The 144,179-nt window shown below is 32.6% G+C and overlaps 8 protein-coding genes and 2 long non-coding RNA genes across 11 annotated transcripts; all 10 read right to left on the reverse strand.

Moving 5' to 3' along the window:
- Positions 1 to 142: 142 nt before the first annotated feature.
- Positions 143 to 3,442, reverse strand: LOC139495897 (uncharacterized). The gene is made up of 2 exons (XM_071284304.1): positions 1,552 to 3,442; positions 143 to 389 (listed from the first exon to the last, which is right to left on the reverse strand). Exons 1-2 carry the CDS (start codon positions 3,329 to 3,331, stop codon positions 250 to 252), a joined length of 1,920 nt encoding a protein of 639 aa, XP_071140405.1. The 5' UTR covers positions 3,332 to 3,442; the 3' UTR covers positions 143 to 249.
- Positions 3,443 to 35,619: 32,177 nt separating this feature from the next.
- LOC139495903 (heat shock 70 kDa protein 12A-like) lies at positions 35,620 to 46,116 on the reverse strand. The gene is made up of 6 exons (XM_071284310.1): positions 46,047 to 46,116; positions 44,358 to 44,412; positions 42,845 to 43,164; positions 41,106 to 41,324; positions 37,497 to 37,632; positions 35,620 to 36,891 (listed from the first exon to the last, which is right to left on the reverse strand). The coding sequence occupies exons 2-6, from the start codon at positions 44,374 to 44,376 to the stop codon at positions 35,846 to 35,848; spliced, it is 1,740 nt and encodes a 579-aa protein (XP_071140411.1). The 5' UTR covers positions 44,377 to 44,412; positions 46,047 to 46,116; the 3' UTR covers positions 35,620 to 35,845.
- Positions 46,117 to 51,157: 5,041 nt separating this feature from the next.
- On the reverse strand, positions 51,158 to 57,945 carry LOC139495906 (macrophage-expressed gene 1 protein-like). Of its 2 annotated transcripts, none has more exons than XM_071284314.1 (2): positions 57,790 to 57,945; positions 51,158 to 53,656 (listed from the first exon to the last, which is right to left on the reverse strand). In XM_071284314.1, exon 2 carries the CDS (start codon positions 53,628 to 53,630, stop codon positions 51,513 to 51,515), a length of 2,118 nt encoding a protein of 705 aa, XP_071140415.1. In that variant the 5' UTR covers positions 53,631 to 53,656; positions 57,790 to 57,945; the 3' UTR covers positions 51,158 to 51,512. The 2 variants fall into 2 exon arrangements, with proteins under 2 accessions (XP_071140415.1, XP_071140416.1); XM_071284315.1 differs by lacking the exon at positions 57,790 to 57,945 and adding an exon at positions 55,987 to 56,259.
- A 4,739-nt stretch (positions 57,946 to 62,684) lies between these two features.
- On the reverse strand, positions 62,685 to 64,917 carry LOC139494421 (heavy metal-binding protein HIP-like). The gene is made up of 3 exons (XM_071282583.1): positions 64,869 to 64,917; positions 63,614 to 63,682; positions 62,685 to 63,095 (listed from the first exon to the last, which is right to left on the reverse strand). Exons 1-3 carry the CDS (start codon positions 64,915 to 64,917, stop codon positions 62,695 to 62,697), a joined length of 519 nt encoding a protein of 172 aa, XP_071138684.1. The 3' UTR covers positions 62,685 to 62,694.
- An 8,580-nt stretch (positions 64,918 to 73,497) lies between these two features.
- Positions 73,498 to 75,392, reverse strand: LOC139495907 (uncharacterized). The gene is made up of 3 exons (XR_011657497.1): positions 75,241 to 75,392; positions 74,327 to 74,395; positions 73,498 to 73,927 (listed from the first exon to the last, which is right to left on the reverse strand). It is a non-coding gene; the product is annotated as an uncharacterized lncRNA (long non-coding RNA).
- Positions 75,393 to 86,211: 10,819 nt separating this feature from the next.
- Positions 86,212 to 88,542, reverse strand: LOC139495908 (heavy metal-binding protein HIP-like). The gene is made up of 2 exons (XM_071284316.1): positions 88,331 to 88,542; positions 86,212 to 86,639 (listed from the first exon to the last, which is right to left on the reverse strand). Exons 1-2 carry the CDS (start codon positions 88,440 to 88,442, stop codon positions 86,242 to 86,244), a joined length of 510 nt encoding a protein of 169 aa, XP_071140417.1. The 5' UTR covers positions 88,443 to 88,542; the 3' UTR covers positions 86,212 to 86,241.
- A 6,217-nt stretch (positions 88,543 to 94,759) lies between these two features.
- On the reverse strand, positions 94,760 to 96,260 carry LOC139494899 (complement C1q tumor necrosis factor-related protein 3-like). Its single transcript, XM_071283038.1, has 3 exons — positions 96,128 to 96,260; positions 95,703 to 95,771; positions 94,760 to 95,166 (listed from the first exon to the last, which is right to left on the reverse strand). Exons 1-3 carry the CDS (start codon positions 96,204 to 96,206, stop codon positions 94,760 to 94,762), a joined length of 555 nt encoding a protein of 184 aa, XP_071139139.1. The 5' UTR covers positions 96,207 to 96,260.
- Positions 96,261 to 114,386: 18,126 nt separating this feature from the next.
- Positions 114,387 to 115,562, reverse strand: LOC139495910 (uncharacterized). Its single transcript, XR_011657498.1, has 2 exons — positions 115,473 to 115,562; positions 114,387 to 115,194 (listed from the first exon to the last, which is right to left on the reverse strand). It is a non-coding gene; the product is annotated as an uncharacterized lncRNA (long non-coding RNA).
- A 106-nt stretch (positions 115,563 to 115,668) lies between these two features.
- LOC139494422 (uncharacterized) lies at positions 115,669 to 116,962 on the reverse strand. Its single transcript, XM_071282585.1, has 3 exons — positions 116,397 to 116,962; positions 115,926 to 116,083; positions 115,669 to 115,685 (listed from the first exon to the last, which is right to left on the reverse strand). Exons 1-3 carry the CDS (start codon positions 116,960 to 116,962, stop codon positions 115,669 to 115,671), a joined length of 741 nt encoding a protein of 246 aa, XP_071138686.1.
- Positions 116,963 to 134,572: 17,610 nt separating this feature from the next.
- Positions 134,573 to 136,340, reverse strand: LOC139494900 (uncharacterized). Its single transcript, XM_071283039.1, has 2 exons — positions 136,110 to 136,340; positions 134,573 to 135,368 (listed from the first exon to the last, which is right to left on the reverse strand). The coding sequence occupies exons 1-2, from the start codon at positions 136,266 to 136,268 to the stop codon at positions 134,613 to 134,615; spliced, it is 915 nt and encodes a 304-aa protein (XP_071139140.1). The 5' UTR covers positions 136,269 to 136,340; the 3' UTR covers positions 134,573 to 134,612.
- Positions 136,341 to 144,179: the final 7,839 nt, after the last annotated feature.

The following is a 144,179-nucleotide window of genomic DNA, read 5'->3' on the forward strand; positions in this document are numbered from 1 at the left end:
ATTACATTTTTATAACTTTATTTCATATAATAGAAAAACAACGAATTGGAGATTTTTGCTTGTTTAAAAAAAATATAAAGAGATATGATCATGATGATAAGCATAGTTTTATTATTTAATTTTTAATTAATAGAGTAACATGTATCATTTGTAAGAATATATAGAATGCAAAATATTCAGATAAGCCAGCATAATACATCATGTTCATTATATACAGGAGATAAACTTTATGTTAACGGTAAAATCATTCTAAGTACTAGGTGGTGACAGTTCTATATTATTTGAGGCGGTTGAGGCTGTTCTTCCTTTCCATATAATATAACCAAACAACAGTAGGACGGCAACTGCTAAAACACCGACAACAGCATACAGGACATTTGTTGTTGAATCTAAAATAACAATGAAATAATAATAACATATAAAGCTGCAAAAATCACAGTACTGGAAACTTAATGTTGGTATTTCAAGAATTGAAATTCGTGAACATATGACATGTATGACACCTGTTAGGAAAAACGGTAACTGTTTGATTAAACAGAATAGATCGTCATTTTGTTTAAAACATATTTGTGTTATATGTATGCCTATCTATATAAACCAGCTTAGATCTACCAGTTTATTGTATGATATGTGTGTTTCTCAGTGTTTAGTTTTAGTGTAGGTATGTGGATTACTAGATGTCTTTCCGTCGTTTTCGCTATCTTTCAATGGTGTTGTCAGTTTCCCATCGAATTAAAAAAAAATGATTTGAATTGTTTTTCAAAATGAACTAAACATGATCCAATTGATTCATATGTAACTGAAAACGAGGCTCTGTTCAGTGATTTCAAAGTGTTATCAATCAAAGAACGCACATTTTCTTTTTTTTCAAAAATACCGAATAGTTCAACAGTAAAAAGTAAAATAATAAAAATACTGAACTCCGAGGAAAATTCAAAACGGAAATCAAATGGCAAAATCAAGTGATAAAACACAGTTTATGTTATTTCGACCCAGTGATTGTTAATACACTTAATTATGTATAATTCAAGCATAGATTATTACTAGATTCATTTCACATGACTGGGAGGAGTTTAAGAGGTTCGTTCATCTAAGACCAGTCCCTTTATTGACAGTAGTTTTGGGATAAGCTCAGCAATGAAGTGTCCAGTTATTCGCCCTATAGCATACACTCAGTTCTTATGTATATGCGTTTGGTGACACTAATAGGTGATTAGAATTCAATTAGCATCATAAGTGCAATCATCCTTATCACACACACACACACCTTCAAATAGACTGTCCTTTTGCAAATTAAAACATAAGCTCCGCCCGATCAGTTGAAATAACGTTAGTAATATCAACACATGTAAATTATTACATTGTACAACCACTGCTTTAAATATATGACCTTTGTTTAGCTAGTATAATGTTATAGCTGTTTCTTCCGTTTATTATACCGATGATCATTAGAACCATTTCTAAATAAACAAAAAACTACGTATTTAAAAAAAGATTTTACAGAAAACAATTATGAGCCTTTGATAAACATGAATCTAAGAGTTATCATACCTGCTGTAGAACTTGTTTGAGATGCAGACGTTGCGCTGAGTTTACCTGACATTTCCGTCAAATAGCTGTGACATGTTGGTAATCCATTTGGTATATATTGCCCAATGTTCTCAAAAGATTCATTCAGCATTAACGCCATACCTTCTACCATATGTTTATCAATGTGACAGTGCATAAACCACACACCTGGGTTTGCAGCTTTTATTTTGATTATCACATATCCTCCGTATGGTACAACTATTGTATCTTTGCGTACAGCATCAACTGTATTTATACCAGGGATTTTATTATAATCATTCCACGACGAATTTCTCCATCGTGCGTTATTACAACTGCTGTGTATGTTAGGAAGTGTATTACTGCATTCTATATCTTCTGTAAAGGTATAGTTTCCATCAATGGTCACTTCTGGAAATTCCATTTTAAGAACTTTGTAAGTATGGCCATGCATGTGAATAGGATGCGAAATGAAAGCTCCGGTTCCAAGATTAAGTAAAACCATAATGATGTCAGATCCAGTTTTTAAGTTAAGTGAATGACTACAGTAACAATTGTCTTCATCAGTACACTTACTACAGTCGTTATCAACCTCAGATGGCTGTGTAAGAGCGGATACAGTTGGCCAACGAAATATCCGACCATTTATGGATGAATCACCTTTTGGAAAACCGAAATTTAAGAAATGCATTGCTGTTTCGGTTGACTCTTGTGTAGTCTCAAAAGCAAAAAAGTTTTCATCTTGTACAATTCCCCTGTTTTTCAATTCATTAACAGGAACGCAAATTATGTCTATCTCACGAGGGTAGGTTTCAAACGGACAATTCAGGACCTTTATTTTAATATTTTTTTCGTAAACCTTTGCTGGTAGATTATTACTGTTAGAAACATTAAGAAATCCAAGTCCAATCGGAGGTTCAATTGAAAGTTCGTGTGACGAAAGGATACTGACAGTAATGTTATATATACCCTTCTTTGCATATTCGAGATCGAGTTCAAAATCGTAACGCTCAGCGGGATATATGATAATTTTATCAACTACAGTGGGAATAACCTCAAAACCATCGGTTTCTGTTACATTCAACTTTAAACCAGGTATAGAAAACAAAAGTACGTGCATTGATCCTACGCCTATCAGTCTAAACAAACATCGATCCCCTTTATTAACATGAAATGTTTCTAGAGGTGCAAGGTTATCTTTTAACTCTCCTCTTCCATTGATCAAAATAGAATTTGGAGATTTAACCTCGTCTTTCACATTTGCATACAATAAGTCCATTGCGTTATATAGATGATTCCATTCTTGTATCTGTACAATATATTGGAATTTAAATAGTACTGGGTCCCTTTTTCTGAGAACTATAAATGCACCGTACATGCCCATATCTCGTTGATTACCTACATGTGAGTGATACCAGTAGGAGCCCCCAAATGTTGGTTGAAATGTGTAATTAAAAGTCTGTCCTGGAAGTATCGGACATTGAGAAATAAATGCCACGCCATCCATTGCTGGACGTCCAAGTTGGTCAATACCGTGCCAGTGAATAGTCACTGCTTCATTAATCATCTGGTTTGTAACTAGAATCGTTATTTTCTGGTTTTCATAAATGATAATAGATGGTCCTGGCATTGATCCATTAGCAGTAATTAAATGTCTTGTTTGATTCCAACCGTCAGCAGTTATTATATCATCTATAGAAACTTGGTCGGTTATTGCTGCATTTATTGAATAAATTGCCCGATCCTTTACGTACACTTGACTGATGTTTCCTTCGCCAATCATGGTGAAAGCGGATTTTATATCTAGTGATGTAAAACAGTGAGCACTATTTTCATCACAATGAAAGGAAACAACTGTGCCAATCAGTCCATATAAGACACAGAAAACAACAGTTGAAACCTGCAAATGTACAGGAAATAACACATATATGTATAATATTCACACAAACATAAAATTGAGAATGGAAATAGGGAATGTGTCAAACAGACAACAACCTGACCATAGAGCAGACAACAGCAGAAGGTCACCAATAGGTCGTCAATGCAGCGAGAAATTCTCGCATCCGGAGGTGTCCTTCAGCTGGCCTCTAAACAAAAATATACTAGTTCAGAGATAATGAACACCATACTAAACTCATAATTGTTCACAAGAAACTAAAAGTTAAAATAATACACGTCTAACAAAGGCCAGAGGCTCCGGACTTGGGATAGGTGCAAAAAATGCGGCGGGGTTAAACATGTTTGTGAGATCTCAACCCTCCCCCTGTACCTCTAGTCAATGCAGAAAAGTAAACGCATAGCAATACACACATTAAAATTCAGTTCAAGAGAAGTCCGAGTATGGTATCAGAAGATGTAACCAAAGAAAATAAACAAAATGACAATAATACATAAATAACATCAGACTACGAGCAGTTAACTGACATGCCAGCTCCAGACTTCAATTAAACTGATTGAAAAATTATGTTTTCATCATATAAATATCAGGCACAATCCTGCCCGTGAGGGGTTTAGTATCATATCATCATAGCATTTATGAGACGAACATAACCCGTGCCATGCCAACAACTGGTTTACTAATAATAAATGAGTTTAGTTCCGATACAAAGACCATATAAGTGAATCAATATTAACGCCAAAATATGCAATCTTCAATGACCTGACAACAGTATCGTAACTATATTCCTTCTTAATAAGTCTATTTAAAGGTTTTCTGAGGTAGTTTATTCCCGTTGTATGACCTTTTCATGTACCAGATTGATGTTTTATTTAAACCTTGATCTTTTAAATGTATCGTTAATGTTAATAAAGTATTGATAAAACTTATTAAAGTTAGTGTTTTGAATAATATAGCATTTTCAAAACTGTGCTTTTACAGGAAAGGGATGCATTAAAGATACTACTAGGATCGTGACACTCAATAAAACGAAAGGTCTACCAGCATTGGTATTAAACACATGATTATAAAATCTCAACAAAGATATCAGCCAAATAAAAGAGTATGTCTTACGTTTATGACTTATTAGTGCTGCTCCAACCTACACAGGAATATGGCATTAACAAATACGAATCTACATGTTGTACTGTTATAACTATTACACATATATGTGTTCAAGTACTTTTCTTCATTTTATGTGTTCTTGTCCCTGCATGATATTCTGAACAGAAGAGCTTGAATAAGAAGTTTATTTTAGAACGTTTTTTTCAGTCGTCGTAGCATTGAGCATATTTGAAATGATAAAGTTTAAGTAATATCCAATGTTAATAAAAGCAATGATATATCAACACAGCATGTATCATATTAATAAAGAGGGACGAAAGATACCAAAGGGACAGTCAAATTCATAAATCTAAAACAAACTGACAACGCCATGGCTAAAAATGAAAAAGACAAACAAACAACAGCACACACGACACAACATAGAAAACTAAAGAATAAACAACACGAACCCCACCAAAAAACTAGGGGTGATCTCAGGTGCTCCGGAAAGGTAAGCAGATCCTGCTCCACATGCGGCACCCGTCGAGTTCTTATGTGATAACAAATGCGGTAACTAGTCTAATTAGGTAGGTCACATTCATGAAAGGGAAGGGGATTGTAGTTAAGACGTAAGGAACATATCCGATATCATTTGTGAAACGGTTATTCCATAACGGTCAACCAACTCGTGATGGCGTAACATTAAGTTATGTAATACATAACATTAAGTAAAATGTAGACAAATGAATTTAGAAAAACAAGATAACAGTCTGTAGTTGTAAGATTCAATAATAAGGTACAGACGCGTTTTGTTTTTAATCTGTGAAATCAAACGGTATTTTAACAAACATTTTGAAAATAAGTTTTGACTAAACCTGAAATGTCATCTTAATTTCAAGAAAAAAATATATACATAATTATATACATAATTAATACTTGATAAATATATACATAATTAATACTTGACAAATAACTATCTCACAAAACATTTGAAACAGCTACCCACTAACATGTACAAAAATGCATGTAACTTTTACCTTCATTCTTCAATTTTTTCGGTCTGCCCACCCTAAGAGACTTGAATTGCTAACTATACCTTATATATATGATATATACCAACAGGATTACGGAAGAGTAGGTAATATGTACAAGATGTAATTTTCCGTCTTACGTCATTAACATTACCAACATCCTAGGACAAACACCCCACATTTCCTATTAATGTTTTTGTTCTACAAAGTGGACATCTTATATCTTATTGACAATTTATATCTTTTCTGTGAGTTAATGAAAAAAAAACATATTTCCCTTTTACGAAAGTCACTAACAGACAGATGTAAGGACCAACGTGCTGTAATTCAAATGGCATACATCTGTTTTGTTCTATTTCTATAATATATATATGTCTGTTGTTTAACTGTATACAAACAAGTTTGAATTTGATATATGTACTTATTATGAATGTAACATCTTTTAAACCAAAGGTTATTTGTTTAGGGTAAAATTATTTCATTAACTTGATATACACGTACTTTAAATAAAAAATACGCATATGCCGAGTAGTACTATTATTGATGTGTGTACACAAAAAAAACTTAACTGTGCGTTAGATGACAGTATTTATCCTGACAGAAACAATATTTTTAGAATAATTGGTTGATAAAATCATTTAAAGAAAAAAGATTTATAAAAATTCGAGGCAAAAACATCAAACATAGGAACTTAACAGCATTGTGAAACTGTACTTTATAGCTGAGGCTAGCTTTGCTGGAATTAGTTACCGTTAGCGGCTCAAATTATTAGGCATTTAACAGTGTTTTTACAGGAAGGGCATTCATCAATAATACTTATTGGGCTTTATGGGACAAAGTTTCTAACAGCAGTGAAATGTGCAAACTCAACACAAATAATTGAGATTATAAAAAAAACTTTTTCAATAATCTGGTTTAATTCAGTTAAATATTTGTGTGGGTGCGTTGGTGTTGCAGTCTGTAGATCATTGCCATATTTGACATGGCCATAGACGGCGCTCGCAGTTTGAATAAGAATGTTGGAATTACCGTATCAGCTTGAATTAGAATTATGGAATTCCCGTATCGGGCACATGTTAATTTGCTGTCAACCAGAGAGAAGGTGTTACACAAATTAGTTAAACTATTCACAACCCACCCAACCTCCCTATGAGAATAGTAGCTGCTGTTTTTGTTTTATATTTTCAGGCACCTGTTTGATGTATTTGATTGCAATTTTATGGTTACCAGTATCCAAGCAGGATCTTCATAGTATAGAACCAATACAGGATAGTTTGGAAAAAACTTGCGTTTCTATGATTTGGACATTTCGGTTATTAGGAACGTTATTAACATATGGACTATTGTAATTTAAGCATCCAGCATTAATTTTAGTTTTTAGTAATTAACAATTTTAATAATTGGACAGGATACAACACCTTTTAAAGAAATAATTGCGTTCTATTATCCTTAGGCGCAGAGTCAATTTTGAATTGGGGGAGCTCCAGGGATACTGGTAGTGATTGGGGGATTTTTCACTCGGCCCTTGCTCTGGGCCTGACAAGTTCTATAATTTGCAGGTTTGGAAAATGTGGTTAGTGGTAACGGTGGGGTCTACAGATGGTAACTCTGGGACCTCCTCCATCTCATCTTATAGAGGGGAGGCCTACACCTGCCAACAGAGAGATAGGTCGGTTAATCTATATTGAGTATGCGGCTATATGGGCGATTGGTCTGTTAATCGGATTGGTTATACGTCTGTTAGCAGTAAAACACACAATTTAATGTTAAACTCTATTAAATTTAAAGAGTTTTGGCAAATTATAAGAACCAAATAAAAAAAAAAACAAGTGTCTGACAAAATAATATTTATCATAGAACATTTTTCACCTCTAAAAACATTTCAAAATTTCTGCGAAGTTTTCAGTAAAACTAAAAGGAGTCGCGCAAGTGTGTAGTATTTATGCTTATACGCATAGCAATTTTTCTAATAAAAGGCGAAACAAACAATTTTAAATATCATTTAAAGGACACAAAATAGTTCTTTGGTCCTAAAATATAAATTGACATTAGAAAAATATTTCATAACTGAAATATAACGTGAGTTATAACACATTTTAGTAAAAATTATGGGAATTAAGTCGGTTGATGGACAATTGAAATAGTGTCAGATAAGAGTTATTTAGCCATGACAATAGTATTGCTACCTTAGCTTTATATTTCCCATTGAAAAAGTTAAGAATGAGATTTTACTTGAGTAAAAAATATAGCATGATATGGATTGGCTGCCGGAATATGCATGAATTTATTATTAACGTTTTCAATCAGCCTTATTTTTTGTGTCTGTTCAAAGTAGCAAGTTCTCAAATCCGACTGAAAGTTTCTTTCTAATACAACACATGGCATATAATGTGTTGTCGTTTTGATATGTACATGATATTTGTCACTGGAAGTTAAAACCTAATTCGTCAGCATCATCCAATTGGTTCTTTTCTTCTATTATTTACAAATCATGGAAGTAAATGGAAAGGAGCGAATGCAGCTACATATGGTTATCTTAAGTTTTATTTCATTGTTTTTTGTTTAATTCCTGTCTAGATAAGTGCAGAGGAGAACTGCAGTTGTCCACATGTCAACTTCTAGCATTTGTTACCAATATGATTACATCGCAATCCGTTACTGCATCACTCTCTACTGACCTTATCTATTATTCTATATTATGTGTCTCCATCCAGATTCTTGTGGATACCATGCGGATCCGGATTAAGGGTGTTGTTTATTTCTGTATTCTTTAAATTGTTATGTTACTTTTCTCTACATTTTATTTATCTCACTCATTATTCCTTCTCTATTCTTTATATTTTAGCATTCCAATATATTTATCGTACTGATGTTTCGTTACATTACGACGTTTATCTCTGATTAATATACTGGTTACTAATGTAGATGACAAATTGGTGTCATGCATGACAATTAAACATAATCCACATGATATATGCTACCATTCTTTGATGAAATCAACATTACTTTAATATTACACTTTTTGAAACTATTTTTATCAATTTTCAATATCCATTGCTTAAATTTTTAATTGTTCATGTGTTGTTTCCGTATATCATATGTTTCATTGCTCATGCGTTGTTTCCGTATATTTTAGCCGCTCGTTTTGAGCCTACCCATTTGATCCGATAACACCCCATATAGCAATAAATTTATACTTTTATTGCCATTCAGAACTCTTAACAGACCAATTAACAGACCGGGTTTTATACATCCGACCCATTAACAGACCAGGTTTTAAATAAAAATTGATTTATGTCGTCAAACTACAGATTTTCGTGAAAATTTTTTCAACCAACGTGTCATGTTGTGTACGTTTTGTGTGTGTAAAATGTGTTTAAATTTATTGATGGAGTAACCCGCCTTTTCATTTTGTAGATCGTACATCAAAGCTAGAAAAATAATAATTACACCACTGGATTCAGTACATTGAATTGTTTTGTTAGACATGAATTATTTGCATGAGCAACCTATATTTAAAAAGTTATACAATGAAACGTGTTTAATTTTTAATATTTTTCTCGGTAACACCTGATTATCAGAATTTAGCCCACCCGATTAACAGACCAACCTCTGATATAGCTGCATACTCAATATAGATTAACCACCCAATCTCTCAATTAGCCGAGTGTCGGCCGTGTTCATGTTATGAGAATAAATCCTTAACAAAAATTGTTTTTCTCTACAACATGGTAACTCTAAGTTATCCCAACTCAATTAACGCCACATGTATTGGCGTCAATTCATGTGAAATTTCAGTTGTTATTCGTTGGTTTACGTGTTGTAATATATCATTACATTATGTATTTGATATGTTTTTCTCTGTCATGAGTGTTATTATATTATTTGTACTGTATTCCTGTCAAGTAAGGCCACACCAATTTGATTTATAGTTCTTTGGATTTTCCCGCTCCTTTTTTTTTTTTTTTTTGAAAAATCAAGTTTTAAACAACAAAAAAACTACCGCTTCCGTATTTTTTTGGTCCGCATGCCGTCCGAAATTAGTCTCTCCTTGAAAATTTTTTTTCTCACTGACGCGTAATTTTTGCATATAATCAAACCTGGGTTCAAACGCACGTGTGATCAACCAGTAAAAAATGAAAGGGAATATAAAAATAAAAAGGTCAAGCCATCAGTTGTTGTGGTTTCAGCATTGAGCCGAGGACAGGCAATTAGTGAACAAACGACTAAACGAAAGCGAGGCTGAGAGAAAGAAGACGTCTGAAAGATCCTGAGAGAATTGTTCGATTTTTCCAGTGTTTAGTCCATATATTCCCAATTGTACTATATCCGTGTCACACCTTGTATAGTGCACTTAAATATTTATCAGTTTTTCTTTAAAAAGTCATAGTAATTTTTGATATTTTTAAGGATTTAGTTTTTCATTTTTGTTTAAACTTCGCGCCCGGGGTCCGCCATATTTTCCCATGCTAAAGACACGTGGTAAATACCGGTTGTACAACATTATAACACCTATGTCACTTGTTAAATCAGAGGCAACTGTTTCAAAATTAACTTGGGTGATGCCAGAAATAAAACTTGTAAAAGAAAAGCCATTCTAATTTCCGATAGCAAAGAAAAATACATCCAACAAGAAATATCAACAGAGAAATTTCTGGACCTTATAATTATTTCTCATCCAGGGTTACAAATAGACAATACAAATTTTATTTGGTCAACATTGAAAAGAACTATTAAAAAAAGGAGAAAGCTATCATATTTTTGTGGATTGGGACTTGTAACCTTACAACAAAAACTGACAAACACATACAGCTGACCCACGATATCCCAGAATATCATATTAAGATTGATGATATAGCAAACCGTCTGTCAGATTGGAACGCACAAATCCAGGCACGTTTTAAACAAACAAGAGTCATTATACTTGAGTGTCCGCCTTACAGTATTGTAGCATACAACGACGTAAATGGTCACCCAAATCCTACAGAAGTATTTTTAGGACAAACTACTAGGCTAGAACAACAATCTATTACCTAAATGCACTTATCAGGAACATTAACAACAAAAACCTGAAAGTAACGACAATAGCGAAACGAAGTAAAGTAGATTTAAACAACAACCTAGAGGAATCCGACAAAACAGTCAAGACCAAACCGAATCGCTACACCTCGTCAAACTTCTCATCCGACGTTCTACGTCAAAAAAAGTTTCAAAGACAAAAAACTAAATATTACGTAGACTATAAAGTATACACAGACGGAATTCACCCAGGTCCAACATTGGCAAAACTTTGGCTAAGAAGAATCTGCAAAAGAATTGTACAACTCTGCTATTAACAGATTTAAACCGAGCAAGGCTCAAGCTTGCTAACAATAGACATCATTTAGTACAACTCTGCTATTAACAGATTTAAACCGAGCAAGGCTCAAGCTTGCTAACAATAGACATCATTTAGTACAACTCTGCTATTAACAGATTTAAACCGAGCAAGGCTCAAGCTTGCTAACAATATCCACAGATTGTTTTCTCCTGTTCAATTATTACTCTACATCTCAAAACACCTGTCAGTAAACCTAGCTTTAATATCAATCTGTGATTTAATCAACATAAAGAGCTGCATATCAACCCATCAGGCTGAACAACATAATTAAATGCAACAAAATACTACTTTTATGCCAATATAGCAAGGATATAGCTTGCTGGGTACAACTATATCCATAGTAAGATCACTTCTAGTTTAAAAGCAAGATTATAACTTGCACCTAAGAAAACATACTGAGCTTAGAGCCTGCCTGAACTACAAACATTCAGAAACCATTAACAACATATAAATATACCAAACTATATTTAGGATTAAATATAGCAAGGTTGTATCTTGCAAGGTAAAACTATCCTACATTTCAGTAAAACCTTGTACAAGCAAGGCTATAGCTTGCTGGCTACAAATTTCTATATCAAGTACACCAAGATTTGAAAAGCAAGATTATTACTTGCCTTTGTAATACCATAGTGAGCTTAGACAATTCATCTACAATCAAGACTGTAACCAAACGTTACCATTGTGCTAACATAGCAAGGATATAGCTTGCTGGCCACAATTTCCTATATCAAGTACATCAATATTTGAAAAGCTAAATTATTACTTGCCTTTGTAATACCATAGTAAACTAGTAAAGGCAAAAACCAACCTGATTGTTAAGGGAAAAACTAAGATGAACAGCAAAACAAGCAAAGAGAAAACTATTCTAAAATGGGAAGAAACAAACATTGAAAACTACCAACAAAAAGTAAATCAAGTAAGGAAGAAGAATGAAATGCAAAATGAAACAGATGTAGAACAACAAGCAATTAATATCATAGACATTTTACAGGAAGCTACTGAAATGAGTGTTGTCAAAAAAATAGTTGCCCTGAAAGGACCAAAGTGAAAAGCCGCACCAAAAGTAAAGGAATGTATAGAAAAGAACACAAAAGCGTTTTATGCATGGAAGCAAAAAGATCGACCAAAGAATGAAGGAAATACAGAATATCAAGAAATGAAAAAAACATAAATGAGAACTAAGGAAACAAATAAGAAAAGAAGATTATATTGATAAACAAAACTTTTATAACAAGCTATTGAGTAAACCTGATTCAAAAGCTTTTCATAGACTGATCAGGAGAAACAAGCATGAATCCAAAGATGAAAACTCCAAGGTAATTAAGAATGAGAATGAAGAAGAAATCATGAATCCAGAAGAACAGTCACGTATATTTGCAGACTACTATGAAAAGCTAGCAGTTCCATCAAATGAGGAGCACTATGACTAGGAGTACCAAGAGGATAGCAAGCACAGGCTGGAGTTAATGAACAACATTATTAAACATCAAATAAATACATGTAACATTACATCATTTAGTGAGGAGGAAATAATAAAAGCAGTATGCAAGCTCAACTTAGGAAAAACAACAGACGAATACTCACTCACCGCAGAACATTTCATCTATGCAGGTAAAAGCATAAGCCCAAATATAGTGTCTCTATTTAACAACATAATGCTTACAGGAGAAATACCTAAAGTGTTCAAAACAGGAATTTTAACACCTGTACACACAAAGGGAAAGGACTCCACCCTACTAACAAATTATAGGGGAATAACTGTTACATCAGCCCTAGGGAAAGTAGTTGAATACGCCTTACTTGACAAAATGATAGATCTAAACAATAACCAAACCGAGCTACAATTATGATTTACTCAAGGACTATCTCAAAGTATGGCAGCATTTATAGTTTCAGAGGGCATAGTCCATGCAAAGCAACAAAACCTGAACCTGTTCTTAGCTACTATTGACAGTCAGAAAGCATTTTATGTGGTCCACCACATGATTCTCATGGAAAAGCTATTCTATGAACTGCCACCAGACATCTGGAGAGTGGTTTAAGATTTATATACCAATATGTCATCAAAATTAAGTGGAACAGCCATCTAAGCAAGCAATTTTCAATAAAACAAGGAGTAAGGCAAGGGGGGTAAGGCAAGGGGGAGTTTTATCAACCAATTTATACAAGTTATATATAAATGAACTACCTGAAGAACTAGAAAGAAGAGGTTTAGGATTAAATATAAGTCTTGATTACTGTGGAAGTCCATTATGTGCTGATAACATTGTTTTGATGACCACAGATGAAACAGAAATCCAGGCAATGCTAAATTTTCCTGTCAACATCGCTACAATATTTATCCAGAAAAGAGTACACTTATCAAAACAGAAAGGATAAAAACAACCAAACAACAACATCCTATAACTCTGGGAGAAAAACCAATAAAAGAAGACCAACAGACAACCTATCTTGGCATCATCAGAGCAAGTAAAAACGAAACAAAACTGAATATATAAGAACATATCAGTGTAGCCAGGCGGACACTATATACTTTAATTCCTGTTGGACTAAATGGACAAGAAGGGTTAAACCCTATAACAGCATACAAGATATATCAAGCCTATGTGCTCCCAAGATTACTATAAGGATTAGAAGTACTATCACTGAATGCCACACAAATGTCAGAGTTGAAGCAATTCCACCTCAAAACTCTCAGATGCTTCCAATCATTGTCAATTAGAAGATCTAGTGCAGCAGTTTACATGCTAATTGGAGCCCTTCCAATTGAGGCAGAGTTTCACAAAAGACAGTTGAGTCTCTTATATTCCATACTAACATCGGAAAACACAAAACTGAAAAATGTAATGGAACGACAGATGACCATAAACCCAGGAAACTCTGACAGCTTCTTTTCAAGAGCACAGGAAATCCTGAATTTCTACAATCTGCCATCAATAGCAGAATTCAAAGAACATCTGCCCTCAAAAATCCGTTGGCAAAAAGATACTAACAGGAGCATTGCTGATAAGTGGTCACATGTCTTACAAAAAGAAATGGAAGAAAAATTCACACTGAAACATTGTAACATCCAAATGCTTAAGATACATGAAGTCCACCCCGTATGGAGAACATCACCTCCAGTAACATACGAGGTGAAAACGGCAAACATTAAAGCTAGGTTTTTGACAGGAACACACCTATTACAAGAACATATTAAAAGTTTAATGGAAATAGTGATGAGCAAAAAATGCCTGCCTTGTCAAATAGAACAGGAAGACTTAAAACATTTCCTACTAAGATGCCCAGCATTAAATGAACAACGTCAAACAGTGTTTCCTGCACTGAAACAAGCTATAATATGCAATATAGGCCAGAATACGTGGCAAGAACACTTCGCTGGAAACAAAGATATATTAATGCAAATAATTATTGACTCAAGTAAAGTACGGGAAAATATTCTAATTCTCAACGAAGAAATTTCAACAGAGATAGAAAGAATAAGCAGAAAACTGTGATATGACCTCCATTGTGGAAGAACAGTAATACACAAAAGGATAGCAGTATCAAGGCAGTTTGAGGCAAAAGACCCCGGGTGCAATGTCTAAATAACTAATACTTTGAACCCCCCCCCCCAAAAAAAAAAAAAAAAAAATAAGTTATTTAATTATCAGACATATATCTTAAAAGAAAACTTAATAGTAAACTTAAATGGACAAAGTAACACAAAAAAGGAAAATTCAATATTTTAGATTTTGAAAAGCCTAAATTAGTAATGCTTAAGATTAAATATTTTAGATTTTATAAAAGCTCTATGATTCCTTTTAATCCACTTCTATTTTAACTGAAGAACAACTGGTAATATATAAATATACTGATATAAATTCTGCATGTTCTGTACAGTAAAATAACAGTTAATATTAATTTTAGTGGTGTACATAGTAACGATAAATCCCAGACCATTAAATAGCAATCTATATTTTTATTAATCCTTTTATTTTTTCTGTCAAGAAATAAATAAATAAACTGTGTCCTTTTACCTTTTACTAGTAAATATATTCCACTCCTTTTTAATCTGTGCGTTTTAAGATATCTTGACTAACATTATTGTATGCTTAATGTACATAAAATAGTAGGTGTAAATATTTTTATGATAGATATTTACTACATGGTTTTAGGACAACAATATTCCTGTAAGGATTGTATATATTCTAATCTAGTCTGCTCCATGTTTTTAAAACAATATCAAATAAAAATAAGGGCTTTTTTTTACCGTGTGACACGGGTGCTCCGTTGCGGAGGATTTTACCTACGGAGGAATTCACCTAGAGAAGAATAACACCCTCCGATCCAAACAATAATTTAAATGAATAACCAACAGGTCCCCCAAAACAAATGTATTTGCAGTGTTATCCCAGATGCTTGTAAAAACCCAACAACGAATTGGCAGTATTTGGCCACAGCCTTTAATATTATTTAGATTTTAAAACATATTGTATATAAATAATCTCAATATAAATGTATATATGTATGTGCCGCAAATCGCTGGCAATTTAACTGTCACTTGTATATCTGGAAAATATAGGGTTACCGGCATATCGCTGATTATGGCAACCGTACTCAGTCTATCAAATATGCAGACAAACTGGATCAGTTCTTTATTCTTTGATAGTCAATGTAACCCATATTTGAATGATCATTAATGAATGATTAATTGATGGTTAACATATCCTAGGGAAAAAAAATAATTTGATCATCAAAAGCAAAATATTTTACAAGTGCCATAAATACGATATTAAAAACTGTACAATTCGAAGCTGAATTGAGTCCTTACAAACTAATATGATAACGAAAACTGCTAAAAGAAGCTTAACAAGAATCCTTACACGCAAGTTTAATTTGAGAGATTCAAAAACTAAAATATTAAAAGAAACAATGATGTTCAATTTCCACTAAAACCTTTTTCAAATGATGAAGTCGTACAAGTACTGGGCCATGCAAATCTTACTAGTACTATTGTACTTATATTCTGTTAAATGGTTCATCTCATCTCGTTCGGATAATGCCAACTATTTATTAAAGTACCATTGAATCTGGTTATACACATGCTGAATACTTATGTAACCTTGAAATTCCACTGTATACTTCCTGACAATATTTTTTGGTTTTATATTTGAGTTCAATTGTCTCCTGCCTTCTTCCTTGGATCCAAATTGAAAAAGGCTTGTTACGTCAGATTTACGGTTCAGCAACCACCAATGAGATTATGGTATACTAAACTCACCAATAACCAAACAAAACATATAGGGTACAGCGCACCGTGATAACTGAATTTATGTACAAGACTTAAATTCTATTAATGAAAAAACAATAGAAGTTCCTAAAAAAATCGTGTGAACAAGGAGAAATTGATGGACCCAGAGAAACTGTGTGTGACCTTATTGACCTGGCTATAGTACTATAGAGTGATGGTGGTCTTCAGATACTTTTAGAATCTGGGACAATTGTGCAGAATAAACTTTAAAATGCTTTGTAGTATATAGACTACATCCTGTCCATAAAAGACTGCAATTTACTGTGAAATATGTCAAAATTCTACTATCAAAATAAAATCTATCCGATATTAAAAATTTATTCATTCCCAGAGTGCATCTTACAATCCACAGTAGTAGCTAGTTTTGATGAGAACACCTATCCTTCTATTTTTCATTTTAGTTTCCAAGCACAGCTCTTAATGTTACAATAAGGAGATGTGGTTAATTGCGAATGAGACAACTACAAAATGTATCCACCAGCATTCAAAAGAAGTAGATGTAAGCAATTATAGGCAACCAAAAATTCTTCAACCATGAGAAAATGCCATGTGTTGTTTAGGGCCTTTCCAGAATTAATTGTATGGGGGAGGAAGGCACCTGTATTACACTTTGATGGGTGGTGGGTATTTAAGAAAGATTGCTTGAACATTTTAAAGAAATATCCAAATTAAAATATATGGGTCAAATAAAAAGTATCTTCCTTCCTCCCCCCCCTCGATACATTTATTTTTGGAACAACCCTTGGTGAAATTTAAACATTGTAAAAAAGTCTGTTCACCAGAAAGTTACAAACTGAAAGTATCAATTTAATAATTGGCATGTGTTTTGCATGCTCTTTACATTGTGAAGGTCATTGATATTGCCATTTCTAAGTCACATTTTAGAGTTTCTTTTCAAATATATGCTGCTGCAAGGTGAAATAGTCTACAGTAGTTTGCTTAGAGTCAAACTAATGTATTCAAATGGGATAACAGGCCTTATCCATCAAAACATCAGTGCTTTTCCTTCTTATTCTGTTTGATAAACATAGCTTGTAACACTTTAAAAAAAAAGATATCGCTCGCTCCTCTTACATACCACTTGCCTGTCAAAAACTCATTTTCAAGAATTATTTTTCAAATTGGTGTGGCCTAATGTTGTCTTTTTAACTATTTTTAACATTGTCACATAAGCGGGAACTTAATATTTATCAAAAGTTACGTCAATTTTTCTTTTCCGATTTTCGTGCGGTAAAAGGTTTATTTGCAGTGGCGGATCCAGAGGGGGCGTAGAGAGCGTACGTACGCCCCCCTTTTGCCTTGGAACTTTTTTTTTATGTAAAATAATTAATTTGACTAGACTTCGTGAAATTTGCCATTTCACGTGTATGATGTTTTTACGTGATAATTGTCTACTTATAAAGATATATTTTACTCGTTTTACTGTAATATATTATTGGTTTTGTCCAAGTCATGTGATTCGCTACGATGGAGTTAACCAGTGCATCAAAAAAGATCAATCAGTCATTTTGAAATTCAAATTACAGTAACACATTGCTTATGCTGAGGGTAACAAGCATGACCCATTCAAAGCGACAAAGAATTGAGCTTGTATTTCAATATTCCATCGAACAGAAAGTAATACTCTATTACACTCTCATGAAAAAAAAAGTTTCACAGCAGTTATATTTACCTATATACGAAAACATATGAACCCAACACGCCCAGCCTATTAATAACATAGCTGAATAATGATCCCCAGTCAGTCAACTCTAGATAGCGTCTAAGATACGGACCATTTGATTTGAGGGGGCATTCTGAGATGTTTAAGAGAAAAAAATATTACCCAGATTTTTGTCATAAACAAAAATTCTGGTCGTATCTGGAATGAAAACAATAATCTTGTCCACTTATTTACTATTAGAAACAAAAATTTTCAACAGAATTATTAAGAATTAAATGAACATGATGAATAATAAACGGGCGTAATATTTTGGGGCCGGGGGTTTGAATGTAAATCCCGTATAATGCCAGAATGCCTTTTTCGCCGAACTGAGATATTGAATACTTTTTTTCAAGGTCCGACTGCAACCTGCATGCTGTGTGTGGCCCTAATGTCTCCATTTGCCTACCATCATTCATAAATTCGTTGTCATTTCAGACTCATTTGTAGCTTTTGATTATGGAACCCCTCACTTCCCTTGTTGGGTGAAACATTTCAACCACACATTTTGATTGTCTGTCTTAAATCGTGTAGGTTGTGTTTTAAATTTCATTGAATAGTCTGGCGTATATCTTGTTTACAACAATACATTGTGTTTTAAATTTCATTGAATAGTCTGGCGTATATCTTGTTTACAACAATACAAGAAATCTGTGAGGTCATACTAACTAAACCTACAACAAATTTTCCATGTCCATTTTTACTAACAAATCCGACTTCAAATATATTAGTACATAGCTTTGGATTTATCCAATCATTTAATTGAGAGAATACGGCATCAAAAATGTTTAACCCTTACACTTAACAGCAGCTGTTAGATATACATGCCCAAAGTCAGGAACCGTTTAAAAAGTGCATTTTACACTTATTCTGATGTTTTTTTAGCTTAAAAAAGGTCCCAAATATTTAATTGCTCAACCCCCCCCCCCCCCCTTTTCCAAAATCCTGGATCCGCCCCTGATTTGAGCCACATCGCTTGTCTCATACATACTATTCGTCAGTGCGTTGATATTAAAATAAAACTATTATGAAAAATTCGTTCTTAACAGACCAGTCGGTTGTCTTCGGCTGTTTTTGCTCTTTGGTCTGTTTGCTGTCTCTTTTACGTGTACCCCATTTCTATTCTCAAGTTTAGGTTGTTAGTTTTCTCTCATTTCAATATGTTTAACATTTTTCATATCAGTGCCTTTTAAATATGAATATGCGGCATGGGCTATGCTCATTTTTGAAAGCAACATGGTGACATATAGTTGTTAATTTCTGTGTCATTTGGTCTCTTGTGGAGAGCTGTGTCATTGGAAATCATATCACATCTCCTTATTTTTACTGGAAGTCTGGTTCTTCTTTATAATTAGTGACGAGTCCTTTTGACTGAACTTTATTGCAAAGACACTGGAAATATTTGAAAATACACAAATAGTGATTTTCGGAAACGCTGATCTGGCAAAATTATAGACAGCAACTTAGTTGTCAATAAAGAAAGTTGTTGGGTTCCGAAGAATCTGACGTTCGATGTTACCAGCCTTCAATATTGCAGAGAATGTTGTAGCAATGTCCCCTGACTTCCCTAGTAAAATTACAAAGACAAGTGGAAACATTTCTCCATCAACAAGTTCGTATTAAGTGTAAAATTGAAATTAGTTTATACCTTCTTTCTTTTTAATTGCAAGCATTATTTCTAAATGTATTTACAACAAATTTTATAGAAACAGGAGTGCACACACTGAAATGTCTTGACTTCTTTACTAATCATTGATATTATGTTGATAGTCCTAAATATAAATCTGTATAGCAACTGTCACATGAACTTAACATTAACCAAGAAAACTAAACATTGACCAATGAACCATGAAAATGAGGTCAAGGTCAGATGACACCTGCCGGCAAGACATGTTCACCTTACAATCATTCCATACACCAAATATAGTAGACCTACATGTATTGCATACAGTATAAGAAAACTGACAAAAACACAAAATTTTAATTATAACCACTAAACCATGAAAATGAGGTCTATGTCAGATGACACCTGTCAGTTGGACATGTACACCTTACAGTCCTTCCATACACCGAATATACTAGACATATTGCTTATAGTATCTGAGATCTGGACTTGATCACCAAAACTTAACCTTGTTCGCTGATCCATGAAATGAGGTCGAGGTCAAGTGGTAACTGTCTGACGGGCATGAGGACCTTGCAAGGTACGCACAAACCAAATATATTTATCCTATTACTTTTAATAAGAGAGATTCTAATATGACGTGCTTCTTTCGCTTTGTAAACAACACCGTGTGAAAATTCTCGATATATCTATACTTAGCGCAGACTCAGAGATATACATAATAATAGATGTTACAATATACCTCCCACGTAAATCCAAATGTATTTGAACCTATTTGCAAACGCTTTGCCAAATTTATTGTATCAGAAATTGTAACACAGCTATGATATTTTGTGCAATGTCAATGTCATCATGGAACACTTTCTCCGCAATCAGGGGTTCATTAAGGGATGAAAAAAAGCTTGATATTTATTTTACAATAGTTGCAATATAAAAACAATATTTAGTCAATGTCACAAAAATATAAACTATTTTGTAACCATCGAAGTTCGTATAGTATTGTATTAAAATGGAATTCTGAGGTAGGTTTTATTTTGTTTTCTATTCTATCAAGTTGCATTATTCGCATATTAACTGATTTCAGTAATACAACATGGCAGCTCCTTCGTTACGTGATGTCTATTTTGGATTTGACGGTAGCTTACGAGAAAACATGTAAATTAAAAATCGCAAATATTGGGTTTGAGAATTAAACATATTTTTCAAGCGGTTATTAACGACATAATCAATGCAGGCTAAAGGTTTATGAGAATATTTGCGCTTTATCTAAAATGGAGTGAAAAAGAACATCTACACACACGGCTTACCCACCCTCGCTTCAGTATTTGAATGAACTTATTTGTCCTATTAGAATCGAAATAATTCATGAAAGCCATAGATTTGTTGTAAATTTACACATGGCCTAGGCCATGTGCAAATTTCCAACAAATCTATGGCTTCCATGAATTTTTTCTTAAATTTAACATTACAAAATATCTTTACTTTTTTTTCAAGTAGTCACTGAACCATGAAAATGATGTCAAGGACATTGGACATATGACTGACGGAAACTTCGTAACATGAGGCATCTATATACAAAGTATGAAGCATCCAGGTCTTCCACCTTCTAAAATATAAAGCTTTGAAGAAGTTAGCTAACGCCGCCGCCGCCGCCGCCGCCGCCGCCGCCGCCGCCGCATCACTATATATATTATATATCCCTATGTCGAGCTTTCTGTAACAAAAGTTGCAGGCTCGACAAAAATGAAATTAAAATTACATTATTGACATTTGTTTTTAAAATAACGTAACATAGTCGATATATTATATATCAGAAATATGACTATGGTATGAATAAATGGGTGTTTTTATAATGGCCCTGTTATATGTCCAAGGTCTGTAATAATGGTCGAGGAAGTCTGTAATGGCCCGAAGCAACGCCGAGGGCTATTACAGACATCCGAGGCCATTATTACTGACTGAGGACATAAAACAGGGCCATTATAAAAACACCAATTTCTTAATACATTTATTAACCAACTGAACAAAAGTGTATGTGTTGCTGCTAACTTGATGTACTGTTTTACTCTTTTAATGACAGTTTAGTTTGAACAAAATAATTTGTACTTCACCATTATAAAGCTTTAAATATACCAAATATCCAAGATATTAAGTTGAAAGCGATATGTGTTAAAAAACAGGATGGACAGTGATCCCTTTATATGGTTCTTTAATGTTGGTTGCTGGTTACTAAATTAAATAAAATACAAAAAGGTATTATACTCTTTACAATTAAGTTTTATTAACTTTATCAAACAGGGCTTAATACAGACAAACTGGGCATTATAACAGGGCCATTACAGAAAAACAGGGCCATTACAGAAAAAACAGGGCCATTACAGAAAAAAAACCAGTTACTTTAAAAATTTAAGAACATTTTACTTCATAAAATAATGTGGGACAAATACAAATTTTCATGTGGGACAATCAGAACTCCAAAATTTAAAAAAAGTGGGACAATCGGTAATAAACCAACACAACAGTTAGCAGGATTCCCGTGAAATCAGTTATGTAATTTGACACGTGTCAAACGGTTCATTGATTTTCGGCATATCAGAGAAACTGAAAGTTTTTATAGCTTATATGACTGTTAGTGTAGTTTCAGGATCTCAGTGCACAAAAGCGGCTTAGGTCGTGTTCAGACTCTCCCCTTGTAGGATAAGGATTTGTAAAGTAATGACTATAATTCAAGTCGATACCATAAAATGATTTTAACGTAATAACCATACACGTATAGTATTTAGTATTGTTTAAAGTTCTGTTCCAACTATATTTCTTCCAAGAAGTAATGGGTCAGAATGGCCATATCTTTTTGAAGATTGAAACGATTCAAGCTGATGCAATATTTTAATTGAAAGATATAATAGACCGTAACTATGAATACATTATCTCCAGTTTATTTTCTCCTTTTCTAAGCAATTACATAGATTATTGGAAGAGATGTGAAATCGTATGAACACATTTATCTTCAGTTTATCTTCTCCTTTTTTAAACAATAACATTGATTATTGGAAGAGATGTGAAATCGTATGAATACATTATCTCCAGTTTTGCTTCCACAAAATTAGGGTTAAAAATACCAAATGCTAGACAAAGTTGGTCAGGAGATTCTACCTTTTTTAAGGTGTACAATATTTTCATAGTGTCCTTGTCAATAACTGAAAACTCTCTCTGGTTCATATTAATAAAGAATCCCAGTCTTCCTGTGGCAGCTGTTTCAGCTGTATTCCCCAAACCTATTACTTTAATGTGTTCCCATGTATTAGTCATACTCATGGCTGAAAGGCATATGTGAGAAAAGCAATTATGAATAAGAAACGACAATCCAATGTTTCCCGCGTAAAACTGATTGTCTATTTCTTTACGACTGGTCACTCCTACTTCGACCACTAACAATCTATTTGAGTTATTATAAAAGGACGATAAAATTTCGTACGAGAAATTAATTTCAAAGTATATTTTACTTGTATTAGTGAGACATGTATCTCCAATTGTTCCTTTGTACGTGTTAAACTGTTCCGGGTGATTAACAACATTCGGAGTCTCTTCACTGAACGAATTAGCCATTACTGTGTTATCATCAGACAGGAATAGCAATGGATTTGTTGATTTCCTGTCAAATCTTAACGAACATGCGTAGTCGGTCTTTTCATCTGAAATGAAAGTTTCATAATATTCAAAAAGTAAAAATATAAAATAAAAATATCATAAGCACGTTTTTATTTATTGTTCTTTTAACATCAACATTTATTTTTGTTTTTCATTTCAAAATACATATTTGTTTTTCGTTCATTTTTTTATATAAATAAGGCCATTAGTTTTCTCGTTTGAATTGTTTTACATTGTTTTATCGGGGCCTATTATAGCTGACTACTAGTATGCGGTATGAGCTTTGCTCATTGTTGAAGGCCGTACGGTGAACTATAGTTGTTAATGTCTGTGTCATTTTGGTCTTTTCATTGGCAATCATACCACATCTTCTTTTTTTTAATTCACAATAGTTTTGTTTTTAAACAAAGAAAGAACTAAATGAGTGAACTGTCTTTCCAAATATATGCCATGTGAGGAATACGTTAACGAGTCATCAAAAATAAGGTACATGTATACTGACATCAAAATAAAGCATTCTAAATATAAATGTTTGTACCATTATCTTATACCATACTCTTAGGTGATATCCATTTGGCTTGGCTATGTACTTATACATCTTGTCATTATGTCATTTGTATGGTATTTTTTTGTATTAATGTCTTTCATTTTTGCTAATGTTCTTTGTGCATATGCCTGTTTGTGTTTTTTGTAAAATATATGACGTGGCTCTGTACTTATACATCCCGTCATTGTGTTATTGTGCTATGGAAGATAATTGTATTCTTGTTTTTCGATTTAACTAGTGTGCTTTGTCTATATGTCTTTCTGTGTTTTATTTGTTACATACCGTAAATTGAGAAATTTAAATTTGTAGTCGGGATTTTTTTATGGTTTTCTCTCGAAAGACATGTGTTTTATACTGGTGTGTGTTATTTTGGTGCTTTGTCAAATTAATATGTTTAATTTTATATTATGATATGACGTGCTCCTTTCGATAACTCTCATGATATAATTCGATTTTGTGTAAATATCCAACAAATATATGGCTTCAATAAATTATTTCTGAAATAACACTATTGAGCAGACTCATTATTATTTGCCTTTATTTATACTTTATTGGTAAAAGGTAATTAAATTTCAAAAACTAGAAACACAAAGGTAACTACATGAAGGAATTTGGAATCAATTGAAAGTAATTCCGTATATCGTGGTTCAAAGCTGGAAGAATAATATAAAATAAAGTCTTAAACATTTAGATTAACTTTTTCTAATTTTACACCACCAATTGTTACTTCATAAAAAAAGTTTTCGGGGGTTACTATGGGATGAAATGGACAATCGCTTTCATGATATCTGCGCAAGTTAGTACATATTGGTTCCTACTTTTCTTTAAAAACCCGTATTTGATGTTTTGGTAGTAATACCTTTGGAATTTATACTAACTTAAAGTACCAATGTTAATGTCAATTTTTAGTATTAATAAACATTAGTTGCGCATACAACGTTAAAAGTGTAAAAGAGGTGCGGAAGATCCCAGAGGGACAGTCAAACTCATAGACAAAACATAATCTGACAACGTCATGGCTTATAAATAAAAAGACAAACAGACAAATAATAATACACAAGACACTTAGGTTCTTCTGAAGGATAAGTAGATCCGGTTTTACATGTGGCACCCGTAATGTTGCTCTTGTTATTACAAAACCTGTAAAAAGTTTAATTCAGTAAGACTCATCTTTATCTCCTCAGGAATCACAAAGGGATCGAAAACCGGATCATTGACAGAACAATCATTAACGGTAACACTATACATTTAGCTATAAGACATATGATAACAATGAGAAGATTTTGGTATGAGTGTCAATGAGACAACTCTCCGTGTGTGTATGTGTCCTGAAATAAAATGTATGCAGGATAAGAAATATAGTTTACCCTTTTCCGAAGAAATAGATTTTGATACCATGAGTGGAACAACTATCGATAGTGTTAAGACTACACCACATATAAAAGTAAGTATTGGCCTCATGTGCTGTTTTGTTCTAATGAATATATTCCTGGCAGACACAGTGTCTTTTTCTGGGGCCATCTAAAATGATAAAGTAAGTAATACGCGAATAAAATAAATATTAAATATGTCACATTTTGTATTACAATTATACTGTAATTTCACTTGGATTTTTTAACATTTTTTTTTTATTAAACTCTGTATTATTAGTTGTATTTCTATTTGTTTTAAATATGTGAATTTATGTGTACTTATATAATAATATAACCAACAACAATGTTAAATCTGCAAATTTGCCGAATCAAAATGTGTTTTTGCCCTCGCCGGGATTCGAATTCATGCTATTGGGAAGTTGTGATAACACAGCCTGTATTGTGTCCAGCGCTCTAGACAACTCTGATACCTAGACTGATATAAAAATCAGCTTTTGGTTGCCTATATATAAAGTGATGCTTTACTGAGTCAGCAAAATCGAAAGTTGTGACACTGTACATGATATATTAGACACAATTTTAAAAAAATCCTATTTTCAAAATATGTGAAACATACAAAATCAAATTTTATGTATTTGTCTCAATCTCTGGTAATACTCTTTAAGACTAATGCAAACATACTTTACTGGTTTTTCTTGTTTTCCAATTTTGTAATTCTATTGAAAAGAAAACAATCTAAGCATTAAACAAAAAGTGAGGAAATCGAAAGAACTCAAAAAGGAGCGAGTCCACTGCTACTAAAAATGTCACAATGAATTAAAATATACTTACCATAAAAACTTACACCACAAAAAAAGATCGCCTTTACCTCAGAATATACTCAAATCTAAATTATCCAGACAGATTAATTCAAATTTCACAAAGATTAAAGCAAATTTTACTCATTTCAATTTAGATATCACCAAAAGTATACGGTCTCATGTTTACGAATCAAAAGATAATGATTAGAAGGTGCAAACGCATGACATATATAGACAAACTTGTGCTAGCACAGAACGATTACTATGTTGTGTCGTGTGTACTATTGTTTTTCTGTTTGTCTTTTTTATTTTTAGCCATGGCGTTGTCAGTTTGTTTTAGATTTATGAGTTTGACTGTCCCTTTGGTATCTTTCGTCCCTCTTTTAAATGTACTGACTCATTGGTCATTAGTTAAATGGTGATATCTAATTTAAACAATTAAAGAATAATTAAAATAGAAAAATCCAACCACTGAGCACTACAGACACATCGTTAACATTTATAGTATAAAGTTATCCCTCTTTGTATAGAAGTCTATGCTACTAAACTACATAATTAATCTTCCCTGCGGTCTTAAATTATTTTAATTGGCAATTCAGCCCAGTAGTCAGTACTTTGGTTATTTGAATGATTTATAACAAACCTTTCAACAATTGGTGAATAAGTTTTGAAATTATTAGAAATTAAGGTTTCAATTCCCTCAGGTAAAGATGATTGTGGCTATTTATGTAGGTCCAGTTTTACAGCTCTTCGATTGTATCTGTTTGTATGCATCATTTCTTTTCTTTTTTCTTTGGCTTTGAGCGTTCATGATGAAGAAGAATCTAGAAAAGCGCTTCGTACTGACGACATTTTAAATGTATTAGTTTCATTCTTATAATTAGTAAAAAGCTTCTTCCTCTTTTTCACGAAAGCTTACAACTAAATTCGGGGAAGAACGATAAAACATTTATAAATGATTCAATGGGTGGTTTATCCTGTACAATCTCATTTCATTAAAATTGCACGAAGAAATATATATGTAACTTTCTTTAACTTAAATATAACATGTATAAGGCAACAACACACGCAGTAAATCATTTAAAATGTACAACTAAACATGTTGTGTCTGATACTCACATGTGGTGCTTGTCTATAGTTATGGTATATTGTCAGTGCAGTTTAGCAATAAGGCGGCTGTATTCGTAATTTGAACTTTTGAAATTTCTCTGATCTTTAAATTGGTCAATCTCGTTCAATATTTCACTCGTTTTAAAGTACATATTCAAAGAAAAGCGCTTCGGACGAACAACAGTTATGATACGTTGTTTTCTTTTATTTTTCTCAACCTGAAGCATTTTATTTTCGTCGTTGGTTGAACAACGAAAACGTTTGATTTGTTCTCTTTTTCTTCATACATGGTTCTTAATATCTTCCTATTTTTTTCTTTTTTAAATTATATAAAAAACGACACCAATTCACTACAACAATATACATGTATATATACATATTGATTTATTTTATTTTGAATTAAATTGATACACATTTGATTTAATGTAGGCATTCCAAGAGGGGTTTATTCACATTTCTCCAACATTTCAAACTATTTTTTTTTCCCACGGAGATGCAACAAGTGGCAAACAGATGGACTTGTCTTGGTGTTTATTCGTCAATTGCTATTGTTGTTATAGGGAAGGTATAATATGCTTTAAACATGTTATAGGGAAACTATATGCTATATACATGTTAAAGAGAAGGTATAGATTATATACATGTCATATGGAAGGTATTATAGGCTATATACATGTTATATGGTAAGTATACATGTAGGCTACATACATATCATAGGGAAGGTATAGGCTATATTGATGTTATAGGGAAGCTAGTTATAGGGAAGCTATATATATACGCAGCTATAGGATATATATATATATATATCATTATACTATCAAGCAGGCTCTTCGTCAGTGGGCTCTTGTAATGGTTGCGGAAACAAACGATGTCTGACTTGCAAACAAATACTGGTTACCCAGACTTTTAACAGTCACTCCACTGGTACAGAATACACCATATTTTGCAATGTTAATTGCAAGACTAAAAATGTTGAGTATCTCCTACAGTGTAAATGTGGTAAACAGTATGTTGGCGAGTCAGAACAGCCGTTTAACAAACGAATGAACGGTCATCGTAGCGACTGCCAATGCAAGCCAGACCTCCCTCTTAGTCGACATTTGAGATCCCCTGGCCACACTTAGGCAGATCTCAATAGACTGACCATTACAATCATTGACCACAACTCTGCTTTGTCTAGGGAGGATAGACCTACTCGGGAAAGATTATGGATAATCCGCAAAGTTCCTGTAACCGCTGAGTGACAGCCTCCTCAGAGGAGCTTTACTCTGAGAGCTTGAATGTACGAGATACTTTTTGTACAGTGTTTGGGGTGACAAGTTTGGAGAGAAAGGTACTGATGTTTATCTGTAGGTTTACAGTAGAGGTCTGTTGATATGACACTGTCCTACATATACATGTCGTAAAATGTTTTCATGTTTTGTCGTGCGTTACATGACATTTTTATTATCAATGTGTGCAGGTATTTGGTTAAGTCAGTAGTGTTGACGTAACAAGTCCTTCTTTTAGAATTACTGTATTAGACCAATCTATCATTCAACATAAAATACTTCTAAAATTGAAAATGTATTATATCTTTTTAAAGTTCCACTGTAAAAGCATCATACACTTTGTAATTTTCCAAATAGTTGCAAAAGTACAGTGGAGATCACTTCTTACCTCTCATTAAATCTGTCAGGAGAACTGTTCTAGGACAGTACGTAGAACTGTCAGCCTGACACCTTTTAGTCAGTTCTAGCTAGAACAGTTCTAACCTAGAACTGATTTGGTCAGTTCTGCCTAGAACTGATTTGGACAGTTCTACCTAAAACTGATCCTGACAGTTCTACCCTAGAACAGTTTTAGTCAGTTCTAGTTAGAACTGTCAGTTCTACTTCTAGAACAGTTCTACGGTTAGAACTGATTTCAATTCTGACGGCTAGAATTGATTTATAAATTCTACGGCTAGAATTGATTTATAAATTCTACGGCTAGAACTGATTTATAAATTCTACGGCTAAAATTGATTTATAAATTCTACGGCTAAAATTAAGTTTTAAGAATTTTTGTTTAAATATAAAGGCTTCGGGAAAATAGCGATTAATATTATATAGAGTTTTGCTATTTGCCGGTTTTATTTCAGATTTATAATCGGCAAAAGAACATGTTTATCCCCGCCATATTCTGCATGTATGTGCCTGTTCCAAGTCAGGAGCCTGTAATTCGGTGATTTTCTTTTGTTGATGTGTTTAAATTATTTGTTTTTCTTCCATTTTAGGTACATAAATTAGGCCGTTAGTATTAGGGGTTTTTTTGGGGGGGAGGCATTATTATTTGAATTGTTTTACATAAAGTTTGTCATTCCGGGAGTCAGGTTTGCTCGTTATTACATAACAAAATTATCTGACCTCATTATCCAAATGTAATAACTTGTTTCCCAATCCACAAATGTGATATCTGTTTACGAGTAGTTTTCATACCTTGGACGGACCTGTTTAACAAAGTTCTTTTGACCGCATCAATCTAAACTTACATTATTGCTCTTTCTTTCTGCAAATCTACATAGCTGCACAGTACTTCATTTATAATTTTAGGCCAAGAGGGACTGTAATATACAAGTTACAGCAATATTGGAAAACAATTTTGTTCGCATCAATTTATAGTGCCAGCATGCAAGTGAGGATCCAGCCATTTAAAAAAGGGGGTCCCAACCCAGAGTAAAGGGGGTTTCAAACTATATACCCCCATTCAAATGTATTGATCGTCCAAAAAGGGGGATTCCAACCCCTGGAATCCCCCCCCCCCTTTTGGATCCGCCAGTGAGCATGTCTTCTTTTAATTCAAAATATTTTATCATAAACAAATATCAGTAGTTTTCATACTTCAGACTGAGTCGTGTTATAAAATCTATTGACCGCATCAACCAAAGCTTACCATATTTGCTTTTTTTTATGTAAATCTATATAGCTGCATAGTAATTCAGTTATAATTTTAGGTCAAGAGGGACTGTAGTATATAAAAAACTGCAATATAGAATCAATGATCACAATTTTTTTTCCGCATTAATTTAGAGTGCCAGCATTTCCTAAATTTATTCAAAATGTCGCATCAGAAACACATATCAGTAGTTTTCATACCTCAGACAGAATCATGTAACAAAATTATTTGTCTGCATCAATCAAAACTGACAATATTTGACAGCATCAACCAAAACTGACCATATTTGACCGCATCAACCAAAACTGACCATATTTGCTTTTTTAAATGTAACTCTAATAGTCGCATAGTAAATCTGTAATATTTTTATGTAAGGATGGATTGTATAATCATGATAATACAAATGATAGAAATATTGGAACACAATGCTACCTAATTTCGTTTGCATCAATTTAGAGTGCCAGGATGTCCTCTTTTTATTCAAAATATTGCATCATAAACAAATATCAGTAGTTTTCATACCTCAGACTGACTGGTATAACAAAATAATTTGTCCGCATCAACCAAAACTGACCATATTTGTACTTTATTATGTCCATGATGTAAATCTTAATAGCCGCAAAGTAAATCACTTATATTTTTATATCAACATGGATTGTTTAATATAAATGAAAGCAATATTGGAAAACAAAATTATGCTCGCATCAGTTTATAGTGCCAGCATGTCCTCTTTTAATCAAAACTTTGAATCGTAAACTAATTTCAGTAGTTTCGATATCTTAGACTGACTCATATAACAGAACTATTTGTCCGCATCAACCAAAATTGACCATATTTGACAGCATCAACCAAAACTGACCATATGTGACAGCATCAACCAAAACTGACCATAGTTACACTTTTTTATGTAAATCTTAATATATCTATAGCCGCATAGTAAATCACTTATAGTTACATATCACGATGGATTGTATAATTCAAATGACAGCAATATTGGAACACATTGTCTACAAAAAAAATTCCACATCAATTTAGAGTACCAGCAAGGCCTCTTTTTATTCAAAATATTGAATTGTAAACAAATTTCAGTAGTTTCGATATATCAGACTGAGTCGTTTTAACAAAATTATTTGACTGCATCAACCAATTGAAAACTGAACATATTTACACTTTATCATGTTTATCATGCATGTCATGTAAATATATATGGCCTCATTGTAAACCAATAATATTTCTATGTCAGGACGGATCGTTTGATAAAAATGACACCAACTTTAAAACACAATACACCTTATCGCTAATCCCGACTGACCCGGCCGCTTGAACTTTTGAAGCATACAACAATAACTTTTCCATTGAGGCGTCAGATATTTTGTTTTATGATGTCAAAATTTAACGGTAACCTGTGTCATATCCGGTTATGGGGGACAAATAGCGATGAGGTGTATTTATACCATATCTAAAATTTTAGCGCCGTTATTTCCTCTCTGTAACCATAATAATGAACCGTCACTAAAGTGACTTTTTAAGTCAGTAGTTTGCATGGTTTGTGATTTTTGTTTTAAACAAAACAATTCAACGGCATCATCCAACACTCACATGACTGATTCATATACTTTATTTTAAAATAAAAAGTACATGTATGGGAAGTTCTCTTCTTGGAATAGTATAATGTTAATATAATTTGAAGTAGAAAATTGCATGATTTTGTTTGTAGTCGAACGTCCTGGAGCAAATGTTTCATTCATGTTCAGATCGAGTATATTTTTCTGACGTTCCAGACTCCCAGATATCATATTAATCGTTATGGATAAGTCTGGCTAAATTGACGAGATGGTGCAAAATGTATATATATATATTTTTTTGTTCATTATACAGCACTTTTTTCATTAATATATCCCATAATTCATCCACTGTACAATTTTCGTTTGAACATTTGTCAAAACAGAATCTTAAATCATGAATGTAAATCCAAGGCAAACAAGGTAAGTTACGATTAAAATTCCATGACTTAAATGCAGAGTTATATTTAGGAAGAGACTGTTAAAAACGGGGAACGAAGAAACGTAAACAATGATGTTTCATATGCAATCTTAAACAAATATTTCTCCGATGAGTTGGATAACCTTCTATCCACTTCGATATTTGTACATGTAACGTTTGATCAAGTAATTGGAAGTGATTTTTTTCTTCTAAATTCTAAATTGCCCTTACTGTAGTGACGTCATTTAGAACTGTTCTACAGTCCTGACTGATTTAGTCAGTTCTGCTGACAGTTCTACGGCTAGAACTGATTTGGACAGTTCTACCTAGAACAGTTTTAAACAGTTCTACCCTAGAACTGATCCTGGCAGTTCTACCTAGAACTGACTCTGGCAGTTCTACTTAGAACAGTTCAAGGTAGAACTGTTCTAGGACAGGTTAGAACAGTTCTATGACAGATTATTCTGACAGTTCTAATGAGAGGTTTGAAGTGATCTCCACTGTAAAGGGCATATATATTATGTTAATTTTACAAATCATATATATGGCAATGCCTTACTCTTTTACATATTGACTCCTCTCTAAGCTACGCTCTTCGTGTATAACATACGTTAATTTATCAAAAGCGTGTAACATTGATTCATATGAAGCCGAATACAAAAATTTTTTTTTGTCGACTACACAGTTACTAAGTACGTACTACCACGGCTTACAAAATATCTGAAGAGTAAGATACATTTTAATTCATTGAAAGATTTAAACAAGAATGTGTCCATAGTACATGGATACCCCACTTGCACTTTCATTTTCTATATTCAGTGGACCGTGAAGTTGGGATAACACTCTTGATTTTGCATTAAAATTAGAAAGATCATATCATAGCAAACATGTATACTAAGCTTGAAGTTGATTGAGCTTTAACTTCATAAAAAAATGCTACGACCAAAAACTTTAACCTGAAGAAGCGAGACCGACGGACGAACAAACAGACGAACAGACACATAGACGCATAAACAAGAACACATAATGTCCTTCTACTATCAGTCAATTTTTGTTGACTAGTATAGTAATCACTGATATTAAAAAGTAAATATTATACAGATGTATGTGTTTGGTCAATCAAAAGGCCACCGAAGTTGTCTGTTTGGCAATATTTGAAACGCAGTATTCACGGACATTTTGTGGGGAACTTCAAACATGTTATATCACATCAGAGCTTAACATTATGCCAAAGAAACACTTAAGGATGTACATAGGTGATCTGGGGTAAAATTTAAAAAATCAAGAAATCAAAATTGATACTTTAAGGTGGACGAGTATTAGTTAAGGATCAATATAACTAAAAATAATGATAGGTCATGGAGCTACTTTTCGAGATATTTGATTGACTCGGACTTCTACCTTATATTTGAATAAGTATTATTAGGGTTTCAAATCAAAAGAAAGAAAATCAATAATCTGCTTAAATTTTGTCAAGTGACCTTTTATGAGCTATTAAGTCTTTTGTTAAAAAATAAATAGGTGTTATGGTGCAAAATAGTTTACCTTGTATCGTATGGGAAAACACAAAGGATTCCGAACTTTGACACTTAAACAAAACCTAACATAAGAATATTCTTAATGCTTAAACTAAAATGGACAATCAGACGGCAATAACCAGTTTTGGAAATTCTCCGAGAGAAGTAAATACTGTGCTTCATGAAAACATTACCATTACTATAATTAATTTGATTGGGAAGGACTATCTACCACGTATCTATGATGAGTTTATTTACAACCACTGGGTTCATGCCACTGATGGTGGAGTTTTAATTCCCCGAGGGTATCACCAGCCCAGTAGTCAGAAATTTTATTGCTGACATGAACTATCATTGATATGGTCATATTTATAAATTAACTGTTTACAAAACTTTTGAATTTTTGAAATACTGAGGTTTTTCTACCTCAGGAATAGATTACTTTAGCTCTGTTTTGCAAAACTTTTTGGAATTTTGGTCCTCAATGCTCTTTAACTTCGTATTTTATTTGACCTTTTTACTTTTTTGGATTCAAGTGTTACTGATTAGTCTTTTTTAGACGAAACGCGCTTTTTGGTGTAAATACAAAATGTAATCCTGGTATCTATGATGACTTTAATGTGGTATTTTACTAGGATAAGGGTTTTTGAATCTGATGAAAATTGTGATCTCAGAATATAAAGTACAACCGCGGAACACATTAATATCTAGGATAGATAAGTTGTACGATGAACAAAAGGCAAATCTGATTAAAGAATTGAAAATTGTTCAAAGTGTTTCATTGACCACTTGCCCATGGACTTTTACGTCGAATGACAGTTATTTAACAGTTATGGAACCCAATATAGCAGAAAATTGGGTAATGGAGAATAACATTTTGTGTAACTGAAAAGCCAAAGATGCTGTATTAAAAATTGCAGAAAATTTACAGTCCATTGCAAGTGAATAAAATAGACACTAATGTGCTGTGGAAAATATAGGTAGCAGATACCCTGAATTGGTTTATTCGGGCTGTTTTGGACATATTCTGCAACTATGCATTACACCTACAATTGAGCTAAGTTATGTTTCCAAGATCGTAGCAAGATAACGTAATCTTGCCAGTTAAAAAATTCTACAACGTTAACTGCTGAGTTGAGAAAACGACAGAAACTGTTCAATGCACTACAACACGAATTAATATAGGACGTGACAACAAGATGAAACTCAACTCAAATTATGATGGAATGCCTAGTCGAGCAGAGACGAGTTCTTAACGATATCATGCTAGACCCCTCATGTACAAAGAAACAAGACATGGTTATATTATTAAAAGATCATGAATGGGATATAATGTCGGATGTTTTCACTGTTTTGAAAGATTTTTTTAATGTTACAACGTACATGTCTACTGAACAGCACATTTCAACCTCGCAAATCGACCCTATTGTGTGTATTACTAAAGAAAAGTTTGAAGTCCAGAGACACCGACGGCCCAGGTGTTCGTAAAGTTGAAAGTGCACTTGCAGAAAAAAATAAACAGCGTTTTAAACCCACTGACGATGATATTGGAAACCAAACACCAATTGTGGCATCTATCTTGGATCCTCCTTATAAGCGCTTAACCTTTCTGGACAAAAAAGCAACTTAAAACAGCTGAGTATGCATTGAAATCAATTGATAACATTTCGTTAAATAAATTATCAGTGTCTTCAAACATAGAAATGATGACGAATCAAAACCGAAACAACAACGTAGACCAAGTGCAATTGATTTCCTTATTCACGAATCTCTAGAAAAATCAGAAATGAATAACGATAAGCTTTAATTCTGATCTCGCTGAAAAACTAATCCCCGAGACAAATCCGTTACAGTGGTGGGTTGCAAATGAGAACAGTTACCCTAGGCTAACAATTCTGATAAAGCGTATATTAGCCATTCCCGCAACATCAGTACCATTCGAAAGATTTTTTTTCATCAGCAGAATACTTAGAAACAAAGTTACAAACCGGCTCTCACCGGAAATAAAGGACAAAATACTATTTTTGAATGAGAAGAAATGCATACCCCGTAGTGACCCTCAACAATTGTAAAACGCATCAGGGACTTCTAATCGTCTCACCTTTTTATGATTGAGGAATGTAACTATTGTGTGATCATGTATGACTTTATAATAATTGATGTCTAATTCGTATTTATTAAATTGTTTATTAGATAATTGTTTACTTTAATACTTCATTAATTAGATGATCTATTAGTTCTAGACTCACGTTATTAATGGGATTAAAAGTCAATTAGACAACGACATACAAATCTGTATTTTACCGAGCGAGTATTCGAGTAACGATTGCTCGGTAAAACATACGAGTACTCGAATATGTATTTCTGACCGAGTTGACATCCCTAGTTGATAACTATATAATATTGAAAAAAACTGAACATTTTGTTTTTGCCTCAGTATCACATGCTGTGACAGTCAACTCCGTATCTCCGAAATGGAACACAACATCAACTGATCTCTTTTCCAAAGATGGAGTTGGAATGTTTACTATTAATTCGCCTAATTTTCGACAACTTATGTCGTCGGTATACTGAGTATTTTCTTTCTCTGTGTAAAATATTTGAATCCAATGGCCAGTTTGGAATCTTTCGCTTGTGTTATATCTCCTTTTAACTTCAGTGTTTCGTGATACAAGTGTGGATGACTCCATAAATGGGACAAAGACATTGTTGCAACGTGCACTTCCGTCAAAATATATTTTCCTTTTTACATCATGAACGTTTTCAATGAAGGGAGGTGTTGCTAGTATACCATAAGCATATCGTATGATTCTATACGAAATAATATCAGGTTTATACCCAAATAAGACGGATCCTTTCAAAACTGCAAGATCAGAGTCTTCGGGTACAATGACATCTAATTTCGGAAATGATGTTTGTAGATACTCGTGTATAAGCCAGCATTTTGCAAAACCCCCTACAAGGACAATGTGTTTTAAGTTAAAAGTATTTACTCTTTGCAAAACGTCTTGAACTAATAATGAGATGTCTTTGCATATTCCTGTAAACAGGGATTTTGCGTACATGAGGTCTATTCGAATTTTGTCTTTATACACTTTCACTTTGTCATGCCCAAATTTCAATGATATATGCTCACGTAAGCCTGTTCCAAACTTTGTTTCACAGACTTTATCAAGAGTGGTGTACTGGACTGTTACGTTAACAAATCCTGATTTATTTGACTGGATAGTCCTTTTCATTGATTCAAAACATCTGAGAAGATAGACATACGAATCTGGATACTGCTTCTTGTAAACCTCTAGAAACTCGGAACCAAAAATAGCCTCGATGAAATGATTTTCTATCATGTTTCCACCACAGTTTTTCCCGTAAGCCTTTGTTAATTCCTTCAAACTTCCGTCTATTAATGTTTCATGGGCTGTAATATCTACAGTACCTCCTATTCAAAACAAAGAAGACTGTTTAAAGGAATAGTATACTAAATTATATTGGTGTCATAAGACTCGTAATACTTATAAACGAATGCAATGGGTTTTCATTTGGTGATGATTATGGATGTGATTGTCCATCTGTTATCTTTCGCCCCTCGTTATCAATTTGTCTATATTCTGTTGCATCAACTGTAATCAACATTTTCTTGTATTCATAAAAAAACAAATTAATAAAGATTATGTCTAGAAATTTACAGGACGTAGTAAATATTTAAATCAAGTGGAAGAAACCTAAAACGTTTCAACATAATGCCGCTGACTATGGATAACACACTTAATCTTGGGTTTCGATTGCAATCGCTAAAATTAGGAAAATCAAACTCAAAGACATTAAGAAAAAACATATATCGGAAGCCTTATTTCTAGAAAAAGAAAACACTATGAGTTAAAGCTGACGTCACAACAATGGTTAAAATGATAAGCGCAACTCATTCTAAATTCAAGTATTGGACGAACATATAGCTGTAAATAGATGTGTAATCATTACCTTTCTGCATCTGAGTTTTGGCAACTGAACCTATAAAGAACAAATATTATTCAACAAATTGATTACCTCCAAGGTCAGCAATTAAGTACTTAGATCCTGTTGAACCAATATCCAGACCACCTAAAGGTGGAAAACATTGACAGTAAACTGACGCAACTTCAGGTTCTAAAGCTATGAATAATTTGTTATGTGGGATCCCTGCCTGTCAAAAAAGAAAAAAAACACGATTATTTATAATATATATGATATCTTAACCCTTTCCAAGTACCGAACTGCTATAAGCACTTTTCGAAAGATATCAATAATAGTTCAAAATTGTTAAATGACGATTTCTAGATGATTTTTCATTCCGATCTTTAAGATAGGATCTGGTGGGTGTTCTTGAATGAATGAATGAATGAATGAATACTTTATTGCAAAAAAGCATATATATGCTATAGCAACGAAAAACAGATGTACAACATGATAAATGATAAACAGCAGAGATCAATTGGTGACGGTACATTTAGTAAAGCGCTTCATACGTATGAAAGGAACATGTACAAACAAATTAATTGTTCCGACAAGCCGGATGAATAGGAAAAGGTCTTTAAAGATTGATTCTTACACAAGAATAAGAGGTATAATCCTAGTTGCCATATCTCAAAACAATGTTAACAATTACTGAAATTTAAGTATGTTAGGTATATGCACTCCATTCATTCATTGCTGTTACTTTACATTCATCTGATGAAGGCGAAGAACTGACAATAGAATTATATATGCACAGAAGTACTGTGTATCTAAAACATATTCTACATAAGTTATTTCCCCGAGTAATAAGTTTGTTATATTTTTTACAATTAAAACCGGGTCAGTTAACACTGATTAAACAATGCATTTGATTCTACTTTTGTCACGTTTAACAAACTACTAGTACACGGGTGTCATTCGGTTTAACGAGAGAAATGTTCGTGAAAGAATATCTAACGGTGGTCAAGTATTGCGAGACGATCGTGAAAGCTCTGGTAACGAATCGTGAAAGAAATTAAATCGAGAACACATATGAAAGGTCAATTATGTAATTTAATTAATTACACAGAGAAATTTACAAAGAAATTAAACTGTCTGTCAAAATGGCTTAACATTATGATCATTATGTGAGAAAATTTAGTTTTAAAAGGGCATAGTTTTCACAAAACAACAAAAGACAGAATACTTCTCGACATTTCAATGACATATAAAAAATGTTATTAACAAACATAGTTTTTCCCAAATTCGAATAAAATAAACTACTTTTATCCGAATAAGTGCATTCTATTTGAATCAATCAAATAGTTCTCATAGTTATTTTGTATAAACATAATCTGAAACTTGGGAAAACAATATTTGAACAAAATTGATTTTTCGGATCGTGGAAGATCACGTTCCGCTTTTTGAAGATCATGAAAGGGAACGTGAAAGATCTGATGCTACGAAGACGTTCAAATTATTCTTCAATTATAAGGTAATTAATATTTGTTACTGGTATTGAGAAAAACTGGATTGACCAAGATCCTCATTACATTTAAGCATTTCAAAGTGTTAATATTTTCATCTGACCTCGACTTTGCATCATTTCAGGAATGAATATTTAATTTTGTGGTCAAGTCCGTATCGCGGATTCTTTAAGCTTTAGGATAACTGTCTGTTGTTATGATTGTAAAGTGTACATTTTCTACTTCTGCAAGGTTTCAAATTACATTGACCTCATTATCATGCATCATTTGGCAATGTTCGTTTCATGTTGTCTGGACTTTTGCTTACATACATTGAACCTGTGTGCTATAGCGCCACGGCATTTGCTGTATGTTGTACATGTCTGTCTGCATGTTTCATATATGACGTCAATTGTATTTGATATATTGAATGATAGTAACATGTCTATGTCTGGCTGTCGTCCAGGGTTCATAAACTTTCGATTTGATGTTCCAAATTAATTGGCCAAGCATAACTTTTACATTACCTATATTTGGTGTGTAGAGATCTGTATGGTATATATGATTCATCTGACCTTGACCTTTTTTATGAACCATTCACAATCTTAAGCGTATTTGACACTTCTAGTAAAACCCTTAATATTACAGACGTTCAACAAATACAATAAGTTAAGCAGAAGAGACATTTCAGCATTTGCGCTCTGGAATTCTTAAGTCAGTAGTGTATAGTTATCTCATTTGAAATCAATCCACATCTGCTACGTTGTATATAATTGTACATATAACTTAAGAAAGTACTGTTGCACAAAATGTTGGTTATCTTCCAATTTCAAATTGTTCAAAAAGATGCTCTTTTTGCTATACATTTTTGGTTGATGGTTAACAATTTAGTTTAAACGTTGCATACCAATATCATTCAATTTCGCTAAATAGTGGCGGTCTGTCTGAAATGTACAAGACCGATTCTCAGATGTGAATTTTTCACACTGATTTAGATACGTTTTTAGTTGTCTTTTTAACTTTCGAGGTGAAGTGTTGAATTATGAAAAAAAAAAATAGCTTTAATGTTCATTCTTATCAAAAAAGTTACAGGTTTTAACTAGTTGCAGGTATATCAAATGGTAAAAGATAGATTGATTTCTGATTACTAGTATTAAGTCTGGTCACGCATTATCTTCAACGATCAAAATAATGCTTTGCCTGATCTTTTACGATCAAGTTTGATGAAAATTCAACAAACCTTAAGGTTTTCATTAACAGATTGACACTTATGAGGGAAGAGCATACTTTTATTTTACTGTACTATTAGATACACCAAAAATAAAATATCATTTGTGTCATGATATATTGAAATATGACCATTATAGGTACAAATAGCGTGGTTTTTTTTTTAAATTAATTTCATAGACATGCATTACGCCCTTTGTATTTTTTCATAAAGTACTCCATATTTTCTTTATCTTATTGCTTGTTGTACTCTTCTGCTTGTCTTAATAAATATTTTTTATAACATTGTGTCTTAATCAAATTGAATGCCTTGTAATCATTTGTATGTAAGTAATGTTTATTGTTCTGCTCCTTGTGGGCGCTTTGATTAGCAATAAAATATATTTGATTTGATTTGATTTATTGCACAGTCATATTGAGGAAGTTGAACCATTTGACAGACATAATTTTTTGTTTGGATTTGTTCCGCGTTTTGAAAATAAGCGTTTTTTTTCACAAATTCTGAACTAGAATTTATATTAGAATTCTTTCACGATCCGGTACCAGAGCACCGTGTCGCAATACTTGACCATCGTTAGATATTCTTTCACGATCTTTTTTCTCGTTAAACCGAATGACACCCGTGTAGTATAACAAACGACACACAACGTTTACAAAACTTTGGTTAGAAAGAAATGTCACTCTGTTTAACTACTTTTATAATAAAATAACATTATAAGTGATACATTAAATGAATGCTTAACAAGTTCAAGTATTTGAAAGGGTTAGTGTTGCACGGTCTTTATGTTATTTTTTATCTTGAGTTTTGTATACTGTTGTTTGTCTTTCTGTCTTTGTCTCCTTTTTATTTTGCCATGGCGGTCTCAGTTTATTTTCGAAATGTTTCTTTATGTGACCTTCACTTCTTTTTACAAAAATAAATGGTATTGCTTTGAAAAGTCAGTATATCTTTGTTTAAAATGATTGTTTGAACTAAATAAAGCACCAATACCATTTCTCCACTTTTACGCATAAATTGTTTTGCTGCATCAGTCCAAATAGCTGGAACAGTCAAAATCCATTTCGTTTTGTCTGCATTTGTTTGAACCTTATTTCGCTTAAGATGTTCCTCCAAATGATCTTTCAGTGCCTTTATGGAGAATGCAAAAACCTCTACAGCATACATATATTTGCCACCAGCATCTTTTATTGTCATGGTTGAGGTTATATCCTAAGAAAAAGTAATAATTTTAGATAGAATGTTTCTTAAATGTATATGTTACAAGGTTCTTAAGAAAAGACTTCTAAAAGAGCAATACATTGCATTCATGTTTCACAACTAGTTCATTACAAAATTGAACCGATAATGATCATTGATTTGCAGTTAGGAACATAATTTTTTTTCTAAATTCATTGGGGTGTACAAGCGTTGACCAAGGTACATTGCGTATGAAGTGCGAACGCGTTTCATTCTTATAATGTGCGCACGATCAACGCTTTAAGAACCAAATGATTAACCCTATGAAATTACAAAAAGAAGCATTCAATACTTATAATAATATGTTTTAGGGAAGATCATGAAAACACGATTTCTTTAGAGTTTTTCATTATTTTATCTATGCACTTTTTTAGTCTATTGTGGGAGCTCGTGTAGTCATGAATGTTACATTTCATAGTGTAATAGATGTTAATTTCAGATGGATGCGAGATTGATGTTAGCGCATCAAAATAACGCGTCATATTGAAACATACATGCATTGTAATTATGTTAACAAATAGTATATGACGGCTCTGATGTTACCTGATTTTAAGTTCATAGAGAATATTATAATACATCAGTATGTGTTTTCTATGTAAAATATAATGAAATAATTGTGCTATTTCATTCCACAGACAATTTGACAGTCAATAGTTTCAAATACTATTACCTCGATTAATAGTTTTATAATCACATTTCCTGTACTTTTTCATACTTATTTTTCATTATACAATAATGACATCATTAACTATTCTGCTTAAATTTATGCGCTTAGCAATGTTAAACTCTAATATCAGTTTAATCTTTTTGTGTCTATCTTAATTTCAAATTAATATATATGAACAAGTAAAAATTATAAAGGAGAAATAAATTTTTCGCGATACTTTTTGAAAGATTTAATATAGTACAAAATCTATAGTTCATCCTGTGCATGTCAAGTTAACTTTTGTCAAATTTTTCTTTGTGTTCAGATGATATGTAGACTTGTTGGTTTGTTTGGTATACTAAAACACTTAATGACTGTTGTTCAGTATAATAAAACATATAAGATCTGGGTGTGCGGATAATAGCAAGTATGTTGTCCCTTCGCATACCAACAATTGCCCTCGGCTTAGCCCGAGCAATGATTTGTATCTCAGGTACAACAAACTTGCTATTACCCTCACACCCAGTCAATAGGTGTATACTAATGCACCTGTCCTGGGCCAGGAACCTGTTTCACAGGTTGTCGTTTATTGATATGGTTATTTAGTGTTTCTCGTTCCTCGTTTTTATATAGACAAGACCGTTGGTTTTCCTGTTTGGATTGTTTCACACTAGTTATTTTAGGGTCCTTTATAGCTTGATGTTCGGTGTGAAGCCAAGGCTCCATGCATGTTGAAGGCCGCACTTTCGTCTGTAATTGTTTATTTTTTACATATTGTGACTTGGATAGAGAGGTGTCTCGTTGACCATCTGATTTATAGTATATGCACAACAACTACACAATATACCTTTGAGTTGTACAATTCCATTTTGAATCTGTGGAAATAATAATAATCATCTTGAACACCATCACACATGGCATCAGAATAATCATTCTCGGCTTCATATCCAAAAGATATAATTTCTTTGTCCTTATTCAACAATAAACTTGTCGGCGTCTTCAAAGATACTGCTTCATTATTACCAGAATTCCATGCTTGATTGGAATAAATCTTCACATTTTTTATATCTGTATTGGGAGGGATAACCGCAAAAGCGTATCCAGAGTATGAAGTTCCGAAGTCTATTGCAGCAATAAAGTATGACTCGGAGAATACGCCTTTTGAATCTGTTGATGAGAACACAACATTGATTACCTCAACGGTGTTTTTGGGAATACCAAATTGCTAACTGCAAGTCCTCTTCCGAACGACAGAAGAAAAACTTCCAAAATGAGGCGTGCATTTGACTGTGCGGGATGTATAAATTCATAGCCATCCTATCAGAATGGGGACGTTAAATCTGATGTCTGGTGTACAGAGAATGTCACGCTTCTGTCGGTTAACACCCTTGAATATCTCTTTGAGGGGCCGTAGGTTTCTTTTGGCAAGGATAAATTCCTGCCCTTATTCAATACAACGTCATTTTCCTGGGGCACCTTAATGACCAAACCTTCAAACCAGTCGACCAAATTTACTGGACTTACTTGCTGTATACATTTTAATTCTGATCTTAGCCTTGTTGTGCGTGAGTTGCTTTACAATAGTCTTAAATCAAATATTCGATCAATCATTTAATTCATAAATAGTATATGCATATCTCCACTTAATGTTGTTTTTGTCAGTAATCAGGCCGTTAGGTTTTACTTTTGTTTCTTCTTTTTTTTATTTCTGAATATTATACAATATGGCTTGTTTATCTGTTGTTACTCAGAGGTTATCGTAGATATGAGAAAGGGTGTAATATTGCAAGACATACATGTAGTTTATTCCGACCACATTAAGCATACAACAGAGTAAGACGGTCTTATGTCATGTTTTAGTGTAATCATTTTAAAGCACTATAATATGAAGGGTAAGCTTCTGTATGATTTTTTTTATCTTTAATGTTTTACATCTGCACATTAGTAAATACTGTGTATTCCCTTTAATATATAAGATCCTGTTTTTCCCTCCATTTTTTTCCCTAATTTCACATTACTCGAAAAGTTTTTACACTGTACACAAATTACAGATATTAATTGACGCAGCTTAATTTAATCTTGGATATATATAATGTTTTTTTCGTTCTATTTATTGGTTGTGACTGCCTGGCCAATATAAAAACTTAAATTAAATTTAACTGAGAAAATTAATAAAAAGAAATCCATACCGGACGCCTTAGCCAAGAAAAATAAAAAAAAATATTATCTAGTATACAATTTATTATTTGGTGAAAATTGTTTGCATTATAAACAAATAATATATACGTCTCTTCTCAAAGTTGCATACTTGAATTGTTCAATATATAAATATGTTATGAATTTTTGTAAAGCATAACTACCAGATTTCCTATCAGCCATGCTACTCGTTGTATTTTGCGTACTAGAAACACCAAACTGCAAATGAATAATCATCTTTTAGTATTATATGTTACTTGTAAATAGAAGTACTGTTTCAAAAGAATATTCATACTAAAGCCTTAAACTGAATAGACTGTTTGTTGCGCATATTTGACAAACGAAACTCGATTCTAACAGGAATAACATTATGGGGAATGTGTCAAAGAGACAACAACCCGACCATAGAAAAAACAACAGCGGAAGGTCACCAACAGGTCTTCAATGTAGGGAGAAATTCCCGCACCCGAATGCGTCCTTCAGCTGGCCCCTAAACAAATATATACTAGTTCAGTGATAATGAACGCCATCCTAATTTCCAAATTGTACACAATAAACTAAAATTAAAATAATACAAGACTAACAAAGACCAAAGGCTCCTGACTTGAGACAGGCGCAAAAATGCTGCAGGGTTAAACATGTATATGAGATCGCAACCCTCCCCCTATACCTCTAGCCAATGTAGAAAAGTAAACGCATAACAATACGCATGTATGGATGTAGGAATTTTAATGCCAGATTGATTAAATGGTTGACTAACTGGTTGATTTATTCATTAACTGAAAAGTTGATTGATTACTAGTATATTGATCAAATGATGTATGTAATTGATTGATTAATTGATTAGTTGATGTTTAACATGCAGCGGCAAAGATGGTTTTTCAACTCAATTGAAATACCTTGTATTCCACGATGTATTGCATAATAATTTTTTTTTTTTCTTTTAAATGTGTTAAAGCTTTGTTATACCTTAAGCTTGAGGATTTATTTATTCGTTCAATTTTTTGTGAACAAGCATTTCGTTACTTATCTTTATTTACCTTCATTTTGAAGGTTATTTTGTTTCATAAGGGGTATCTCAAAATTGCGTCACTCAGGTCAACAAATCATCCATTTAATCTATTAACAGTTGTATCTTTTGCTTTATAATCCGAAATGCATATGTATCAAATAATAATTTAATTTTGGATGTAATGCGTCTGCTGATTTGCTGACGTTATTTTGTTATCACCCCATATACATTATTTGGTAATGTGAAAGTGACGTCATCAACGTTTTTTCGTGGTTTTCTACGGTTTAAATGGAATTTGGAATTAAATTATAAGAAATGACTAATATGTTTTATGTCTTTTCGAAATAACATACAAAATGTGGTGCACACTGTTAAATAACCTGCTACGCCCGTTATTCAGTGTGCACCATATTGTTTATTTTATTTCTTCATAGACAGAAAACATATTAAAGTCATTCCTCAAATAAATTCCTGTCTAATTCCCTTAAACGAATTAAGAGAGGTTATGGAGTGCAAAAATCAAACTTTCTAAAAGATGGTGTTGTCGCATATAAAATAAAATAGGTCTTCAAGATTATATCACAAAAACTAAGGGGGATAGGGCTATTTGGTGCAAAGTGTAAGGAGGTATGTTTGTTGCATATCAAATAATAGGTACTTTGATCTATAATGGTTTACTTTTAAAAATTGTGACTTGAATGGAGAGTTGTCTCATTGACACTCATACATTTGTACCACATCTTCTTATATCTAATTACAAATATCAGACTTTTAAGGAAAAGACATTTCAATTGTACTACACACAATTGAGATACTAGTTATGGATAAGTTTTGTATTTACCAAATTACCCAGAATAACTCCTTTAAAAAAGCAAAAACGAACTTTCTGTTTGATAGTTCCAGGAAGGAAATTACAGCAGCGCATGTCTGTATTTACTTTAAGGTAAACGACCCTTGTATGTTTAAATATAGAAACGTGTAATGAACATAATATTCTAAGTCTGGTTTTTACATATAGGTAAACGATCACTCAAATATAACATTTTATAAAAATACATTCTACACGATGGGTTATTAAAGCGTGAGAGCATTCGTTCCATTTCAATACTTCTTTTAAATACGTAACAGTAATTAATGTTTTGTTTTGAGCGTTCCGGTTGAGATTATTGCAAACAAGTTTGAGCTTTCTAAAAAGCTGAGGACTGCTCGCTCTATCCTAATTTAAGGTACTATGTGCATGTGGTTGTTGATTTAGTATTGGAAATGTGGTATTTTTAGATATTAATTGATATAAATTGGATTTAATTTAAGAGTGTGCGTTATACACTAATACTTTTAGAAATTGTTCACTTGATTTGTTGAAAACATTTACAAATAGACACGACTTTCTAGTTGGCGGAAGTTATTAAATAAAGATAGCGCATTTTTGTAAAATGGTTTTGGAACATTCTTTAGCAAAACAAATGGTGTATATTGCAGATTAACAACGCAAATAAACATGCATTAATAATGGATATTTCAATATTGAATGTCAGTGTGAAATACATAAAAATTGAGAATGGAAATGGGGAATGTGTCAAAGAGACAACAACCCGACCATAGAAAAAACAACAGCAGAAGGTCACCAACAGGTCTTCAATGTAGGGAGAAATTCCTGTTCCCGGAGGCGTCCTTCAGCTGGCCCTTAAACAAATATATACTAGTTCAGTGATAATGAACGCCTTACTAAACTCCAAATTGTACACAAGAAACTAAAATTAAAAATAATACAAGACTAACAAAGGCCAGAGTCTCCTGACTTTGGACAGGCGCAAAAATGCGGCGGGGTTAAACATGTTTATGAGATCTCAACCCTCCTCCTATACCTCTAGCCAATGTAGAAAAGTAAACGCATAACAATACGCACATTAAAATTAAGTTCAAGAGAAGTCCGAGTCTGATGTCAGAAGATGTAATCAAAGAAAATAAACAAAATGACAATAATACATAAATAACAACAGACTACTTGCAGTTAACTGACATGCCAGCTCCAGACTGGAATATCAGGCACAATCCTTCCCGTTAGGGGTTTAGTATAGTAAAACTCAGCTGCATCATAAAACAACCAACAAATTAATTGCAGATAGCTATTTAACTCACCTGGTGACATCCCATGCAATAATTATGCAGACTCACCTCTTTATAACGGCGAACATCCTATACAAGCCATACCGTCCTAAAACTTCTCTCCTCAATCTGATATGGCAACAGTTGTAACCTTCAGGGACTGTCTTCCAACATCCAGAGTGGATGAACCTGAACCTGAAATATTTCTTAATACTCATTCAAAACAATATACTATATGATCTAGGAATAAACAAAAACCGGCAAAATGAGCAATTCTAAAATAACATTTAAAAAAAAACCATCCTAGATTAACAACAATTAATATGGAAGGTAAGGGAAATGCATTATTTAGAAATTCATTAGAATCATCATCTAACATTATTTAATTGTCTGCAAGAACACTGGCTATATGAATTTCAAAAACAATCATTATGTAATGTTCTACCACATATGGGCATATTCATTAGATGAAGCGACAAAACCGAGGATATCTCATATTTTAATCAGCCAAGATGGAAAGGTGGTGTTGCAATAGCTTGGAATTTTTTTTTACTCCATCTATCAGTAAAATACCACCTATAACAACAAAATAATTGCAATTGAACTGAAATCACCAATGAAAATTTCCATCATTTGCCCACGAATAACTCTGGGGACTAGTATTTAGAATACACAGAATGTCTTGATGTTATTATCTCATTCTATCAATGTACTCAGTATCACATAGAATAGTCATAGTTTGAGACTGCAATGACACTTTAAAGCTTATTCATAAACTATAACTACACGATTTACGTCTGCAAGCCTTTGTACATGGAATGAATCTTCAATCTCATCGCTCTAAGATATCAACTATTTTTTTCTTCATTCAGGAATATCAGTCTCTCCAATTGACAATAGTATGCACAATGTCACAATTACCTGTTTTTCTACGTACATTTTTGGACAAAAACCTTGTTAGGAATTGGATCTACACCCATTTTGAACTGCTTTCTTCAACCGACTCTGATGTTAAAAAGGGAGCGATACAAATTCGGCTACTAACTGGAACTTATTCACTTGATTCTCACAGCTCTCAATTTAGTGGTGGCAGGGAGTCAGCAATATGCAAATGATGTGGCACGTCGGATTAAGATATACTCCATTTTCAACTGCTGTGTCCGGCCTTACACCAGCAGAGAAAACAAACATTCAGGAAACTTAAGTCTTATGTGATATCAGTTAGTGGCACGGAATATTGGTCTTAAGAATTAAAAGGGTATTTGGATGTGACAAGACTTATTATCGACAGCTCGTATCTGCTTCCTTTGCTTACAAAAAGGACCGAACTGGACAAAACCCAATGAGACGCTAATGACATATTATGTTATAGACTCCATTCTCAGCGTGTATGGAAATTACAGTGAAAATAATAACTGTCTCGTTAAATATATAGATAATACAGTCAGTGTAAAAAAGATAGATATGAGATAAACATTATGTACCTATGTGTAAAGGTAGAAGCAGAGGTGTCCTGTTTTCAGTTGTATAAAGCATGCACCCTATATTTTAAAATTTTAGTTATAAAAAGTAAATCTTAAAATACATATTGACAGTTTATGTTTTACTTTGACATATTGTGACATGGATGGCGAGTTGTCTCATTTACACTCAAACCACATCGTCTTATATCTAAAATGTGTAAATTAAACACAATACTACATCTTCCTTGCCCTCAATTTAAATCAGCGTAATGGTCGCCACACTAAGTCACACTTAGATTCTATCACATTTTTTATCAACATTTTTTTATCAAATGATACATTTTAAAATACTTGACATACTGTGTCTGGTAGATTAGTTGACACCCAACTGCCAATCAAACAAGCTTATTCCTGAAGTGTTGCTATGTTATCATGATAGCCATTGTACCAGTTTTAACGAATAAATAAAATTGGCGGTGAAAACAGGGAATGTATCAGAGATATCAACCCGACAAAAAAGCGAAATAATATACATGCATTTTAAGTTCTTGAACTACATGTATGTAAACAAATAACATATAAGCTCCATCGTATACAGCGTATCATTTTTTTTTTCGATCAAAAATTTACCTTATGAATAAATAAAGCTAGTTATCTCGCAAGATGTTGCTGTTCATAACCGTTTCACATTTTATATGTGCCTATCCCAAGTCAGGCGCATGTCATTTTGTGGTTGTGGGTTTTTTCTGCTCATAATTGTTTTGCATTTATATTATATTTTGCTTATAATTTGCATAAATGAATGTTTGTTCTTTTGTTGTGCCCATACACTGTTGTCTAAGGTTTAGGAGGATTTAACTTGGCGCTTTCAAACCTGTTTGACACTGCCACATTCTGTATATGCCTGTTTTCAGTCGGAATCCTGTAATTCAGTAGTTGCCGTTTATTGCTGTATATATGTATAATATTTGTTACTGTAAATTAATCAGGTCGTTAGTTTTCCCGTTTGAATTGTATAATATATTTGCCTTTTCGGGTTGTACTACAGCTGACTGCAGAATTAGTTTCGGTTTTTCTATTATTAAAGGTCGTAAAGTGACCTATGGTTGTGTTAACTTCTATGTCAATAGGTCTGTGGTTGAGCAGTGAGGGGCATTACTTAAACAAGTAACTTTTAAATTACCTATGTAAGTAATGTTGAAGCCAGGCTATTTTAAAAATTACTTATATAAGTAACTTTTCTAAATATTATTTTTATAGGTGACCAATTATACAAATTTTACTAGTTTTAACAAATTGTTATAGTCATCTGGTTATTTTTCCCATGAAATATAAAATCTAATCCTTCTGAAACACTAATTGCTTTACTGACGCACTTATCTTTGCTACCGACGCTTTTTGGTCAAAGATTGGTCTATTGGGACTATTAAAATATCATGTTCCTTCACAATCTTGAAGGTAGACAGATATACATAGATAGAAACTTATGAATTAATTAAGACTTGAAGTTATTCATAATTTGTAAACCAAATACAATTACATATGTTCCTTAAATAAGTGTTATTACTAATTCTTTCAAAGATGTACAAAATAACTTATTCAAGTAACATTTTTGTCATTACTTTTAAAGTAACCCTTTATGTCTATTATCCTCTCAATTCTTACAAATTCTTGAATTTATGATATAAAATGATGTAAAAATTCATGAAAACTACATTTAGTCCCTGCTTATATTGAAATTTTAAATAACTCTATTGAGTAATTTTATATTTTTTAAAAACAAATTACCTATATAAGTAACTTAAAAAAGTTACTTGTTTAAGTAACGCCCCTGACTGTTGAGAGTTGATTCATGGCAATCATGCCACATCTTGCTATTTTTTGTTTATTCAAGTGAGAGTTTATCTAGATATAAAATAATTAATTCCACCTTTTCCTTCGAAAACTGCCTGTGCCTGTTTAGGCAGCAACCGTTTGATTTTCCTGGGGCGGGCTATGGATTTTTGTTCGGACAAACTATGTTTTTCGCCATATTTTTTTTTTTTTTGCGATACGTTGAAAACAATTTCTTTTCTTTCAATTTTAGCATTAAAGATAGTGAGCTGAGAGTGAAACACACATTTTTTTTTCTCAGGGTCAAAAACAAATTATTTTGTTCTCCAAAAACTGGAAACACTTTTTTTCCAAAAAAAATCCATAGCCCCCCCCTCCCCTCCCTCCGAAAATCAAATGGTTGCTGCCTTAAGAATATAACAGTTCTTCAGTCGTTCCGTTGATTGATTTGATTTTATTTTTTTATCAGTTCTTATATCATCCCCTTTTGTATTTACCTTGGAGTTCGGTCTTTTTGTTTTACTCTTTTACATTAGCATAATTCAAAATCTGTTTTCAAATTTATTTATAAAATATACTATAAACCTGAACTAATTGGTGGGAAAGGAAGACAATATAAAATATATACAAATGACAAGGTCTTAGATTATGCACATAACGTACAAACTTCTCAGTGTTAAATGCATTGTATCTTCATTGAACATATTTTTACAAAACCACAATCCACGTATGTCATGTAAATGTCAACAGCTCAAGTAAAATTAAATGCTAATTGATATGAAAACAAACTAAAAATCTCAGATTATGCACATAATTATATACAAACTTTTCAGAGCTGAATGCATTGTATCTTCAAGTAACGGGATTTTTATTTACAAGCCGCATATTTTATTTAATATTATAATTTAATGGATAGATCTGTATTCGGCTAAATCCGTTTGTTTTCGATTTCTTCTTATGATTATGAAAACTCCTACGACCAGACAAACTGCAGTTGTCACACCGACCGATAATCCAGCAACAGCTCCTTTCGACATTCCTTCATCCGCAGAATATTTAACGTGATTGTTTTCAAATGTTTTAAGCAGAGAACGCATTTCCAAATGAGCAGATTGTAATGTTGTCCATTTGTTTTCTTCTGGCTCAGGATTTTCGGTAGCAGGGTCGATCAGTTGCATCCAAGACTGACCGTCATGTGATATGATATAATTCGCGGGAGTTTCAATGCTTTCTGCTGGTATCCCTGTAAAAGGAGGCAGTTGCACGCGAGGGAATTTTAACTCTGATAGAGCACCTGTTTGAGCACAATACATTATTTCGCAGTCGTTGTCAATGGTTGCTAAATGATTGCTGTATCCGTGATGACAAGCTTTCAACACCTGGTTAGCTGAAGCCATCGGATTACCGTTCGTACAGCTGTAAAATCCTCCGAAGGGAACGGCTGACTTCGTCCCCTGTTCGTAATCGTCACTGACACAGACCTGGATGTTAGCGGTAATCGTCATTGGTAAATAGTATTGCGGACACGATTGAGATTGTGTAACGAAATTGTTGGTTTTATCAGAGTATAGACCACCAAACAAGTATCCACTATCCTGGGGAACCTTTGCATCTTTAGGAGCCTGACACCAATAGCTGGTATATTTTGCTGTGCCGTGATAGGAATGATCATGGCAGCATGTGAAGAAAATCCAACAACTATGACACTTATGAGTGTGCTGAGATTTGGAGGTTTCGCTGGTGTGTAAAAGTGTTTTTTCGTATCCAGTTTGGCAGCTGTAATCTTGTGTTTTTGGATTTTTTGTTCGTAGTTTTGAACAAAGGTCCTCGTTGTTTATAAGCTGGCCTTCAAAATCACATTTTTGGAACACTCCACCAAAACTTAAGTTTGTTAATGGAGCGTGACATGTACCGTCCTCAATATTGGCAATATAACTAAAGTTAGGTGCATCAATGTCTGTACATCCGGGATATGTGTTGTGCTTATAATACGTCATAATGGCAGTCCTAATACTCTGTGTTAGCTCTTGTACAAGACTTTCGGATAGTTCAGGAAGTGCAGTTGTTGTTATGAAATGATCGAGTGGGAATCCATTTCTGTCTACAGGTACCAGATCGTTGTCAATTTCTGAGGCCCATTTTCCTAGTGTAAAGTTTTCAGGGTTGAGAGCTGGTCCTCCGTATGTCCTGATGTCAGAATCCGTTACCGATGTCATGTACTTTTCTATTTCAGTCTTACTGATAGAAAATGTCTCTGACTTGTGAACGCTGAGAAGGTTTAAAATAGAAACACTCGCGGCTAATGATATTTTGAACTTATTCATTGTTTTGTCTTCTAATAAGGAGGATTTAACCTGATCGACCTTGACAATAGAGGCTCCGGCGTCTATAGATGTGAGAACATGAGTTCCGAAATCTCGGACGAGTAACTCGCTTTCGTAGCGTGCTGACGACTTCCGGTTATGTTGTATGTGACTGGCTATTTTGAGCAAACGGGAGCGAAATGACGGGTCTAGTTGTGCATCGGGTAAAACCGCCGCTGTGTAACGCACATACCGTGCTTGGACTTTTGTTGTTAACGATTTGTCCTCTATCTGGTGTGATTTGACGTGTTCAAACTCTGAAGAAAAACTGGCGGATATACCAATGCCTTTGAATGACGCAGATCCACCTGTATTGATAGAAAAAGACGTGTCAGTTTCATACTTGGACCAATGATCGTACATCTTTGAGAAAACATTCATCCGACTCGTTTTGATAGGTATTGTAACAACTCCATCCGGAATCAAATAACGTCGGTCCTCGGTGGTTTTGCATTTAGAATAGTTGAAATTAACAACAACTCCTCTGTTTTCGTTGACGAGATTATCCCATCCAAGACCAGGTAGAACCTCGAATATATATTGTGCCTTTGTATCGATATCACATGCTCTTGGATCTCCAATCGGGAACGTTCTGTTACCATGTACATTGAATGTCAAGAATAACGAAACGAACAGCTGTAGCAACCGAATACTATCCATAATGTGGTTTGTCTCTTATATGAAGCCTGAAAAAATATAAAATTAGCATTTCAAAATAAATTATGTGGTCTTGTTTAAACGTCCGTATGTCAAAAATAAAGTTTGTCTATTATAGATTTTAACAGAAGATTAAATAAGACATAATGATTGTTTAAGGACACTAAACCTCACAAAACACGTTTTACAAAAACAGGTACAAAAATGTATACTGTATGGTTTTAAGCCTTTTATAGCTGACTATGCGGTATGGGCTTTGCTCATTGTTGAAGGCCATACGGTGACCTATAGTTGTTAATTTCTGTGTCAATTTGTCTCTTGTGAAGAGTTATCTTATTGGCAATCATACCACATCTTCTTTTTTTTTATAGTATATTAATAGGTCATCGTAGAGTTTTAAACAATAGACAACCGTTGTTTAATCTTTGGGTCTGGTATTTTTGGGAAGTCTTGCATAGACAATAGAGAATGCAAATTTATAAAAAAAAAACACTAATTTCCATAGTAAAATATGTGAACGCTGTAGACTTTGAATAAAGCGTAATATAGATACTTCAGTGAACGGATCTTCGCATTTCAATGTCCCCATCGTACCTCCGTCGTCTTGAACATGCATGAAATAGTTGCCACTGGACCGTTAAGCAACCAACAATCAATACATCGTACCTCCTAATCCTAAACATGTACCTCGTGTGAATTGTATTTTTTATAAAATAAAATAGAAGAAGATGAAATAAAATAAAATCATAAGCAACTATATTAAGGATGTTTGCTCCTCCATTTTTTGACTTTTTGCCAGTTTATCGGAATCCTCTGGTTTTATCCATGTATTGTCATTAAAATATTTTGCCCACTTACCCCTACTTTTCTTTTTATAATTTTATTACATAAAGTTTAAAAAGCCATATTTCTAAATTTTATAAAAATCTTGTTACTTTTTCAAAGTGTTAGAAACAATAAGGTGCCAATGTTAAATATATGAAAAATCTAGAGAGAATAATTTCCCGCCAAATTTTCAATGGCTTATATCTCTAAAACGAGCACACGGACCCTCCATTTTTTTCTACTTTTTTAGTTTCATTATTTATATACTATCAATTCATAATAGTCTTTTAAAAAGCTTGTTATTTTTTAACAGAGTAGCGAACATCCTTAAGTGTTTTTCCATTATTCCTTATATAATTTAGCACCGTATTATTATTTATTCTTCTCTTTATGTTTTGGTCATTTTTTTCAGTTCCTATTTTGCGTATATACTTTTACTTTTATCTATATATATATATTATTAATATTAACTTGACTTGTTTAACACTTTTTTTCGTGTGTTCTATGTTTCTTGCCACTTGTGTATATTAATGTGTTTCCACACCAAACAGGACCCTCTATCGAGTGTGCTGTAAATAAGATTTAAAACACTTATAACTTCCGATAATGTGAAGAGGTTAGATTTACTATCAGTAATGAATACTGTGAGATTTTTATTTATTGTAATTTGTACATAATACACTATGAATGTACACTTATTGCATTCAAATTACATGTATAAAATACCATTCTGAGTAAGCAATGGCGTCTATTTATTTGTGCGCACAATTTGTGATGCATAATGAAAAGTCAAGATCACTTTTCATGAATGAGATGTCTTAGTGTATTGTGTATATCATAATTGGCTTTTATGATAGTTCATCGTTTTGAACTAATAAAATGAAAATGCATTCAACAAAAAATAGACAACAAAAAAGCATGAATTATTTGCCACTAGACCTTAAGCCACCAACAATTAATCCATCATAATTTTTTTTTTAACTTATCATCATTTAAATTCAGTCTTATCGTACTTTAGTTGATAACAGCAGCCTTGAGTCATTCTTAATTTGAGTAAATCTGAACCATTTATGTAATTCGAGTAAAGGGTTTAATTTTTGTTCATGTCAAATAAACACTTTTTATTATCACAAATTAGGCCGTTATAGTGTTCTCGTTTTGAATTGTTTAATTGTTGTCTTTCGAGGCCTTTGAAAGCTGTCTACGCGGTATGGGATTTGCTCATTTTTGAAGGCCGTACGGTGACCTATAGTTGTTAACTTCTGTGTCATTAAGTCTCTTGTGGAGAGTTGTACAATTGACAATCAAACCATATCTTCTTTTTTGTATTTGAAACAAAAAAAAATGATTACACAGAATATACTTAGTATTTATTTCAAGTTCTTACCATAGCTTGTATCTGCTTTATATATTGAACCGCACCCTTTTTCATATGACTGCTTTTGTTGGAACCCCCTTTTAAAACATGGCTGGATTCGAACCTGGTGTTTCAGAACAAGCACGGGTAACCATGTTAATTTTTGTTTATACTAACCTGTTATGTTTAGGCATATAATGCAAACAAAAATAACCTCTATTATAATTCCCGATGAGTGAATATCCCACGAGAGACCAGATGACAGAGAAATTAATAACTATAGGTAATCGAATACATAACATCATTTTATGTGGATGACCTTATTTGAAAATTATGAGTCAACAAATAGCTTATATAAAAATACACTATTTAAAGCAAAGTCCAAAACTGCATTTGTTCCTCAATTGTTTTTTTTTTCAATGTAACTTTATAACAATATCTAATTTCCTCTAAGTTTGGTCAAATGTCAACGATTATATAAGGTTTTATGTTTTAAAAATAAATTAATGCGGAAACATTTAAAAAGTAAAATAAAATAGATATCGCGCAGTTTTTTTTTTTTTAGGATGAACCAAAGTTACAATACGGTTGTTTCTTTTCATGTACCTACGTACTAAGTGGGTTATTATACGGATTTGACCATTGGTCAACATTCTTAGATCATATGTGTGTTCCTTTACTGTAGCTCAAGGCATATGTTCGGTGCATATCTGATATAGGAGTTACCTGCAATAACTCATACCTTTGGGCATGCGCAACCACACTTTATAAATGTCGTTTATAGTTTTAACCCCTTAAGACCTCAATGAAGACCAATTTGATAACAGGGCCCACAATCTAAAGTTTTTATTCATGGTTATATTCAACATATTAAAGAACCCTGGTCCCATCAATTCAATTTGGGACCAAGCTTTTTTTCTTTAAATCAAAACTAGGGGCCAGCTAAAGGACGCCTACGGGTGCGGGAGTTTCTCGCTACATTGAAGACCCAATGGTGGCCTTTAGCTGTTGTCTGCTCTATGGTCGGGTGGTTGTCGCTTTGACACATTCCCCATTTCCTTTCTCAATTTCATTTAGGATTAATGTGGGACCCTTTGGTCCATATTGTTGACCATTTTAAAAAAAATCGGATTCAAAATTAAAAGCCTAGAAATAAACAATGCAGCATATCAACGAACCTAGTTATTCATTTTTATTTTTGTCGAAATCAAACAAAGTTTAATTTTGGACACTTTGAACATCAGTGTGGACAAATTTAAAAACGGGACCCAGAGTTAAAATTCTAAATTAAAAATACACTATTATATTACTCATATTGAAAAACCTCATAAATTAAGTACAAATAATTTGAATTAAACCCATCTAAGTTGGACAAGAAATGAGCAATTCAATATAAAGTATTAGAAAGGTATATTGTTTGGCTCCTTTCTTTTAAACGGCAAGGGCCATAACCCCTACATTAGTCTTGATCTTCCTTTTCTGATATGATTGGAAAATTTCATAGAGATATATAGACTTAAACCCGAGTTATTGTCCTCAAAGAGACAAAATGAATTCTTGTTTGTTCCCTAATCACAACAAAGATCGCACAATACCACCCACAATAATTTCCAATCTTCCAATTGTCTTATAATTTATTACAGATCCATACATAGTAAACTGGAGTTTCACCATTAACCACTTATGCAATTAAAAGAATTTGACAATACATGTACATGGGATTTCATTTTTAAATACAAAATGAATCAAAATGATTAATGTATTAAGATTATATAAAAAGAACTACACGTATAATTAGATAAATCATCCACACATGCATTGATACCTGTACGGTCCCTTACCAAATTCTATTTTTACTGCTATTTCAGTTCTATTTATTTTGTATAAAATATATCAACTTAATTATCATGATTATGGTATTATATCTACAATACATTTAAATATTTTTAGACTACCAGCTAAAATAAAAGAGTAACTTACCGTGGATTTGACGTATTGAGGAACAGATTAAAAACAAATATAATGTAATGTAGTACAAAAGATAAGAGATTACGAAACCGAAACAAAAACAAAAACAGGAAGATGTTCAATGATGCACATATTGAACGTGAGAGGTTTTTAAAAAATCTAAAAAAAAGATATTTATAACCTTACAGACACACTTAAGATTATATGTGTCACACTGAATGATTAACGATTCACACTTAAGATACGATTGTTGTCATAGAAAGAAAGTAATCGGGGTTTCCTTCTTTGGTGCAGGAAAATTTGTACTGTTAATGTTATTGGACGTAAAGCTTTAAATAAGCGAAATCTTTATTTTCACAGAACAGTTTTATAATTTAAACATCATTGATAATCAAGAAAGTTAAGAACTCCAAATTATGTAAGACCAAACAAATGTATTCCCTAATAAACAATACATGTAATTGTTCAAACATGATAATAAAACCTAAATTTATGATGAAAAAAACAACAACGTAATAACAAAATGATAAATATTTAACACATCATAACTGCAAAAGCGCATTTATTTGACGATGTTACATTTCGTATGATCCAGGATTTTCCGCAATCATATGTCAGTACTGACATACATTACTTTGATTATGAAATAACTAGACTGTAAATGAAGAGTTGAGTCCGTCAGTTGTCAAAACTGTTTAACTTGCACCGTCAGATGCAAACTAACGGAAGCAACACAGCACAGTATTGAAATGCCTGAAATGCTTAGCTATAAAAAGGCTCGTAGAAAGTCTGTGTCCATGTTTGGATCTTTTTTACATACCTCTTCCCCAATGCACGAATGTTCATATGTGATTTGATTCACCACCTTAGTACACGTAAACATTATTTAGACTCCACGGGCATAAAATCATAGATATTAGGAAAAACATTTAAAATCATCACTACATAAGTTTAAAGATCATCACCAATAATTTATCACATACAATATGCTAGAGTTTCAGATCAAAAGCGAAATATAATGTCGTGGTCTATTATTATAAGAGACCAGAAAAGACGCATGTAGAGTCACCAATTGTGAACTATTTCTTATTTTTCAATTTCGACTGGATGATTATTGATTTGCAAGCTAATGTTGCATAGCAGGTTCCATCTGACGAGTTAAGCCTTTTTCAACTGATTTTTATAGTTCGTTCTTATGTTGTACTGATATACCACTGTTCCAGGTTAGGGGGAGGGTTGGGATCCCGCTAACATGTTTAACTCCGCCACATTATTTATGTATTTGCCTGTCCCAAGTCAGGAGCCTGTAATTTAGTGGTTGTCTTTTGTTTATGTGTTACATATTTGTTTTTCGTTCATTTCTTTACATAAATAGTTTTCTCGTTTAAATTGTTTTACATAGTCTTATCGGGGTCTATTATCGCTGACTATGCGGTATGGGCTTTGCTCATTGTTGAAGCCGTACGGTGACCTATAGTTGTTAATGTCTGTGTCATTTTGGTCTTTTGTGGATAGTTGTCTCATTGGCAATCATACCACATCTTATTTTTATACGCTCTCTGTCTAACAGCTGGTTCAACTCCGTGTGGATTTTGTTTACTGTCTTGATTTGTATATTTGAAAAAAAGAATTCCAAAATTTAAGTATGGCGATGCTGTTGTTGGCTCTTATTATTCATGGGAGGTAAAAATTCAAAGATTTCGATTTTGCCATGTGATTTGATAAGGAACTTTCCTTTTTTAGGTTTCCTCGGAGTTCATTATCTTTGTGATTTAACTATTTTTCTATCCAAAAATATATTATTAAAAATGAAAAAAGGTGTCATCATTCTACATTATGTCAATAGTGTTTATGTATATGTTGGCATTTCACAAGGCCATGCATTTTATAGACTGTTTATATAGTCTTGACTAAATCGGATAGATGTGAACTCATTAATTCTATAAAGTGAGAACATTTTATTTGTATGTTATATCGGTACTTTGTGTATATTATGTTTATGTTAGTCCGTTTGTTTGTTCCTTGGAACGATCTTATGAGTGCAACTGATCTTATTCTATGTTATAGCATGCATAACACTACTAGTATTTTCCCTACAATGTATTTAAGAAATAGTTGAGTTATGTGTCTATCCCAAGTCAGGAGCCTGTAATTGTGTGCTCAGCGACGGTTCATGTGTAACACATGTGTTATTCGTAAATGGATTTGAATAAAATGTATGCCCTTATATCGTTAGTTTTCGTATTTGAATTAGAATGTGGCGGTATTTAACACGTTTGAATTCACCAACCTCCCCTAACGTTGGAAATTGGTCTAACAGGACAACACACGAATAAACTATCAACATCAGTTGAATAGAGCTTTTCTCTTTAATTGCTGTTTATTACATTTGAATTTTGCTCATAGGTTTTTTACATAAATCAGGCTTTTTTTTAATTTATTTTATACTTGTAATTTCGGGGCCGTTTTATATCCGACTGTCCGATACGGATTTGCTCATTGTTGAAAGCCGCACGGTGATACATAGTTGTTAAAGTCTGTCATTTGGTCTCTGTTGAAGAGTGTCATTGACAAGTATACCACATTTTCTGATCTTTATATTAACTCATCAGACCGATGCAAAAACAACATTTAACAAAGTCACAGTCGTGACATGATAGGGTGCTCCTATATCCTTACAACAACAGAAACACAAAGTACAGATTGTGCGCTTGTCCTAAGCCAGAAGTCTCTGGCCTTTGTTAGTCTTGTATTATTTCTAGTTTTAGTTTCTTGTGTAAAATTTGGAGTTTAGTATGGCGTTCATTATCACTGAACTAGTATATATATTTGTTTAGGGGCCAGCTGAAGGACGCCTCCGGGTGCGGGAATTTCTCGCTGCATTGAAGACCTGTTGGTGACCTTCTGCTGATGTCTGCTCTATAGTCGGGTTGTTGTCTCTTTGTCACATTACTCATTTCCATTCTCAATTTTTCCTAAACAAGTAATAAAATTACATTTATCTAAGATTAAGAAAACAATCAGTGCATATCCAACATCCAATGTTATTTTTGTTATTTGAACTCTTAAGGATAGTTGTCTCATCGGCAATTTTACTACATATCATTTTTTACTACCCAGTTTACAAAATCAGGTTACATGTAACGTCTTACAAATATTAAATACTAGAAATTCACATTTAACACGTTTGAATTCACCAACCTCCCCTAACGTTGGCAATTCGTCTAACAGGACAACACCCGAATAAACTATCAACATCAGTTGAATAGAGCTTTTCTCTTTAATTGCTGTTTATTACATTTGAATTTTGCTCATAGGTTTTTTACATAAATCAGGCTTTTTTTTTAAATTTATTTTATACTTGTAATTTCGGGGCCGTTTTATATCCGACTGTGCGATACGGATTTGCTCATTGTTGAAAGCCGCACGGTGATACATAGTTGTTAAAGTCTGTCATTTGGTCTCTGTTGAAGAGTGTCATTGACAAGTATACCACATTTTCTGATCTTTATATTAACTCATCAGACCGATGCAAAAACAACATTTAACAAAGTCACAGTCGTGACATGATAGGGTGCTCCTATATCCTTACAACAACAGAAACACAAAGTGCAGATTGTGCGCTTGTTCTAAGTCAGGAGTCTCTGGCCTTTGTTAGTCTTGTATTATTTTTAGTTTTAGTTTCTTGTGTAAAATTTGGAGTTTAGTATGGCGTTCATTATCACTGAACTAGTACAAATGTAGTATATATATTTGTTTAGGGGCCAGCTGAAGGACGCCTCCGGGTGCGGGAATTTCTCGCTGCATTGAAGACCTGTTGGTGACCTTCTGCTGTTGTCTGCTCTATTGTTGGGTTGTTGTCTCTTTGACAAGTAATAAAATAACATTTATCTAAGATTAAAAAAACAATCAGTGCATATCCAACATCCAATGTTATTTTTGTTATTTGAACTCTTAAGGATAGTTGTCTCATCGGCAATTTTACTACATATCATTTTTTACTACCCAGTTTACAAAATCAGGTTACATGTAACGTCTTACAAATATTCAATACTAGAAATGCACAATGTGAAAACTAATTCTTTATCGCAGTTTGAAAAACATAGTCTTTATAACCATATGTTTTGTTATATTGTGTTTTCTATAGAAGGAGTATCATAATTTAGGTTCTCAGATTTGATTTTATCCGTTTGATAAGATCTTTTGTACTTTATTGTATGTTGTGACTGGTTTTATCCATGTTATGTATAATTCAAAGTCAGAGACGAATATTTTTTTTAACCGTTGTGTTTATTTATATTATCCATTGAAGTGTTTTTTGCATGAAAACCTTCTATTAGAGGGAATTGAAATATTTGACCGTTTCTGAGGGAACACTACTTTAATTTATAACTATTTTGTTCCAAGCGTCCCTAATCTAAGCAAGTCTAATGTAAACGAAACGTGCATCTGGCATTTTAAATTATAAGCCTTGTACCTTTGATAACTATTTAAACCACTAGGTCGCCAGTGTTGGTGGACGTTTCGTTCCCGAGGGTATCACCAGCCCAGTAGTTAGCACGTCTGTGTTGACATGAATATCAATTGAATAGTCAGTATTTATAAATTTCCTGTTTACAAAATTATGATTTTTTTCGAAATAGTAAGGATTTTCTTATCCCAGGCATAGATTACCTTAGCCGTAGTTGGCATCAATTTTTTTTTAGTTTTGGGTCCTCAATGCTCTTCAACTTTGTACTTGTTTGGCTTCATAACTATTTTGATTTGAGCGTCACTGATGAATCGTATGGCGTATGGCGTCTGGCGTATTAAATTATAAGCCTGGTACCTTTGATAACTATATAAACACATATCTGTCGATTCTTAATCTATTAAAAATACAAAACGATTTATGGAAAAACTTTTAATAATGAAATATTAGAGAAGATAACCAGTAAAAAAGCTCCAATCACCATGTATAGTTTGCGATCCTTTGCCCAGCAAATGCCGAACTTTGACAACATCTCCCTTTTGCAGATATATTACTGCGGTCATCACTCCTGTCTCTCCTGAACCACTGGCTCCATACCCTTTTGATATTTCGCTGCTGTTATGAACCATTTGAAGATGGACACCAGTCCCTCTTGTCTGTAGAAATGTACATGCAAACACATATATTCCGTTGAAGGGTGCTGTGAAATGACTCGTGTGTTGGTTATATGCTTTACCAATATTTGTTATCACGTGATCAAAAATAACAGTTTGTGCCGAACCAAGGGTTACATATTGTGTCAATCTGGCATGAAAGGCAACTTTATTGGACGGAATCGCTGAACCTGCTATTTAAAAAAAACGTTAACGGTTGTATCCACTTCTGATGCATACATTTGTTATCCACATTGTCGAATTTCTTTTTAAAAAGGTGCATAATTGTAAATGTATTACGATGTAAGTCTCCTTTTATGAATTTTAAAAATATTAAAATAATGGATTAACGATTTTATTCATTTCTGATGCATGCATTTCTTATTCACATCAATTCTAAATTAAAACAGGTGCATACTTGTAAATGTGCTTGGATGTAAGTCTTCTTTTATGAATTACAATTATATGATCTTTACTCTACTCTTGAATTGTTTTTATATATTTCAGTTTCATTGAAAGGTATCCTATATCTAAATTTATATTTGGTAATTTAAACAACAGATTGTTTTGTTAAACATTATTTAAAAAACATAACTTAGAAATTTTATTGTAAAACTTAAACTTGGTCAGTCTCTCAATAATCACATTCTCAACATGGTTTAGTTACTGAAAACCGTATGCACGTCTTTTTATTTTTAAATGTATAACTTACTCTCTCCAAGCAGTCTGTTGGTTATCTGAAGAGTATCAATTGATTCTAACAATGCTGCCTTTGCTTTACCTAGAAATTATACAATAAACTCATAATAGATACCAGGATTTATATTTTGTATTTGCGCCAGACGCGCGTTTCGTCTACAAAAAACTCGTCAGTGCCATTGGAAAAAAATAGTTAGAAAGGCCAAATAAAGTACAAAGTTAAAGGGATTTTGCCAAATTCAACTAAGGTAGGATTGGGAATATATATCAAAAGAAGTCTTCATCTGTGGCATTTGTAATTGAGACCTATTCGATCAAATTACAATGTTTCAGAGTTATGGCCATCAAAGATTAGTTTTGGTCATTATGAAATTTCAATCGAACAGCTTGGCAAAACATAGTAAAATATCATGATGTTCAAACAGTTAATTAATCACCGAGACACAATCTTCCAAACATATCATATAGAAGACTACGATTTTCAGCTTTTTAATTTAAAAGGAACTCATACGTTTGTTGTCGTGTCCAGTGGCATCATTTCTACATGAAAAACACGTATATCATTATTATGTAGAGACACGCTTGCACTACTTACCAAGTTTTCGGCAACAGTCCTCTCCACCAAAAACAGATACAATACTTATGCATGTTATGAATAATATGTTAGTACATATATATTTCATTTTTGCTCTCAAATTATTTCTGTATTAACAAACTGGTCGGTATGAAATGAATCTTTAACAATTTTGTAATGTGTTATTTCATTACCTTACATATTATCATGAAGTTATTAGATACCTCAATGATCATATTGCGTGCTAAAACATTAGTAACTAAACCTAATACAATACAAAATTGTTTATTTATTTCTCAAATAGCAATTGTCAACCGATACATTTGTTGAAGACATTTTGCATGCTGTACATTTCAGATGGTCAAATGAAGGAGAAATATCATTGAATAGTTAAGAGATATTTGATTAACACCAAGCAGCACACATTATACTGTTTCTCATATTATGGCTTAGGAAAAATATTGGTTCATGCAGCTTACCTCATGTAGTTGCATTGTTTCACATTCTGACCCCAATACATTTCTTATACGACAAAAACTATGCAATATGTATGTTCCATAGCTAAATATTAATATAGTTTTGCAAGTGGAAATATATGAATGACATTATCGTGCAATAGATTTTGTATTATGCATGTTGTATGTTGTATGCTGTTTCTGTATTACAGTTTATTTTTGTCATATACAGTAAATACCAGACATTGAAGCTGTACGGTTACCTATAGTTGGTAACTTCCACGTCATTTGGTCTTTGGTGGAGAGTAGGCTTTCTGACAATCAGACCACATCTTCTTAATTGTTTATTGGTCCAGCAATTATGGTAATATTTTTTGTCAACCCTTTAGTCACACAAACTGTGCGGTTCAATTTTGTGACAGAATGAGGCGAATGGCACTATATTTGTATTTAAATATCAGGTAGATGAATTAATTGTTTATTAAAAGCATGACGAAAAAAAATTGATTTTAACCAATTAACAAAATATTTTCCAGGAAACATTTCCATGCCCATATAAAATGCACAATGTTACAATCTATACAACAACAACAAAAAACCACACACAATATAATTTACCATTTTAAGGGCCATTCTCTGTAAGCATCAACAAATGATGGAAACCAGTGGTCACATATTTTAATAAAACGTTTTTAAATGAATGCTTAGTGATGTTGAATGATCACAACAAAAGAATGTGCATTACCATGGTAGCCTAACATTTCATTTTCAGAAATTTAAAGAAGAAACTTAAAAAATCCAATTTGGTATTCCTTCAAAATGCACCGATAAAATCCTTGAAATTAACATAATACAGAGTTCTCATCTACTAGTTTTTATATGCCAAAAATCAGATATTTGTTATTTCAAATAAGAAAAATAATACATCTTGGTCATATGGTCATACAGAAATTTGATAGGAAAAATATATAGGAGTGCAAAATTCTACCAGAGTTATTTCCCTTAGTACAACTGTTTCGTTGTTTATGTTGAAAATGAAAATAGTTTTTGAAGCAGACACACGAAATTGTTTGCAATTTTAACACAATCTGCACTACAGATGAGTGTTCTGACGATGTAACTGATATCAACATATATGACAAATATATAATTGAAACTGAATATGGTCTTTTGCCAAATAATTGTACTGATTTTGATATTTGTTCAACCCATTTAACCAAATATTGAAAAGAAGATCGGATTTGAGAAATAGAAAAGTATGTCAGCTACCTTCTTTGATAAGTGCACATCCTCCAGTAGCATCACATTCTTTTGTCGGTACTAAAAAGCCAAAGCCTATACGCAATACCACCATCAATGATGTAGAGAAGATTCAGAAGTGTTATGGCCTCACACTTCCTATTGGAACACGTAAGTTAAATAAATCTAAATTATATGTGACTGTTTATTTTATTTTTCAATTGCCTGGTAGTTAACAGTTGTTTGATATTGTTTTGCATTTATTCAACACTTGTTGATATCATGGAGTGGTGTCATGTTATTGATTATCCGTACTGCTCTGTTAGTTTGGATATTTATGCATGTTTTTTTCTTAATGATCCTTTATGACCTGTTTAAATTTATACTTTAAATTAAATAAACCCATGATTTGTATCTCGCCTAGTCAAAAAGCGACTCATACGTATCCTGTTGCCAGCATTGGTGGCATACGTTGTGATTTGATCTAGTTTATTTGTGAACCACTAGCATAATGCCACTAAATACATAATAAATGTAGTTTATTTGTGAACCACTAGCATAATGCCACTAAATACATAATAAATGTAGTTTATTTGTGAACCACTAGCATAATGCCACTAAATACATAATAAATGTAGTTTATTTGTGAACCACTAGCATAATGCCACTAAATACATAATAAATGTAGTTTATTTGTGAACCACTAGCATAATGCCACTAAATACATAATAAATGTAGTTTATTTGTTATGTTATATACCTTCACATTTATTTAAAATAATTTCAGATTCATCTTTCAAAAGGAAGAGAAATAGCAGATCAGTCATCAGTGACAAAAAGATTATTCATTTACAGAAGTCGTTTTCAACCAACTTTAAAGTTTTTATTAGAACGACCGAGAGTTGCAATTGATGATAACCCGGAGATTGGTGGACATTGACAGAAGAAAGGAAGATAAAGCTATTCAATGTAAACCAATGCCAATAAGATGGAAATATGCATAGACCGTTGTCTTAATGATGACAAATAATTTTAAATATGACATTAGAACAGTATGCTTTATGTTTTACATGCAAAGCAAAAGGTAATTTCACTGATTGACAGACTTTTGTAGAAGCTTCATTTGGTGAAGTACGGTAACCTTGGCAACCGAAACTCTGTTTATCAATATTATAAAGCTCAAAAAAAAATTCAAATATTAAATAAAAAATCAGCACAAAAAAGTATATAGATCTTCCGATTAATATAAATTACAAAGTGCGAAATTTCATGCGCTTATGATAAAAACATTTTTTAAGATACAGTGGGATATGTGAAATCACTCCTTTTCCCCCTTTTTTTTTACAAAAAACTCAATAACTCTTTAATAAAATATTGAATCATAAACAAAACGTATCCAGGTCTTCAGATTACAAGTGTGCAATTTTTCCCGAAAATCATAACTAGGTTTTTTGAGATACGGCGCGAAAGGTGAAAAAAAACTTTAAAAAAACAACTTAATAAATCTAAAATAAATATTTGAATCATCACCAACAGATAGACAGATCTTTAAATTAATATAGCTAAGAAGTATGCGAAATTTCATGCAATAATGAAAAAAAGTTTTGAGATACGGCGCGAAATGTGAAAAAACACCACCCCTGTTTTAGTTACACAGTCCCTCAATTTAAATATATGTTTCCCCGACATATTTCGTACGATAACACATGAATGGAATATTTGTTAAAAATAAACATCAAAACATGTTAGAAAGATTGTGATTACACGGACATTATTGAATACATCCTGTATATCGATTGTAATGAAATCAGTCAACATAAACCTGTAACATCTGTTGTCATGGTTATCTTTCAAAAATATATTTAAAATCATATTTCCTGGAATTCTAATAAATAGATTTCACGTCTTTTTCATCGATCTTAAAAGTTATATCGTAGCATATATTTTCTGGGCGATATCTTTTTGAGCTCAATTTATTTGCACCAACGCTTCTTCTGCGCCACTTCATTTTAAAACTATCGGTATCATTTGCGCCAATAAAATAAAACATATAACTACGCCAAATTTATTTATTTGTTTTTATTTATATATATCAACTAAATGATTGACTCCTCAATTTTCCGGATTTGGTACTAGTTGCTTACTTACTGGCTGTATTAAAGTAATTTAAATACAAAAAAAACATACTGAATTAAAACGTTCACTCATGGCTATTTATTTTAGGTATTTTGGACATACAGCTCTTCAGCGATTTCGGTACTTAAACGTCTTCGGATTTCAAATGTTTGGCTTTGAGTGTACCTGATGAAGATAAATCCAGAAAAGCGCGTCGGACGCAAGAAAATATTAAACGTTTTGTTTTCAATATATTTACAGTTAAAACTGTAATATGTCTATGTTCATCATTAAACAGAGTCCCTCGTAGACATATATTGCACTCGCAAGCTCGTGCAATATAAAATTCTACTCGGGACAATAATCCCCAATATTTATGTAATAACCCTATATTATTGTATATCAACAATATATTTCATAATTATAAACACACCAAAATTTAGCTTGATATCATTTTAACTAGTGGACGTACAGCTCCACATAAGTGCCATCTTTACGCTCACAGAACAGTATCATTTGAAATAATTGGAACACCTTCTGCCGTCTGTGACCCTCACTGATAGTCAAGACAGTTAAGAAACTCCGCAATGTATAAGACAAATCAAGTGTATCCCCTTATGAACAATACTTATTCAAAACATCATAATTAAACCTAACATAATGGTGAGTGAAAACCCCATACGTAAAAAAACAAGTGATCAAAATATAACACACGATAACAACAACGCATATTCCTGACGATGTTAAATGTTCTACGATGCAGGATTGTCTACAATCATATGGCAGTACTGATATACAATTCTTTTGTTAAGAAATAACAGGACAGTAAATGAAGAGTTTAGCACGTCGGTTGTCTAAGCTGACAACAGCAACACTTAAACTACAGTACAATACTGAAATGCCTTGAATGAACTGTATCATTCAATTTTGTATTTCTATTTTTTAGTTATTGTCATTTCACTTTACGTTCCGCTAAATAGATGACGTCCTCTAATTAGATAATTAATAGTTTGGTGACAACGTTGAACCCATTTATTATATCGAATTTGAAATAAAGGATACAACAATCTCTGGGACAAGTTTGCAATTCCGCTAAGTGCAGAAGTTGTCACCTTAATTTTTGGAGTTAAGTCAAAATGATGTTGATAACTTGGTTGGTATTGGTTCCCTGATATTTGTCCTAAAAATTTTTGGCTCTATCACCACTGTTGAAAAAGATTTTTCCTCAAGGGGATTTTTTTTCCTCAAGGGAAACAAATTTCCCTTCGGGAATTTGCTGCATAAGTATTTCCTTTGAGGAAAATCTATTTACTTAGAGGAAATTATATTTCCTGAGAGGAAATTCTATTTCCTTAGAGGAAATTATTTTTCCTTTGAGGAAATTTGCGGCTTCACATTTTCCTCTGAGGAAATTCTTTTTCCTTTGAAGAAATTTGCGGCTTCACATTTTCCTTTGAAGAAATTCTATTTCCTTTGAGGAAATTTGCGGCTTCAAATTTTCCTTTGAGGAAATACTTTTTTCTGTGAGAAAATTTGCAGCTTCAAATTTTCCTTTGAGGAAATACTTTTTCCTGTGAGGAAATTTTTTGACAAACACTTTTCCTTGAGGGAAAATTCCAGACAACAAATTTCCTCTAAGGAAGTCATTGTTCTTCAAATTTCCTTTAAGGAAATTTCTGAACATCAAATTTCCCTTAAGGAAATGTTTTCCCCTATTGTTTCCTCTACAGAAATTTCATAACAGTACAAACAGTATAAATATATTTTTTCCTAGACTGAATTATTGATACAAAAGATAATTAAAACTTTAATACAAGTTTTCATGGTGAGTATTACATATACAAAAACAAAAGACTGACTGTTTAACATGTTTAAGACAACACATTAATAATCAAAACGCTATGAATATCATACCATTTGTGATGTTATTAATATTGTGCTCATATTTGTACATTAAATAACCATTAAATAAACACTTTTCATGTTAAATTAACTTGTCTTCTGTTTCAGCTGCTGTGTACAATTATTCGACCCCCTACATAACAGTTCAGTGCATGAATAATTCCATCCACAAGACATCTTCCTTCAATTGGTTGAATAAATTTTAGCAACTTGTTCTTCAAACATCTTCTCTGTATATTTGATATGATGGAGCCATGTACATTTGTACATGAATGGATAAAGCAGGTGTTTATTTCGACAACAAACATGACAAAGATACTATTTTTTTTCTTAGTTTCTCCATAATCCATCAGTGAATATGTAGGTTGTTACATTTTATACAATTGTGTTCTTGTGCATCTTTGATAGTACTCCATTTTGTTTATAGCAATTTTGTAGAATTTTTTCTATTTCTTTTTCCAGAAAAACACACAGTTCATTTCACATTAATTAGTCCAATTAGCACATTATGTAGAAAAGTATTAACAATTAAGTTTCCTCTGCAGTATAGACCTGCAGGACCTGTTGATGATCATAAAAACCAAGATATCTGGATCTATAAATACACAAAATAAAAAAAGAATGTTATAAATGGAGGTAGCAATATAAATTAGCTTATTTTATCATATTTTAATGAACATTTTGAGAAACTTTCATTTAATATTCTTACTTATGAGTTCTCTTATTTCAGTGCTTTGTGTCCAAGATTTAATATTCGTTAATTAGTGTCTTGCAGTGATATTTTATGTTGAGACACTTCCAATAGTTGTTATAGAATGTTCATATGTTGTGTTATTTGAACCACTGTCCTTTAGTATGGTAAGGTTGAGTGCTCACAGACATGATTTTTTTTTATTAATTGTTATTGACTTTGAACATGTTGAACTAAATTGGATTGTTTAAATCTTTTCATGTTGGGATCTTTATTGGCTGACCTATAAAGGAAGTGTTTTCTCATTATGGAAGGCCGGCCCATCATTGGCCTTTAATTTCTTGCATCCACTTCATTGAACTCTGGTGGATAACTCACTCGTGTACCATACCACATCTTCTTATTTTTATACGAGTCATCATTCAAAGGCAATTACTTTTACTACTGTAATTCAGAAATTATCAAGAGGTTTTTTAGTAATGCGAATAATGTGACTGGGTGAGTATCGCAAAAATAAGGACTCATATTTTGATAACAGAAACATATAATATATAGATCTTTATGCAGATTTATGTTGTAATCACAATAAGTTGTTCATTCGTGAAAAATCACAATAATAAATGCAAGCAATAATTTCTGAATTTACAGTATATAGAAGTGGTCTTACCATTTAGGCCTTGTTGTATTCTGTTTATCTTGTTTTTCAGCTCATTCCTATTGTAACTGTTTATATTTTTCTTTATTTTTCTATTTTTTTTTGTCCTAAATATAAAAATGGTAAAAACTATTATTAAACATCAGTATGTGTTTTTCTCTAAATACAATAATATTTAAAAAGAATGGAATATTTGTGCTATTTCATTTCACAGACTTTTTGCCAGTCACCACTTTCAAAGACTTTCACCCTGGTCAATAGTTTAAAAACAAACATTCACTTTTTCTTCGTGTTCGTACTAATTTTTCATTGGACAACAAAGACATGATTCAACTATTCTTCTATGATTTGTTCGCTTGACTACGTTAAACTCTGAAATATTGTTCACAGGGTAATCTGTATGTGTATCACGCGTCAACATTTCAAATTAATATATATTACTTACAGAAGCAATTCAACAAGAGGCTCTCAAGAGCTTGAAGAGCTCACCTGAATTTCTTTGAATCAATCTTCCATTTGTGATCGTTTTACTCCTATGTTCCATTTTAGCCATGTAACTATAAAGTTACTATGTGTCTTGACGTAAAAGGAAATAAAATACAAACTTCATGCTAGTTACTCTGAAACTCATTCAGTCCAAGTTTGGATGCAATACATTCCGCACTGTCAAAGGAGAAGATTCTTTGGAGTATTAGGCAAACTACACATTATTTATGTATGTGCCTGTCCCAAGTCAGGAGCCTGTAATTCAGTGGTTGTCGTTTGTTTATGTGTTATATATTTGTTTTTCGTTCATTTTTTGTCATAAATAAGGCCGTTAGTTTTCTCGTTTGAATTGTTTTACATTGTCTTATCGGGGCCTATTATAGCTGACTATGCGGTATGAGCTTTGCTCATTGTTGAAGGCCGTACGGTGACCTATAGTTGTTAATGTCTGTGTCATTTTGGTCTTTTGTGGATAGTTGTCTCATTGGCAATCATACCACATCTTCTTTTTTTATAGATGAACAAATTGTGAAAAATTGTCTTTAAAAGGCAATAACTCCTTATGGGGTCAATTGACAATTTTGGTTGTATTAATATCATATTTGTAGTCCTTACTTTGCTAATTATATTTGCTGTTTACAGTATATCTTTATCAGAGATAGAATTCAAAATAATAACCAATAAAAATACTACGCATGGTTCAGCTTGATACGACCGTACAGGTTGAATCCTGAACAGTTGGGGCAAGTATGGACACAACATTCAAGCTTGATACAGCTCTGAGTTTTAAATTTGGATTGTTATTCAATAGTTGACACAGAATGAATTTGGTCTAAGTACTTAAAAATTTTAAATTGACAATTAACCTCTAATATGGTCCAATACTCAAAATCTTAATACATGGTTAGTCTAGAGTTGTTTTATTAGCACTAAAACAACATCTTCTGATTGATATTTAGGTCATGCAATATTTAGTTTTGCAAAAGAGGGACAAAAGATACCAGAGGGACGGTCAAACTCATAGATTGAAAATAAACTGACAACGCCATGGCTAAACATAAAAAGACAAACAGAAAAAAATAGTACAGAAGACACATCATAGACAAAACTATGGACTAAGTAACACAAACCCCACCAGAAACTGGGGGTCATATCATGTGCTCCAGAAGGGTAAGCAGATGCTGCTCCACATGTTGCACCCGTCGTATTGCTTATGTAATTACAAATCCGGTACAGAGTCGGTTTTGAAATATGTACTTATTGTTGACAGCTTGGCGACTTGTTTTTGTAATTATATGAAGCAAAATTAGAACAAACACTTTTCAAATGCTTTTCATCTCATTCAACCAAATGAATTTGAACTGAACATATAGCAAAAACTAGAAATATAAAAACCAAAACAGAAAATGGGGTATGTAGAGGCAACTGTATTTTACAGATGTTCAAAAGTCATAAACCGATTGAGAGAAAACAAATCCAGTTTACACATTGCCAATGTGACAACTCTCCATTAGAGACCAGATGAAACAGAAAATCTATCATGTGCGCAGTTGTTTTTTTGCATTAGGCAATGTATTACGTTTATATAATGTCATTTAAGTACAAATGTGTCTGCACTGGATGCAGGTTTAATGTGTATTGAAACATTTATTCAGCTGATCATTTCCAATGTTTCAACGCTCTCAAATGTTTTCTGTAATTTTTCAATCATTTAAGCATTTTGGAAGATACACTTTATGCACATAAGAACCTATCCTATTCTTTTCAAATATACAAACACGTTTTATATATACACATTTTTAATAATGCAATTTTGGAGAAGGTAACCCGTAAAATAGCCCCAATCGCCACTTATAGTTTGCGATCCTCGGCCTGGATAATGACGCACTTTGACAACATCTCCCTTGTGCAGATATATTACGGCATTCATCGATCCTGCATTTGCTCCACCGCTTGGTGCATGTCCTTTCGATATTTCGCTGCTGTTCTTTACAATTTGAAGATGTAAAGATGTACCTGTCTGTAGAAATGTACAGGCAAAGAAGTATATTCCATCAAAGGGTGCTGTGAAATGACCCGTGTGTTGGTTATATGCTTTACCAATATTGGTTATCACGTGATCAAAAATTACAGTCTGTGTCGAACCAAGGGTTACTTGTGGAGTCAATCGTGCATGAAAGGCAACTTTATTGGAAGGAATCGCTGAACCTGCTATTTTAAAAAAATTAAAAAATCAACGGTTGTATCCACTTCTGATGCATACATGTCTTATTCACATCAAGTCTAAATTAAAAAAAAAATTCATACTTGTAAATGTATTTAGATGTATGTCTTCTTTTATGAATTATAATTATGTGATATTTGCTCTACTCTTGAATTGTTTTTATATATTTCAATTTTATTGGAATATGTCCTATATCTAAATTTATATAATGTATTTTTCACAATAAATTCTTTTGTTACACATTATTTAAAAAATTACAACTGGGAATTTTATTGTGAAAACTTAAATTTGGTCAGTCTTTCAAAAATCACATTCTCAATATTGTTTAGTGACTGAAAACTGTATGCATAACTATTTGTTTTACTTCTATAAAACATTTAACTTACTCTCTCCAAGAAGTCTGTTGGTTCTCTGAAGAGTATCAATTGCTTCTATTACTGCTGCTTTTGCTTTACCTACAAAATATACAATAAACTCATGATAGATACCAGGATTGCAATTTTGTATTGGCGCCAGACGCTCGTTTAGTCTATAAAAGACTCATCAGTGACGCTCAAATCGAATAATTTTGAAAAGTCCAAATCAAGTACGACGTAAGAGCTTTGATGACTTAAATTCAGAAAAAGTTTATCCACATCCCATCCAGCTAGAGGTTAGATTAGATTATTGTGAATACAATATACTTGATCTGTACCATTTATAATTCAGACCTGTTGCAAAATAAATAAAATGTTTCAGAGCTATGACCATCAAAGATGAGTGATGTAGCAGGATGAAATTCCAATTAAACATGTTAGCAAAACAAATTAAATAGTCGTTATGTTCAAACAGTGAGTAAATAATTAATCTTTAACCAGAAAAACATCTTTCAAATCACATTATTATGTAATATGGACGATTACGATTTTGCGCTTAATAATTTAAGAAGAACTCATACGTTATATGTAAGATAAGATAAGACAATTTATTTTAAGTCGGGTTATATAAAATACTACAAACATAAGCTCTGTAGAGCTTTTGCCGACTTTAATAACAATAACAACACATAAAATATTAAGACACATAAGACAGATACAGCATACACAATAGACAATATAAAGACAGCTATATTGTATAAGCAAAGGTCATATATATAAATCAAGCACAAGCAGGTAAAGCACTACACTAGATTATAAGCACATGCACAGCAGACAAATAAATAAGATGAGCTATTTCTAAAAGTCAGGCCCATTGTCGTCATATTGACATGAAAAACACGTATATCATTATTATGTAGAGAAACGCAGCTTGGACTACTTACCAATTTTTCGGCAACAGTCATCTCCACCATAAACATATGTAATACTTATGCATGTTATAAACAATAGGCTAATAAAAATATACTTCATTTTTGCTTTAAAAATTATTTCCGTATTAACAAACTGGTCGGTATGACATGAATCTTTAACAATGTGGTAAAGTGCTATTTCATTACCTTACATATTATCATGAAGTTATTAGATACCATAATGATCATATTGCGTGCTAACAAATGACAATACAACCAATACAATAAAAAAGTGCACGTTAGATTTTTAGATTGCAACATTTATTGACCAGTATTTGTATGCTGTATATGTCAGATGGTCAAAAGTAAAATCACAAAAATCCTAAACTCCGAGGAAAATTCAAGGGGTAGTATTGCTGGTTGATTATCCAGCGGCACAAATTACAATCTAAGGTGCCCTATATCTGCCATGGAGAAACTGAGTTGACATAATTAATCTCGATAAGTCATCAACATTTTTTTGACGATTTCTATCTCCACTATTTATCTACATAACTGGTAAAGATAATCCGTTATCGTATACTTTGTATACTAAACAAAGAATAGTGGTGATAGGAGTTTAATGTATTTTTCGTATTTTGCTGATAGACATCGTATCAATTTCAAATACTTTTTCAGATGTATCTTCATTTAAAGCAGGTGTACCTCAAGGGTCAGTTTTTGATCTTATATTATTCTTAATATTAATTAATGATTTGCCTTTATGTAATCCTAATCAAAATACAGATCTTATTGCTGATAATAGCACTATTTCGGTAATTGGGATAACCAAATGGTATATAAGTCAGACACTCAAATATTTGTCATTGGTTTGATGAAAACAAGTGTTATTTAATGTGTAAAAAACTAAGACAATGTGAATAGGTTCAAAAAGTGTGGTGAAGAGGACATACTTCTTTAATCGAAAACATGTAATCATTTAAATATCATATAAATCTATATTCATTGGTTTTAATTGTAATAGTGTACTCTACTTTACCCAAAAGCACAATTATTTTATTTATTTAGAAATAAAAAAACAACATAATCTATGATTACAGATAAAGTACTAGACCCGATTCGTAATATTGACTGTTGGCCAGTGTGTTTGATCTTCTGTCCAAATGGAAAAGTTATGGACGCACGTGCTTGTCCAACATGCCAATATACATGTAAGTTATATATGTTAAAAAAATGTTTCTGCTACAAATCACGAGGCATTGTTTTATTTGTACATGCCATGCTGTCCATCAAGGGTCCTTGATCGGAATAGTATTATATTCTTATTCTTATTCAATATATGAAGTTATAGTTATGAGCTAACTAATTGGATGAACACATGCATGTTTTCATTATAAGTGCTCCTAGAAATCATACATATTACACAAAATGTTACAGAATGTTGTAAAGTTATAAAATAAAGTGCACACGCACTAGCTTAAACACAATCTTCCAATAATAAATTCTTTTATATGTTCTCATTTTAATAATAAGATTACAACATGTTTGTACTAGTATTTCATTATGTAACATGGTTTTGCATCCATTTGATGAGTCCTTTTCATCTAATTTTTATAGTGTGTTCTAAGGTTCCGCTGTTACATAAGTACCGACAAATATGAGCAGAATTAACCGCTCACAAACATGTTTAACCCCGTCACTTTTTTTGTTAGAGTATGCAAGCCTGTAGTTCAGTAGTTGTCAGTGTTTCATGTCTCTCGTATTTCTTTTCATAACTTTATTTTTGAACAATTAGGCCTTTCGTTTTCTTAAGAATTTTGAATTGTTTCATAGAAAATGTGACAAGATTATAGGACAGGTTGACAATTTAAAATATAGAGAACAGATGTCAGTTAAGAGTTTTTAGTCTAAATTTTGATTTAGTATTTGCATTTGTACATACTGATAACTGAAAACTTAATTACACATCTCATTATATAATCTCCGGGTACCTTTTATGTAACGGAACCTTCTAACTCTTTCCCGGGGGAGGGGTCTTCACATTTGGTATTTGTTTCGGTTCATGTTCCATCTTTTTTCTGTGAAGTGCATGGTTTAGGAACTTTTTATTGTGTCGTAATTATTTTTCTTTTTTGGCACTGATGTTACCTGTTTTTAATTCGAACTTTGATTTATCGCCTTGATATTTTTTATTTCTTCTTTTGTTTGTGAAATTGCTACAAAGATTGCATGTCAGCTTAAACTTGAAACTGCTAAAGGTTCCTAAACGATATGTTTTATGTGTGCAGTAATCCTTGATACTATCGATAACTGTGGCATATGACATATCTCTGCGATTGAGAACTATTTTAACCACAGGCAGTAATATGTCAGGATATCAAAATGTTGTTCATACTTCCAAACTGTCTACAGATTTTCTGAATATTAACAAAAAAGGAGATGTCCTGTTTAAGCTAGTAATATAACAACGTACATGTACATTGTAACGACAAATAAACATTACAAAAATAAATATCATAACACATTAATTAATGAACACATCAAATATTTCATACTAACAAATAATTTGAGAATAAAGACATGAAAACAAAAGGAAACTTTTTGAAGCGAATCAATGGATTTTAATCGAGTGCATCCTTTTACAGTATAAATACGACACAAACACACCGAATAGCTAGTGGAATTCTATGCGCAAATTTTGTTCTTGTGGACATAACTTAAATAAGTGTGTGTGTTTTTCATAATAAAGCGTGGGATCTTAATATATTATCCAAGTTTACGAAAAGGATGTCAGCTGCACAATGGTAAGTATAGATTTGAAACTTATTCTTATATTCTTTCGTTAAAATCCATTGAATCGTTATTGATAACAAAACATAACAGTAAATATTCATCAAGATCATTCGATTATTGTCATTACATGTATATATAAAGAATCATTATGAAAAAAATATACAGATCTTATTATAATATAACTGACAAGTGTGCGAAAGTTCATGCAATCATCATAAATAGTTTTTGAGATACGGCGCGACATGTGAAAAAACACCACCCCTGTTTTAGTTACAAAGTCCCGTAACTCAATTTAAATAAATGTTTCCCCGATATATTTCGTAAGATAACACATGCATGGAATATGTTTATTAAAAAATTAACATTTAATCGTGTAAAAAGGCTGTTAAATACAAGAAAACATCGCAACTGCCACAGACTCCGTCATTTTAAAGGAAAACCTCTCGTCATACTTCCATCCGGAGACCGGTGACACAGTAATGATGTAAAGAACATCCTTGTTTTTTTTATTCTGCACCAACCACAATTTCAAACTTGTATGTTTTTTCTTCGGTTCTGTTGATCACAACTTGTACAGCACCTGCACTTGATGACTTAAAACAAAAGGTTGTGTACACTCATTACCTGTTTGATCATGCGTTGCAGATATTTCCCTAATTCTGCTTTCATTCTCGTATATGTACATGGCCATCAGTGCTAGAACAATAGCATTACAGAACAAAATTACATGTCTTTCAACAGATTTCTTCAAAACAAATTCTAGTGTTGAGGATATTTAAAACCTAATATGGTGTGTATTTCGTTGTCTACAACTATACACAACAAATAATCAAAGGAGGAAATCATTATTTTAAATAATCAGTCGGGTAAAACGGGTAGAGTTTATTCTACATTTAAACCTAGCGTGTACCGATTGATAATTAAAGATTGGTTGTCGCTGTAAAACGGCAATGATTTGAATGTAAAATTATCGATTAGAGGTTTTTTTAATAACTGTGGGGGTTTTCCTTATATATTTGGCTTCAAGCTCCATAGAAGTCCAAACACACTTCTGGTACCGGTTGTGTTATCATTACCACTGGGTCGATTCTTTTCTGTTACAGCCCGATGTTAAATCCAGCTCAGTGTGTAGTAGTTCTGATTTGGCATGCAAATACTGATATCGTTTTTATTGACATTCGCTTCTTAACAAAATTGAAACGGTTTTAACTAGCTGATAATATCTTCCCCATGCAAAGCTCTGATTCATTGTCATTGAATTTTGCTCTATTTTAGATTATGTTGGATTTGATCAGCTCTTTAACGTCTACATTAGTTTTGTATTTGATTTATACATTTTTTTGCCTCTAGGGTCCACGAACACAGATTAATTGTCGACTTGCTCATCGGGTGCAGTTTAATTGAAAAATGTACACTTTTAAATTGACAAAAAATATTTTTTGAGATTTTGTTCTTTCCGCGAAAATAAGCGGACATCTACACCCTGCTTAAATAATCCGCTATTGTGTCATAGTTTTTAATTTGTCATGGAGAACTGGTGACGACAGATTTATTGCAAGAAGATGGATATACTACTATAAAAGGACAACAAATGTTACTTTGTCCACGAAAACCAACTGTCTATGATTATCTTTTCAGTTTTTAAAAATAATAAACATTATTTGTTATTTTTATACTTAGCAGTCAGGTGAGACGGTTAGTGTAATATTAATCAAGATTTCAAAAAGACAAGAAAAACTTCGATTAGAAATGAGTACATTTACGCCGGTAATAGAAAGGAAACATCGTATTGATCATAACAAATCCTTTTCACCACTAGCTGCTTGTTTGTGTGATATCTCGGTGCTGTTGTAAACACTTAAAGATGTAACTGATCTCCAACGCATCGACTATGTATAAATGCATGTGTGTGGACATTTTGTTTCCAAGCATTTTTTTCTCCTAGCTACATATTAATGCAAGATATTTGAAGAATTAAACAAATATCAAGTATTAATGACAAAAATATTTACAAAAAAACCGAGGTACAACTAGTGTGTACGGCAATGACCGAAAAACGCTGTATGCTTTCCAAATGTTTTACATACAATCTGCAAAATTTGTTGAATAAGACAAAAAATGACTCTCACTTGACCATCACATTAACTAAAAAATAAGTTCCTATTCACAAGGAGTTACAATGATCTGAATTGTTAAGCACGTCAAACAATTTATCGATTAAACCGCTTACTGATTCAAAGACCCTGTGTTACCTTTCACTTTATTTTTGTCATGTTTTAAAATCCTGGATTTCAATGCGAGTTCTGTTGTTCATAGACATATTTTGTGTGCTGTATTGTTAAGTGTTGGTTTGTGCTTGATTTGGCTTTTCGCTGAGGTCTCTCTTTTTATCCTACTTTAGGTAACTGTAAAAACAATAGACTACTTTGAGACTGGAAAGTAAAATGTTCACATTTGAAATATCAAAAAATAAAGTTAAAAAACTTCATGTAAATTTAGTCGGAGTTACTACTGTCATCAATGAGAAATCTGAGTACCGGTGCGTTAAAGAGGGTGTGTATCACAGTTAAGCGATATAGATAAAATATCCGGCTATTTATCCAAAAAATAATATTCAAAACTAATCTATTTACTTAAAAATATATGATAAATTATGTCTTTAAATGCTACTATTTAGTCCTACATTCCTTTATTAATCGCATATAATCGTGTATGCGTTGCTGTAATCCTTGTGTACTCATGCAATACTCTACTTACAATACTTTGTACCACTGCATACTGTCATCCCAATTCTGTAAAAATCAAAACAACTACTAGAAACTCTTTGGCATTTATAGTAAAACCTCTTCTAACAATTCAATGTATCAAAGCATAATCTGAGTTCGATAACACTTTATCGACATCGTTCCATGCATTTTTTTTGCCTAAGATGCATTTTCTGACACCCTGTTACCACGACATCAAAAATGTGCTCATGTAAAAAATAAAAATACAAAAATGTTGAAATCAACACTGAAAACGCCAATAAACATCAAGCTATTATACCTTATAATATTAATACTTTCAACAATTTAGAAAAGAAAAAAAACACACACGTGAGTGTTACCAAGGTTTAAAAAAAAAACACTTAAGGAATGACTTTCATAATTTTTCTGTCTATGAAGAAATAACATAAAAAGTTTGGTGCACACAGAATAACGCGTGTACCGGGTTATTAAACAGTGTGCACCACATTTTTTATGTTATTTCGAATAGACAGAAACATTTTACAGTCATTTCTTATAATTTAAATCTTGATTCCATTTTAAACCGTAGAAAAACATGAAAAAACGTTGAAGACGTCACGGTCACTATGTCTGTCGGCTGATAACAAAATAACGTCAGCCAATCAGGAGACGCATTACATCCAAAATTAAATTATTAGGTTATGTTGGTTTCAATATAGAATTATGCATTGTATATTGGCGACAAATGGTGTATTCTTTAAAATGAACCTTGTTAATTGTAATGTGTGTACACTTTCTAAGAAGAGGCAGAAACTATAGAAAACTTACTTTGGGGTTTTCATTTTGTGGCGCACATTTTGCACAATCTAAATTTATGGATTTTTGATATAATTCATATCGAAATTCCACTAGAATTGAATATTTTCAATTTTGGGTCTATGAATATTATAAATTGAATTTTATTTAAAATAAAGTTATATGATCAAGTATTTTATTTGCAGATGCGAAATGCAGGACCTCATGTAAAAGGACTTCAAAATTACATAAAAGAAAACTTGATTTTAGAGAAACATAGTTACTCAAAACATTCGAATGTGGAAGAATACAACTCGTACTGGAACTCTTGTGCTAAGGTGATTGTTTTAATTTAAATGAGGTAAATACATATACATATGTGTGTATATGAGTATTTGAAAGTATTTGTATACTGGTATACAATAAAAATAAATATATTTTGATACCTATAAGTTTTTGCAGAAAAAAATAAACTAGAAAATTTAAAAAAAAAAAAACAACACAAAACTACAAGGAAAATTCAAAACGGAATGTCTCGTATCAAATTGCAGAACCAAAATTATAAACGAATGAAAAACAACTGTCATATTTGCCTTTCCTTACTTTGATCAGACATTTCCTTATGCAACAAATGTCGAAATGCATTTAAGAATTGAATGCTGCTTTTTGTAAATTTATTGGGGTGTAAAAGCGTTAACCGAAGTACATTTTGTATGAAGCGCGGAAGCGCTTCATACTAAAAATGTGCGCACGGTCACGCTTTTACAACCATATAAAGTTACAAAAAGAAGCATTCAATACTTATAACTACATTTTTTTAGCTAGAATCATGAAAACACGATTTTTATCAAGTTTTCATTTAATTTACCTGTGCACTTTATTGTGGGGCCTCGTGTCATCATGAATGATAAATGTTATTGTCTAATACAATTGTTTCAGGAATAGCACGTGATGTGCAGTTAGCCAATCAGAATAACGTATTATAATGAAACATACATCTAATGTAATTATTTAGTTATAAAATGATGACATGCATCATGTTTATGTTTATGATAATATAACGGATTTACTTCAAATGTGATTTGCATGATATTTCTTATAATAAAGACCTTTACTAAATACAAGTCGGTGTGCAATTCTTCCAGAAATAGTTTGAGGCCATTACTATCCTGTGTATCGAAACGACTTCCCTCTAAGTGAAAATATTTCGTTAATATTAGCCATTTTCCTTGTTTGACCGAGTATTAATCAAGCGATATTGCTACCTTTAATAGTTTCTTGTAGAAGCGAGCATATTTTAATCGATGTATTTTCATGTTGGATGGTGCAAGTTTGTTTAGTTTGTACTCACATAAAAAGGGATGATGCTAATAAAGTACCCAGCTGATACAAAATTTTTGTTGTGGTGATGTATAAGTTACCTCCCACGTGCACTCTGTCTTATCTTAAGTGTCATTCTCTGTAATTCATGGGACTGTTCACATCAATGTCACAGATTTTAAATATCTTTTTCAATATCAAGCCAATATGATGCCCTGATAACAAAAATAACTTTCATTTTTGTTTTGGAGGTTTCTGTTGCCATGGTTACAGGGACCATATATATAAGCCCAGTATCAGAGTAGCAAAATCTCAAAATACATAATTTTTCAACTTTCATTATTTTTAACAAATATACATTTTTAGCCTAAATCATAAGTATACTGAACAAATAAAGGTCTGGAATAACACAATAAAGTAAATAGACATTGACTTGAATTCATTAAAAAAATTAAAACTTGTATATAAAAAGTGCCGATTTTGCATTTTTTTCAAAATGCTGAAAAAGGCATTTGGATACATTTTTAGCTGTTACAGGTAAAACATGTACTCGAGATGCGACTATGACAAAAGAATTGGCATTAACAAAAGAGATTAACAGGAAACTTGAAAACAGTTTTATTTTGCAGCTAGATGTCACATAATATTTATTCTTAGTTAGGTCTGGAAGTTCTAAGAAACTTGATTATACAACACGGTCTGTGTCTAGAATGAAACTATTTTTTGTGACGCTAAATGAAACTTACAAAACCTTTGAATAGACTTATTAAGAAGGGATATAATTACGATACTGTTGTCAAGTCATTAAAGATTGCATATTTTGGCGTTAATATTGAGTCACTGATAAGGTCTTTGCATCGGAACTAAACACATTTATTCTAAAAACAGTTGTTGGTATGACACGGGTTATGTTCTTCTCATATATGTTATGATGGTATGATACTAAACCCCTAACGGGAAGGATTGTGCCTGATGTTCATATGATGAAATCTTAATCTTTCAGTCAGTTTAATTGAAGTCTGGAGCTGGCATGTCAGTTAACTGCTAGTAGTCTGTTGTTATTTATGTATTATTGTCATTTTGTTTATTTTCTTTGGTTACTTCTTCTGACATCAGACTCGGATTTCTCTTGAACTGAGTTTTAATGTGCGTATTGTTATGCGTTTACTTAACTACATTGGTTAGAGGTATAGGGGGAGGGTTGAGATCTCACAAACATGTTTAACCCCGCCGCATTTTTGCGCCTGTCCCAAGTCAGGAGCCTCTGGCCTTTGTTAGTCTTGTATTATTTTAATTTTAGTTTCTTGTGTACAATTTGGAAATTAGTATGGCGTTCATTATCACTGGACCAGTATATATTTGTTAAGGGGCCAGCTGAAGGACGCCTCCGGGTGCGGGAATTTCTCGCTACATTGAAGACCTGTTGGTGACCCTCTGCTGTTGTTTTTTATTTGGTCGGGTTGTTGTCTCTTTGACACATTCCCCATTTCCATTCTCAATTTTATTATCAATACTATGGTCATTTTATATAATTTCCTGTTACAAAACTTTGAATTTTTCAAACAACTAAGAATTTTCTTATCACAGGAATAAATTACCTTAGCCGTATTTGGCACAACCTTTTGGAATTTTGGGTCCTCAATGCTCTTCAACTTTATACTTAATTATCTTGATAATATTTTTGATCTGAGCGTCACTGATGAGTCTTATGAAGACGAAACGTGCGTCTGGCGTATTAAATTATAATCCTGGTACCTTTGATAACTTTTTACACCAATGGGTCGATGCCACTGCTAGTGGATGTTTCGTCCCCGAGAGTATCACCAGTCCAGTAGTCAGCACTTCGGTGTTAACATGAATATCAATTATAGGGTAATTTTATATAAATTTCCTGTTACAAAACTTTTAATTTTTCAAAAAACTAAGAATTTTCTTATCACAGGAATAAATTACCTTAGCCGTATTTGGCACAACCTTTTGGAATTTTGGGTCCTCAATGCTTTTCAACTTTGAACTTGTTTGTCTTGATAACTATTTTGATCTTAGCGTCACTGATGAGTTTTATGAAGACGAAACGCGCGTCTGGCGTATTAAAAAAAAATAATCCTTGTACCTTTGATAGCTATTTACACCACTGGGTCGATGAAACTGCTGGTGGATGTTTCGTCCCCGAGGTTATTACCAGCCCAATAGTCAGCACTTCGGTGTTGAGATGAATATCAATTATATGGTCATTTTATATAAATTTCCTGTTACAAAAAGTTTAAAAGGCCAAAAAAGTACGAAGTTGAAAACAGTACTGTGGTCTTGTAGGTGTTCTTTTTTTCTCTTTTGAGTTGTTTTGCACTGGTCATGATGGCGCCCGTTGTGGCTTCAAGTAGTTTTGGCAATACGTTTAAGAAAAGAAATGACATGGAAAAATTGAAACAAGATAAAAAAAAATCGAACTGCATGAGTATACATGTATTTGGACATATTGGTAAATTTTAAATAACAAATTTATAAACACCTTTTATCATGTTTATTGAGTTTATAAATCTATATTATTAAAATTAGATGAATAAATTGAATGAGTGGCTTAATATTTATTTAGTTGTCTATCTGAATTCTATTATTGGCACTCTCACCCATGGTGACATTTGTAACCACATGGAACGTCAGATATTTTATATTTACCAGTTATGTTCATGCATGTTCCTTTGTATCTGCATTTCATGAACATCTTGTTTGTATTCCAGCATCATGCACTAACATGTTTTCCAATGAGTATTTTCAATGTTGCATCTCTTAAGTTCTTTGTCACTATATCATAACAGTACTTTAATTATAAATTATATGTTACTCACATGATAGTTGATACCCGATTACGGTCAACAAAATCATTTAAACGTCATATAAACATTCGATAATAGAAATATACATTGTGAACACATAGTCAACTTTAAATCCAAGTTTGAAAAACCAAGTCTTCATACAAATATATTAAGGTATATCGTGTTTTTCTAAAGCAGGGATATCATGATTTAGTTTCTCAGATGTGATTTATTCCGTTTAATAAAATATTTGTTGTAATATCCAGTTTTATATAGTTATTCAATTTATCCAGTTAATGTATCAGTCAAGTTCGACAAATGTCTTCTTTTCAACCGTTGTGTGTTGATTTATGCATTCAATCAAGTTTTTTTATAGAATCTAAAAAATCGATATGTTCTTGCCAGTAAATTTTGTGGTTAATGGGATTTTAAATATTTATCTCTCAAAGGTTTCTGTTTTTGTTTGAAAATAATAATTGAATTTTTGAGCGTTTCTGGGGAAACATTCTATATACACACATATGTCGCTGCTATACATATCAAATATACAAAGAACATTCTCTATAAACATTTTTAATAATGAAATATTAGAGAAGATAACCCGTAAAGTAGCTCCAATCGCCATGTATAGTTTGCGATCCTTGGCCAGGATAAAGACGCACACTGACAACATCTCCCTTGTTCAAATATATTACTGCGTTCATCGATCCAGACGCTGCTTCACCACTTCGTGCATGCCCTTTTGATATATCGCTGCTGTTCTGAACCATTTGAAGATGTAGACGTGTACTTCCGTCCTGTAGAAATGTACAGGCAAAGAAGTACATTCCATTAAAGGGTGCTGTGAAATGACCAGTATGTTGGTTATATGCTTTACCAGCATTGGTTATCACGTGGTCAAAAATAACAGTCTGTAACGAACCAAGGGTTGTAGAATGTACCAATTTTGCATGAAATGCAACTTTACTGGAAGGGATCGGTGAACCTGCTACCAACAAAAAAAAATCACTAATATAGTGTTATTAAATGGTTGTTTCTGTATTGCTGCTGTTATAGATACGAGGTTAGCTGTTTTGGATCCGAGACTCGAAGAATCGAGAGGAAATACAGTTAATCGAATATCTTTGAAAGGGCGAATACAGAAACAGCCTTTTCATTACACTTTTATTAAATAATCTTAATTCTTCAATTAAATAAAGCAACTTACATGGAGTTGAGGAAGTTACAGAAATTCCTTTTTGAACTTGTCTTTTCACATGTGTGATAGATTTACATTTTCAGTTGTATTCTTTGATTTCTCGTATTTGGCACAACATTATGAAATTTTGGAGACTCAATGCTCATCAACTTGGTACTTGTTTGTCTTGATAATTTTTTGATCTGACCGTCACTTATGAGTCTTATGAAGACGAAACGCGCGTCTGGCGTATAAAATTATAGTCCTTGTACCTTTGATAACTACTTACACCACTGGGTCGATGACACTGCTGGTGAACGTTTCGTCCCCGAGGTTATCACCAGCCCAGTAGTCACATTTCGATGTTTACATGAATATCAATTATATGGTCATTTTATATAAATTTCCTGTTAGAAAACTTTGAATTTTTCGAAAAACTAAGGAATTTCTTATCCTAGGAAAAGTTTACTTTAGCCGTATTTGGCACAACTTTTTCGAATTTTTGGTCCTCCATGCTCTTCAACTTTGTACTTGAAGTTACCGGGACCGATATTATAAAATAGCTAGATAAAGAAGATCTATGACTAAAAGTTTCAAGAGTCAATTCTAATGTTATTATCTAATAGTCACAATTTTATATGATAGTATAAAATCAGCGATACTTTACAAAATAAACTAAAAAAACAAATGAAATATAAATCAAAAAAGACAATAAAACCACCAATAAATAAAAAGCTGCACCACGAGCGTCTTTTGAAATTAACATAATGTTTTTAGAATAGAAAGGGGGTTGTACAGGAAGTCATGCGAAGTATATTCTGTCTCATTTTTTATTCCTGTTAAATTGGAAATGCATATAAGAGACAGAAAAAGAAATTGCTCACAACATGCTTTATATGGTGTTTTTTTTTTACCAAAAATCTCAATACAAATTCAATAACTTAATAATAATATAAAGAATCATTATGAAAAAAATATACAGATCTTATTATAATATAACTGACAAGTGTGCGAAAGTTCATGCAATAATCATAAATAGTTTTTGAGATACGGCGCGACATGTGAAAAAACACCACCCCTGTTTTAGTTACAAAGTCCCGTAACTCAATTTAAATAAATGTTTCCCCGACATATGTCGTAAAATAACACATGAAAGGAAAATGTTTATTAAAAAATTAACATTAAATCGTGTTAAAGGCTGTTAAATACAAGAAAACATCGCAACTGCCACAGACTCTGACATTTTAAAGGAAAACCTCTGTTCAAACCAGAGACACAGTGATGATGTAAAGAACATCCTTGTTTTTATCCTGAACCAACCACAATTTCAAACTTGTTTATATTTTTTTTCCGGTTTTGTTGATCACAACTTGTACAGCACCTGTTCTTGATGACACAGCATCAACGTGATGGTATTTTTTACGAAAGAAAAGGAAGAAGTAAATGCAAAGTCTTAAAACATAGGTTTAATAGCACAATAGGTTGTGTACACTCATTACCTGTTTGATCATGCGATGTAGATATTTCCCTAATTCTTCTTTCATTCTCGTATATGTACATGGCCATCAGTGCTAGAAGAATAGCATTACAGAACAAAATTACATAATCCATGTCTTTGAACGGATTTTTTCAAAACAAATTCTAGTGTTGAGGATATTTAAAACACAATATGGTGTGTATTTCGTTGACTACAACTATACACAACACATAATCAAAGGAGGAAATCAGTATTCAAAATAATCAGTCAGTTAAAACAGGTAGAGTTCATTCTACATTTAAACCTAGCGTGTATCGATTGATAATTAAAAATTGGTTGTCGCAATGATTAGAATGTAAAATTATCGATTAGAGTTTTTTCTTATAACTGTGTTTTTTTTCCTTATATATTTGGCCTCGAGCGCCATAGAAGTCCAAACGCACTTCTGGTACCGGTTGCGTTATCATTACCACTGGGTTGATTCTTTTCTGTTACAGCCCGATGTTAAATTCAGCTCAGTATGTAGTAGTTCTGATTTGGCATGCACATACTGATATCGTTTTTATTGACATTCGCCTCTCAACAAAATTGAAACGGTTTTAATTAGGTGATATTATCTTCCCCATGCAAAGCTCTGATTCATTTTCATTGCATGTTGCTCTATTTTAGATCATGTTGGATTTGATCAGCTCTTCAACGTCTACATTAGTTTTGTATTTGATTTATATATTTTTTTGCCTCGAGGGGACCACGAAGACAGATTAATTGTCGACTTGCTCATCGGGTGCAGTTTAATTGAAACATATTCACTTTTAAATTGACAAAAAATATTTTTTGAGATTTTGTTCTTTCCGTGAAAATAATCGAACATCTACACCCTGCGAAAATAATCCGCTATACGGTATTTGTATGTACATATGCAAGATGTCAGATGCTTGCCCCGGGAAGCTTATTAGAACCTTTATTTTTATTTTCGATCAATTTATCAATTTACAGTATACAATAGAACAGGAAAAGATCTAGGCTTAAAATAACGGTATACTAGGTAACAAAGATTTACTGTATAAAAGAATGATCATCGAAAGATAGTTATCGCTGACGAATAATTGATAATCAATATGCATTTGGTGATTAAAATTCACATCTTTAACTTTACTTGAAGCATTTCGTTTTTTAATTGAGATATATATGTTGTGTGCATTGCAATGCTAGGATACAATGCTGCGATATCTTTTTGTATCGTGTAACTTTATCGTGTTGTCATGGTTGCTTCGAGATTCAAAAGAAACTTACCGTACAAGGTTTATACATGTACAGTTGACTATTACGATTGAAACACCTATTATGTCATAGTTTTTAATTTGTCATGGAGAACTGGTGACGACAGATTTATTGCAAAAAGATGCCTATACTACTAAAAAGGACAACAAATGTTACTTTGTCCACGAAAACCAACTGTCTATGATTATCTTTTCAGTTTTTAAAAATAATATACATTATTTGTTATTTTTATACTTAGCAGTCAGGTGAGACGGTTAGTGTAATATTAATCAAGGTTTCAAAAAGACAAGAAAAACTTCGATTAGAAATGAGTACATTTACGCCGGTGATAGAAAGGAAACATCGTATTGATCATAACAAGTCCTTTTCACCACTAGCTGCTTGTCTGTGTGATATCTCGGTGCTGTTGTAAACACTTAAAGATCTAACTGATCTCCAACGCCTCGACTATGTATATATGCATGTGTGTGGACATTTTGTTTCCAAGCATTTTTTTCTCCTAGCTACATATTAATGCAAGATATTTGAAGAATTAAACAAATATCAAGTATTAATGACAAACATATTTACAAAAAAACCGAGGTACAACTAGTGTGTACGACAATGACCGAAAAACGCTGTATGCTTTCCAAATGTTTTACATACAATCTGCAAAATTTGTTGAATAAGACAAAAAATGACTCTCACTTGACCATCACATTAACTAAAAAATAAGTTCCTATTCACAAGGAGTTACAATGATCTGAATTGTTAAGAACGTCAAACAATTTATCGATTAAACTGCTTACTGATCCAAAGCGCCTGTGTTACCTTTCACTTTATTTTTGTCATGTTTTAAAATCCTGGATTTCAATGCGAGTTATGTTGTTCATAGACATATTTTGTGTGCTGTATTGTTTAGTGTTGGTTTGTGCTTGATATGGCTTTTCGTTGAGTTCTCTCTTTTTATCCTACTTTAGGTTACTGTAAAAACAATAGACTACTTTGAGACTGGAAAGTAAAATGTTCACATTTGAAATATCAAAAAATAAAGTTAAAAAACTTCATGTAAATTTAGTCGGAGTTACTACTGTCATCAATGAGAAATCTGAGTACCGGTGCGATAAAGAGGGTTTGCATCAAAGTTAAGCGATACGGATAAAACAGCTGGCTATTTATAAAAAAAAATAATATTCAAAACTACTGTATTTACTTAAAAATATTATGTCTTTAAATGCTACTACTTAGTCCTACATTTCTTTATCAATCGCGTCTAATCGTGTATGCGTTGCGGTATTCCTTGTGTACTCATGCAATACTCGACTTACAATACCACTGTATACTATCATCCAAATTCTGTAAAAATCAAAACAACTACTACGAACTCTTTGGCATTTATAGTCAAACCTCTTCTAACAATTCAATGTATCAAATCATAATCTGAGTTTGTTAACACTTTATCGACATCGTTACATGTATTGTTTTGCTTAAGATGTATTTTCTGATATCCTGTTACCGCGACATCGAAAATGTGCTCATGAAAAAAATAAAAATACAAAAATGTTGAAATCAACACTGAAAACACCAATAAACCTCAAGCTATTATACCTTATAATATTAATACTTTCAACAAATTAAAAAAAAACAACACGTGGGTGTGACCAAGGTTAAAAAAACATACACGTGGGTGTTACCAAGGTTTAAAAAAACATACACGTGGGTGTTACCAAGGTTTAAAAAAAAACTTACACGGGGGTGCTACCAAGGTTTAAAAAAACATACATGTGGGTGTTACCAAGGTTTAAAAAAACTTACACGGGGGTGCGACCAAGGTTTAAAAAAACATACATGTGGGTGTTACCAAAGTTTAAAAAAAACATACACGTGGGTGTTACCAAGGTTTAAAAAAACACTAGGTTATGTTGGTTTCAATATAGAAGTATGCAAGTTGTACACTTTCAAGGAAGAGGCAGAAACTATAGAAAAGTTACTTAAGGGTTTTCAAATTGTAGCGCACATTTTGCACAATCTAAATTTATGGATTTTTCATATAATTCATATTGAAATTCCACTAGAATTGAATATTGTCATTTTTGGGTCTATGAATATTATAAATTGACTTTTATTAAAAATAAAGTTATATGATAAAGTATTTCATTTGCAGATGCGAAATGCAGGACCTCATGTAAAAGGAAGGTGATTACGTTCATGTAATTATCTATCTGCTTGCTATATATATATATATATATATATATCTTAACTGTTTATCTAGTTATATGTGTTTATAATTTTGTAGTTTGTTATAAAGCTGTATAAAAGAAAACTTGATTTTAGAGAAATATAGTTACTCAAAACATTCAAATGAGGAAGAATATAACTCGTACTGGAACTCTTGGGTAAAGGTGACTGTTTTAATCTAAATGAGGTAAATGAATATACATATTTGTGTATACGAGTATTTGAAAGTATTTGTAAACTGTTATACCAATAATTACATTAAATGTATGTTTCACTATAATACGTTATTCTGATTGGCTAACTGTACATCACGTGTTATTCCTTAAGCAGTTGTATCACACAATAAAACTTTTCATTCATGATGACACGAGGTCCCACAATAAAGTGCAAAGGTAAATGAAATAATAACTTGATAAAAGGCGTGTTTTCATGATCCTATAGGTAAAAATGTAATCATAAGTATTGAATGCTTTTTTTTTTGTAACTTTATAGGGGTGTAAAAGCGTTGACCGAAGTACATTTTGTATGAAGCGCGGAACCAATAAATTTACAAAAAAAGAACATTCAATTCTTATAAAAATAAATATATTTTGATACCTGTAAATTTCTGCAGAAAAAAATAAATTAGAAAAATAAAAAACAACAAAACAAAACTACAAGAAAAATTCAAAACGGAATGTCCCCTATCAAATTGCAGAACCAAAATTATAAACGAATGAAAAACAACTGTTACATTTTCCTTTCCTTACTTTGATCAGACATTTCCTTATGCAACAAATGTCGAAATGCATTTAGTTACAAAATGATGACATGCATCATGTTTATGTTTATGATATGAATCATGGTAATATAAAGGACGTACTTCAAATGTGATTTGCATGATATTTCTTATAATAAAGACCTTTACTAAATACAGGTCGGTGTGCAATTCTTCCAGAAATAGTTTGAGGCCATTAATATCCTACATATCGAAACGACTTCTCTCTAAGTGAAAATATTCCGTTAATAATAGCCATCTTCCTTGTTTCATCGAGTATTAAATCAACAGATATTGCTACCTTTACTAGTTTCTTGTAGAAGCGAGCATATTTTAATCGATGTATGTTCATGTTGGATGGTGCAAGTTTGTTTAGTTTGTACTCACATAAAAAGGGATGATGCTAATAAAGTACCCAGCTGATACAATTTTTTTGTTGTGGTGATGTATAAGTTACCTCCCACGTGCACTCTGTCTTATCTTAAGTATATTGATTGGATATGCCTCTTTCAACAGAGTTTTAGTTTGTTCTTATGCTGAACTGTAACACCAAGCTTCAAACCACAACGATTTCCCTTTGTTCGTGGTCTAGGAATATAGTTTCCAATAATTATATGGGCTTTGTCTTCCTAAGTATTCTGTCTACTGTTTTATTTAAAATATTTACTATGTAAATGGTCCTATCAGCTGCATAAATATTAAAAAATATAAAACATGTGGAAAAAAATTATTGTTGAAAGTGAAAGTAGTGATTTGGCCAAAATGAAAGTAAAAAAGAAATAGCCGTCGTCATTTATTCAAGATTCAAATCCTACCATGTTATTGGGCTCTCAAAAAGAAAAAGCTCGGATGGATTGTCCTGGAATACTTATATTTTTTTAGAATAATAATAGTCTAAAAGAAATAATTTATTTCATGTTTAAAGCGGTGCAAATTATTTTAATTTAATAATTTTTACGAAAAATGCATTGTAGCCAAGGGAGAGAAAAATTGTTGTCTCAGGCCCCCACTGTCCCATGTCAAAGGAGGATTAGTTCCTTCAAACGTGTTTAAACCTGTAACACTTTGAATGTGCCAGTCATAAATAAGGGGCCTGTAATTCAGTTGTTGTGATCTGTTGCCGTGTAACATACATGTTTTTGTTTTTCGTTCGTTAGTTTATACTAATACAATTTGGAGTTAGCTCCTTGGTGAAGGGCGTATGGTGACCTACAGTTGGTAATTTTTGTACCATTTGGTCTCTTATGTAGAGATTTTTTATAGGCAATCATTTCCCATATTTTTTTATATTAACACAGTTGTACGTTTCCACAACAGAGTTGCGAAAGATAGCAGAGGGACAGTCAAACTTATAAATCGAAACTAAACTGACGACGCCAAGGCTAAAAAAGAAAAAGATAGACAACCAATAGTCCACAAAATACAACATAGAAAATAAGGACTAAGAGACATGAACCCAATCAACATATGTGGCTGTTCGTAGATGCTCATGAAGGGTAAGCAGATCCTGTCTCGCCAACTTTTTTTCAGAGCATATACTAAAACATAATTTTATTGTATTTTGATAATGCATTAGTCGACGTTGCTGTTTTCTTTATAAATTGTATATTTTAGTTTTCGAACGAGTCAGTATTGATGAAGTATGTTGTACTGTTCAATAAAATCGCGTACTTTCTTCAACATATGTGGCTGTTCGTAGATGCTCATGAAGGGTAAGCAGATCCTGTCTCGCCAACTTTTTTTCAGAGCATATACTAAAACATAATTTTATTGTATTTTGATAATGCATTAGTCGACGTTGCTGTTTTCTTTATAAATTGTATATTTTAGTTTTCGAACGAGTCAGTATTGATGAAGTATGTTGTACTGTTCAATAAAATCGCGTACTTTCTTGTCAGATTACGCTTTGTATGTATTGTTGAAATGTTCTTATGTTAAAAATGTTAAAAATAGTTCTTATGTTAAAAATAGTTGAAATTTTGGAAGAAACATATATATTCAAAACTAATATGAACACGACAATAGATCCAAAACCCTGTTGAAATTTTCTGTTATTTAGTTCCTTTACTTAAACACATTGTAGTATCTCATGAACATTACAATAGATACATATACACGTCAAACTTTACAACTGTATTTATATCAAATAAACAAAAAAGTTTTTTGTTAAAAATTTTAATAGTGAATTTTTAGTTTTTAGATACGGTAACCCGTGAAGAAGCTCCAATCGCCATGTATTATTTCTGGTCCAAATCCAGGAAAATGACGCACTTTGACAATATCTTCCTTGTGCAGATATACAATTGCATTCATTGCCCCTGTCTGCGATCCGCCACCAGATGCTGCGTGCCCTCGTGATATCTCGCTGATGTTTTTTACCATTTGAAGATGTAATACAGTTGCATTATATGGTCTAAGAAATGTACAGGCAAAGAAGTAAATTCCATCATAGGGTGCTGTGAAATGACCCGTATGTTTGTTATAGGCTTGACCAATATTGGTAATCAACTGATCAAAAATTACTGTCTGTCTTGAGCCGAGGGTTATATACGGTTTCAATCTTGCATGAAATGCAACTTCAATGGAAGAGATTGGAGAACCTGCTTTTATAATTAAAAGGAAAAAGAAAACAATCAATGTTTGTACAATCTATGTAATCAATTATTGAACTAAACTACATGACTTAGTGGTTGTTAACAGCTTGTTTCACGATGTTTAGTTTTCCTTATGTTTGAGTTGCTGTGTTATCTATATGTCTGTTGTTAAAATCGGTGGAACGTTTTGTATTTCTACGTCAGTAACTACTGATGATTATCGAATACTTCCATTTACGTATTCTTACTTAAAGACTAAAATGATTTACTAGTCTAAATGAATAAATTCCATTTAAAATTATGAAATTTAGACTGAGTATAGATTTATATAGCAGGATACACTTCAAGATGATGCTTATCCTGTTGTCGCACACTGTTTCGTTTGTTTTGATATTTTTATTTACAAACGCTTTACCGAAGAATTTTATGGAATTGACTTTCAAGCTGCTTGTTCTATCAATAATCATATTTTGCTGATTGCTGTGAACATTGCTTGTGTTCTCTTTATATTTTTTTATAAAAAAAATCATCTTGCTAAAACTTACTCTCTCCAAGCAGTCTGTTGGTTCTCTGCAGTGTATTAATTGCCCCTAATAATGCTGCCTTAGATTTACCTAAAATAAGATGATTTTTACAACATTTGTGTGTAAACTTTCATACCTGGCCTCTACAATTGAAGCTTCTAATACAATATATTTGTAATATTACTTTGAACTCTTAGTCAGCATCAACCCTTAATCAATGAAACCAGGATATGGAATCGTTATAGGAGAAGCCAATAGTACAAAGACATGTACAGGTCATAAAAACCAGTTTCAAACGCACAATGTTCAATCAAAAAATAAATATGTTACTTTTGACAAGATACTTTTCTATCAACCTAAGAAATAATTTAAAACTTATGTTGTAGACTACAGATGGCATTTCTTTGATTTTAAAATGAAAAAAATCAAACAAGTCAAGTACATACCAATATTTCGGCAACAGTCCTTCTCACCATAAACAAGCAAAATTGTACCGAACAGTATGTTAATATATAGGTTTCTCATTTTGGTCCTGAGAAGTATTTTTTATAAATGAATCGGTATGTAAAATATCAAACTTTAACAAAAAACTAACATTTGATTTCGTTTAGCAGTGATTACTAAAATAATAACATAGAGTCATTTGATATTATAATGATAGTATTGCGTGCAACTAAAAACTTTCCATCCTATTCACCAATCAATAGATTCGTTTAACCTATTTGGAAAGCTGTACATTTTGAAAAACAGTATACAACAATACCGAGCTCCAAGCTAAACTGATGATAGTCACTTTGGAGACTACTTGAAAGATATTTGATAATCATCCAGCGACACATATTACACTCATTTTTGACACTGGAACATGCACATTTTACATTAATATATTGAGCTTTATTTCAAACTATGATATTACCCTCATGAACAGATAGTTTCGAGCAGCGACGCAGTCACAAAATAGCACATGCAAATAAGAAAAGAACAAAACACAAAATATTTGGGAAAACATAATGATATGAAATATTTTAGTCATGCTTCTGATTAATATCATATTCTGTCTTTTAATCAAGAAAACGTTGGGTTTGTTTTGTATTTCAGTGACATCTTGTTAGGTACCTTAAACTTGGTATACTAAACCTGATTGAGTGCTGCCGCTAATGGACCTTTGGTTTAGAAACTTTATTTACAGTATATTATAGACAACTATATATATGAGGGTTTGGATGGGGTTAAATGATTAAAGAGTAATGCCCTTAAAAAATGAAGATTAGAGAATAATGGGCCAAAAAATAGAAGATTAGAGAAAAAAAGGGTTAATTTTTGGAAGATTAGAGACAAAGGGGTTAATTTTTTAAAGATTAGAGAAAAAAGCGGTGAAAATCAAATGTTTACAGACCCCCTCATCCAGACCCTCATATATAATAAAACACGATATGCTAAGTCAATAACTAAATAAAAGAAGATTTGCATTCACCCTAACTTAACACAAGTGTAAATGGGAACATCTTATTCTGTCTTTAAATGTTTAATAGTTATGAAGCAAGTCATGTTTATACTTTGGCTTGTCCCAGACATTATTCAAATAATTACAGATCAACGATAGTAAAATCAACGTTCCCTGGTTTCGAAACGTAGACGTTATATATCTCAGAAATGCATAAATTAAATTGATTCATTATTGTTTGCAAATAGTGTTTGGTAATTATGCCATTCATGTTCAGTATCATCATTAAACAAGTACTAGAAGTTATTCAAAAATGTAAATACCCTGATGAAGGAAAGGTTGTTATGTTTTCCATAGGGTAGATAAATATATGTTGGACATTGGAAACAGAGTTTGTCTTGGAACAAACCACATTCAAATTTTTGAGTTCGTCAGCAAGCATAATACGCGGCACTGGTAGAACAAGCGATATCGGAATTGACCTAACATTCCAACGGGAAATAGATGCGTAAACTAGCATTCCACAGAGTAAATTGATAACCCTAGGCCTGTCCAGAGGGATAAAGTATAAATAACCATAACGTTATACCTAAGTAACTGCTAGATTTCAAACTTGATATTAAGGTTAGTCAATAGTTGAGGTGCAAGTGGGTTTGTAATATTTTAGTTAATCTCCATTTACCTGAAATTAAGGCAAAGACATAGTCGATATCTGTTAATCTTCTTACTGATATGAGCTGTTTAGACCCGTCAAGACCGTGTCAGACCAAAACAGATCAAATCTCAAAATAAACTTTCAAAATTGTCAGACCCTGTTCAGATCCGTTCAGTATGCTGGTATGATACTATGAGTTACGCCCCTTCTGCTTGATTAGTGCATTTTAGATTAATTATATATTTATTAGGAGTTAAAGTACTATATCTCTCGAATAAATAATTATAAAAAAAGTTGATAATTAAAAGATTAAATCCTCTGTTGATTCTTTATTGATGGTGTTGTTTTGTTGAGGAGCTTATAAAATTATTCGTCTATTTATGTTGCTTATCTTTTAATAAATGTTATTTTATTTATTTATATAAAATGTTAAATGTAAGGACGTATGTTAATCGTATACACAAAAAAATGTTTGCCATATATTTAACCTTAACATGTTGTGAACCCTTTGTGAAAAAATGTTTCGTATTTGAAAATTAGAAACGGAAAAATCTTAAACGTTACCACAAAAAAAAAGGAGATGTGGTATAATTGCCAATTAGACAATCCACAGAAATGAAGCGGAAGCAAATTAACACATGCGTATTTTTGTTTTATGGGTAGTTATGTCAACTTATCGATGGGTGTGTAAATGGCAACACTCCTTTTGCGCCATTTATTTTTGGCGGAATCGTATATTTTATTTTTGGCGCAATTGATACCATGTAATTTTAAAACAGGTGGCGCAAACGTAGCATTAGAGAAAAAAAGTTGTGGCGCAAAAGGACGCATTTTTGGCGCAAACGGATCTCTCCCGTGTAAATAATGTTGTGATTACCTAAATATTGACACCTGTGTGTTACATCACTTTGCAAAAGTTTTGATGTAAAGTATATTTACATGCATGTTGATTTTAGCAGCACGAATTTATATTGGTTTATAATACAATGCAAATTAAGATCGATTAACAGGTGAAACTTCTGATCTGTGTTTTAAAGAATAGGTACAAATATATGTTTACTGTCGAATATGGTAGTCACATTTATATTTGCATTGGATATCACTTCTTTCCAAAATTCAGTACTCACAATAACATTTCTTGTGGATGTATTTTCGTATTTTTCTTGGAAAACGTCTTTTTGTGAATTTATTCAGCAACAAATTAAACTGGCTATCTTTTTTTTTGAATACCATACAACATTTGTTTTTTAAACGGAATGTCGTATTTCCTTCCCCTCTTATTTCAAGGGAAATCGACAATTTGTTTAATCCCTCTCCCCTTTTTCCTCCGGTCCAGGAATATGAGTTGGCATTAATAAATAATAAAATGCTTTTTTCACAAGATCTACTTTGGAGCAGAATCTCGGACTTATACCTTTCTCTAAAAGCCCAAGCATACAGTTCTCAAATTTGTGTATTTTGTTGTCTGAATTACCATGTACATGCATGAGGATAATAATAGGTCACCATTTGTAAAGATATCATATGAAGATGTTTCACGGATATCATGGATATAAGAATAATGTGCAAAAAAGTAAACCTGGAAGCGAGGTAAAAAATATGGATAAAAGAATATACAGAGGTGATGAAATATAAAGAACATATTGATTGATTGTTCTTGTTTTTAACATCCAGTGGCAAATATTTGATTCATTTAAGGCAGACAAATATTTAGTAGAAAGATAAATGGTAAAAACATAAAAGATATAGAAATATAGAAATGATGATCTGAACTCCCTTCCCCTCAAAATAACCTCACACGTATAGTTGCATATATACATTTCTAATAAAAAAAATCTGGATTCGCCTCTATAGTACATGTATATGGCTTTTCAGTTAAAATGCTTGAGTTCAATGACATTATAATTAAAGCTAGTGAATTAGTCTAAATGTCCGTACAATGTATAGTAATATTTCTTTTCATGACTTGTTTATTCCTAAATATAAGCCTTTTCTATTTTTATCTGACAAGTCCACACAAGAATTTGCATTAGTCTAGAAAGTTCGCTATAGTATTCCATCAATGTTTTAGTGCAGGTGTGAGAGCTTAGACTAGTTAGTGCACCAAATCAGCCTAGGTGGTTTTTAGACGTACCGGCAAGTCCCTGGCCTACAATACCACAACCATCCTTTTGATGATCAATTTGTTACCTTGCTAGGACTATCATTGTTATTAATGTTATTATTTTATTTTTACGCTGTCTTGATTTGTAATTAGTTATTTTTAAAAGTATAATATAGTGTCTTGTAAGTCATTTTTGGGCAGGATATTGTTTGTTGTAGAGTGTATGAATAATTTGTATTGTAATCAATTTATATTTCATTATAAAAAAAAACTAAACTATGTGGACCGTATGTCATCGAATACAAGACAGCTGATTGGATAAATATGATAGGTTGTTACGCCTACATTGATACTGATATCCAATCGAATACCAGCAGACACCTGTCAGTAAAAACAAATTGCAAGCGCGGATAAATTAGAGATTGATTTGTGGATTCGATATTTGAAAAATAAGTTAGATAGCCACTATTCGTTTACTCTTTTTCAGGTGAATTTCAATAACTGTTTTTTTTTTTTCACTCTCTTAATATATTAAACAGAAAGGTATTTAAATTGAGCGTACAACATGTAACGGAATTTTACATGCATTTTATCAGAGACATATAATACATGTATTATATGTCTCTGATTTTATATAGCGACTTGTGTTTTCCGGAACGTCCTATTTTCAACATTTCACAGACCTCTGAAAAAGTTAGATCATACAGGTTTCATCTACCATGTGAATAAAAACATTATCAAATTATATTTGTAGATTATAAAAGATTATTTTTTTTTTATATCTGTACTTAATAATCTGAAATAAAATAAAACATATTTCTCTCTGCCTGAATGCAACCGTAAACAAATTTTCATACCTTATTTAGATTAGTTACTTTATAGAAACTCATTTCCTTGGATGGTAGTACACGCCAGTATTTTGTCCTTTAAAGTTATTCTGCCTGTTTAATAAAGTAACTAATCTAAGTGGTCATCGATGTGTAATATTTGACACTGGACATTATTTTTAGAGCAATGCAATACATATAATGTATACTATCAATCAAAATTAAAGAATTTTGAATGTAACAATATGGTACAAATCCATTTGGTTTACTGAATTTTTATATATTTTATTTTATCTAAATGTAAATGTTGTAAACTGCTCCCGGTTAATATAAATAAGAAGATGTGGTATGTGTGTCAAAGAAACAACTCTCCACCATTCAAGTCACATGGTATAATTAAATAAGAGGTCAACAGTACGGCCTCAACACGGAGCTTTGGCCCTCATCGAACAGCAAGCTATAACGGTCCCTAAAATGACTAGTGTAAAACAATAAAAATGGAAAACAAAGTCTAATCTATAAATAAAGTCATTTTGCTACGTTATTTTATAGCTTTTTGGTCAATTCCGAAATAGCAAGTAAGCGTCTCACTGCTTTTCAAAATGAGTAGTAACACTGGTGCTTCAAAAAATCTGATACGAAACAGAAATATAAACCGTATATTAGATTTTATCAATCGTGTCTTAAATAACGTTGGTTGATATTTTTCTATGATATGATTTACTTTTGTATTTAGTTCGGGCTAAAAAAAAATGACGAAAAAAAAAAAATTCAAGAGAGACAGTTATCGACATCGGTCTTTATATGTATATAATGGTCAATAAGAAACTGTAAAATATGATTATATAATTGTTGCATTTATTTAAAAAAAAAAAATAATGTTTTATTTGTAAATGTAATAATTTAACCCGGTTTAACCTTATACATTTTATATAAAAGATAAAACATGGAACTTCATTCATTATACGTCCAGTGACACGAATTGGTAATTATTTAGGTAGTTTGTGATCATCCGTTTCGGTTGACTGCTTAAATAATCCGTTTATTAAAAGATAAATAACTTTCACCAAGCATCTGTCATCTGTGTAGAATTTTAAAATATAAAGTAAATTATATACTTAAAATATACGTTTCTTGACCAAATATAGATAAGAACTATTACTCTACATTAGAAACATATAATGTTTAAAAACATCTTTAAATGAGATATATTTAATACTGATCATTATATCTTTAGAGGCGGAATGCATACATACAGGACTACTTTATGTCAGACTGCAAAGTTTTTATGACAGATTTTCCGGTTACAACAATTAATCTTTTCTCATATAACCAATGAAATGTTAAAAATTCTATCTGAAATAAGTGAATTGTTTTTAAAGTTTGCATACTTTATTTAATGAAATAGATATACAGTCATATTAAAAGACCACAAAAGAATATCATCCAAGATATAGAGATTATATTCATAAAGGGGAAGTAACCCCTCATAAAAACAGATAAAGTGTCGCCCGTTTTATTCAAAATATTTAAAATCTTAACACAACTGAACACGATCTTACAGCAACTAAACAGGTGAACGTGATTTAATCAAGTCTTATTTGAATGCTAGATGAGTCTGTCTTGTTTATCTTGACACGACTGATCTGACTGAACACAATATATCTTAACAGAGTCTGAGTGTCTAAACAGGTCTTAACGTTTTTCTCTAGCGGTAAATTAAGTCAATTGAGACTTGATCAGACCAAAATCACCGTTTCAGACTTAAATCTGGCTACTAGTGTTAATACTGCGAGATTGGAGGTTGGATACCCTGGCTTCCTAATACATATATACATCCGGGAGGTTCCTAAAGGCCCTGATTGCCAAAGACAACAAATGATCATCCCAGTCAACAAGGGACTCCTCGGAGGCTTGCCGGGTATTGTTGAACTGGACCTGGGCAGTCTCAGGAAGCGCCTTAAAACCAAACCGCATGTTCAGTTTTTCAACTAGCTCCCTGTAACTCACCTCCCCGTCTCTTTCCGTAATGAGGACATAGTGTTCACTTGCCTTCAACTCAAGGCACCAGCACAGCTGATCTTTGCACTCTTGTGGTCCCCACTCAAAAACCTCTGTATACCTTGAATATTTCGTGAATAAAGCTAGCAGGTTGCCCTTCCCTTTATACTTGATGTTTCTTAGGGCATTTCTCACTTTGAAGGCATTGACGGAATTGCGTTTTGACCCGTCTCGGCTGTCAGGTCCCATCGTAATTTCCCTAGGCCTATCCTCATATGTTACTGGGTAAGCCTGCTGCTCATAACTTTCCCTAGCGGTGACCCCTTGTGGGGGTACCGGTGTATACCCTTGTTTATACCTACCCTGGGTTTGCCCATACCATCTCCATAGGTACAGGCTAGGTACAGGCTGGGGTCTGACTGGTGTCCTCGCCCCTATTGACTTGCCACTTGCCACTTGCCTTGCCCTCCCTTATGTCCATAATTTGCTCCTCAGTACTAATGCCTATACCTGGGAGCTGGAGCAACTCTTGAAAACTGCATGTGTTTATGTTTACAACCGACATGTTTGATCGTAAACTATAACAAATGCTTCCCTTCAACGATTAATTATGAAAAAAAAACAATTAATCAACACACAATGCTTCTTGTATCCCGTCCTTCTGGTCTGCGGTTAGCGGAAGTAAACAAAACAATAACAATTCGACTGATAACCCGTCCTTCTGGTCTGCAGTTAACAGATGAAAACAAAACAATAACCAGTCGACTGGTAACCCGTCCGTCTAGTTTGCGGTAACCGGAAGAACAAACAGAAAAACAAAAGCGACTGCTATCATGTCCCCTATGAGTCTACAGATAAAAACGGTGCTGATTAACGGTGACTGGTACCTAGCTGTCCCTTATGGGTCAAGCAAGGCCACCTGTTGATCTGTCGTCTACTGCCACAATCTTAATTTCAAACTACCGTGAAGTATTCTTCCTGAAATGAGTTATTCCCTCTCTGTAATAACTCAAAACACCCTTTTCATTACTCTATTACAAATGACCGTCAACCACCGGCGCGGCAAAATCATAAAAAAAATATTCCTTAAAAGCTGGAACTGCCCGCTAATTGATCGTGGTGCCAAAAAATATCTACTAGGTAACATCTAAATATCGATAGATACCTTGGATGGTCGGTCCTGTGTCAGAAACGGTCGGATTGCTATTCAGTATTATGTATGTCGTTTGTAGCCATTAGTTCATTACCGGAAAAGGCTGATTTCTAAGTAGAAGATCGGGACATCTCTAGATTGTCTATCGGATGACCTAAAACTAACCCTACGAATACTACTGAAGAATTATCATCACTACTGTTACTTGTATTACAAAATGTAGTCCTTTTAATGCCTTTTCGAGTCATAATTTGGCATAAAAATCACACTTGTATTGTCATTTCAAGATAACTACTGTCTACAATTGAGTCAAATATGCGAAATCACCGCAAAGAAGAGATCGAATCACATTTTCTAAAAATTTAGATATTTTTTATACTTGAAAAGATTAATTTATTTACATGAAAACATTCCCAAATACAGTTCATACATTTGTCTTATTGATATATTGCAAGCTGTTATGTTTGGTTTTTATTTCTCACTTTCACATATTTTTCATGTTATAAGTTTTTTCGTAAAACATATTATAAGAACATAAAACTTCAACATTTTGATATATTACAAGCTGTTCTTGTTATTTTTAACATTTGACATATTTTCCATTTGATCAAGTTATGCGTCAATCTCATTATTTTAACATTAACCTTCATCATGTTGGCATACTGTATTTTATGAAGTTGAGTGTAGGAGTGGAAAATTTAAGCGGAGATTTGGGGTTAAATTTTTGATTGAGGTTTTGGTGCGAATTTGGGTAGTTAGATTTGACATTTTGGAGTATATAGTATATTATTTCATCACTTGTACAATGTTAGGACGATGATTGTTTTGTCAATTTTGTACACGTATTCATTACAAATTTAAAATTCTTATATAAAAAAAATTATGTTCACAGATGATCAAAATAATTACTTGATAATGTTTTTTTTTAAATATAGAATATGCACCTCTCATGAGTTCACCTTAGAGGAAGTGACATTTGAACTATTGCCACCATTTTCCGTTCGTCATCTGTAAACTTGATTAATATTAATGTCTTATCCTCTGACAACACTAGATCAAATGATATATGCTTTAAAAATTATTAATCATTTAAAAAATCTTAACCTCCAAATTCACCAGGCAAATCAGAACCAAAATTACCTGATGTTTATAAAAATAATTATAAATGTCAAACTCTTAGATATACATCGTTATATAAGGAAATTTGCACTTGAATATGTATGTAAAATACGATACCATATTATAGGGCTTGCGTTGCTTATTTTATTTTCTTGATAGAGAGTTGCTGGTTGCAATGACGCTGTTTTACCAAGGGTTTCGAATGGTAGAGCTAAATGTATCACTTTGAAAGTTTTGCGGAACCTGTGTCTTGTTTTAATAGGTCGTGGTCTTTAGATTTATAAAATAGCTTTCCGTAACATATTCAAGTCCGATCATGATAGTTCAATGAAGTAATTTTGAATTTTGAATTTTAAATCATCCTTCTCGACTTTCGTATAATAGACCTCCAAACAAAATGGGATGCTCAGATCCTCGAGCCCGGTAGGCTTGTTATTTCACTGATCATTGAACTTTTACTTACTTAAATACGGTCAACAACGTAAGAAAAGTAAATGTACACGAATAATGCATTACCATAAAATTCCCCTACCATGGACGAGTCTAGATGGGATTAAACTTAAATGATAGTTAACAGACAGATATATACAATTAACAGTTATCTAATTGCATCGAAATAGACCGATTAATTTGCAGAACACCATTAAATTATCAAAGTATTATATAGCTTTAAATTTACACAAAAGGGTGATTGTATAAGGAGTAAAATTAAAGTTTCATATTCCAACTTCTCAAATAATTGATTTTTATGTTCTAAATGAGTAAATTAATCCCTTACAGGCCTAATTTAAAACTGCATAATGGCAATTCTGCACTAAAACTTTTTGCTTAAAATATTTTATGATTTTAATCAGTCAGTAATCATGAAATATAATCGAATAGATCAGACAAAGGCATATAAAACAGTGTGTATATAAAAATAAGAAGATGTGATATGAGTGCAAATGAGACTGAGACAACTCTCCATCCTAGTCGCTATGTGTAAAAAGTGAACCTAAAAGGTCAAAGTACGCCATTCAACACGGAGTCTTGGCTAACACCGAACAGCAAGCTATAAACGGCCCCAAAATGACTATTGTAAAACAATTCAAACAGGAAAACCACGGTCTAATCTATATAAAACTAGAGGCTCTAAAGAGCCTTTGTCGCTCACCTTGGTCTTGTGCATATTAAATAATGGACACAGATAAATTCATGACATAATTGTGTTTTGGTGATAGTGATGTGTTTGTAGATATTACTTTACTGAACATTCTTGTTGCTACAAATATCTTTATCTATAATGAACTTGGCCCAGTAATTACAGTGGAAAATATTTTCTACAAATTTACAAAAATTTATGACAAATGTTAAAAATTAGCTATAAAGGGCAATAACTCCTTAAGGGGTCAATTGACTATTTTGGTCATGTTGACTTACTTGTAGATCTTATTTTGCTGAACGTTATTGCTGTATACTGTTTATCTCTATCTATAATAATATTCAAGATAGTGACAAAAAACGGCAAAATTTCCTTAAAATTACCAATTCAGGACAGTAACCTATCAACAGAATGTCCAATTCATCTGAAAATTTCAGGGCAGATAGATCTTGACCTGATAAACAATTAAACCCTGTCAGATTTTCTCTTAATGCTTCGGTTTTTGAGTTATAAGCCAAAAACTGCATTTTACCCCTATGTTCTATTATTAGCCGTAGCACTTTTTGGTTGATTGGCCAGGTCACGCCACACATTTTTTAAACAAATTACCCCAATGATGATTGTGGCAAAGCTTAGTTTAATTTGGCCCAGTAGTTTCAGAGAAGAAGATTTTTGTAAAAGATTACTAAGATTTACCAAAAAATGGTTAAAAATTTACTATAAAGGGCAATAACTCCTTAGGGGGTCAACTGACCATTTTGGTCATGCTGACTTATTTGTAAATCTTACTTTGCTGAACATTATTGCTGTTTACCGTTTATCTCTATCTATAATAATATTCAAGATAATAACCAAAAACAGCAAAATTTCCTTAAAATTACCTATTCAGGGGCAGCAACCCAACAACAGGTTGTCCGATTCATCTGAAAATTTCAGGACAGGTAGATCTTGACCTGATAAACACTTTTACCGCATGTCAGATTTGCTCTAAATGCTTTGGTTTTTGAGTTATAAGCCAAAAACTGCATTTTACCCCTATGTTCTATTTTTAGCCATGGCGGCCATCTTGGTTGGTTGGCCGGGTCACGCCACACATTTTTTAAACTAAATATCCCAAAGATGATTGTGGCCAAGTTTGGATTAATTTGGCCCAGTAGTTTCAGAGGAGAAGATTTTTGTAAAAGATTACTAAGATTTACGAAAAATGGTTAAAAATTGACTATAAAGGTCAATAACTCCTAAAGGGGTCAACTGACCATTTTGGTCATGTTGACTTATTTGTAAATCTTACTTTGCTGAACATTATTGCTGTTTACAGTTTATCTCTATCTATAATAATATTCAAGATAATAGCCAAAAACAGCAAAAATTCCCTAAAATTACCAGTTCAGGGGCAGCAACCCAATAACGGGTTGTCGGATTCATCTGAAAATTTGAGGGCAGATAGATTTTGACCTGATAAACAATTTTACTCCATGTCAGATTTGCTCTAAATGCTTTGGTTTTTGAGTTATAAGCCAAAAACTGCATTTTACCCCTATGTTCTATTTTTAGCAATGGCGGCCATCTTGGTTGGTTAGCCGGGTCATGCCACACATTTTTTAAACTAGATACCCCAATGATGATTGTGGCCAAGTTTGGTTTAATTTGGCCCAGTAGTTTCAGAGGAGAAGATTTTTGTAAAAGTTAACGACGACGGACGACGACGGACGACGACGGACGACGGACGACGACGACGACGACGGACGACGGACGACGACGACGACGACGACGACGGACGCCGGACGCCAAGTGATGGGAAAAGCTCACTTGGCCCTTCGGGCCAGGTGAGCTAAAAAACGAGAAACGAGAAACACTTATGAAACACATCAACAAACTACAACCACTAAACATGCTCCTGACTTACGACAGGTGCATACAAATGCAGCAGTTTAAAATGTTTATGTGTGCGAATGTCAACAAAATACAAAGATCTTATTACAACATTTATAAGATAACCTTTATTAATAAGTTCATCTATTAGGAACACCCCTCTTTTGAGGGTAATATGGGTAAAAAGTCATTTAACTTTGTACAAACTACAAAAATAAACATTTAAGCTTGCATGATTATCGAGTGATTTAAATAAAATATTTACATTATAAGAACGTACAAGATCTTGTCTTCGTGTACTGTTTACACTGAATATTTTATGAAGTTAATTGATTGTTGTTTACGTTACTTCTAGTGGCAAAATTTTCATGCATGTTCTTGACCAAAACACTTAATTTTTTTAATACAATAGGTAAGTCTGCAATAGGAGGTCGATTGTCAGGTCGGATGGGAAACTTATAATGCAACTGTATTCCAAGAAACTGTATTGTGTTTTGTACTTGAGTTATTTTGATGTGATATTCTATAATACCTATCGCCTGTGTGGTCTTGTGTGTCTTGTGAGTGTGTTTGCCTCGAGCGCGGGAGGTTGTTGGTACGAACTCCAGCCGGTCAAACACTTACGTTGAAATTGACATTTTCTGTATAAATGCTACGCACGAGGCATTAAGGAAAAAGGGAAAAGACTGTTCGGATAGGAGTCGGACATATTTCGAGGTAAAATTAATTTTTTACCTGCGAACTGTTACTATGTGAACTAATATATACAACATTGAGCTTCTCGATCTAGTACACAGACAAAAGAGTATTTATACTTAATTAACATGTTCTCCTCCTGAATATAAATTCAGTGACGGATGGACGATAAGCAGCCATCTATTGTCATTATTTGTTTTACTTTTACTATATATAGTGGTTCCTTTTTTTTGTACTGGTTTTTATTACACTGTCTTAGATTTCCATTGATCGAGATTAAAAAAAGAGAAAGGTGTTTTTTTTCAAACACAAAAGGTCCTTGTCCCCGTTGGGATATCTTTGACGGTATATAATGGGGCGATTTTTTGAGCTTCATATTCTGTATATGCATCTTTCTATATGAAAGACTGTACATGTATGTTGACGCTAAATGTTTTGATTTGTCTATGACGTTGAGTTGCAGTCTCATTAAAGTATACCCTAATCTCCTTTTATTCAAACCATAAAGATAGACTTACTTAGTATAGAAATATTGACATTTCTGGACTTCTTCCGATCGACGTCAAACTTTGCTTAAGGGGGCGTCCGTCTGACTCTACGGATATATACATACGCAGCTTCGTCCAGTCGTAATGGAGACGTCGTTTTACAAATGCCTCGTGTAACGAGGGTTTCACGCTCTCTTAACGTCAAAGAATCATTTAAATAACACTGTATTACTGTGTAGCCACCACCGGATAAAGGTACCCCCGAAGCGGTGTAGAAACTAATGTGAAGTTAGGTAAGGTAATGATATCGTCCGAGGTATCTTAGATTATTATTGTGTGTTTAATAACAATGAAAAATGCACGAAAAGTCTTCCAATGAAGCTTTTGCAGTTGACCTAATAACATCCTCTGCAAATAGGATTCATTTTGCTTGTCTTTGTTTCGATAACACGTCGATTTATTGTCAATATCAGGAAATAAAATTTTATGATATTTGAAAAGGGTAAACAAATGCTTTAAGGAATATATAAGGTTGATACAGTAAAAATATGTAGAAAGTTGAAGACATGTAAAAAAAGTTTATCCTCGTTCAATATTCGAATGAATACTGTTTGCTTCACGCCCATCGAACTTGAGATAAAGGATAAAACAGATACAGTTAAGTTGTTCTCATATTTTGACTTTCATCAAGAAATATTGACTATGGGGTTGGTTTAAAATTAAAACTTTACAACAAAAGAGATGATTGCTGCTTTCCTATTGTGACCTTTCGATTTCTATGTAGAAACATTCCAACAGAGCCTGCATACGGAGTATATATCTTCCAGTTGATACGATATTCCAGAGTTTATAGTTCCTATCATACTTTCCTTGATAGAGGTTTGCAGCTCATCAGGAAGCTATTAAACTAAGAGTTCCAAGTGGTGAAGTTGAAAACATTCCTTCGTAAATTTTACGGACGCCATCACAAGTTGGTTGACCGTTGTGTAGTAACTGTTTCACAAATGACAACGGACATGTTTCAGTTGTCGTAACTAAAACATCCTGAGCAACACGACGGGTGTTACATTTATAACAGGATCTGCTTACCGTTCCGGAGCACCTGATATCATCCCAGGTATCGGTGGGGTTCTTGTTGCTCAGTCTTTTGTTTTGCATGTTGTGTTTTGTGTACAGTTGTTTGTATGTAGGTTTTTTTCACATTACTACATAAAATATTATTTGTTTTATCAAATATGACGAAACATTAATATCATGGAAGATTGAATACCTTTTCCGAACGACTGCGATCACCACCAGTTTTAGGAAGACAAATGAGGATTCATACATAACAATGTAGGTTTTTCTGAACTGTTTGTCTGTCTGACTTTAAATTTTCACTTTGATCATGGTGTTATCCGTGTTTCTGTTTTACATGCAATTGAAAATAAACCCCTGTTATCTATCTGAGAATAATAAAAAAAAATCTTTTTCAAGTTACTGCATATAAAATTCTACTATTGGTGAAGTTCTTTCCTTCCTACCTATTTGAAATATATATTTATAACAAAACAAAGTCGCCTAAACATTTAAGACATTTTCGTTGGCTTATTTGTATGTTGCAACTAACAAATAGATACTGTAAAACTATCACTTTATAATAGCTTAGGAAACCATCGAAAAATATAAGCCTCAGTAAATGTTTACTTACATTTGACAATGTAATTATTGATTTATCTGTATATACATGTATTAACATAATATTTTTTATTATAAATAGAAGCATACTACATACTACAATCAGTTAATACGAATTTCAAAATGAATTTGCGATGTTCACAAGTTTTGGCTTTGGCTTTGTGTTTGTGCATGTTGTTTCTAACTTTGTTAAATCACTTCTTACACTTGCTCCCTGGTTATTTGATTAACGTTAAAGAACAATTTGGAAACACACCATATGTGCCTCGGATACTACATTTCATATCAGTTGAACCGTTTTTGAAAGATAACGATACGATTTTAGAAGATGTGAAAAGTATAATTGATGAGTGGAAAAGTATACACGTAAACTATCAAGTTATAGTGTGGACAAGCAGTAAGATAAAGCATAAGTTTTCAAAACTAGCAAACCTTTTAAAGAAAATACCAAATCCATCATGGATATCTGATATTGTACGTTTTAAAGTTTCGTACGAGTATGGAGGTTTGTATTTAGACACGGATATACGGGCCATTAGATCAGTTGAACCTTTGTTAAGACAGTTTAAATCAGGATTCGTAGTTTGTGAACAACCAAGAATAAACAATTTATTGATGGAAGTGCCTTGTGATGCGATAGGCACTGCCGTTATTACTTCCAACAAAAACAGTATATTGATGAAAAGACTATTTGAAAAAAGTGTAAGAGTAACTCAGAAATATTTACATTCTATAGAACCTAATAGATTGTCTTCTTTCTATCGACGTACAATAATAACAGGTCTGTTGACAAATGTTAATAAAAAGTCAGATATTCCAGTCATCGGTTCTATTACATTTTATCCTTGTGATTGGAGTGATCGATCAAAATGTGTCTATGAACAGTTTACAAATGGCAGTAAAAACATTTATGCAATGCACCAGTGGAGGAAACGATGGTAAAACGCCTGACTGTTCTTGAATTAAAAAGTATAAAATCAGATATCATTCCGTTTTTTCTTGTGGCTACATTTTTGTATATGCACATGCATTAGTTTGCTTTTTTTATAGAAACATTGCTACAGTGTTTAATTAAAAAAAAATGTTGAAAATTACTTCCGAAATGACAATTTTAAAAGTTTCTAAAATTTTGTGCGCATGACATTACAAATGACGAAAATGAAAATAAAAAGCCGTTTAGCTTGGCTTGATAGCATACGACAGATAAAATACTAATGAACTTGAGGGCATTTTCAAATGTCGATCTTTCTCTAAAATCTTATTCTATCAAAACCTTTGATTTTTCAACCATTTATAACACCATTACCCATGTAAAATTGAAAAATCGTCTAAAAGAAATATTCCACAATGCTTATTCAGTTAAAAATGATAGCATAATCTACAACTCTATTTCGTTCGATACCATACAGCGTATTTTGTAAAAAGAAAAAGACAAAGCAAGAGGAGCAAGTGATCATAATGCAGGAGTTTCTTATTTTTCTTATTTCAACATATTTTTTGAATAAGGAGGTAGAATCTTTCAACAAATTGTCGACATTCCTATGGGAAAGAACTGTGCGCCTCTCTTTACCGATCTCTTCTTATTTTTATATCAGTCGATAATCTTTAAGACAAAGAAAAGACAAGAAGATCAAAACAGCCAGATCATTAAATTTTCAGTTCAGATATATTGATAATGTACATTTCATTAACAATCCAAATTTTTCTGATTGGGTCCCATTAATATATTCTCAGAAATAGAAAATAAAGAAACAATAGATAAGGCTTCCTCCGCCTAATGCTAGGCGTATACCTCGAATTCGACATAAATGGTCATCTCATATCCAGACTATATGACAAACGAGATGATTTTAATTTTGATTTATCAATTTCCCTCACCTTAACAGCAATATACCAACTTCACTTGTGTATGGATTATACATTTCCCAACTAATTCGGTATTCAAGAACTTACAGCTGCCATTCAGACTTTATAAAACGTCACCAGTGTCCGATCTGAAAGTTGATGAACCAGGATTTTGTCAAAGAAAGTCTCGTCCTTTTTCTAAAAAAAGTTCATCGGAAGATACTAAGACCTTGTTAATAAACATTCCGTATCAACTTCACAAATAATACATGATGGTCTTGAAAGTACATATTATAGGTACTGAAAGATAGGCAAAGGATACCAAAAGGACTTTTAAACTAATGTTCGGTGGAAGCCAAGGCTCCGTATTGAATGTCATACTTTGACCTATCAGTGTTAACGTTTTATACATTGGGACTTGAATGGAGAGTTGTCTAACTGGCACCCATACCATATCTTCTTGTTTATATACTAAGTCGAAAATAAACTGACAAAGTCATGGCTAAAAAAAAAAAAAAAAAAAAATACAGACAAACAACTGTACACAAAATACGACATAGAAACCCAAGCCTAAGACTAAGCATCACAAACCCCACTAAAATTGGGGGTAGTCTCAGGTGTTCCGAAAGGGTAAGCAGATACCGCTTCACATGTGACAACCGTTATGTTGTTCGTATTAGCACAAACTAGGTGTGCAGTCTAATTCAAATTAAAGAACATTAAAACACGTAGTTAAGATGAGTAGCAGCGGCCCATCCCTTTCCCTCCGAATTTGACTTTCACGAATAAGACTTGTCACCGAGTTTGTGATTTGACAGCCTTTATATTTTGATATATAAAGTAAACAAATACGTGGGGAATGGCCCTATCCCTTTCTTTACAAGTTTCAAATCAGTATTTAATGAGCAGTCTTAAAAATTAATTTAGACCTTCAATTGCATCTTTATGAACTGAATACCGACACAATTATTGTATTGACATAAATTTTGATATAAGACGAACTGGACATAATGCTTCATTCTTATAAAAAAAAAACTTACAATCATTTGCCGAACAAAAACAAGTAAAGAAAGAACTAGTCCTTTCTTTTCTTTTTTTGGCGATTACCTGATCACTTAAAATTTTGTCTACTAAATGATATAAATTTTTAAAAGCATCTTAAATTCACAAACAACTTTCATTTCCGTCAAATTATTGCTTTTGAGCGACAAGTATGCTAAATTTCAAAATAGAGGCTGAAAAAAGGAACGTGTTGTTTTTTTACATAAACATTTTGTGTTTTAGTAAACAAACATTTACCTTTTCAAACTTCAAACAAAAAATGCAAAAAAGTGTTGCTTGTACTTTATTGCCTATATCTGTATATTTTATAGTTAAATATATATATATATATAAGATTGTTGGGTTGATGTTTAGACGAGTTGTATACTATGGTATTATTGCGTAACAATTTTCATATTGGCTTAGTTATAGGTCCGAGGGTACCATATTGGCCTGAGGCGAAGCCGAAGGCCAATATGGCTGCCCGAGGACCTATAACTAAGCCAATATGAAAATTGTTACGCAATGATACCTTTATTAATTAACCAGTCCAATATGAACTCTAGCCGGGCCAATATGAAGATTGAAAATAGTGTGAAAATCTGACATTCAGGACTTCAATAGTAGTGATTTGAATATGTATCAATGAAAATTGAGGATTTTAATCAAAACAATAAAATAGTAACAATTTTATTAAATAATCAACAGTAAATAAACACAACAAGTAAAAAACATGTTTTTATCTAGTTTTCAGATTAAAGCTCTTGGCTGCAGTTTATAGTATTCTTTCTTTCCCCTGAGTATATGTTAATATTGAAAACACCACCTGTTATAGTTGCACCTGCAAACATGGCCATTGGGTTGTCATGTTTGTTAGCAGTTTGATTATTTGTATTTGATACATTTGCATTTAAATTATTATGAACTAATGTATTTGAGTTTGAAAGTTCACAAGGTTCCTCTGAATCTGATGTCGTCTGTAAATCTGAGTTCGGCAACATGACCTTAGATATTGTGTGAGAAGCTTGTTGCTGTTGTTCAATAGACGGTACTGAATAATGAGTTAAGGTACTAATGCCTTTCCAGCCTCCTAATTGAGCAACTTCATTGGCAGGTCTACCATTTTGAAGTAGTGTGGTAGCAAAAGTTTTACGTCCCGAATGATTAACCTTTCTTCCTTGAAGATCTCCTTTTTCTGCCATATTTTTTACCATTTTACCTAATTTATCTTTGCCTATGGTTTGGCGAGTGTACCATATTTCCTCATGTTTATTATCTAAAGGCCTCAAATAAAATCTATGTTCATCAGTTAATGTGTCTTAAGGTCTATGCCGTTTGTATTCCTTGTAAACATGAATAGGGCAATTACTTCCTCCTTCCCCGAAAATCTTTGGCGTAATATCCCGGAAATCCCTGCTTTTTGCTCCACTACGGGTTTTGGTGCTTCTTTCTGAAAAAAGTATGCTTATGTCAATATTTAAAGAAGAATTATCCTTCCTGTCTGTACAAAACTTTCACTTTTATATAACAAAAAACATGTATTGCATAGTAAATAATATTTTGTTAAATATAAAACAATGGTTAATATCCTTAAAAGCACAAATTACCAACTTTTGTCAGGACTGTTGTACATGTACATCCATTATCCACAGAAGTATATATTCTGTGATTTCTAAAAGATTTAAAATATCAACTATTTAAATGATGGAAATCATAACATAATCTCACCATTAAATTCCAAATACTCCTTTCCATCAGATGTAGCTTTTAACTTGACATCTCCCCATGTCATGTTAACATGGTCTTGTCGACCTCGTACATTTGTCGTAGACCAAAGTATGTTGCATTATTTAAAAACACAGCATTCAGTAATGCATCAGGGTTTTCTGGAAAAAAAAAAGAACTTAACTAAAATACATGTATCTTAATGTAAATATCCAACTTAAAATAGTATTTAAAGGACAAATACTGTATCAAAATGCAAAAGACCTCTGGAGACACTCTCATTGTTCAAGACCTTATGTGTATTTTAAACATTTTTTATTACAACCATTTAATAATCAGGGATGGATAGAGGGCGACAAGGAAATAAAATAATTTGTTTGCCACAAGGTTAGAAAAATGTTTAATTAAAAGTTACTGACTGACACGCTGGAATACAACATTTTTTTTTAAACTTACGTGTTCCAATAACGCCTTTCTCCCTCAAGATTTGGATTTCCTCAGTCGTCAAAGGTTCAGCTCTGTTTGGCTTACTGCCCTTGCCCAATGACTTTAATGCCTTTCGCTTCGCTTCTAATACCCGTCTTGTGTGGTTGAACTCAGGATCCTTTTTAATACTGAAACATTAAAGAAAAGATATGCATAATATCTGACATGTAATTTTTGTATGTACATGTTTTATACTTATAGCAAAGAGAAACCAAGGAATATTCATTGTACACAAGCTTAAGATCATCAAAACCACATTGACCCAGATGATATATATAGTTTTTACCAAAAAAAATGACACAAGGCTAAAATTAAAATATTGGCACTGAATATTCGAGTCATAATGCTTGACAGAATAATGCAAAGGCTATCATGCTATATCAAGACAAGGGAGTTACATGTCTCACAGATATCAAATAATCTACATGAAAATAATCGTACCTTATACTACTTTTTGAGTCCTTCAAATGTCTATCCAAGCTGTTGAACATAGAGGATAAAGAGTCAGGCTCATATTCGTCACCATTTTTCTTCAGGACTCCAAGAAAAAATCTTGATAACAGACTGTCCAAGTCTTTGGCAGGTATTTCCACTGAATCACGCATTTCTCCAACAGATATGAAAAAATCCAGCATCACTTTCAAGTCACTCTTTGTTTTAGTTTTTGTGTTCTTGTTAACACTTAAAGCTAGAAAAGAGTCAGTGTCTTCATCAGTGACAGAGCGAAACCTCTTGCTACTCGAGCTATTTTCTTTGTCTGATTCGTCAATCTCATGATTCTGTGCATTTTCAATGTCCTGCAGAATTTCATTTGGGAAGTTGAAATTCGCTGAATCAACTTCTTCCAGAATCAAATTTCCTTCCCCATTGACATCTGCGAGATTTCTCTTGATGTACTCTGCCTCCCTATTAGATAAATCGTCGTAGTGAAAATAGTCTTCAACTAACGCATCCATCGCATCATCTATATTTTTTATAGAGCTATTGCTCCATCGTTTTGTTGTCATTTTCTCCTGTCAGACGACACTAGCCGTAGTTCTCTAGAGTTATCGGGATTTCAACCGATTAGTCTAGAGCTAATCGAATATGCTAATATTGGGCTTGCTAAACCCGGGCCAATCCGTATTGGCCTTATAGGACAAAATTATCGATTTGGCAGTTTTACTCGTATTTAGTCAAATAAGCTCCAGTTAATTAATAAAACATCAGAATCTGACTGACGAAGGATATCTGTTATCCGAAATATTTATGAATAATTACATTTATAGTTCCTTTTTATATCATTGGTGTTGTTATGTACACTTTTTAGGCGTTTATATATATATTGCAATGTTTTCTTAGTCATTGGTTTCTGTTGTTGTATCTGATGTTTCCCACTATTTTCTCTTCTTAATCTAGCATGGTAGTATAATATTTGTAATTCTCTTTGTCCTTTATATATATGGAATAATTATGTAGTGTGCATATCCCCCTAGTCTACTAATTTGTTTTAGTCATCACCTTTGTAGAATTATTTTCCCGTTTCAGTTTTGAAACAAATTCCATCACAAAAGTGCATTTTAATGTACAATGTGCAACTATAAATTTAAAGTTAACACCGTATTTGTTTAGAAATAGAAATCTTTAATGGTGCCATCATAGAAATATGACACTCTTGGTATAAATTCGTTTCAAAACAGAAACTGGAAGATATTCCTGCAGAGGTGATGACTCATACGAAAAAAACAATACACTGGGGAATATCCCCACTGCACAATCTATTTGTGGAGATTTTTTCCCAAGCTCTATTTCTGTATTGTTCTCTGATGCCGTCATCATATAAATGTATATAACAGGCCACAACTATGGGGGGAAAGTTATTATTTCATTTGAACTACTTTACAGTGACCGCGAGTACTTTCAGATTGGTACTTTGTAGTTAATATTGTTTTACAGTAGTTTATATACTTTTTACGAATTTGATGAGTCCAGCCATTTCAAACTAATTTTAACAACTTTACAATATCATTATTGATATAATTTATCTGGAAACGACATTAAAAAAAAACCTGTAAAAAACCTATTAGTGTTTTTCTATTTTACCGAATGAACAGATTTGTTTTAAACATTGTACAACAGCTGTGTTAATGAGTTTAAAAAAAAACATCGGCGAACAACCTTTTAATTTCGGCTTTTGTTTATGATTATATCTTTTTGAACGTCGATTCTACTGAATGCTCCAAATATAGTTGAGATGACCTAATGGCTAAAAGATGACACTTAAAATTAAGATGAGGTACTAATGCTAATGAGGCAACTCTCCACCAAATGACATAGAAGTTAACAAATATTGATCACCGTACAACAATGAGCAAAATCTATACCGATAGTAAGCTATAAAAGGCCCCGAAATAACCATAATAGGGACAAATAACGAAAGTTCATCACATAAACGAATCCCAGAAGTAAACACTCTCGGGTTTACAAAAGAAGTTTGACCTTTTTTTTTTAAATCTATTGTAAATGCAAATAATGAACTCTCCAACCTCTAAGCAGATTTAACATGTTTTATTAATTTGAGTCCGATTGCTACAATAACTATAATTTCAACACCCTCCACTCAGTTTTATATGTTTTCAAAAACTGGCAGTCGAAAGTATCTTCAACGAATGAAAAACAGAAGTATCGCAATATGAGCAAATGTAACAAAACACAATACCATCATTAAAATAGTGTAAATCTCATTCTTTTAATTGGTTTTATGTGAGTATAATATTCTTTAAGCTAATAAAAAGTAGATGAGCTCAATAGTGTATAACTTCATTCAATCAATTAAAATGAATTCGCAAAAAAAGGGTACATTTATGATATGATCTATACGATATCAAGACATTTAAATCATTAGCACAAGGAAACATGTAAACGTCCACATTGCAGGATCACGTGCCAAATGTCTACACATGAACCATTATGAAAGTAGAGGATACAGACAAATGTCTACACATGAAACATTATGAAAGTAGAGGATACAGACAAATGTCTACACATGAACCATTATAATAGTAGAGGATACAGACAAATGTCTACACATGAACCATTATGAAAGTAGAGGATACAGACAAATGTCTACACATGAACCATTATGAAAGTAGAGGATACAGACAAATGTCTACACATGAACCATTATAATAGTAGAGGATACAGACAAATGTCTACACATGAACCATTATAATAGTAGAGGATACAGACAAATGTCTACACATGAACCATTATGAAAGTAGAGGATACAGACAAATGTCTACACATGAACCATTATGAAAGTAGAGGATACAGACAAATGTCTACACATGAACCATTATGAAAGTAGAGGATACAGACAAATGTCTACACATGAACCATTATAATAGTAAAGGATACAGACAAATGTCTACACATGAAACATTATGAAAGTAGAGGATACAGACAAATGTCTACACATGGACCATTATGAAAGTAGAGGATACAGACAAATGTCTACACATGAACCATTATAATAGTAGAGGATACAGACAAATGTCTACACATGAACCATTATGAAAGTAGAGGATCACGTGCCAAATGTCTACACATGAACCATTATGAAAGTAAAGGATACAGACAAATGTCTACACATGAACCATTATGAAAGTAGAGGATACAGACAAATGTCTACACATGAACCATTATGAAAGTAGAGGATACAGACAAATGTCTACACATGAACCATTATGAAAGTAGAGGATACAGACAAATGTCTACACATGAACCATTATAATAGTAGAGGATCACGTGCCAAATGTCTACACATCAACCATTATGAAAGTAGAGGATACAGACAAATGTCTACACATGAACCATTATGAAAGTAGAGGATACAGACAAATGTCTACACATGAACCATTATTAAAGTAGAGGATACAGACAAATGTCTACACATGAACCATTATGAAAGTAGAGGATACAGACAAATGTCTACACATGAACCATTATGAAAGTAGAGGATACAGACAAATGTCTACACATGAACCATTATGAAAGTAGAGGATACAGACAAATGTCTACACATGAACCATTATGAAAGTAGAGGATACAGACAAATGTCTACACATGAACCATTATGAAAGTAGAGGATACAGACAAATGTCTACAAAACGTTAATAATCTTATATCTCCATCAAAAACTTCACAGTACAAATAGTATTGTCCGATTTGAATAATTACTAAACAAATTTTGCAATAGCTTTTTAACGAGTTATCTATAAATTTAAATTCGGGCTGTAAAAACGTTGGTTAATTCTTATTTCAATTCGTGCAAATCAGTGCTTAAGGGAATAATGTACGTTTTATATTGATGTACTTTCGATTGAAAGCTTCTGTTTGTTAAAAAAAAACTATTTATATCGATAACTACATACATTGCCGACCATTGGGGACAAACACAATAAGATTATTTTGTCATGTTGTTGTTAATATAACGTACGTAAGTTAACATATGAACATATATTCACATTTAGACTTTAGTTAACATTTGTACTTTAATTTAACGTATGAACTTAAGTTAACATATGAACTTTATTTAACGTATGAACTTTAGTTAACATATGAACTTTACTTAACGTATGCACTCTAGTTAACATATGTTCTTATTTCTTTTAATGTTGTACGTGTATTGGAATTTTTCATACATAAGTATTCATACATCTTGAAATTAACGATATTCTAAATTCAGAGCCAAGTTGCACTGTTTGCAAACATTTGTAAGAAAATATTTCAAAAATTTATATTATTTTATAGCAATGTTTTAACAGATGTTTTGCAAATCTTTCAACAGATTACTTTAAACTTTGACAGGAAAAATTCAAATACTTATTTTAATATAACTTTCATAATATATTATTAGCAAACCTGAACTAAACACAAATAATAATAATAATAATAATAATGATAATAATGATAATAATAATAATAATAATAATAATAATAATAATAATAATAATAATAATAATAATAATAATAATAATAATAATAATAATAATAAGGTCTTTCCACTCTTATTGCACATGTTTTGATAGCTTAATTAATACTGATTATAAATATACATGGTTTCTTAATACGTTTGTTCAAATGAGGGAGATAGGTAGGTACTTCCGGTTTACAAAATTTCACTATCGGTTTCATTGAATTCAACCATACTTCAAACTGATTCCCAAAAATAAAGTGCTAGTAATTTTCACTTGAAACTAATGTTAACATTGCTACTTCCGCTTTACAAAAGGTAACTTCCGGTACATGTTCTTTAAGGTCATGTCTAAAACTCATTTTAAACACCTCATATACCAATAAGAACACAAAAGGTCAAAATCTAGAACGTCAAATTTACATTTGACATTGACATCAATTTCAAGATCATTAACCAAGAGCCTTAAATCAAAAGAGCATAGGTCCCTTTTATAAATTGTTAATGACTTATATCACCATACAGCTTATTCAATCTATAAGAGGAGAGAAAACTCTCATTAAATGTCAACGTACCCTTGCAACCAAAATTTAGGGGTAACAACATGTCGCAGCTAACAAAATAGTAAAAATATTTTGTCGCTTTCTTAAACGGTTTCTGTTAAATGAAAAAAAGCTAAATCAAAATTTAAAATATGACCTTAATATTTACCTCATTTTCATTATGATGGACCAAGAACCTCAAATCAGAAGACCCTAGGTCTCTATGACTTCAGGTTTGTGAGTTTCTATAACATTTCACATATGTTACATAAAGAAGGGGTAATAACTTTCGTATAGAGTCTATTGAACGATTCGGTCAAATAACGGTACATTCTGAAGATATAACGAGCAATTTGGAAAAATAAATTTGTCGCTTTCTTTTCCGGTTGTGAAGGAAAAGTCATAGCAAGAAAAACAGTGTTCGGTTAAACAGGGTCAGTTTCAAAAGCGTATACACTGTACGATATATAAACCAAAAATCTAAGCGACATCTTTTGAAACATCAATACAGCGCAAGAAAAAAATAAGGCAGAGGAAGAAATAAAAAAAAATTAAATTAAAAACCAATTGTTCAGAAAACTATTGAAGGTCTTTCCACCCCAAATAGACATATATAGACAGGAAAATATACTATCTTGGTTTAAAGTGTATACTCTGGTCTCAAATAATAGCTTAAATTATACTGATTTCGAAAATATATGTTTTTTATATACTTTTGCTTGAAATAAAAGAGATAAGTAGCTACCTCCAGTAAAACAAAAATTACTCCCGGTTACATTTGAACCTTACTTCACAATGATTCCAAAAATAGAAAGTTCTAGTAAATTATACATGAAAATAATGTAAAAATGGCGGCTATTTCCAGTTTACAAAAGGTCACTATCGGTTGACCTCCTTTTAGGGCATACATCTGTAACCTAATGTAAAAGACTCATTGACTTTATCTTGAACCATCAAAAAGTTAGAGCAAAGGTAAAAATCTGGAACGTCAAATCAAACTTACCTTGACCTCAATTTCAAGGTCATAAAACAAGGGACCCTAGGTCTTCACTATATACTGTTAATGAGTTATATCACCATACGTCTCATTTAAAATATAAGAGAGAAGAAAACTTCCATTTAATGTCTACGTACCCTTTGAAACAAAAATTATGTGTTACAACATGTCTCTACTAACAATTCTGTAAAAAATATTTTGTCGATATCTTATACGATTTCTGAAAATTAGTTATAACAAGCCAAACTCAGAATTTAGAACATGACCTAGACCAAGCTCCTCAAATCAAAAGACCCAAAGTCTATCTTATGGTTTATGAATACATTTCACTTATATCAAATACAGAAGGGGAAATAACTCTCATATGGGATCTCTATACCGCTTCGTTCAAAATTAATCAAAACATCCTGAGGATATAACGAGCAATTTGAAAAAAATAAATTTGTCGGTTTCTTATACGGTTGCAAAGTATTATAAATAACAAGAAAACAGTATTCGGGGAGATAACTCTTACATGGAAAAGTAATCGGTTAAGCGGTGTTAGTTTCAAAAGCGTATAAACTGTTCGATATTATATATCAAATACCTATGCGACCTCTTGCAAAACAACCAAACAGCCAAGGAAAAAAATTAGGCGGAATAAAATATAAAATAATTAAAACCCAATTGTTCAGGGAACCATTAAAGGTCTTTCCACCCGAAACGATATATTTTGATATAAAAAATAATAAATTCTGGTTTGAAATGTCATTTTCAGTGCCAAGTGATAGCTTGTTCGCTGATTTAAAAGAAAATATATGGGTTCTATACACTTTTGATTGGAATAAGGGAGATAATTGGTTACTTCCGGTTTGAAAAATGTCACTTCCAGTATCATTTGTTAGTTATATTGACACTGATTCCAAAAATATATGGTTCTATTTACTTTTACATTAAATAAGTAAAAAAAATAGCTAACTCCGGTTTAAAAAACATTACCATCGGCCTAATGTAAAAAAGTCTTCCAAATCTAGATCACCCTCTGTGAGCTTTGATGACCTTCTTTCACATCTTCATCATCCACTAGGGTTACATTACATCGAACTATTCTCTTTTCACTGCCAGTTAATTTTCTTACACGTTTGAGAGATTATGCACTTGACAAAGGAGGCACCAATACATGTTCTGCAATATACAGACTAGTCAGTATTATTTGTGATGTAGCTCTTTTCCGTCTTTTCAAACCAGTAAGAACGGAACCTTTACACGAGGAAAAGAGGAAATTCCTTCCTGTTGATTTTGCCAATAGAGGAATTGATGCGATCAATATCTGCAACGTTCTACATCACAAGGAGGTAACATCTAAAATTCCTATATATTTTCAAAATCAGTCTGTTCCTATTGTATCCTACAGTTACACCAAAACCATTGCATCTAAAATATTTAACTATAAACAAGCATTGCAGGACCTTGACTTAGAACAATACACAAAAAATCCTCCGACATGTGACTATTCCCAATCGCCTTATAATTACAGCCCCTCTGGTCATGTTATAAATGGGGATCTAAACATAATTCAACATGAAAATCTCCGAAAGGTGATTTCTTATGGTCCTAAGTTTAGAGAACCCCAACACATCAATTAGAACCAAAACTTCAAAATAATTATGATTTTCATTGAGGACTACACCAGAGCATGGGCTTAGCGAGAAGAAGTTGAACTGAACACTTTGTCAGAATGGGTTAGAACTATCAGGTTTCTGATAAAACGTCGCATTCACAAGTTGAAAAACTGTGTGAACGATCGACCAAAGTCTGTTTTCAGAGACAATGAGGCCATGAAATGTCTATCATCTCTTCATGATAAGTTTGTTGTTGTTCCTGCGGACAAAGCTTCAAATAATATTGTCTTTGTATGTAAATCGTATTACTACGAATGTCTTGTAAAAAAATTAGGTATAAAGGAGCAATCAGGTTATCCCACATACAAAGCCATATCATTTGACAAGGATGAGATTTTAGCAAATCATAAGTTCTTCATGGCTTCAATAAACATTACATTAACACCAAATCGGAGGACTTACCTTGTTTGTATTGGATACCAAAGCTTCAAAAAATTCCGTACAAACAACGGTATATTGCTGGCTCATCTTCATGTTACACAAAAGAATTGTCCATTAGATTGACTAAAATTTTGTCCGCAGTGAAAAAGGGTCTTCAGAAATATTGTGAAACTGTTTACTCGCGTAGTGCTATTAACCATATGTGGATTCTTAAAAATTCTAAAGAACTTCTAGACAATTTTAAATCTCGGTCTTTTTCTGAAATTAGTTCTATCAAAACTTTTGATTTTTCAACCCTGTATACCACCATTCCCCATGTGAAATTGAAAAATCACCTTACAGAAATAATCCACAATGCCTTTCAACATAAAAATGGTAGCATACGCTATAAATTTATTACTTTGGGATTTCATAAGACATATTTCGTTCATAGTGACAAACAAAAAGGTAAAACATGCTACACAGAAGAACAAGTGGTCAGTATGCTGGAGTTTCTTATCGACAACATATTTGTTGAGTTTGGAGGTAGACTTTTCCAACAAATTGTCGGCATTCCTATGGGAACAAACTGCGCCTCTTCTTGCCGACCTCTTCTTATTTTCTTATGAATCGGAGTTCCTCCAGACACTTGTCAAAACAAGAGGATCAAAGAAGCCAGATTATTTAATTTCACTTTCAGATATATTGATGATGTTCTTTCCATAAACAATCCGAACTTTTCTGATTGGGTTCCATTAATATATCCCCCAGAACTAGAGATTGAAGAAACAACAGACACGGCTTCCTCCGCCTCGTTTTCATAGTTATATCTTGAATTTGACTTACACAGTCATCTCAGTACCAGAATCTATGACAAACGAGACGAGTTTCATAGCACCATTTTATTTTAATTTAGTCTTTTTATAAAATGTTTTTTTAAATTTGAGGATACATGGTTGAATTAATTTTAAAAGCTTGTAAACAGGAAAAAAAGTGTTGAGAAATTTGTTTACTTTTACTATTCCAGCTTTGTGCAGTACTACTGATGGTCATTTTTTTTAAAAACAATGAAATGTTATGTGAAATTTTGCTGGTTTACTGGACAGCATAAAACTTTATTCATATGAAGTATTTCTTTATTTGAATATGTTGACACAAATAAATTATGCACACTTAAAAAAAATACTCAAATTTAACAAAGACTGATATCATAAATATAGGAAAACAATGGTGGTATTAATTTTAGTAATAATACAATAGTAAACATGGTAAAGTTAAATATATACATTGAAATTTTGACAATTTTCATTATTGACTTATAGTTCTTTATAGATTGAAAATTTGCACTTTATGTTGTTTTTATACAATTTACTAATGAATTGTTAAGCCGATGCTTTTATCATGTTTATTAATTTTGATATGCTCTTACCATGGTCACTGCATTACAAAATTTTGATTCATTTAAATATCAATATATATTTAATTTTCTGTTTAGGAGTTATGGTACTTTATAAATATGAAAATAGGCATAGAATGTTGAAGGTCATAAACGCCTGAAAACGCGAAACTCAATTTGATGTTATTTAAACTTTACAACTTAATTTTTGTTACATTTTAATGTATTACAATGTACCTTAAAATTTGTCATAAATGTACAACATGTACATAGACAGATAAAAAATTTAATAAAGAAAAGTGATGAGTAGGAATAGTTAATTTTCGGACATAACTTTAGTTTAAGTGAACGGATCTGTATGAATTTTCGGACATAACTTTAGTTTAAGTGAATGGATCTGTATGAAATTTAATCTGAAGGATGGAAACTTGAAAAGGAAAGTTGGGGTTTATGGTCCCAACAGTTTAGGAATTAAGGTCCTAAAAAGGGGCCCATATAAGCATTTTATAGGTTTTTTTAGACAATAACTTGTTTGTAAGTTAATGGATCTTTCTGAAATTGAACCACAAGGTTCCATACTAAAAAAGGAAGTTTGGGATTGATTTTGAGAGTTATGGCCTTAACTTTTTTAGGAATTAGGGGACAAAACCAATACTTTTCTATTTCTTTGTATAAATTGCTTATTTTTTTTACTAATTTCAACAGGGTTTTATTCTTGAATTCTTGGGGTTCTTTAATATGCTGAATCTTACCATGTATTATATTTTTGGATTTTGGGCCCCAATTTTAAATTGGTCCACATTGAGGTCCAAAGGGTACAAAATTAAACGTTGTTTGATTTTAATAAAAATTGAATTATTGGGGTTCTGTGATATGCCCAATCTAACTCTGTATTTAGATTTTTAATTTTTGGTACCGTTTTTAAATTGGTCTACATTATGATCCATAGGGTTCAAAATTAAACTTACAGGTGTAGTTTGATTTCCTTAAAAATTGAATTCTTGGTGTACTTTGATATGCCGAATTTACATTGTAACTGTTGAAATTAAATTTTTAATTTTGAGTCTGGTTTCTAAATTGGTTTACATTAAGGTTGAAAGGGTCAAATATTAAACTTAGTGTGATTTAACAAAAATTGATTTCTTGGTGTTCTTTGATATTCTGAATCTAAACATGTATTTAGATTTTTGATTATTGGCCCAGAAGATTGTCTAATTTGGGGTACAAAGTTAAACTTTGTTTGATTTCAACAAAAATTGAGTTCTTTGGGTTCTTTGATATGCTGAATCTCACCACGTATTTACATTTTGATGTTTGGGTCCCGTTATGAAGTTGGTTCCTTATTGAGGTTAAAAGGGTACAAAAGCGAACTTTTGTTTGATTTATGAAAAATTGAATTATTGGGTGTTTTTGATATGCTGAATATAACCATGTATTTAGATTTTGGATATTGGACCATAATAGGAAAATTTAAAAGTTTTCAGTTCTTAGACCACATTTATTCTGTGTCAGAAACCTATGCTGAGTCAATTATTTAATCACAATCCAAATTAAGAGTTGTATCAAGCTTGAATGTTGTGTCCGTACTTGCACCTTCTGTTCAGGGTACCACCTCTGCGGTTGTATTAAGCTGCGCCCTGGGGAGTATTTTATTATAGGAATATTGCCATGATGATTTTCCCCATATATATGCATTTTTGGGGAAAACTTGGGGGAATAAAAAAAATGTATACAACAAAAATTATCAGCAAGACCATTTAAAATCATTGGCGGATCCAGGGGGGGGGGGGGGGTTCCGGCGGTTGGAACCCCCCTTTTTTTGGCCGATCAATGCATTTGAATGGGGACATATAGTTGGAACCCCCCCCCCCCCCTTTTGTCCTGGGTTGAGACCCCCCCCCCTTTTAAAATGGCTGGATCCTCCCCTGAAAATAATTTGTATGCCCCATTATGTTTTTTGGACTGTGCGTTTGTTTGTCCATCTGTTCCGCTTTAGGTTAAAGGTTTGGTCATGGTAGTTTTAGATGAAATTGTATTGCAATCAACCTGAAACTTAGAACACAAGTTCCCTATGATATGATCTTTTTAATTTTAATGCCAAATTGGAGTTTTGATTTTAATTTCACGGTCCACTGAACTGCAGAACATAGAAAAATGATAACTTGTGCGAGTGGGGAATCTGTATACTATGGACACTTGTTAAGTCATAAATTACATTTTAGATTTATACTATGCTATGAAGATTTGAGAGTGGACATTCGTTTGCCTTTGTTGAACGTGCAAATTTATATATTTAGGTGTGTGACACAGTTTGTTAAGAGCCTCAAATCAATTCCTCACCCATGAACAGTTTAAGTTTGAAGTATTGGTTTGTCCCTTCATCGGCATCCGTTTTGCAAATTAGTTTTACTCACTGTTTTTGTCATTCGTGAAGATATTGATTTGTTGTTTGTTTTTTTATTTTATCATTGCAAGTTACAAAGAAGTTTGAATTTTGTTCCAGTCTAATGATTTTGGGCAGAGTTATGGTCCTTTGACTTTTGAAAATTCACTAAAATAATCAGTTTTCCTTACCTTTTTTGTCATTCTTGAATATATGGATTTGATAATTAGTATATAACTTTATCATAACAAGTACATGTAACAGTTCAAGTTTAAATTTTGATTTTGTCTGATAATTTTGTGCAGAGTAATGGTTGTTGGGCTTAGAAAATTATCTGAAATAATCAGTTTTAAACACTTTTTTTTGTCATGCTTAAATACATTAACTTGATATTTGTTATAATGTTTACAATGACAAGTTATAAATTAAGTTACAATTTTGTTTTAATACAATGATTTTTTTAAATGGTAGGGGATTTTGCATTGCCATGCAATGGCCATGCAATACTCACAGAATGCCTGTTGTACGCCCGTTTACGGGACGTACAGTCAGGGGCACTACTTGTACAAGTTATTTTTATTTACTTGAAGAAGTCAAAAAAAAATATACACATATATTAAAGTAAATAAATAATGTTTGAATAATCTTCCCTTAATTTTCTTTAAAATTTACTTGTATAAGTAAATTTTTCTTACAATCACACAAAAGTTATTAAGTTTTGAGATGTAAATTCATGCCTTTCATGATTTTTCCCAGGCTGCTGATTTTTTTTATTAGAGTTCAATGTTTCATCTTATTAATTTAACGAAGAAACTGATTGCGCAACGATCTTAAGTATTTGGGCAAGGCCTTCAAAAATTGCTCCTTGGGGGCTTGTAAATGTTCTGAAGATAACAGACAAATGGGATTTTAATTGTCCATGAAATTACACTTAAATGATTAGTAAAGACATCTGCAAAGGGCAGATAATTTAAAATTCCATTAGAGCAAAGAAATCATAAGAATTCAATAAGGAAGATAGGATGACTTTTTTACTTCTACAAGAAAAAAAATCAGAATGTTTAAGGGACATAACTCAACCAATATTTTTTTTAACCTATACAAGTAAATAAAATTCACTTGTATAAGTATCCTACAAATTTACTTATATAAGTATATTGATATTACTTCTGCAAGTAATTAAAAATAACTTGTACAAGTAGTACTCCTGACTGACGTATTATGGTATATCGTTGAAAGTTTGTCCTTCTGTCTGTTCTGTTCGTCTTCAAAATGTTGGACATTAACTCAAAAACGCTTTAACCAATATGCATAAAACTTTGGTGAATAGTTTATATCTATTGACATGAGTTGGTTTTCTTTTTTATATAAATATACCGGATTTACCGTTTCCTACTTTTATTCATTAAAAAAGGGGAGATTCTCCAGTTTACTGACAATAACCTTAAAAATAATTTCACAAACTTGCAAGAAACTGTGGTGAATTGTTTAATTTATCTACATGAGCTCCCTTTTGATTTTTATAAATTCTATACTATACCTTTTTTGATTTAAGGGGATTTATTTTATACAAAAAGGGGGATCTTCCAGTTTTCGGACAGTAACTCAAAAATGCTTTTAGCATTTTTTTAAACTTTGGTAAATTGTTTATATTTATTGTTGTAAGCTTTCTTTCGGTTTTTATAAATTGAAGATTTTACGCTTCTGAGTTATAAGATTTTATTTATAAAAAGGGTTGATTTTCAAGTTTTGGACAATATCCTTAAAGTGCTTAAAGCAGTTTTTATTAAGATTTGATGACTGATTCTTATCTAATAAGATAACCTCCCTTTAGTTTTTTTTATAAATTTCTGATAACTAAGCATACTTAGTATTGCCCAACAGCATACTAAGTATTGCCAAACAGCATACTAAGTATTGCGCAACAGCACAGTGTATTGCACAACAGCAAGAAATCTTTAATTGAATATAAATCTTATTTAGATAATGTTCATTTAAATTTGTCTATTTACATGGTTTACTTTAACAAAAATGTTATTTGAAACTTGTAGGTAAAATTTTACCAGACATGGCTACAATCATAATTGGAGTATGTATTTTTTTGTAAAATATGTACTCTGACCCCGTCCGCCTGCCAATGAAGTAAAGACATGGTAAAAAAAAAGTACACAGTGTAAAATGCAAATTTTGTCTTATTATTTAGTTATTAACTGTAATGAATTGAGATAATCTGACAAGAGCAATGTTGGAGACTATGTGTCCTCTGTAGAATATGCACTCAGACTAAGGTCAACAGCACAGGCTCTTTAGAGCCTATAGATATTTTAAAGTTAAAGAATTGAATGCTTTTTACATTTTATTTTTATGCAGATATATAATGTTACGAAGTTATAAATGTCTGTCATATGTACATGTCATTGACCTGATTTTTACTGTTGAGTTTCTGCTTTTTATTTTAAAAGCACTTGTTACATTTTATAATGATGTTTAAATGGCTGTTAGCAGGCTGGTAAGTGTTTTTTGAAGATTTTTGTATTCCTTTTTGGAAACTATTTATGGGCTATAGCTAATTTTAAGGCAAACAAGTGGTACTTGTTTGAAAGACTTTTAAACTGTAGAAACAGGGGTTCTTGTTAAAATCATTTGGAATTTGTGGAATTTGGCGAACAGGATTATGGTATTATATAAAAAAAGAAGATGTGGTATCATGATTGCCAATGAAACAACTGTCCACAAAAGACCAAAAAGACACAGACATTAACAACTATAGGTCACCGTACGGCCTTTAACAATGAGCAAAGCCCATACCGCATAGTCAGCTTTAAAAGGCCCTGATAAGACAATGTAAAACAATTCAAACGAGAAAACTAACGGCCTTATTTATATAAAAAAATGAACGAAAATCTATCTATGTATCGATATCCCTTGTGAATAACTAGGTTTTGTTAGCTTTGAGGAATGACAACATGTTTGTGTTTTGTATTTTATATTACCATAAAAGGTTGGTTATCAAATACCTAATTGTCCTGAACATGACATATAAGATGTCTGCATGTTGATTTATTTATGAATTATGTCTTTGTATCAATGATGAAATTAAGTTAATGTAATGACTGGTTTGTGATAGTGAAAACCCTGGTGTAATAATGTTTTAGTAATACAGAGATTTTTTTTATTTAAACTAAATGCAGTGTTACAAATACAAGCGAAACTAAGAAGATGTTATATTTAAATAACATTAAATATATTCTAAGTGGGCAAACCTTCATTATGTTTAGATAGTAAGCAAACAGTGGTACTAGTACTGTTGAGAATGTTTTCAATGTAGAAGAATTCGAACAACAAGGGTCATCAAGGGTACTGGTTAGAATGTTGGCGACGTTGGAGAACAGGGGTACTGTTTAGAATGTTGGCGACGTTGGCGATGTTGGCGAACAGGGGTACTGGTTAGAATGTTGGCGACGTTAGCAAACACCGGTACTGTTCAGAATGTTGGCGACGTTGGCGAACAGGGGTACTGTTCAGAATGTTGGCGACGTTGTCGAACAGGGGTACTGGTTAGAATGTTAGCGACGTTGTCGAACAGGGGTACTGTTCAGAATGTTGGTGACGTTGGCGAACAGGGGTACTGGTTAGAATGTTGGCGATGTTTGCGACATTGGCGAACAGGGGTACTGGTTAGAATGTTAGCGACGTTGTCGAACAGGGGTACTGTTCAGAATGTTGGCGACGTTGGAGACGTTGGCGAACAGAGGTACTGTTTAGAATATTGGCGACGTTGGCGACGTTGGCGAACAGAGGGTACTGTTCAGAATGTTGGCGACGTTGGCGACGTTGGCGAACAGTGGTACTGTTCAGAATGTTGTGAACAGGGGTACTGTTCAGAATGTTGGCGACGTTGGCGACATTGGCGAACAGGGGTACTGTTCAGAATGTTGGCGACGTTGGCGAACAGGGGTACTGGTTGGAATATTGGCGACGTTGGCGACGATGGCGAACAGGGGTACTGTTTAGAATGTTGGCGAATTTGGCGACGTTGGCGAACAGGGGTACTGTTCAGAATGTTGGCGACGTTTGCGAACAGGGTACTGTTCAGAATGTTGGCGACGTTGGCGACATTTGCGAACATGTACCCAATACTGTACCAGCCTAAAGAAGAATCCGAAAAATGCTATGTAATAAAACACATTCTACTAATGGAGACCTGACCCCCACCCCAACACAAAAAAAACATGAATGAAAAATTAAAAAAAAATGAAGTTGTTCATAAAAAAATACAGTTAGGGATCGAGCTATCATTTGATTTTTATGGGGAAAACTAGGATGAAAAATTTAATCCTGCATATTTTTTTAATTGTAATCTCTGTCCTGCCTTTCATTTTCCACTTTTTTCGATACTGTCTTTTTTTATTAGTTTATCCTGTCTTTTTTTTATATAAATGATACTCCAGCCAAGATGCTCACCCCATAAAAATCAAATGGTAGCATCCTTAAGGATCTAGAATTTTACAAAAGGGAGCACCGAGTAAACGTAAGGAGTGGGACTTTGCATGAAGTAATAACGTAGTTTCATACTTATATCGCACCCTTCCAACCCTCCGACTAAATCCGCCTGTGTAAAATTAGAGCTTTGGGGGATATTATTCCGTGTCATTATTTTATACACTGATATACCAAAAAGGAAGGTTAAGTAGCATTGCCTATGAGGGAGCAAATGGCATTCAAGTTTACAACTATTGGTCATCGTACAACCTTCAACAATAAACAAATCACAATAAATGTCCCGGAAATGACAAAAATAAATGTAAAATAATTCAACTAAGAAAATTAACGGCCTGAAATGTATGTATGAATCATTGAACGACAACCAATACGATATGCAGAGACAAACGTCAACCACTTAAGGGCATACGATACAGTTACAGGGGAGGTAATAACGTTTCTAACGTAAAATGTTATTTTCGCGACGTCAAACTATGACATATCGGGAAAAGATGCATTTTTCGACTATTTTTATCATTGAAACTGATTTAATTTGAAAACGAGTGCATGGACTCCTATTTTTTAAAACGACATTTGTTTCATTTTGCAGGGAGATTATGTATACCAAATTTTATAAAACTGTAAATAGAGGATTTTTTTTAATTTTGATAAATATACAGCAAATTCTTAATTCATGACCATTTGATCAATATGAGTTATTTCTGAATAAAAAATGCATATTTTTTAGGATACTAACTAAGTCTTATAAAATACAAAAACTACAAATTATCTAACAAAAAACAGTTTGTGTTTCTCTTTTAAAACCAAAAAGTTATGGCTTTCTTTCGAAAGGGAAAATATGGCCACAAATCCGAATTTTGAGCAAATATACAAAATTTCGACCTCATTTAACTCAAAGAGTAGCACATGAAGGTATATTATTTTTTACATATTTGATTTGATCAGGCAAAAACTAGCCCATATGGAAATTTTCATCGTACTGTAAATACAGGATCAAAACTGTATCGTATGCCTTTAATTACAGGCTCCTAGCTTGGGACAAATACAAAATGTGGCGGGGTTAAATTAGATAACCACCGTTTGTTTATATAAATAAGGCCGTTAGTTTTCTCGTTTGAAATGTTTTACATTGTCTTATCGGGGCCTTTTATAGCTGATTATGCGGTATGGGCTTTGCTTATTGTTGAAGGCCGTACGGTGACCTAAGGTTGTTAATGTCTGTGTCATTTTGGTCTTTTGTGGATAGTTATCTCATTGGCAATCATACCCCATCTTCTTTTTTATATAATTAGTGAGAAACATCAACTCTGCGTGGATGATTAAGCGCTTGACATTTTACATAGACATCTGAAAACTGTTTTTAAAACATGGTTTACCAAATGATGATTTCTTATTATTTGTTTTTGTCGTTGGGTAGTTGTATCATTAGCGTATATCCTATTCGCAATTTTTGTATACGAAAATGTTATTCTTTATAGGGATATCATACGCATAACTTGCTTGTTTTTTTTCGTGTAGGACGAAATGTGCATGTAAGAAAGCAAAATTATGCAACGAAAATGAAGGTATCGTAGAATGTTCGCATACGTTAATATAACAACATACGGTGACAAGCATTATGTGTGTATTCAAATTTCATAAAACTGTTTATCAAAATAAATGGCAATACCAGGGAAAACGATTTTTTAATTCTCGGGTTTTTGTTTATTCAAAATAATGTCAATGTTAAAAGAAAGATAACACAATTTAAAAAATATAATTTAATACAAAATATGGTAAACAAAGAAATTTGTTAACTTCCGAATGTATTAATATATCCGGGATATCTGGATTTCAAAACATGTCTAAATTTTTAATATTTTCATTGACGAGATCTTGATTGTTTGAAGTTTCTAGATGATATTCGCACTCTCGATTGATTTGTAGATTTTAAAACAATCCTGCTGGGATTTCCATTGACATCCGATTGTCTAAACACAATTCTTGGTCTTGAAGGAGTATGTGATTGGTCAAAGGGAGAATCCGAAATTTTTTGCTGATTTCTTTCAAACACTCTTGCTGGATTTTCATTAACTTCCGATTGTCTAAATACGATTCTTTCAAATTGTCTCGAAGGGCCATGTTGTGTATCAAAGGGTCCGGTAGAATCTGAAAAAAGCTGATTGTCAAACACTCCTGTTGGATTTTCATTGATTTCCGATGATCTAAACACGATTCTTTGTCTCGAAGGGACATGTGGTGAATCCAAGGGTCCGATAGAATCCGAAGTACTTAGATGGTTTCTTGCATACATTGTCGGATTTTCGTTGACTTCCGGTGATCTAAATACGATTCTTTGTCTTGATGGAGCATGTTGTGGATGAAAAGGTCCGTTAGATTCCGAAGAACTGTGCTTGTTTCCTGCATATACTATCCTTAATGGTGCATTGGAATTCATGCCTTGGTTGATTCGCAGCCGCATGTTTGAATTTGGCTTTCTACGAAAAACAATGTATGGGGTATCCCTTCCTCCGTTTGAATTGATATGTATTCGTATTCCTGAAGTATCAGAATTAGTATTCAGTCTGATGTCGTCGTTTCTAGGAAACATTGAGTTTTTACCGGTTTCTTCATTGTTCTGAAAATGATGCGAAATAATAATTAAAATCAAAAGTTGAAGAAAGCCATGTGCGAATGGACGAACAAATCTAAACATAAGTACTTGTATTTAGACCAATAGTGCATCCTGTTTGATATAATTAATTTCTGTGTTATTTTGTTTCCCGTGGAGAGTTGTCTCATCGGCATTCATACCACATCTTCTTTTTATAGTGCAGGTATTTCAGGTTACGCCAGTTTTAAGTTATTCAACAGAACAGATAGATGCCATCATCTAATACTGTTTTAAAAAAAAGCCGATAAAATGGCTTACATGTAATATAACAAGATATACAATATCAACGATATTATTTCTTCAAAAGCGGAGGTTGTCAATATTGTCCATGATACTATACATATCATATAAGACATGAACAAGCTGTTTAAAATCTGATTGATGCGTTAGATAACGGGCCATTGTCAGCATTCGCAAGTCTATACATGTACAATATTATAATCTTAATGGTATATTTGTCAACGAGAATCGAAAATAAAAATTTAAAGGAAATATTAACAATCTTAAGCAAAGCAAAACGTGTATGGTGTCCGATAAGAAACTAGATCTATTTAATTTGACATTCATATTCAGTTTTAAAAATGCTATATTTTTGTATTGCTGTGGTTATGTTATACTCTATTCTAATAATGTACTATATAATTGTTTTCACTTTAAAAAATCTTTAAAAAATCAAATAAAATGTAATACTGCGCAAAGACTCACCTCGTTTGGTATATACATTGCATAGGCTGTTTCCATGACATAGACTAGGAAAAAAGATATCAGCTTCATAGTTCTCATTTTTGTATAGGGTAAATTGTCTTTTGAATCGGTATGTTTTTCTCTTGACGATTTGTTGTGTTCTATTTGTAATCGAATCATTTCGATCTTTATACATAGTTCCAATTAAAGACATCATTGACGTAAATACTAGTAATTATTATTATTTAATTACTATACGTAATGTTTTTCATTCATAAATCTTTCCAAATTTGGTCATGTTCCCAAATACGTAACAGTTTACTCCGTCCTACAGGTACATGTACATGTATTGACACCTATAACCATCACATGTTTCAATTTTGTAATTACACATGTAATGATTATGATAGACTAGATGATAGTTGACCACAAGGAGGTTGTAATAAAACGTAAGACATATGAACCAATGTTGACCTTTCCTTTTGCTTTGCTTGTTTTCTTCTCCATCATTTTTCAATTGATCCTAAAAGTCTGTTTCGGATTTATTATTACAACAACTTATATAAGAACTACATAATGGTGGTATCACTACAATACCCTTTGTATCGCACCTGGTATACGAAAATAATTTATTTGTTTGTTTACATCATGTACATACTGGTTTTTTTCTATACATTTTTAATGAGCTTTACCCTCCAAAACAACAAGAATTAAAATGGCATTAAAGTTGAACTTAGTCAAGCTAAAAAGATCATGCATGCTGTCTTCGAGTTTATGTTGTACAAGTTTCATTTTTTTCAATTCAAATTTACTTCTTGAAACTATATTGAATGATTCGTCCATTGCAGATAATTATGGACAACACCAAACACTAAGTGAACTTGATTTGTTATTGGTTAAATAAGTCAGTTGCATATGGTCCGAGTCCACAATGGAATTTAAGTTAATAGACTTAAATTCAGTTATCGCCGGGGCCACTCACGGATTGCGTTTCATGTTTTAGATTTACCCGACATGTGTGACGTTATATTCTGTGACGTCATTTATTCCTTTTTAGAATTTCATCGCAGCAAGCAAGATGTTTAAATTTTGTAAGCGGTAAACTTGAAAATTGAAATGGTAAAGTAAACCGTGTAAGAATTTGTATGGTTATAACCTGACTTATGCTTCTAATGTGATTAAAAGTAATCTTAGAAAGAATTCGTTTTATCGATCGTCAATTTTTAACCATATGGCATCGCCACGTGGAGAGCACATGGAAAGACTGAATGACAAATTCATTGGTCTCATGAATGGATTACTCGTTTTCAATTTTTATAATTATTTAATTTTTACAAGTGCGAGTAATTAGATGCAACATTGTCCTAAGATTTGCAGATTATAATAATGTTTACCAGGCGTAAAATTAGATGCACGAGTGTTTTTATTTTAATTTTTTTTATATATATTACTTTGATCTCATATCTGATCTTATACTTTGAAATTGAGTATTGACAGATCGTCAAGTGCCTATGGGTAAGCCTAACAAATGGTATTTTGCGCTGTAACAGATCAGGCAGGTTAGTAACGTGTCTTTAATGATTATGTGGTCACGGTGGGGCAGGTGTTATCTAATGAACTCCCGAAACTTCCGAATTAAAAGTAAATTTTCCTTAAGAGGGTATACATCGGTAATTGTGTATCTAGATCTTTCATAGCACATATACAGAAAATATTCCATGAAAGGATATGAACGTAAAAGGGACGTACTCTTTGGGGCGAAGGACCCAGGTTCATAACCGGAAGTTCAACTTTCGATACAAATTAACAAAAATCTTGGAAATCTTGAACAGAGACCATACCTGGAGTTAAGAAGCAGTAGTCAGAAGAAATCATTGCTAAATGTTAGCTTGCTGGTGGATTTAAGCAAATATTATCATCTGTATATATCCGGCTATACATTTTGCGTGTACCTACACATTTGTGTACTCAAAATTGTCAAGAGTCATTCATCACAGTGACATGTACAAATGTATACTTTTTATAGTAACTACTACTCTCTAGACTAGACTAGGTCGATATGGTATGAATAGTTCAGTTAGATCAAGAATTTAGCCAACAAATATGTCAACAGGCCACAGCTTGAATTATTGTTGTAATAACGAATCAATAATAACTCAATTATATACTAATATTACACTATGTTACTATCAACTGACTATGGATTTTAGTTTATATAAATCTGTATATATACTAATTTTGAATTATTTTTAAATCATTGTAACTATTATTGACACAACCACATGTATGAGTATACATAATTTTTAATTGTTATTGTTTCTTTGTACAGTCATTTGGTTTTGTTATGTCAATGCTATGTACATTGTAGCATGGGGAAACTAATATTTACTTTTTGTTGAGTTGTAGCACATGTTGGGTAGATCAAGAAGAGACCTTGCTCGGCCACAGAACATGGCCAAGGATTGTAACAGTTGGACCTGAGACTTGGACAACAAGGCCACACCAGTTTTTTTTTTTACAAATGGGTTACCATACTGGACTGGATTCACGACTCATCACGCCACTAACTCAACTGCTTTGGTCACATACATTTGTACATTGGATCATCATCGATGATATTTATGCTAACCCCTAGAGCTTCGCATTGGTATGATTCAGTTGAAAAATTTTCAGGTAATCGTCAGATTTTTTAGTTAAAAGCAGTATATTACTTTTAAGTTAAACCAACTCATGTACAAAATGTACATGTGATTCCAACATATAACAAACTTATTTATATAGATTAAGACAACTTTTTCTAATCTTATGGGTAGGATTGAAAAGATTTGTGTAATGTTTATATCTCAGTTTCTAAACTTAAAATTGCTGAATGTGTTACGTTTACAAATTTTTATGGCCATACAATGATGGGATGCCACATCATGTGCTTTAAATAAAAAACTTTTGGAAATATGACGTTACATTCTATATAATTATATAATATATTTATACTTTGAAACTTTTAAATGTTGTTTGGTATTTATCACTTTTTGAATGGAGGACGCTTCGATTTATATATTTATAATATTAATATTTATCTTGTTTAATAACCTGATAAATAAAAAAGATTGTTTTGTAATGTTAAATTCTCTCTTATTATAAGTAATTGGATAACTATATTTGGTATGTGCGCCCTTGCAGGTCCTCGTGTCTGTCAGACAGTTTTCACATGACCTCGACCTCATTTCATGGATCAGTGAACAAGGTTAAGTTTTGGTGGTCAAGTCCATATCTCAGATACTATAAGCAAATGGTCTAGTATATTCAGTGTATGGAAGGACTGTAAGGTGTACATGTCCAACTGGCAGGTGTCATCTGACCTTGACCTCATTTTCTTGATTCAGTGGTTATAGTTAAGTTTTTGTGTTTTGGTCTGTTTTTCTTATACTATATGCAATAAGTCTACTATAATTGGTGTATGGAATGATTGTAAGGTGTACATGTCTAGCTGACAGGTGTCATCTGACCTTGACCTCATTTTCATGGTTCAATGGTTATAGTTAAGTTTTTGTGTTTTGGTCTGTTTTTCTTATACTATATGCAATAGGTCTACTATCATTGGTGTATGGAATGATTGTAAGGTGTACATGTCTAGCTGACAGGTGTCATCTGACCTTGACCTCATTTTCATGGTTCAATGGTTATAGTTAAGTTTTTTGTGTTTTGGTCTGTTTTTCTTATACTATATGCAATAGGTCTACTATAATTGGTGTATGGAATGATTGTAAGGTGTACATGTCTAGCTGACAGGTGTCATCTGACCATGACCTTATTTTTTATGGTTCAGTGGTCAAAGTTAAGTTTTTTAGTTTTGGTCTATTTTTCTAATACCTTGTGAATTAGGTCAACTATATTTGGTGTATGGACATATTTTATGATCCTCATGTGGTTTACGCTGGTTTTATTTGACTTTGACCTCATTTTCACGGTCAATTGCTAAGTTTTAAGTGTTTGTGTGTTTTGGTCTGTTTTTCTTTATTTATAAGCAATAAGCCAACTATATTTGTTGTATTGAAGAATTGTTAGCTGTACATGTCTGCCTGGCATGGTTCATCTGACCTTGACCTCATTTTCATGGTTGATTGATCAATGTTTCCTTTTCTTGGTTAATGTTGAGTTTATTTGACAGTTGTAATAAAGCTGTATATTTAGGCCTATCAAGATAGTATCAAGGATTAGTAAAGAAGGCAAGACATTTCAGTGTGTGCACTCTTGTTTTTATATATATACATATATATTAAGGGAAAAAAGGGGTCCAATGGTTTTATCTTGTAATCAACTTTTAATCTTGACAAGTTTGTTTTTTTTTACTTTTTAAATTGTCAGTCGCAGTTAAATATATACATGTATGTACATGTAATATTAGCAAATCTAGAACAAACAAAGTAATTATTTACAGCTTTGTCTTGCAGTCTGCTCCACTGCTAAAAATCTTGAGTATTTAGGTGTCAACAGCTTAATTTATATATATACTAGTATAGAATGTATTGTAATCTTCATCCTGGGGGATTCTAGAAGTTGCCCAATTTATGAGTATTGTACGCTGTATGTTTAGGTGCCGTTTGTTATTTTAGGCTGGTGCTTTATATGGAACTTTTCTTTGCATAAATGATTGGCCCTACTGGTTGCTGGGCAACAGTTGATTCCAAATTATGGTTGTTATTTATCATGGAAATTATAGTACAGGTTGAATTTCAGTAACTTAAGCATGAACGCTGGGACTATTTGAATTGTTTTGCTTTTAATTATGAGGGTATCTAGATGTTGTTAAGCACTTGTTTGTGTTTTGTTTTTTGTGTAACACAGGTCATCCTTTATAACTTTTGGATGTCCTAACAGGTAACTTTAACCAGGTTTACCTTGTTTAATCTAGGCCTTGTGATATTCAAGTTCAAATCACCTTGTCATTTAATGTAATAAAGCTGTCCTTTCATTGATTTTGAAGGATTATAAAATCAATAAATGGGTTGGAGATCCAATACTGACACTTAATACAGGGTTTTCCAGAAGAATTATTATTTGTCTTGATTTATTATGCTTTAAATTGTAATCATATTACTATGTAGCATATACTTCCATGTAGCTATTTGCCATACAGAATTGTAGGAGATTTTTAATGTTTAGTTTAAACATATTTTATTGTTCAAAATGACAAAAGGATCCGACACAAGTTTTACAACTTAGAAACGTCTTCTCCAAAACAAATACAAAATATACACATTAATTAATGAACACATCAAATATTTCATACTAACAAATAATTTAAGAATAAAGACATGAAAACAAAAGGAAACTTTTTGAAGCGAATCAATGGATTTTAATCGAGTGCATCCTTTTACAGTATAAATACGACACAAACACACCGAATAGTTAGTGGAATTACCTATGCGCAAATTTTGTTCTTGTGGACATAACTTAAATAAGTGTGTGTGTTTTTCTCATAATAAAGCGTGGGATCTTAATATATTATCCAAGTTTTCGAACAGGATGTCAGCTGCACACTGGTAAGTATAGATTTGAAACTTATTCTTATATTCTTTCGTTAAAATCCATTGAATCGTTATTGATAACAAAACTTAACAGTAAATATTCATCAAATATTCATCAAGATCATTCGATTATTGTCATTACATGTATATAGAAATATCTTTAATTTCATGTGTTGTAAGCAGAATTAAGGTTGTCAATGCAGAGAAAAACGTTTGGTATTTTTTATATACCTTTGAACAGATAAACAAATAATATCATTTTCTTCAGTACGTAAAGCATCATCGCCAAATAATAATAAATCGATAGTAATATTTACATTAAAAACATTAATTTCGTTAAACATCAGATTTCTCTGAGCTGAAAAATTAATACAATATAATAGATAGTGTTCAACATTTTCATTAATAAAACCACATGAACAATTTGCATTTTGTATCAAATTTGCTTTGAACAAGTCAGCACGCAGTGCGCTACATCTGTTACGCAGCCTTGTGTGTAAAACAGAATACAAACGATCTCCTAAAGAACCAAATCTCGGAGATTTATTATTTCTATAGTATAGTTTGTGCAAGGTTAATTTAAAAAAGGAAAATGTAGGAATATGTCTTATACTTAAGTCTAAAGAGTTCCACAGTGCAATAGATGACGGAAAATAAGACTGTTGATAAGCTGATAAACGATTTACGGGAATAGTAATATTTTGACTGTTACGCAAATTATAATTACAAATATCTGATACAAAATCCGGAACCAAATCGTGTAAATAATCTGGCGCTTGGTTATTTATAATCTTATAAAACATAGATAATTTTTTAACCTCCCGTCTGACGCTTAATTTTTCCCATCCCGTCTCTAAATAGATACTGTTCCGGCTAGCGTAACTTGTTAATCCCGTAACTATTCGAGCAGCCTCGATTTGGATATTTTCCAACCGATCAGAATTTGTTTGTCCACAGTTATCCCATACTTCTGATGAATACTCCAAAATTGGCCGAATAAAAGTCATATAAATTTTTTCCAAATATTCCCTCTTAAGTCTAAATTTTAGTTTTCGTAAAACATTAAGCTGCTTGGAAGTTTTTTCTATCAGCCTATCAACATGCTTACTCCATTTACAATCACTACTAAATATGACACCAAGATGTTTATGCGTATGAACTGGCTCTAATGTAGTGCCATCAAAATCAAAAGAAAAATTACTTTGTATCGTTTTCATACTGAATATCATAATATCTGTTTTATTTGGGTTAAACTTCACTAGCCATCTGTTTGACCACGCATTTAAATAAACAAGATCTGTGCTGATTAAATTTTCTAAAATGGATTCATTAGGAGCAGTATGACCTATTGAAGTGTCATCTGCAAAAAGCCTCCCAAATCCAGAAAAACCATCAGCTATATCATTAATATATATCAAAAACAATAACGGTCCTAATACCGAACCCTGAGGCACACCGGCGTTTAATTTTCCAAATTTTGAAAGTGAATCTTTTAAGACAACTTTCTGAGATCGGCTACATAAGTAGCTTTTTAACCAACACAGCAAGTCTCCTTTTATACCATATTTTTCAAGTTTGTATAGTAAAGCCTTAATCCAAACCGTATCAAAAGCTTTACTTATATCAGCAAATGTAATGCTAGTAACTAGCTTATCATTTAGCGCCAATAAAATTTTGTTGTAAAGTTCAATTAATTGGTGCGTAGTGGAATATCCTGGAATAAATCCAGATTGATACTTATACAACAGTTTATTTTCATGTAAATGGTTAAAAATATTTTTGAAAACAATTTTTTCTAATAATTTACTCACACATGACAATAAGGAGACAGGCCTGTAGTTAGAAGGTAGTGATTTGTCACCACTTTTGAATAATGGAATAACATATGCAATTTTCCATTGATCGGGAAATACTCTCTCATGAAGTGATTTATTAAAAAGTAAACATAATGGTTTTGAAATTTCATTTCTAACAGCAAGTAACATTCTGTTGCTAACAATATCTGGTCCTACCGCTTTATTTGGATCAAGCGTGGAAATAATATCAAGTACATCTTGTTCACTAACAATTATCTGCGAAAGAAAATCATGACAGCGATCATCAAATTCCGGTAAATCTTTATTAGCATCATCTATATTAGAAATAGAACAAAAATATTTATTTAAAATCTCAGACTTTTCTGTTCCTTCATACGCAAGGTTAAAGTTATGATCCGGGTCTCTTAGCGGAGGAATATCATGAGTTGGTCTGTCGCTTTTAATTAGCATATTGATGGTCTTCCAATACTGTTTACAGTTTGCAACTTTAAGTTCATCCAAATTCTCGTTTATAGTCGCGTAAAAATGCTTTTTAGCTTGCTTTTTTAAATTATTAACTTTATTCCTTTGTTGCTTATATTTATGTTCAGCAGATGTACTATGTGAACGCATAAAATTTTTTCGAAATCTGTCCCGTTTTCTCGTTTCCCGTCTCAAATTTGAATCAAACCAAACTTTATCATCACATCTTATAGTTACGTCCCTTGTAGGGATACACGCAGATGCTATATTAATAAAAGTGTTAG

This window comes from Mytilus edulis, chromosome 11 (assembly GCF_963676685.1).
Source record: "Mytilus edulis chromosome 11, xbMytEdul2.2, whole genome shotgun sequence".
Classification (NCBI taxonomy): Eukaryota; Metazoa; Mollusca; class Bivalvia; order Mytilida; family Mytilidae; genus Mytilus; species Mytilus edulis.

Excerpts from the sequence above, each read along its gene's own strand:
- LOC139495897 (XM_071284304.1), bottom strand. The coding sequence starts at position 3,331 with ATGATTGGCGAAGGAAACATCAGTCAAGTGTACGTAAAGGATCGGGCA. Across the intron at positions 390-1,551 it reads TCAAACAAGTTCTACAGCAG|ATTCAACAACAAATGTCCTG; the intron begins GTATGATAACTC and ends TTGTTATTTTAG.
- LOC139495903 (XM_071284310.1), bottom strand. Across the intron at positions 41,325-42,844 it reads TGGAATTGTACAACTCAAAG|GATATAACCTCAACCATGAC; the intron begins GTATATTGTGTA and ends ACTTTTTCTTAG. Across the intron at positions 36,892-37,496 it reads CTTAATTGCTGACCTTGGAG|GAGGTACTGTAGATATTACA; the intron begins GTAATCAATTTG and ends TGTTTTGAATAG.
- LOC139495906 (XM_071284314.1), bottom strand. The coding sequence starts at position 53,630 with ATGGATAGTATTCGGTTGCTACAGCTGTTCGTTTCGTTATTCTTGACA.
- LOC139494421 (XM_071282583.1), bottom strand. The coding sequence starts at position 64,917 with ATGACGTGGAAGTTACCAACTATAGGTAACCGTACAGCTTCAATGTCT. Across the intron at positions 63,683-64,868 it reads CCGTACAGCTTCAATGTCTG|GTAAAGCAAAGGCAGCATTG; the intron begins GTATTTACTGTA and ends TATAATTTCTAG. Across the intron at positions 63,096-63,613 it reads CAACAGACTGCTTGGAGAGA|CAGGTTCAGCGATTCCGTCC; the intron begins GTAAGTTATACA and ends TTTTTTAAATAG.
- LOC139495908 (XM_071284316.1), bottom strand. The coding sequence starts at position 88,442 with ATGGATTATGTAATTTTGTTCTGTAATGCTATTCTTCTAGCACTGATG. Across the intron at positions 86,640-88,330 it reads TACATCGCATGATCAAACAG|GTTCACCGATCCCTTCCAGT; the intron begins GTAATGAGTGTA and ends TGTTGGTAGCAG.
- LOC139494899 (XM_071283038.1), bottom strand. The coding sequence starts at position 96,206 with ATGAGAAACCTATATATTAACATACTGTTCGGTACAATTTTGCTTGTT. Across the intron at positions 95,772-96,127 it reads GGACTGTTGCCGAAATATTG|GTAAATCTAAGGCAGCATTA; the intron begins GTATGTACTTGA and ends ATCTTATTTTAG. Across the intron at positions 95,167-95,702 it reads CAACAGACTGCTTGGAGAGA|CAGGTTCTCCAATCTCTTCC; the intron begins GTAAGTTTTAGC and ends TAATTATAAAAG.
- LOC139494422 (XM_071282585.1), bottom strand. The coding sequence starts at position 116,962 with ATGACAACAAAACGATGGAGCAATAGCTCTATAAAAAATATAGATGAT. Across the intron at positions 116,084-116,396 it reads GACTCAAAAAGTAGTATAAG|TATTAAAAAGGATCCTGAGT; the intron begins GTACGATTATTT and ends TTAATGTTTCAG.
- LOC139494900 (XM_071283039.1), bottom strand. The coding sequence starts at position 136,268 with ATGATTCGATTACAAATAGAACACAACAAATCGTCAAGAGAAAAACAT. Across the intron at positions 135,369-136,109 it reads CAATGTATATACCAAACGAG|AACAATGAAGAAACCGGTAA; the intron begins GTGAGTCTTTGC and ends CATCATTTTCAG.